The sequence below is a fragment of the Seriola lalandi genome, unplaced genomic scaffold, assembly GCF_002814215.2.
Source record: "Seriola lalandi dorsalis isolate HSWRI2012SDOR001 ecotype SW California unplaced genomic scaffold, Sedor1 jcf7180002054582, whole genome shotgun sequence".
NCBI classification, from domain to species: Eukaryota; Metazoa; Chordata; class Actinopteri; order Carangiformes; family Carangidae; genus Seriola; species Seriola lalandi.
Genome location: NW_019525135.1, coordinates 2,273,427 through 2,413,098, shown reverse-complemented (window position 1 = coordinate 2,413,098; position 139,672 = coordinate 2,273,427). Strand labels below are relative to the sequence as shown.

General features: G+C 39.3%; 15 protein-coding genes, 1 long non-coding RNA gene and 2 other non-coding genes across 25 annotated transcripts in view; 7 read left to right on the top strand and 11 right to left on the bottom strand.

The window, feature by feature from the left end:
• Window positions 1-7,884, bottom strand: part of LOC111664036 (ATP-dependent RNA helicase DHX15) — an 8,939-nt gene extending 1,055 nt beyond the window's left edge. The window contains exons 1-12 of the mRNA XM_023418480.2: window positions 7,710-7,884; window positions 5,426-5,768; window positions 5,137-5,330; window positions 4,863-5,022; window positions 3,516-3,734; window positions 3,243-3,410; window positions 2,981-3,067; window positions 2,643-2,792; window positions 2,392-2,500; window positions 2,113-2,304; window positions 831-953; window positions 156-346 (exon numbers count right to left, since the gene is read on the bottom strand). Coding sequence (XP_023274248.1) covers window positions 156-346; window positions 831-953; window positions 2,113-2,304; window positions 2,392-2,500; window positions 2,643-2,792; window positions 2,981-3,067; window positions 3,243-3,410; window positions 3,516-3,734; window positions 4,863-5,022; window positions 5,137-5,330; window positions 5,426-5,768; window positions 7,710-7,774 — 2,001 coding nt within the window. The 5' untranslated portion in view covers window positions 7,775-7,884. The remainder of the gene's footprint in view (window positions 1-155; window positions 347-830; window positions 954-2,112; window positions 2,305-2,391; window positions 2,501-2,642; window positions 2,793-2,980; window positions 3,068-3,242; window positions 3,411-3,515; window positions 3,735-4,862; window positions 5,023-5,136; window positions 5,331-5,425; window positions 5,769-7,709) is intronic.
• On the top strand, window positions 6,683-11,145 carry sod3a (superoxide dismutase 3, extracellular a). Of its 2 annotated transcripts, none has more exons than XM_087177186.1 (2): window positions 6,683-6,772; window positions 9,772-11,145. In XM_087177186.1, the coding sequence occupies exons 1-2, from the start codon at window positions 6,759-6,761 to the stop codon at window positions 10,406-10,408; spliced, it is 651 nt and encodes a 216-aa protein (XP_087033312.1). In that variant the 5' UTR covers window positions 6,683-6,758; the 3' UTR covers window positions 10,409-11,145. The 2 variants fall into 2 exon arrangements, with proteins under 2 accessions (XP_087033312.1, XP_023274306.1); XM_023418538.2 differs by lacking the exon at window positions 6,683-6,772 and adding an exon at window positions 8,650-8,807.
• On the bottom strand, window positions 10,843-18,990 carry LOC111664073 (coiled-coil domain-containing protein 149-like). Of its 2 annotated transcripts, XM_023418534.2 has the most exons (13): window positions 18,779-18,990; window positions 16,979-17,140; window positions 16,790-16,828; window positions 16,184-16,291; window positions 15,871-15,987; window positions 14,914-15,086; window positions 14,640-14,712; window positions 14,376-14,460; window positions 14,025-14,172; window positions 13,830-13,906; window positions 13,682-13,717; window positions 13,430-13,495; window positions 10,843-13,335 (listed from the first exon to the last, which is right to left on the bottom strand). In XM_023418534.2, exons 1-13 carry the CDS (start codon window positions 18,827-18,829, stop codon window positions 12,794-12,796), a joined length of 1,677 nt encoding a protein of 558 aa, XP_023274302.1. In that variant the 5' UTR covers window positions 18,830-18,990; the 3' UTR covers window positions 10,843-12,793. The 2 variants fall into 2 exon arrangements, with proteins under 2 accessions (XP_023274302.1, XP_023274304.1); XM_023418536.2 differs by lacking the exon at window positions 13,682-13,717 and having other exon boundaries at window positions 18,779-18,989.
• A 685-nt stretch (window positions 18,991-19,675) lies between these two features.
• On the bottom strand, window positions 19,676-25,678 carry LOC111664003 (leucine-rich repeat LGI family member 2-like). Its single transcript, XM_023418433.2, has 8 exons — window positions 24,876-25,678; window positions 24,599-24,670; window positions 24,342-24,413; window positions 23,829-23,900; window positions 23,589-23,660; window positions 22,866-23,035; window positions 22,064-22,228; window positions 19,676-21,710 (listed from the first exon to the last, which is right to left on the bottom strand). The coding sequence occupies exons 1-8, from the start codon at window positions 25,049-25,051 to the stop codon at window positions 20,875-20,877; spliced, it is 1,635 nt and encodes a 544-aa protein (XP_023274201.1). The 5' UTR covers window positions 25,052-25,678; the 3' UTR covers window positions 19,676-20,874.
• An 8,614-nt stretch (window positions 25,679-34,292) lies between these two features.
• On the top strand, window positions 34,293-45,391 carry LOC111664032 (uncharacterized protein C4orf54-like). The gene is made up of 2 exons (XM_023418472.2): window positions 34,293-38,642; window positions 41,764-45,391. The coding sequence occupies exon 1, from the start codon at window positions 34,380-34,382 to the stop codon at window positions 38,616-38,618; it is 4,239 nt and encodes a 1,412-aa protein (XP_023274240.1). The 5' UTR covers window positions 34,293-34,379; the 3' UTR covers window positions 38,619-38,642; window positions 41,764-45,391.
• A 2,932-nt stretch (window positions 45,392-48,323) lies between these two features.
• On the bottom strand, window positions 48,324-61,088 carry mttp (microsomal triglyceride transfer protein). Its single transcript, XM_023418473.2, has 18 exons — window positions 60,876-61,088; window positions 59,048-59,235; window positions 58,659-58,802; window positions 56,577-56,684; window positions 56,370-56,486; window positions 56,141-56,280; window positions 55,906-56,056; window positions 55,192-55,349; window positions 54,861-55,029; window positions 54,325-54,432; window positions 53,986-54,198; window positions 53,668-53,879; window positions 53,424-53,521; window positions 53,049-53,170; window positions 52,680-52,907; window positions 51,682-51,806; window positions 49,369-49,539; window positions 48,324-49,271 (listed from the first exon to the last, which is right to left on the bottom strand). Exons 1-18 carry the CDS (start codon window positions 60,934-60,936, stop codon window positions 49,124-49,126), a joined length of 2,661 nt encoding a protein of 886 aa, XP_023274241.1. The 5' UTR covers window positions 60,937-61,088; the 3' UTR covers window positions 48,324-49,123.
• A 70-nt stretch (window positions 61,089-61,158) lies between these two features.
• On the top strand, window positions 61,159-61,667 carry LOC147818435 (uncharacterized). Its single transcript, XR_015437972.1, has 2 exons — window positions 61,159-61,296; window positions 61,469-61,667. It is a non-coding gene; the product is annotated as an uncharacterized LOC147818435 (long non-coding RNA).
• Window positions 61,668-64,588: 2,921 nt separating this feature from the next.
• LOC111664096 (tetraspanin-5) lies at window positions 64,589-76,483 on the bottom strand. Of its 2 annotated transcripts, XM_023418565.2 has the most exons (10): window positions 75,864-76,478; window positions 72,954-73,004; window positions 70,999-71,145; window positions 70,741-70,911; window positions 70,460-70,585; window positions 67,859-67,906; window positions 67,079-67,195; window positions 66,910-66,971; window positions 66,568-66,620; window positions 64,589-66,459 (listed from the first exon to the last, which is right to left on the bottom strand). In XM_023418565.2, the coding sequence occupies exons 1-9, from the start codon at window positions 75,945-75,947 to the stop codon at window positions 66,608-66,610; spliced, it is 819 nt and encodes a 272-aa protein (XP_023274333.1). In that variant the 5' UTR covers window positions 75,948-76,478; the 3' UTR covers window positions 64,589-66,459; window positions 66,568-66,607. The 2 variants fall into 2 exon arrangements, with proteins under 2 accessions (XP_023274333.1, XP_087033311.1); XM_087177185.1 differs by lacking the exons at window positions 64,589-66,459; window positions 66,568-66,620 and having other exon boundaries at window positions 66,906-66,971; window positions 75,864-76,483.
• Window positions 76,484-77,192: 709 nt separating this feature from the next.
• acer2 (alkaline ceramidase 2) lies at window positions 77,193-91,101 on the bottom strand. Its single transcript, XM_023418564.2, has 6 exons — window positions 90,710-91,101; window positions 90,160-90,274; window positions 87,397-87,538; window positions 86,712-86,849; window positions 80,326-80,463; window positions 77,193-79,760 (listed from the first exon to the last, which is right to left on the bottom strand). Exons 1-6 carry the CDS (start codon window positions 90,821-90,823, stop codon window positions 79,574-79,576), a joined length of 834 nt encoding a protein of 277 aa, XP_023274332.1. The 5' UTR covers window positions 90,824-91,101; the 3' UTR covers window positions 77,193-79,573.
• Window positions 91,102-93,080: 1,979 nt separating this feature from the next.
• On the top strand, window positions 93,081-97,799 carry rps6 (ribosomal protein S6). The gene is made up of 6 exons (XM_023418541.2): window positions 93,081-93,148; window positions 93,774-93,905; window positions 94,697-94,907; window positions 95,514-95,660; window positions 96,848-97,005; window positions 97,665-97,799. The coding sequence occupies exons 1-6, from the start codon at window positions 93,143-93,145 to the stop codon at window positions 97,758-97,760; spliced, it is 750 nt and encodes a 249-aa protein (XP_023274309.1). The 5' UTR covers window positions 93,081-93,142; the 3' UTR covers window positions 97,761-97,799.
• Window positions 97,800-98,342: 543 nt separating this feature from the next.
• Window positions 98,343-102,458, bottom strand: LOC111664075 (perilipin-2-like). Of its 2 annotated transcripts, none has more exons than XM_023418539.2 (7): window positions 102,087-102,458; window positions 101,947-101,977; window positions 101,375-101,579; window positions 100,432-100,514; window positions 100,091-100,340; window positions 99,828-99,970; window positions 98,343-98,768 (listed from the first exon to the last, which is right to left on the bottom strand). In XM_023418539.2, exons 2-7 carry the CDS (start codon window positions 101,965-101,967, stop codon window positions 98,427-98,429), a joined length of 1,044 nt encoding a protein of 347 aa, XP_023274307.1. In that variant the 5' UTR covers window positions 101,968-101,977; window positions 102,087-102,458; the 3' UTR covers window positions 98,343-98,426. The 2 variants fall into 2 exon arrangements, with proteins under 2 accessions (XP_023274307.1, XP_023274308.1); XM_023418540.2 differs by having other exon boundaries at window positions 98,463-98,768; window positions 99,821-99,970.
• A 252-nt stretch (window positions 102,459-102,710) lies between these two features.
• Window positions 102,711-102,792, bottom strand: trnas-cga (transfer RNA serine (anticodon CGA)). Its single transcript has one exon. It is a non-coding gene; the product is annotated as a tRNA-Ser (tRNA).
• A 1,254-nt stretch (window positions 102,793-104,046) lies between these two features.
• LOC111664005 (WD40 repeat-containing protein SMU1-like) lies at window positions 104,047-114,403 on the top strand. Of its 2 annotated transcripts, XM_023418437.2 has the most exons (13): window positions 104,047-104,237; window positions 105,730-105,940; window positions 106,036-106,188; window positions 106,277-106,393; window positions 107,086-107,208; window positions 107,747-107,866; window positions 108,244-108,360; window positions 108,606-108,733; window positions 110,644-110,770; window positions 110,905-111,066; window positions 111,568-111,720; window positions 111,924-112,070; window positions 113,605-114,403. In XM_023418437.2, exons 1-12 carry the CDS (start codon window positions 104,212-104,214, stop codon window positions 112,020-112,022), a joined length of 1,536 nt encoding a protein of 511 aa, XP_023274205.1. In that variant the 5' UTR covers window positions 104,047-104,211; the 3' UTR covers window positions 112,023-112,070; window positions 113,605-114,403. The 2 variants fall into 2 exon arrangements, with proteins under 2 accessions (XP_023274205.1, XP_023274204.1); XM_023418436.2 differs by having other exon boundaries at window positions 111,924-114,403.
• A 1,190-nt stretch (window positions 114,404-115,593) lies between these two features.
• Window positions 115,594-123,779, bottom strand: dnaja1 (DnaJ heat shock protein family (Hsp40) member A1). The gene is made up of 9 exons (XM_023418495.2): window positions 123,644-123,779; window positions 121,598-121,749; window positions 121,052-121,241; window positions 119,959-120,063; window positions 119,467-119,694; window positions 119,245-119,359; window positions 118,763-118,878; window positions 117,866-117,966; window positions 115,594-117,649 (listed from the first exon to the last, which is right to left on the bottom strand). The coding sequence occupies exons 2-9, from the start codon at window positions 121,727-121,729 to the stop codon at window positions 117,416-117,418; spliced, it is 1,221 nt and encodes a 406-aa protein (XP_023274263.1). The 5' UTR covers window positions 121,730-121,749; window positions 123,644-123,779; the 3' UTR covers window positions 115,594-117,415.
• Window positions 123,780-123,809: 30 nt separating this feature from the next.
• On the top strand, window positions 123,810-128,060 carry aptx (aprataxin). Of its 3 annotated transcripts, none has more exons than XM_023418498.2 (7): window positions 123,810-123,954; window positions 125,092-125,138; window positions 125,517-125,678; window positions 125,800-125,859; window positions 125,993-126,219; window positions 126,942-127,045; window positions 127,144-128,060. In XM_023418498.2, the coding sequence occupies exons 1-7, from the start codon at window positions 123,825-123,827 to the stop codon at window positions 127,296-127,298; spliced, it is 885 nt and encodes a 294-aa protein (XP_023274266.1). In that variant the 5' UTR covers window positions 123,810-123,824; the 3' UTR covers window positions 127,299-128,060. The 3 variants fall into 3 exon arrangements, with proteins under 3 accessions (XP_023274266.1, XP_023274264.1, XP_023274265.1); XM_023418496.2 differs by having other exon boundaries at window positions 125,400-125,678; XM_023418497.2 differs by lacking the exon at window positions 125,092-125,138 and having other exon boundaries at window positions 125,400-125,678.
• Window positions 128,061-129,159: 1,099 nt separating this feature from the next.
• scpp1 (secretory calcium-binding phosphoprotein 1) lies at window positions 129,160-133,515 on the bottom strand. The gene is made up of 9 exons (XM_023418444.2): window positions 133,366-133,515; window positions 132,939-132,993; window positions 132,451-132,498; window positions 132,041-132,094; window positions 131,899-131,925; window positions 131,737-131,778; window positions 131,331-131,372; window positions 131,163-131,222; window positions 129,160-131,067 (listed from the first exon to the last, which is right to left on the bottom strand). The coding sequence occupies exons 2-9, from the start codon at window positions 132,990-132,992 to the stop codon at window positions 130,540-130,542; spliced, it is 855 nt and encodes a 284-aa protein (XP_023274212.1). The 5' UTR covers window position 132,993; window positions 133,366-133,515; the 3' UTR covers window positions 129,160-130,539.
• On the bottom strand, window positions 129,509-129,582 carry trnai-aau (transfer RNA isoleucine (anticodon AAU)). Its single transcript has one exon. It is a non-coding gene; the product is annotated as a tRNA-Ile (tRNA).
• Window positions 133,516-136,857: 3,342 nt separating the features above from the next.
• The window catches only part of sparcl1 (SPARC-like 1), a 6,669-nt gene continuing 3,854 nt past the window's right edge, over window positions 136,858-139,672 (top strand). Inside the window, exons 1-4 of the mRNA XM_023418426.2 lie at window positions 136,858-136,960; window positions 137,983-138,038; window positions 138,132-138,197; window positions 138,289-139,389. Coding sequence (XP_023274194.1) covers window positions 137,985-138,038; window positions 138,132-138,197; window positions 138,289-139,389 — 1,221 coding nt within the window. The 5' untranslated portion in view covers window positions 136,858-136,960; window positions 137,983-137,984. The remainder of the gene's footprint in view (window positions 136,961-137,982; window positions 138,039-138,131; window positions 138,198-138,288; window positions 139,390-139,672) is intronic.

Here is a 139,672-nt window from a genome sequence, read left to right as displayed (position 1 = left end):
TTTTGGCAATTACTGTACTCTACTCCTAAAAATGTCATGATTTTTACTTATAGCTGCATTATGGTGTGTTATAAAGTCTCTATTAAATCTCTATGTACTGCTTTTAGGAGTTGCTAGTATCATTAACATGTCAGCTAGCATCCTTGTGTGTTCACCTGCATGAAGAACCCAGTGCAGAGCGCCCTTCGGATGTTGATGTAGTAATCTCTGCTGGTGAACTCTGTGCTCCGACGGGGCAGGTTGAAGCGGTCCATGATCCTGGACAGCTGCTGCCGCACATTGTCAGCAGACATCAGTGAACGGTAGTTGACAAAGTTGTCATAGCACCACTGGTTAGACTCGTGGTCTGGAAAAAAGTATAACAGAGATTTAATTAAATGTCAGGTGTTTCAAAATGGGAATGGGAAGCGTTTGATGTTATTTTTACAGTAAACTCAGGGCTCAACCTTTTTTTTTAATATAAACTATGGATAAAAAAAAAAATGTAAAAGGCATCACTAAAATAACAGAGAGCAAATTTGCTTTATGAAGTGATTTAGTACTTTTTTTTTGGCTTTCTGGCCCCCACCTTCACTCCGATCATGGTTTCTACCTCCAGCTGAAACTGAGGATGGATCTTCCTCATGAGTTGTTGTAGATTAAATACAGGACTCAAAATGAATACTTATGTTATTGTCAGCTTGTTTTAGCTTGTTATGTTGCATCCAAAGTACCTAAACACTCAATAAATGCTTATTCAATATTAGAAGTGTAAGCATTTCAGTGCTGCAACATGATAATGCAAAAAAAAAAAAACAGGAGTATGGTGCAGAACTTAGACTGGTGCTCACTTTGTTTGAAGGCGTGGTAGACGTTGAGCAGCGTCAAGTGGTCTCCGTCGATGTGAGCAAACCTCATCTTGGACTCGTCTGCTGCCTTCTTAGCCTCCGTGGGGCGGACAAAACACTGTGGGACTAAACAAGGTTGGTATGGGCCCCAACAAAGCCGCCCATAGGGATGAGTCAAACATTCACAGAAAAATGGAGCAAAGCCTATGATGCTAGGGCACTCGACACTGCGTTGGGACAGGGCAGGACCACAAGCTCTATCAAAGGGGGCTGCAGGCTTTTCTCATGGTCATTCCCAACTGTATTGGCTATTAGCTCGTAGAGAGGGGGTCATTTAACCACATCTGTAAAACAAGAGTTTTCACACAACTACAAAGTGTTAGGGACACCAGCAATGTTTAACTTTTCAAGGTTCAGAAATTTAACTTCTTGGTATTGAGACACAATGGGGTTAGGCCTTTAAGAGAGCAGATAATAAAAATACTTATAGGCTACACACGATAACTATATAAAATGATAACAGCAAAAATTCATAATGCATTATTTCAATGAAAAGAAAATTCACATAAATGTGACGAATATGAAAAAGGTAAGTGGTGCCTGCCCTATCCACTAAACATACTGTATATTCTATGACCATAAATTAAACCTAAAATTAAAAGTCAAAAACAAATTGACTGTCAGTTCAAAGAGAGCTTTAACATTTAACTGAAGTTGTCCAGTGTTAACACATTCAAACTAAAACTAAAGCTGTAGATTAAAAACGCCTTTTCATTATTACATACACTATATTCCCTATACAGTATTTATTCTGTTAGGAACAATGAAAATCTTTGTTTAAAACTCTTACAAACTCAAATATTTGTTTAAATACGTTGCACAACTTTTCAATAAACTACACACAGAGGGTAACTTGACATAATAAGCTGTACTTGTTGTCAACCGGTTTAAAACAAAAATGATTCTCAGAAAGAATTAAAGGAAGAAGCATTTTCATGCAACACTGGGGCAATACTTTGATGCTACATATGGTGTTGAATGAAGTGCTTGAGATGCCACATCAAGACTTTCACAGGAATTAAAATATGAAATAATAGCAAATTAAATATAAAGTATGATTAATAGTCCTGCATTTATTTGCTTGTGTTCCACAATGCTGCGCACAATCTAAATTCTAGGTGGGACACTTCTTTTCACCACCAGCAGTGAATAGCCGTGTTTTTAAACCCCAAGAGAGTGGGCCTACAGAAGGCAAGGAAGATGTCAGCCCAGTCCTGGGCATTACCTGACAGCATGGCAGTAATGGAAAGGATCTCATTAGAGCAGTTAAACTCGCAGCTGGCAATGACCATCTTAGCCAGCTGGGGGTCCAGGGGAAACTCAGCCATCATGGAGCCCAGCTCCGTCAGGTCACCGTCATCGTTGAGAGCTGCGAGGTAATTCAGCAGTTCAAGGGCCCTCATCAGTGTTTCTGGAGCTGTGGTGGGAGAGAAGGAGGGTCAGAGGGTCATGCCCAACTCGAGACCTTTGGAGGTTTTAGTATTCTTTATGCAGACAAACTCACCAGGTGGATCCATGAAGTCAAAGTGCACCAAGTCGTCAATACCAAGCTTTTTCAGCTGCAGCACAACAGATCCCAAGTTGGATCGAAGAATCTCAGGGTATGTGTTATCCTGCAGAGGGATGATTACCATGTTAAATGTATCTGACAATATAATTCTGATTAAACTACACGGAGCCAATGAAAACTGAAACGACAGAAGTATGCTTTTGAGCGGTTTTCTGCCTCCTGTTTATGTAACTGTGGTCACTTGCCTGCATCTCTGTTTTGTAGGCCTTCTCTGTGTAGAGGCGGAAGCATTTTCCTGGACGTGTTCTGCCAGCTCGTCCTGCCCTCTGCTGGGCAGAAGCTTTACTGATGGCCGTGACGAGCAAAGACTCAACCCTAATACGAGGATTGTACACCTGGACACACATTTGGAACAATGGTTAATTAAACAACTGACCTGAGAGGTGCATGTTTTTACATTGTAAACAAGGAAAACAGGACCACTAGTGAACAACAAAACTTATCTACATTTATACTAACAAGTTTTACAGAATGATACTAACCAAAGATTTTATATAGGATAAAACATGTAAGAATAAATCACCTTTTGTTTAGCAAATCCAGGATCAATGACAAACACCACACCATCAATTGTTAGAGAAGTCTCAGCAATGTTTGTCGACACCACGACCTAAGAGGAAGAAGCAACAACAGTCTGTCAGACATCTATTATCAACATCTGATAATTAGATGCAAAAAGATGCATTATGGGAAGTCATTCAACAACAGAAAATGCAACTTTGATTTGGTTTAAAACTCATATTGTAATTAAGCTGAAACCTATATCTCTATGATTCAAAACCGACCTTTCTTCCTATTGCACCGTTGGGTTTCCTTGGAGGAGGAGGCTCAAAGATCCTTTGCTGCTGCTGCGGCGGCAACGTGGAATACAGTGGAATGATTTTGATGTCTCCAACTTCGGGTCCAAGGTCATCTACCTCACGCTTGATCCGTTTGCAGGCTTCATCAATTTCCTGAAAGCAGAAGGTTAGGTTTCATTTTGCTGTTCAAGACACAGACCGACGTCACAATAATGAGGCTTCCCAATGGACCAGTAATCTCAGCGTTGTAAGTCTTACCTCTTGACCAGTGAGGAAGAGTAAGCAGTCACCTTCATCTTCCTCACACATATGAATCTGGATGACAGTGCGGATCGCTGCCTCAAGGTAGTCTCGCTCGGGCTCAGGGGTGTAGAAGATCTCCACAGGGTGTGTACGACCAGGAATAGTCAGCAGGGGACAGTTGTCGAAGTAGATCTGGAACTTCCCAGCGTCGAGTGTGGCACTCATGACGATCACCTGTCCATGAAGGAAGCATCACTCAAGTTTCTTTTTCTACTCACATTTGTTTAAAAAGACCATAACCCGTGTGTGTTTGTGTTTTAGCCCGTGACCTACAAAAATCACACTTTACAATTTTTTTTTCCAAATGTACAGTAATTAATTTCTATAATGTATGAATCTATAAGCAAAGTCTTGAAACCTGACTGAATTGCGTAATTCATCCTAGTGCACAGTAAGTCAGCCTCAGTTTTTGTTCCATTTTCACTGGGTGAGAACACAGTGTCACTGGAGATTGATTTAGAAAGTGTGAGCTCCGATACCTCCCAACCATGACGCAACTTTAACTAAACTTAATGCAGTGTTAATGCAGTGTGATGGTTCACACAAATCAAGCAAGTTTCAAGAGTTTGCTAATACATTTTCATATCATACAGAAGTTAATGGAAACCAGTGTGTGCCTTGAACAATGAGGAAAATACATTTAAAAAGTCCAAAAAGCAGGAGCATGGGGTTTGCTGTCATGTAAAATATATATATATTTGTTGTAATTTGGCCAACACAAGCAAAACCTCTGATATGGTCCATTAAGCATCAGTCACTCTGTATGTTTTTTAAATAACATTTGTTTGATCAAGAGGGGGAAAAAAAAAGCTGTAATTTGTTCAGTTAACTGACGCAGAAACTATTGCACCGAAATTATGTGCCTCTGTTTTATTGGTGCAAACGACTTCCCTGTTTGTCATCCAATTAACCATCCTGTGTGTGGTGTTTTTTTACTACATGAGCTGTGTATGGTCATAATAATATATAATTATAATAATAATGATGATGATGATGATATGATAATAATAATAATAATAATAATAATATGACAGCTATCAAAAAAGGACAAGCTTATTCCTCCAGTCTGTGCTGTAGAGCATGCATTTCCTACCTTCTCATGATCAGTGGAATTTAAATAAATGAATAAACTAATCAAAGTGACACACTCGCTTTGGAGTTTCTACGGTACAGTGCTGTACTCTACGGTATTCATTTTATTATCATCAGCCAAAAATAAATTTAGAAAATCACCCGGCTGTAGCAAAACATAAAACTCACAAAGAGAAATGTTATCACTTTTATTCAAAAATGAACAAATACCTTCAGATCTGGTCTTTGACGCACCACCTCCTTCAGTACTCCCATCAGGATATCTGTGGCCAGAGTTCGCTCGTGGGCCTCGTCCAGAATGATCACACCATATCGCTCCAGCAGTGGGTCATTCATTGCCTCTCTTAGTAACATACCGTCAGTCATGTACCTGAAGAAATAACGGACATGATTTTTTAGATTAAGACATTCTGGGATAAATCAAATACGACCGATTGCTCGATAAAAAGCTGTTTTTGAGCGCTAGCAGCTCTAAATCACTTACTTCAATATAGTCTTGGCAGAGCTACAGTCCTCAAATCGGATGGAGTAACCGACTTCCTGTCCGAGCATGACGTCCATTTCATCTGCCACTCTTTGAGCCACACTCATGGCTGCCACTCTCCTGGGCTGAGTACAGGCCACCGCTCGCTTGGGACCAGGCAAACCTCTCACCATGTCCACACACCACTGTGGGATCTGAAGAAGCAAAGGTTGCAAGGCTGTTAGTGTGCACAACACAAGCTTTTAGTGTCTAGCACGTAAGACACAGGTCAATTTATTGCATTTCAGACCTGTGTCGTCTTCCCAGAACCAGTCTCTCCGACAAGCACAAAGCTCTGATGACGTGTGATGATATCGCTGAAGCTTTCCTTGTACTCCCACACTGGAAGCTGTAACCTCTTCTTCAGGATCTCGTAGTAACGCGGTGTGTGCGGTAGGTTGGTGAATGGATTGATCTGCTGGTGCACAACCATTTGCTTGATGGGTGGTAAGACTGGCCCGGCTGCCGTGCTGTTAACTGGCGCACTAGAAGGCTTCGGGTCTCTGTCCCGGTCTCTGTCCCGGTCCCGATCCCTATCTCGGTCCCTGTCCCTGGAGCGGTCCTCGCGGTCTCTGTCACGGTCACGGTCTCTCCTGTCAACATCATGGCAACAAATTGTTATAAACATTTCGCTTGTAAAGAAATCATTATGAAACTTCAAGTATCAATCGAGTTAATGCTGCATTCACGTCACATCATATGGAACAGATCGTGGTCAGTCTGCAAGCGTTTACCTCAAAGGACAACTCAAGACAGTTATGATTGTAGAATTGGTCGGACTTTGGTGGATGTGAAGCATTCATAATTGTTTGGATAATAAGGCACTTCCTTATCATAAAAATAAAAGCCAGGTTGACATATCAAATTCAGATTTATATCTGATATCTGAAGTTCAATTGCCATATCTCCGAGATATGACATGAAAGCAGCATTAATCTGCATTATGTACATTACAATCCTACCGGTACTGAATCTTTAGATTTAAAAACAATAGACTGAGCAATATTCTTCCTCTTTGACAGGGACCCCTTAATCTCATTTTTTCAATTATTGTACAAATTGATATATCTGTGATAAGCTAGTATTAGCCAATAGACTGGCCTGGGTGACTTATAGGTCGAGCTCTAATGTACACTCAGTTGCCAGTTTACAATGTACATTAAGCAAATAAATCAAATAAAACTTTTCAAGGGATTTTTCAAGCAATAATTACAAAAATATTCATTTTTCAGAATGCATATTACCATAAACTAAATGTATGGGTTTTATACCATTTGTTGAATAAGACATCTGAATTTTTTTTTTTTTTTAATAGGGAAAAAAAATATTGACTAAAGGACAGGTTCACATCTAGTGAACAGTTTGTCTTACAGGAATAGCCATGTGTCCATAAGAACACTTAAACAGGTTTTGCTTACTGTAATCATTCCTCCTAATCCTGCTGGTCATTACAAAATCCCTTCCTAATGCAGGTTGGGGGGGGGGGGGGGGGGGGGGGGGCAAAGTCCGCTATCCCTCCTTGTTTTGTGCAAAAGTGTATTTTTCGGTTCAGCTGAATTTAATATGAAGCGTCAGCAGTCTGAATGAGCCAATTCAAGTGAGTGTCTTTCAAATTTACAGCTTTCAGTAGAAACATTCCCTCTTTTAAATCACTATACTTCCACTGTAGTTCAACAGGGAAACTAAAGGAAGGACATTTACACTAGAGAGACAATCACTTTGGATGATAGCCACTTCATTTGTTCAACTGGGAGTGCTGAAGTCTCATATTAGCTTCAGATTAACTAATGAATACAGATTTATTTTTGTCACGCACTCCCTACATTCAAAGTCTATTATGAATGGATAGTTTTTAATGACAGGACGAATTCATGATAGCAAGCAAAAGCTGTTTTAATGTTATTTTTATTTTAAGATAGACTGGAAAAGTTATGAATTTATCAATTCATGCAGAGGATTGTTGACAGATTAATCAATAACAAATAATTGTTAGCTGTTCTGTTTGACTGCCGTTAGCTAGCATGCTAATGCACTGGTTCTGTCAACAGACCCTTATTTGGTAACTTGTAAGTGTATCTAGATAGCGGTTTGCTTCACAAACCAAATCATAGTTTACGTTTTTGTAGTTAGTTTTTACTCGGCTTTACTCAGTTAACAGTGGCTGGCTGGAGCTGTTAGCACCGCGCCAAGTAAGGTTAGCTCTACACACACACACACACACACGTGTCTCAGCCGTGATGGTAACGTTGAGGCTTCGTTTGTTAGCTTGAGCCGTCCTCAGCAGCTACTTACATTAACTTAACACCAAATTAAATATATTGACTATCATGTACCACAGGAACATTTGGGATGCGGAGGAGCAGTGGCTAAGAAAAGAACTAGAAAATTAACAGCTAAGGTTTCATTATTGTACATTATTCCAGCTGATTTTATGATTTAGATTTTATGGTTAGCCAAGTTAACTAGCATCAGCTAACAGTCGGTTAGCACCGGAGTGGTTAGAGCAGACATGTAAACTGTGGAGCTTCACCTACCCATCAGACCTCTTCTTACTGGAGGAGTAGTCATCACCCAAATCCAGGCGATGTCTTTTGGACATCTTTGGGGGGGATAAACTTAGGTATCGTCAATCAATCAACGTGAATACAATTCTGCCGGGCGATATGCAACTAACTTGGTTTCCTGATTCCTGTGCTGGAGTGTTTTATTCTTTTCACATTAGTTTTTACAGACTTCATTTACCGCCGCCTACTGGTCTGGAGGGTCCACCTCAAGACACCCCAAAAGTCCCAGATTTACACCATATACTGAGTTTACATAATTTGATTTATCACAAAATTGTTAGACGAATGAACCACTTCAAGTAAAATATCAGCAAAGATATCAGCCTTGTCTTGAAGACAAAATTGTTTGTAGACAAACAAGTCTTATGGCCTTAACTGCTAATTTGCTCGTTTGTCTAGAAGTTGTTTTATCAGATTGCTTCATTTTTTTGTGTCAATTCATTAATACAGAGAAACCTTGTAAAATAGTATTGTTCCATCACAGCATTGCAATAAGACTGCAACCAATGTTTATTTTAATTATCAATACATCTGGCATTTGTTTTTGTTTTTTTTAATTAATTAAATAATCAGTTGATTGCCATTGTCAAAAGGCCCATCATTATTCCCTGAAGCACAAGTTAACATTCAAACTCATTCTGTCAAAAACTGTCAATTTCCCCCGTTTTGTAGATGATAGACTTCAGATGTGTTTTCTGGGCAGTTGCTTAAGAGGAGAGTTTAGACCAGGCCTAATGGACGGCAGGAAAGTTTCTAAGGTTATTCAACAAACAGCTCACACTACAAATAGCCTACAACACGAGCTGAAAAACACAGGTTCAGCCGCTCATAAACGGAGAAAACAATGAAAAATTAAAACCAGCCCACACCATCAATCTTTCATGATGAAAAAGAGACTGACAGCGTCCTGTGAAGGTCTGCTCCACCCTCAACAAGCAACGCCCACTGACACGCTTATACAACACTTAAGAAACATAGACGATAAACACGGAACCACTCAACAAGAGTGAAAACTCTTTACCAACAGGTTTCCCGTCGTTTTTTCATGCTGACCATGCGTTTTCACGGGTAAGTGGACTCAGCTTATATGACGGTATCTGAAGTCTCTGCATTTTGGCCTGTGTGGGATAATTAACTTTATTTACACAGGGTAAAACACTGCGACATCATGTTTTTCCAGTGGTAAGAACAGTCTGCAAGTGTCGCATTTCTCCCCTTATTCTTGTTAGGGCATAAACATACAGTATAGTTAATTTAATGTTTTGTGCATTCATTTTAAATGTGTCAAAATGGACAAGTATTGGAGTGTGACATGCAATAACGGGCATATTGTCCTTGTTGAGAAATAACAGTCACACGGGCCCTTTCTTAAGTGCTGGAGCTTAATATCTGCTGCTCTATAGTTAAACTCTGAAGTAAAGGTTGCACTTTTTTGACTGAACTACTTTCACGGTGGTGCATTTACTAAAGTACATTAAACCACACCAAAATACACATTTTAGGTACTTTACAGGTACTTGTACTAGTAATTCTTGTTTAGCTGCGTCATACTTCCACTCCACCACATTGTAAAGTGAATTATTTTACCTTTAACTCCATTATATATTTTTGTCAACGGAAGTTTTTCTTTTTTGATGAATATTTTACATATAAAACATATGATGATTTTAATAAAAGTGTAATCAATCATCCAACTATGTAGTAAGTATTTAAATGAGCTGCAACTCCAGCAACATTAAAATGCTCCTAAAATATAATGATTCTTTCTTCCTGAAAGGAGATATTATATATAAATATAAAGAGGGGTTTTTGATGCTTAAGTACATTTTTCTGACAATACATGTGTATTGAGTGATGCAGGATTTTTACCTATAACAAAATATTTATATAGTGTGTTTTTTCTTCCATTTAAGTAAAGGCTCTAAATGCTGCTGTCACTGTTCCTCATTTACTTTACTTGCTATTTTCATGCAAAGCCTATTGTTCGTTTATTAATCTAATGCATTGTCATAATAATTTTAATATCTTTCAGGTCAGTGCGTCTATTGGAAATTGCTCTTTTGGTTCTCCTGGCAGTCTGTCAACAATGTGTCTCAGCTGACAGTGACATTTTGGCTCCACCAGAAGTCTCGCAGCACAATGGCACCATGTATGCAGTGTGCAAAATGAGACCCAGCTCAACAATACCCGAGGGTCTGCCCAAAGTGTACGGTCAGGTGCTGTTTAAACAGGATTATCCTCATGGAAAACTCAAAGTCCTTCTCCGGTTCAATGGCTTCCCCACGGAGGGTAATCCAGAGCCTAGAGCGGTGCACATCCATCAGTACGGAGACCTGAGACAGGGGTGTGACTCCACTGGTGGCCACTACAATCCACGCGGTGTACATCATCCAAACCACCCGGGAGACTTTGGGAACTTTGAGCCCCAGGAAGGAAAAATCATTACGTTGATAGAATCTGATGCAACACTGTTCAAAGAGCTTTCTGTGATCGGAAGAGCGGTGGTGGTCCATGAAAAGAGAGATGACTTAGGGCGTGGTGGAGATGCCGGGAGCCTGCTGCATGGAAATGCAGGCCGCAGGCTTGGCTGCTGCATTATCGGGATTTCCTCTCCTACTCTCTGGAACATGTACAACAAGCAGAATAACAGGCCGCTGAGGAGAAATTAAGAGTAGAGTAATGCTGTATACTTTTAATCAGCTCACAGATGTTGCCTTTGTATTCATTCAGTCATTGTATCTGTTGTATTCTGTGTCTGATACTAAGAAAAATCAATGACTCAATCACATCACCACTTTCCAAACATTCAACAGTAGCTTATTAGATGTAGTGGAAACTTGCCTTAAGAACGTGACCCACCAAATTTGGTTCAGACATCCATGGTTCCCAAAGGATGTATTCTTGATTTTGGTGATTCTTTGCTTTTTCTTCTAAAACCCATTAAGTTAGACTCCTTGCATGAAACCTTACAAAAATAGACATTCTGCATTACATACTGTATCAAACTTTACATTCAGGGCGGTGTGTCACAATATATCAAATCCTGATGAAAACTGCTTCTTGTTTTGGATTTTATACTTAAAATACAGTTTTTCCAAAAACAGTAGTTGAAAATTATTTATTTTGCAGAAATAAATCCACATTTGTACACATTCAACACTTACAGAAAACACATATGTCTCTATGTAATTACTATCTGCTGAGTTACAAAAACACAAGATATCAGTGCTGGTAATCTAGATGTGGCTTCAGTGTGTTACAGACTAATACATTCTGTATATATATAATATATTCTAAACTAAGATCTGTTTGTTCAGTGTCAACTGACAAATCATGTGGTAAATCATCAAATATTTGCTTTGAAAAATGTCTGTTAAGGAATAAAAGCATGGATTAAAATAGAAAATGCAGTTCTCTTTAATCAATTAATTGTATATTGTCATGCAGGATTTTATATAGCTTTCTTAATATTGTGCTTTCATGATTCAAAAAACAAAAACTTGTTTAGAGATGTTTAATTAAAAAAAAAAAAAAAAACTGTTAAAAGTTTCTAGACAGAATCTGTTTGGAAACATTTGTATAATGTTTGCAGAAAGAAACTAGAGATCATCTTGAGATGGGATCTCTCCAGTTGCGACATGTTGAGGTTCCCATCAGTATTCAGTCGTCAGTACTACATTAGCCATTACTCATGGGTTGGACCAAACTCATCCTCCAACTAGACCTTCATTTTGATGTCAACTGCAATGCACATGACTGTATCTTGCACAGTTATAACAGTGTCGCACTGACAAACATCTGTCCACAGATGGAGAGACATATAACCACCTGCCAAATTATTCAAAACCACCTCTGTGGTAATTCCTGCTACAGTAGGTGTCTCCAGGACCCCCACACACACACACACACACACACACACACACACACACACACACACACACACACACACACACACACACAGCTGAGAAGAAAACTGCCTGGCTTAAATATTGTTCACAACAGTGGAACGTCTACTTGTTGATACAGTGTTTTATAAAATATGGTTGGTTTATTTAATGTCAAGGGGGAAACATGGGCAAAATAAAGGGGAATGTTTCAGACCAACATTTCATTTCTAAGTGACACTGCCTCTTTCTGTTGATGGTCAACTGACAGCAGCAATTGCACTTTCTCCCTCTTTTAATTTTTTATATAATTTCCTTGTAAAACAAAATCTGAATCAGTGTCCCACTGGAGAGTTAACAGCAGAAACATAATGCAAATTACATTCTCCTTAAACTTAAAGTCTCTGAGTCAGAACTAAGATTCGCACAACTAAAGTAAATGATCTTTAATGATCGAATGCAGACAAATCTAAATCTTCACACCTGTGTTGTGTTCCAGCCACAGTTTCATAGCCCTCGTTCGCTACTTCACAGATTCTCCACTCCACACCTCTGACACAGAATGTGCAGAAAGATCCTTCTCCCTGTTTCAACTTGACAGTGACGCTAAACACAAAGTGACATCCATAAAGAAATGGTTTGATGAGTTTGGTGTGGAAGAACCTGAATGGCTTTCACAGAGTTCTGACCTCAAACCAACAACTTTTTGGATAAACTACATCACAAACTGTTAATGCCCAGCCACACCAGTTCTCTGGCTCAATGGGAGCAAATCTCTTTAGCCATTTTCCTGTGGAAATCCTTCCCTGAACAGTTCAGGCTGTTAGAGCAGCACATTAATGGCCATAACTTTGGAATAAGATGTTCAACAATCACATTTGGTTGTATTGTTTGAGTGTCCACATACTGTTGGCCATGTGGTATGATTAATGAGGTTAAAAGGTGGGACTATAATCAGTTTAAGGATTTTTTTTTCTTCTAGACAACCATGAAATTTCATGCCGAGGCCACTGAAACACAATAACAAATCATCTGTTGATCCTAGCAGCTCAGTCTTGACACACATTATTCATTTCATTATTCATAAAAATAAATAAAGTATCATTATGTAATAAATCCATTATTTGTAATTATTCTTAAATTTTCTCCTGATGCAGCTCCTGGAAGACGTCAGATTTCCTGACAAACACAAACATCTGTCTCCTCTGAAAGCTCTGTCTCCTGGTTGGGCCGGGCGTCGTCGTCCTCCTGCTGCTCCTCAGCAGCCACATTAGAGACAGTGTCGGGCGTAGCAGCACCACTGTTTTCCTCTGTGATAATACACTCAGTTTCGACAGTTTCAACCACTTCAGTGTATTCATCTGCCTCATCCCCTCTTCCTCCTCCAGGGTCTGAGCTGTCTAAAGTTAGCGGTAAGTGGTGGGGGTCTGAAGGACGGGGTGTGTTCACATCTGTCACCGTGGGAAGGGAATCACTCAGACACTCCTCTTCTAGTGTTAAAGCAGTTAAATCCACTGTGGTCTCTATGTGGTTGTTTGGTATTTCTGTGTGAGGCCCTTCATGGTGTGAAGGGTTCTGCTGGGGCTTCTCCACGCTGGATGGTGGTGGAGTCTCTTCCTGAAAAGCTGATGCAACTTGTGAGTCACCGTCTTGGTTTTGAACCTCGGGGGAGCTCTGCTGCTCAGCAGGTATATCTGCAGGCCCCTTGTCAGCTGTAAGAATAGATAGAAGAGTAACATTCAAGAAATACTGATTGAATACAGATAGCTGCAGACTCATAGAGGTGTAGTTGCACTGAATATTCACCTTCCTGTACAGGAGACTCTGGTGACTCAGCCTGCTGAGTGCTCAGGATGATAGTGTCTTTTCCTCCTGTCGTGACAAAATATTACTCAAAGTAAGCTCCAATAAATATGATTAAAATAGTCATCTGTATACCACTACTTAAAACTGCTGGATTGGATATAGATGAGTAAATGTAATGTAGGCAGATGAGAAGTTATGGAAGAAGGTGAAGTTCAGAGGTTAAAAAAGTAGTTAATAGATAGGGGGACATACTACCATAAATTCCCAGAGACACATTATAAGTCAGGCCTCCAGGTAGCAAGAAGCAGAAGGACAAAGAAGACGATAAGAAAGGTGAATTAGAGTGCAGTATATATATATTTATATATTTGTTTAAATATATCAAGCGATTTATATCCACCTGGCAGGCTCCATAATCCAGATATCTCTAGTGTTTTTAGTTTCTTCTCCAGCTCTGCTACTCGATTTCCAAGAATCCTAAAGACAAAAGACAGAAAGACTTAAAGACAGACATGCATGAGTTCTGCCCAACATCCACAAATTACGACCTTAAAGAAACGTTTAGGAAGAAAGTGTCAAGAATAAATGTGAGTACTTGTTGATCTGTCGTTGGTGCTGAATCACCATGTTCTTCTCGTGGATGGTTTCCAGCAGAGCTGTGGCCAGAGACTTGAGGTCTGAGATGGACTGAGGAGTCACCGGCAAACTGCAGCCGTTTTCCTCAGAGAGCAACAATTCCTTCACTGTGCGCGCAAACACACAAACACACAAACACACAAACACCATCATCAGTCACAGTTTAGGTACAAACTACTACCTTCAATTTAAGAGTTTAGAGAAACAGATTCCTTTTCTTCAGCACACGTTTAAATGTTTACATGGTGCAGTATTTTGTCACATTGTGCATAGTGAAGCGTGAGGGTTTTGAAAATATGATCCTTCTGACCTTGTTTGGCAGAGAGCACCCCTGTGAGAGCACTGCTGTTGGCTTTGCCACAGATTTTAGAGTTTTTCCTACACTCCAGGGCGCTCTGTTTGCAGAGGGAGGCATTAGTGAGCATCAGGTTTGTTTCCGAGGAAGAAATTAAAATTCATAAAACAAATCCACAGTTTTAATTTTGTAAAATAAAAAAAAGTTACATGGCTTCTTCTTTTATGGAATTGAGAAACTATTATAAAACATAATTTTACATTTTAAAAATGTAGCCACCTTGTACTTCACCAGATTTGTTTTGAGCAAGTTGACCTCCTCCTGAAGTTGACTGAAGCGCTCGTGCAAATACCTGGAAGAAATATTTTTTATCAAAATCCCAGATTCCGAAAAAAAAAAGTCAATAAAATCCTAAAATACACATTATTTCATTGAACTAGTCAAGTAGTGGGACTTACTCAGACTGTTCCTGCAGCTGTGGACGCTGCCGCAGAGACTCTCATATAACCGGGGTGACGGTAAAGTATTTTTTTTTTAAAAAAGAGTAACGAACCTGTTCTCCATGCAGAGTGCATCTATGTCTAGGATTCGAATCTCATCGTTGCCCACGATGTGGTTCATTTCCACGTTGAGACGATGAGCCTTCTCCTGAAACACGTCTCGCTCTGCTCGGACATCCTGAAGCTCGTCTGTGAGCGACTTCACGCTGTGCTCCAGCACCTCGTTCTACAGCAACACAAAACACACTGTGTGAGTACAGACACTGTGATGTCATCTGCAGATAGCACTGTTTATCTTCAAAGGTTTAATATCTAATTTTCTCATATCTGTGTGTATTTTTCACTATTTGATGAAAACAACAGTTCCACATACACGATATGTAGCCCGTTTCATTCTTGCCTCAAATATTTGTCACCTATTATCATATCTTGTCTAATCATGGGAACAATGGGTACAACTTCAATTATTTATGACAGATTTATGGCAATAAATCTGTCATAAATGAACAAAGTTGTGCCTGTTTGCAAAGTGCCTGCATAAGGGGACTACTCGGTCTCCAGCTTTTTTTCATGAAAAATGTGTTGAAAATCTGCTTAAAGTAACTGAAAGTCTTGCTGAAACTTAAATAATGAAAAACATGGTAAATGTGACTCATTCTTTACACAATAATAAGCAAATGTATCTCTCTGTCAAGCAAAAGGACCAAAGATTTGATACAGCTGAATTTATAAAAAAGTCAGCTCTCTCAGTGGGAGGTTTACACTCATGACGCTCCGCATCATTCAAGGCAAGAATAAAACCGAACTCTTGGTGTCACAAACATTAAAACCATCTTGAAGTTCAACAATTGTACATTTGTTTGCAATATCACACAGGATGTTCTTTAATGTCACACTGTCGTCCACTGACTGCGAATCATTAACCCAGTAACACCTGAATACGCTGAACTATTGCAACTGAAAAGAAAGGACAGATATTAAAGAGCGGTCCTCGGGGCCTCAGCCGTCACCTGTTCTCTGGCTCTTTCTAACTGTTTGACCAGATCTTCTCGCTCATGTGCGGGAAAGTGTCGAGCGCCGACCTCCTCGTCTCCCAGCCTCTGTTTGGTGATGGTCATTCGTAGGAGCTGCAGGAACAGAAAGACCCAGCAGGAGTCTGTTAAATTGTCCGTTGTTTTCCTGCATTGAGCACACAGCATGATACTGCTGTCCTGATCAAATACTGGATATGCTGGAGATATATTCAAGAATAAAAATGCATCTAAGGTAGATTATAAACTAATACTTGGAGACTTCTGATGGTTACAAATTACAACCTGCTACCTTGTTATCACCCTGAGCTTCCACCAGCCGTTGTTTCAGCTCCTTCACCTCCTCAGAAAGTTGATTACTTTTTTCTCTGGAGTCTCTCAATAGCTGGGCTAAATTCACCTGGAGGAGACATGAGGTCACACGAGGGAGACAACCCAGGTTTAAGTCAGCTGTCAGAGGAAAAATATACAAGGAGTGCATATCTGTGCAGTACAAAGGTTCAATGAAAACATTTTCCCCATCCTTTTTTTTTTTTTTTTAATCTTAAATCTACAACAGAAGAGCAGAGTTGGTATGGACACTGGCAGGAACTGCTCTCCACCCACAGGCAATGATGAATTAAAAACTGTCGGTTTGTATTGCTGAACTGTGCACAAAGCAAAGGTGCTCCATCCAGAAACATCTGGACTCACCATGGTTCAAAACTGTCATCATCCCCTCATCTACTGGGTAAGTTTTATGTATAAAAAAATAAAAACCAGCCACCTAAATAAACACAAGCGGTGTGTGTGCACATTACTGACCCTACTGAATTTCTGCAGTATTTGTGTGCAGTAGCAGTTTGCAGCAGTTTGTTAGACAGTAATGAACGAAGATTAGTAGGTTAAAATCACTTACTTGATTTCTCTTCTCCGGAGGCAGAGAGAGATCTCCATCCTATTAGTAATAAAGACAAAGGAAACTGTCACTAAATATAACATCTCCAACATTTAATAGAGGGCAAGGCCACTTTTTATTCTCCATTTTGCTGCCTATTATGAAGCTTATGATGTGACCGTCCTGGTGCAGCCCACAGAGATGTCTTACAATGAGTTCTCTGTACTTCTTCTTGAGGCCTTGGTGCCGCTCGCGGAGCTGGTTGGCCATCAGCTTGTACTGATCCCTCTCCTGCTGGCAGGTGTCCAGCTCCTTAGACAGAATCAGAAGAGCTTCCTTCTTGCTCTCCAGCTTCCGCTTGCAAATTAGAAACTGCATGAAGGAACAAATGTTTTGTAATAAAAGGAACAAAAGACCGAGGTATTGTTAAGTGAACAGTGAAATATTAATTCAAGAATGTAATGAAGCAATGCAGACAATATGAAAAACTTCTTCTGATGATGGTGATGTTTATCATGACATCTGTTAAAGTAGGAATATCTCTTGTTTAGGGCTGCAACTAATGATTATTAATTAATCTGACAATTATGCGACCCGGATCCGGATAAGCGGGAGACGACGAGACGAGAGACGAGACAATTATGCTTTTGATTAATCATTTAACTTATTGTGTCAGAAAATTGTGAAAAATGCCCAACACAATTTCCCAGAACCCAAAGTGTTGTCTTCCAAAAACTACAGATATTCAACTTAACTTTAACTTCACAACTTTAACTCTCAAGTCTTGGAAGCTGAGGGAAGAGAATGTTTTGACATCTGTGCTCTGTAAATTAAATGATTAATCATTATCAGGGCCGCTGTCAATCAATTTTCTGTCGATCAACTAATCGATCAGTGTATGTATATAGACATGGGGGAGATCATTAACTAATCACACAATAAGTACCCCTTTAAAAGAAAAACTCCTGCATTTAAAGTACATAAGTATTATCAGCAAAATGGAGTTAAAGCAGTTTAAAGTATCAGAAGCAAAACTATTCAATATGTCAACAAGTCCTCCAACCTTGTTAAACCATTATACTAGTAAATCAGCAGTAGTGATGTATTGATATCTAAACAGATTTTGTGGGTTGAAGTGGGACTAAATTTAACTATTTCATATACTGTTGTTCAACCTGTAACAAAGCATCAGGTTTTATAAACTGATCATGTGTAAAATGTTAATCTGCAAAGTGACAAGTATCTCCAGCTTTCAGACAGGACTAACTAACAGTTATTTTACTCATCCTATCCATCCGACCATTATTTTCTCAAATAATCGATTTAGTTGTTATGTCTACAAAAACAATTGAAGGTGCCTGTCACAAATTCACAAACCACATGGTGACGCCTACAAATGTCCAAGAGCCACAAATGCTACCTAATTGATTAATCGACAAATGGGCGAAACTCAAATGCCAGATAAATTTTCTCTCTTAAATGTAGTGGAGTAGACACGTAGAGTAAGCTAGCATTAAAAGTAAATACTCAAGTAATGTACAAGTAGTTCAAAATTGTACTTAGCTACAGGATTTGAGTAAATACACTTCGTTACTTTCCACAACAGTCTAAATGTATTGATGATTGCGGATTATCTATGAAAAGTCAATACACCTGCAGTGTGGTGCATGTTGTTGTACATACCATTAACTCAGTAAGACACGGGGCTCTGCAGGTACAAGGAGAAAAGGTTTTTTTTTTTTGTTTTTGAATCTACTTCCTCGTTTTCCACAGAGTGAGCTGAGAATTAATCCTGTTTGCTCAGTTTAATCTGGACCATATATTTTAACTGTCTGTGCGTCAAACAAGAGACATGGACACATGGAATTTAAAGGGTTTAAAACGACGCACGTTCACTATCAGTATAATGGTTCAGAGTATAAGAGATTTCTCCCAACATTAGCGGAGGTTAGTGAGTAACATGCTCACGCTTTTTTACTCTGTCCCCTCTCTACGTCTTTCCAGTCTCACCTCACTGACCAGCCCCTGCCAGTCACTCTCGCTCCTCCGGGAAGGATCCATGTTCCTCCGTGTTACAGAAAAACAAACGCAACAACAGGCCAGTAGTAACACAAGGTGAGTTTTAGATCGTACGTGTCACCATGTTAGTTGTGTTGACTTCAGAGACATTTTGCATCAAAACGGATTAACTGATCGAGGAACGCGACCTGCATCACTTCCGTCTGTCTCGACGTCAGAGAGGCGTCACGACGCATTTGGAGACCCCGAGTAAAACCAGGAACAATATTCGCACTTAATTCCAAAAAGACTCGTGGTCCTGTTTCATACGTAATATCTTACTGGGATAATCTCATATCTCGTGACTGGAAGATTAATCGCTAAAATGATAGATGATAAAACAATAATAGTAAAAGTAGATTGATATATATTGATATAACGATTTGCATAATTTATTCTGATTTTGTCCCCATCCTCACAGATTTTGGCAAGATGTCAGTTTATTTATTACACTACTGGGAATTTTCACTTTCCTTTGAGCATATATAACTCAAATCTTGATGTAAAGCCAATGAGGTTATTTATTTAATAGTTTATGTGATATTCTCATCCACTTTGATACTGTCATGTTATTGTGATGTATATGTATCACCCTCTGGCTAATACCTGTATGTCTATGAGATCTTTCCCAAGTATGTGGTGAACACACAGACACCCATATCCATCTATTTTTCTCTAAAATAAACCATGTGTTTTAGTCATTTGTCCTTTGTTGCAGTTGAAAGAAAATGCTGTCTCAGACATGACTATCAATTTCAAACATGAGACGGTCTGTGTTATTGCCACGTTTCACTGCCTGCCAAGAATGGAGGACTGAGTAAAAAACAAATGATTACACCACATGTTAAATGTTCTTTAATGCATTTCCACAAACTCATTCTTACATAGGACGGAAGGCTGTAGCTGTAGCGCTGTGTAAAAGACCTGTTCTTCCTCATTGCCAAAGGGTAGCAAAGTGGAAAATAAACACATCATTATTAGGTAGGACATAGGGGATGAAGGCATTACTGTCTTTTTCAAGAAATCTGAAATCCCAACAAAAACAGATTTCTTCCTCAAATCTTGTTAGCATTTGATGAATTCAGCAGTTTGACAGTTGTGAAAGACCATGGCTCAAGTTGCACATCATGCCTTTGCTATGTGAAATGTTCCAAGCCCAACAGACTGTAATTAAATCTGTACAGTGCATGAAAAATATCAAAAGATCAGTAAAGAAAAGAGCACACCTTTATGGCTTAAGACCATGTAAATGTCATTTCAAGTTATATAACAGCTCACAACTATCCTTGTGATTGTAGCAACACTTAGTATCATACATTTTGCATAGGAATTAGGAGTAAATTATATTTAGTTTCACCACTAATCAGGCACTCTGTTAATACAGTAGCTTGTTATAAATGTTGTGCACTTAAAGCTCATTTTATTTACATTCTGCTGTAATTTTGGTAAATAAGAAAACTTCTGCATCATGCACATTTAAATCATCACTCATAAGAGTTACCGGGATTAGATGGCTTCAAAATCTCCACTGGCTGCTCAGTTGTTTCAAACAAATCACTTCACTTACAGAGTTTAGAGCATTTTAGGGTAACCGTTTAGCTTGCAGTGGTAAACAACTTTCACATCAATGGCCACTTCTTTACTACCTGTGTGGGGTGACCAGGTTATGCTCCCAGGTCGTCATAGTTAGAGTGGACACCCATTAGCTCAGCAGAACTGAAATAAATAAAAGCCAGCACCTCTTAAGATATAGTATGTAATTAAAATCATCTTCATGCTGTTAACATATCAAATGTTGCCATTGTTTTATATTTCTGTCAGCCTTCAGTTTTAAGTTAATTACTTGAGGTTTGTTATTAATTGTACCACCATAATTGCTCGAAATGCATATGAGAAACTTTCCAAAAAATGTTTGTCTCAAACCAAGAAAGTTTTATCTAGTTGCATAAGGAAGATATACAGCGTTTGAGACTCCTTTGTAGCATACGCGCAATGTTGATCTGAGTGACCAACTCATACTGTGATTAGGAATGATTCTGCTATAGGCACTATAAGCTCAAATCTACAATAATATGCTCAAAAACCATTGATTTGCCCTTTAAGCTGGAAGAGAAGATGAAATTCCTCCGGTCAGTGGTCACGACTGTGAATGACCGAGGTGACTGCACATAAATATCCTTGAACTTGTGGAAGGTTTTAGTCTCCACATCCCAGAGGTAGATCTGTGTGAAAGAGTAATCGCTGCCAAGAGCAAGATAGTGTCTGTCTGTGAAGGTGAAAGGTTGGAGGATCATCGCTCCTCGAGAGGGCAGAGCCTGCACCTCAGTGAACTGCTTATTGGTCCATTTGAGGACTTTGGAGTCACCGATGTAGCATGTCAAGGCCAGATACAACTCATCTTCCTCCCGAAAAGCTTTGACTGCCACCACGTCGTCGACATTTGGGATTTCACTGTGAAGTATGAACTTCAGGGTGCTTTTGTTCCACAGGAAGATGACAGGTGACTGAGACCGACTGGCTAAGATGAGGTAGCACTTCCCATCCACTTCGACAAACTCAGCATCTGTGTCACGAAACCACTCATGGAGAAACTGGTAGGAGTAAAAACCTGTTTCGTTGCGGTCAGGTTGGTTGGTCCACTTGTACAGCGTTGACAGTCCTGCCTTGGAGCTGTCCACAATCACAAAATACCAATCGCTATCTATTTGGAAGACCTCAATGTCATTTGGCTTTGAGATGTTGAAGACCTCAATAGTTTGAAACTTGGTGAACTTGTTCTGTTGATCATCAAACTTGTAAATGTGGGAGCCGCCAAAGAGCTGGGTGACAATTATCAAGACATGGTTGTCAATCAGGACCGACTTGCATCCAACAACAGACTTCCCTGTAGGGGAAAAAATTTGTCAGTGGTAATACAACACAGAAAATGACATTAGAGTGGATTATTAACTCACATTAAATCAATAATCTCATTTATTTTTATATAAAAGAAAGGCTAATTACAAATTTACCGTTAAGGATAATGCTGGCAATCAAAGAACCCAACAAAAGACCAAAGTCAACAATGTGTAAATCTGTTGTTATAGGGGATTAAGTTGTATCATGGCAGGAAAACTTGTCTGTAGCACCAATTCATTGTTGGTTTGGGCCTTTGATGGGATTTATGGACAATGGAAGAATACAGAATATCACCTGCTTTATCTGTTGAAAAAAAGATTTAGGGTGGGTTTGTCAAACCTGTGATATTATCAAATTTTCTGAAGTTCATTTCAATGTGATCCCACTCCATGACCACACAGCTGTTGGAGTTCGGGGCAGCCATCGCCACGTAGATGTCCTCTTTAAAGGAGAATATGTCTGCTGACATGGACTGAATAGGAATGGACTGATGACGCACAAAGTCTGTGAGATGCAGACAAAAACAACCACTGTTAGTCTGCTGACAAAGTGAAATAGTGGACAGTCAGGACCTCACTGCTTCAGTTACATTTTTCATGCTGGGCTGGGTAAACCTTTCAATCTCAATTTCTATCAACATGTCATTTTTAAAGTTCACATTTGGAGAGAACAAAACTTGTAGATAATAAACTAATAAATTTATAAATAAATGTTTAATAAAAATATAGTAATATTAAGCATGAACTGGCATTCTGTTGTTTCTTTACTTATAATCTGATGAGGCAATATAACTGAGAAATAGGAAATTATGTAATAGCTACACCACAATATTTTGGTAAACATTTTCAAATAGTTGAGACTAAAAAAAAGGTATTATAATTTGTTCCATATTTGCCCTTTATGTATTTTTGATTATATATTTATGTGTGTGTATGTGTGAGTATTTGTGTATATATATGTATGTGTATGTAAAAATGTCAGCAGGCCTGGAGCCTGTTTGTTTTAGTCCAGAATGGTGCATGGTGGGTTCCTGTTTAATTATTCAACAGTTAATTGATTTCTTCTGTCTTTCTTTTACGACATGTTTAGCCGTGCCCGAGATTATTCCTAAATGCCTTTGATGGTGCACTCGTCATTTTACCCGTGGAGATGCACTCGCCCGGTGGAATAGGAAGGTCACTGAGCCGCTTGCCCTTCATGTCACTGGGCCCTGCGCAGAAGACATCTGATACCGTAGCGTTCGTGTTTTTCAGCCATGTCATCAGCCACTTGTTTTCACAACTGCACTGGAAAGAGTTGCCTCGTAGGTCCCTGACACAGAGAGGCAGAGAGAGAGAGTCATTAACATTTACAAAATCAGTTTGGACACATTTACTGGAAGAAACGCTAAAATATGCAAAATGTCTTTTATTGATAAGAGCAGAAGATTGAGAAAGATTGACAAAGGCTCAAGACAGTTCGGTGAGTGATTTAAGGTGTGACCCAACAAAGTGAAGCTCAAATTTATACATATTACATGACAGCCAAAATTAATTATGATGATCCAGATGATAGTGCTGCACAAAAAAACCTTCCATCTACAAAATATGAACTGTACTGAGTGACTGTTTGACATGTCTGTGAAAAATTTTACCTACGGTTTATGTGATAAACACTTTTGGCAGAACACACAGAACCAAGCAACAGTATTGAGGTGGACAGAAGAAACAAACTTAATACTTTTGCTGTCCATTTCATTCTTGTGGGATTTAATGCAGCCAATCACAAAGCACAGCATGAGTCAGCTTCACTTTACAGCACAGTATGGAAAAAGAACACACACACACACACACACACACTGCTGACACCACAACTGCTTACTCACAGTTCTAACAACGAATCCAAGTCAAAAAAGAGATCTCTTGGCAGAAACCTCATCTGGTTATTGGCCAGGGAGCTAAACCAAAGGCACAGCACAAAAAAAACACACACTTCTGTCATTTCTATGTTGTAACATTAGTTCACCGCTGAAATAGTTAGATGCCAGTACTGCAGGTGCTGCCCACTGTGAGCTTTAAGTGTATATCTCTTTTCTGATTGGTGGAGAGAATGATAACAGACTTACAGGTGAGTCAAATCTCGTAGACCACGAAAGGCATTTTTGGTGAGAGTGTCGATCTTGTTTCCTTCAATGAACCTGTTCAATGAATAATAAAACTGTAGTTTATCACCATGGACCAGCAGAAGAAGTAAATGATCACGTTGTGTAATGTCATAAATGTTTATTCGTCTGTAGATACTGGGAAGACAAACGTCTTTGTGTATGTGTCTTGTTATTTTTCTTATTGGTGGGGGTGCTGGGGCAGTTTGGACAGTTTTGGTCATGAGCAGATTGGTATTGATGATGCTTTGAGTAATTAAAGTGATGGTCTGCAGTTGTATTTGCAGCATGATGTAACAAATTTCTTTAACATAATTATTAATCATGTGGTATATTCAAGTTTGCTGTTATGTATATGAGAGTGACTGTAGGCTCTGCATGCAAAACTGCAAAAAATATATATGGCAAATACAAAATACATGATGTCATTTGGTCAGTTTCAGTAAGAAAGCAGTATGTCTGCTGAATAATACTCACAAATATTCTAGATGTGGAAGACCAGAGAAAGCATCATCTTTGATTGTGGTCAAAGAATTTGCATTTAGAAGTCTGTAAAGAAAAAACAAATAAAAAAATGTAAAAACTACATCTTACTATGACAGACAGAAGAAATAAAAAGTTTGTATAATTGACAATCCATCTACTGTCTTTTGTTCATGTATGTTTAGTTGTCTACAACACCAGCTAAGCTCTTAAATGTTAATCACTATTCACCAGTTAATCAATGCACTTACAACAGCTGAAGAGAAGGCATTAGTGAAAACATCCCCTCTGTAATTTCAGCAATAGATCCATTTACCATACTCCTGTTGGAAGAAGCACATACAAAATCATCAGTCAAACTCAGGGTTGGGTCATCACAACACTCTGTACCAGACACACCAAGTGCCAACTCTGCAGGGAGGCACAGGGCAGCAAGTAAATGGACTCCCTGAATGCAGCACTGATTGTCTTTTGCCACATTGAAGAAACAATCCTACTTTGTCTGAAGAAATAGGATTTGTTACTCACAGTGAGTTGATCTCATTCGGTATGGTCCGTGGGACTTGTGAAGCACCGACGCAGATGATCGTCTCCTTGGAGCAGGAGCATCCTGAAGGACATTTAAAATTCCTTTTGGATTCAACTGCTCCAGAAATATAAAGAAGCGCAAACCCGGCGAGTAGCCACTGTTGAGTAGATGTCATTCTGCTTCTTCAACATTAATAAACAGTAAAAAAATAAATAAATGAGAGCTAGGTCAGTGCTAGCAGCAGCTTATGTTATCCGCCTGGGCGACATCAAAATGCAGCACTATAGTGGAAAAGCCCTGACACAGGCTGATACGGCTACAGCGGCGCCCTGGAAGACTGCTGCGGCTTCGCGCCGTGCTAGAAAAAAAACAAAAACGCCGTCTCGTCACTAAAAGCAATGGTAGCTATTGTAGGGAGGGCACTAAAATGAACCTGCGTATGTATTTAATCATTATTTAAATTAATATTATAACAAGTCATTTTTAAACTGGATATATCAGTGAACCACAACGATACTAAAATACAAATATGGCATGAATAAAGTAATTAGTCCAGCACCATGGAGAATGGTAAGAGTTGTTAAGTGCAAGTTGGCCATGTACAACTTAGCTCATATCCTGCATGATACAGTAATGTGACTTCATCAGTAGAAAGACCCAAAGAAGAGAAATCCAGATCACATCGTAACTCCAAAGCTGAACAGCTGGTCTTTTTTCTAAAGATGTCAATAATGATGAATGAAAACACACTGTGTACATCAGGCCCAAAAAGTCAAATAGGCAGAGAATCTAGTTGGAGTGGTCATTCTGCTATCCAATAAATAGACGTATTTATAATGGTACATTAAGGTACCATTACTGTAACATGAGCACAACACCACTAAACAGACTTAATGGTAATAGTACAGTAACAACGATTATTACAGAATATGGTATGGTAATATAATAATATATTTTATATAAAATATTTGATTTAAACTTTGGTGCCATCCAATGTATCAAGGATCATGTTGAACTTTTAACTCTTACAAAGGCAATAACATTTTCTAATGAGGCCTCAGTTACTTGTCCATAACTGATGTATTCATTATCTAGAAAATAGAAAAGTATTTTCCTCTGTCTATTTGAAAAAAGCACTAGAGTGGACCAAAGCACAGAGTCGTGTAGTGGTCTGTGTGCTGTTGTTACATGAGTGTACCACCAGAGGGAAGCTGCTGATCACCAACCCCGAGTCTTCCTCTGAACAAGTTACAGTTGTGGTGACAAAGGGAAAAGTATGATGTGTGTTTTAAGTTTTTCTGTCCTAATTTTCATATCTTAAAGCTGCTGTCTGAGTTTTTATGTGATTATAACTGCTGTTTAAATTATCTTGGCAACTTTCGGTTTTGTTTATAGAATTTTATCCCATCTCATTCTTGTGTCTCCCCAGGCTGGAGTTAAAGTTATACATTTCCTACACACAAATCTTACACAAAGGAGCTTTAAAATGTGTAATTTGGGAAAAGTAGATATGGAAAAATTAGATCACCCTACAGTGTGCTAATGTTCCTTTTGTTCATTTGTCTTTTACTTTTCAACAATTACACATAAATTACACAACTGATTTCTAATTAAACACAATAAACTATACAGAATGTATAATAAAAGCATGACATCAATGAGAAAAATATTACAAACAAGTGTGTTTCTTCAGAGGTGTGCACATTAATAAAACATACAAAATGGACACTTTTTCTTATACTTGTCATAATTTATTTCAATTTTCACTTTTTAAATTACAATAGAAACAACTGTAAAAACATGATGAACTGGGAGTCATGAAACAAGTAATTACACACTCAATGTAGTAAATTCATGAAATTAAAGTATTAAAAAAATGATAAAATAATAATTAAATAGGATAAAGAATATCACAAAGACATTGAAGAACTTCTGTGCCACAATAAAAGTGCGATTTTTGTTTACATTTTTATTTAGAATAAAATGGTTGAGGATATACATTACATTATTTACATATATTTGGCACTTTTGGGCAAAATTACTTTAAGTTACATTTTCCCCACTCATGCACAGGGGCAGTTTGGGGTTTAATGTCTGTTTAGTGGTTTGTTATTTGTGCTGGTCACATAGAGTCTGATCTGCTTGCTAGTTCATAACTTTTACAGTTACAAACTGTTTCACTTGATTCTTTGTGTGTGACAAAGGTCAGCAAATCACAGTTTATGGTCATATGTCTATGAAATTAACTTCTCCAATACATTTACTCTATATTAAATGGAACGTAGTATCATTATTCATAGAAAGAAGCAGTCACACAACAATAGGGTTGTTAGTTATGGCAGCAGGCCCTAACAAGGTGCTGACCTTTGCTGGAGGACCAGTAGTCTATGAGCATGAGTGAAACCAAATACCCATTGCCAGAAGGGAGCAACCGTACATGTCTGCCATTGCTGGCATAATTCATGACAGCTCTGCATCTAGCATTGCTGTTTTTAGGCTAGAGTATCCCTGAAACACTCAGGACACGTGCAAGCTGAAACCAGATGACGCTACAGCAAACACCATTTCTTTCTAGACAACCATAAAGATGTAATTAAGGCTCTGGAAACACCTTTTCACTTATTTCACTATGAAATGCAAATATATCTGCAAGATCCGTTTGCCTTTAACAAACATGAACAGATGTCTGTCACTTGTGACCGTTGACACAGTGAATGACATTTTATTACATTTTGCTCATGTCTTGGATGTCTGTACAACTTTATTAACGCAATAAAATTTCCTTTTTTATTTTGCCTAGTCACAAATCAAAATGAAGCATCTAACAGTGGTGAGAGGGAACTTCAAAACAGCTTGTACAAAAATAATCACTGTTAAACAGCTGAAACACTGAAAGTGTATTTGTCACTAAACATACCTCCTCCTGTGGACACCCAGGAGCAGAGACTGCTGTATAAACAGATAATGAATGACAATATAGTAAAACACTTTTGTAATAATATAAAATATGTCCTTATTGGAGAAGTTCTAACTGTTCAAAATACTGTAGACTACATATATGAACATTTTAAATGTGTTAATTTATATCTGCTTATAACTACATTATATTGTCTTATAAACCATTTATTAAATGTTTATATTCTGTTCTTAAATGCTGAATAGAGGGACTTAAAGTGAAGTGTTACTGATTGCTTTTGTATCAAACAAAGCAAGGCTCCCACACACACACACACACACAGAAATATCAAGATAAATGAATTTCAATAACTGCCATCTGTGGTCTATTTTCCTTGTAGATTTACACTTGTAAAACAGACTACGCAGAGCTGAACATAACACTACTGTAACTGAAACGATGACATGTAAAATACACACTTTGTATTTTACACACCAAGAAGTTAAATAAGCAGTGATTCTGCAGAATAACGTCAGTTTAAGGAGTTGGCGTGTGGTTATTGTGCAAGCCATCAAACAGATTCAATTGGTAACAGGTTACATTAAGGTATACTACAACTGTAAACTATAATCAGACCTAATGGTAATGACACAGTAATAATAACCATATTAACACTCCAGGTATTTTATGAAAATGTGTAGGATTCAGTTTTTATTTAAACTTTGGTGCCATCTGATGTATCAAGGCTGATGTTGACCTTTTAACTCTCATAAAGTAAATTGAGACCATTTTCTAATGAGGCATCCTCTATAAAGAGTTTGGTAGCAGCTAATGACTTTATTGATAGTTACCTATTGATGCTATTAATACAGCAACATTTGGGTTGCAATGTTGTAAGAAAGGCTTTTTGATGATGTTAATATATTTGGTTATAATGAATAATAATAATAATAATAATAATAATTATAATAATAATTATAATAATAATAATAATAATAATGATAATAAATGTTTGTGATGTTTTAATAAACAAAGGTGTTTTTTTACTTTCCAATAAGACATCAGTTCTGTGGTTGTTAATGGTTACAATTCATTAAGATTTTTTTTTTTTTTTACGATAATCTTCCAAGTCGGCATTTGTAAATATTAGAAAGTTTTTATTAAATGAATTTTGTTCCAGATGATCTGCAATGAATGATCAACTGATAATGGCTTATCAATGATCTATCAAGTATTAATTAAAAATTAATGAAGCAGTTTATTACATCTTATAAGCCTTTTATAATGGGAGTCTTATTAGAAAGTGTTACTAGTAAATTAACTATAATCTTTAGAATATATATAATCTAATCTATATAATCTGTATAAAACAAGACTCTCTATTCAAACACCCTCCACTGTGTTTATTCCAGCTTTCAAAACTGCTACATGTTATCTTTGATTTAGAAACTGTCACTTGTGTGTTCATGTTAGTGAGTCAGTTTAAAAGGTCAGATATCGATGCAAATTTCTGAGGTTTGACTGGGCTATAACTGACTTGACAAAACAATATGGCGGCTTTTCCTGTATCGTAAAAATACACTTCTTAGGCTTCATTTTGACATAAATACCTCAATAAATGTGTCGCTTCATCACATCTGTGATATTTATAAATTCACCAGTAAAAGTGATTAAATACTCACAGTGATCAGTTATCCTTCTTAACAGAATTGTCATTATCGGTGGTTTAGGGTGACGCTCTAATCCCTTACATCTACTGAACTAGCTCACATACGACACTTTCAAATCCAAAGACAACCTTTTACCCTTTGAACCATGAAACCCTTGAGGGCTGGGAGGTGGGGGGTGGAGGTAACCTGGAGAAGTGCAGTGTCTGGCTGCTGGTGACTGCCTCACAGCAGGTGTTCAAGCTCTCAAACTTCTCCAGTTCCCAGTCAGAAGCTGCAGAAGGCGCAGAGGTCAGTGTCACAAACTCACTGTCACTGCTAGAAGGCACGACCTCACAAAAAACAAACATATCCTGATATTGTACAAATAATGAATCAGTCTGTGCTCAGTATTATCGATGCAATTTATGTTTCAAGGCAAAATCTTGTATTTCAAATAAAATTAAAATTTTCTTTAATATAATAATGCAGTAAAATAGAATTAACCCTGTAATACAGTTTCATTTTTAGTATATTACTATTAATTGTAACCATGGAAGCTCTACTTTTACTTCAGCAAACCGCTGGTAATGACTGGAAAACCTCAACTGTGAGATCCTGTTTTGGACATTCAACTAATTTTGCATTAAATCAACAACAGGCTATCTTATTAATAAACAATAATAATAATAATAATAATATGTATTTAAATGAATTTCGAGTATGGAGTCTGGGATGTGCCACATGAGTCTGAATGAATCTTAACTTTTAAAATAAAATAATTAACAGTGATGGAAGAAGCAGATATACTGTTACATTCAAATATTTTAAGTACAAAAGCATTAGCATCAAAATACACTTAAAGTATCAAAATTAAGTAGGTTCTTATTATGCAGAATTGCCCCTTTCAGAATAGAGTATTTAATTGGATAATAATTATTGATGCTCTAATTTACATCACTTTAAAGTTGAAACTGTTCATTTTATTGACTTTATATATACTCCTGGCTTGTGAATATCCCCTGGGCATTAATAAAGCAGTATATATATGCAATATATCAAACGTGATGAAGGAATAAATATAATTAATAAATGTAAGTAAGAAAAAGTAAAAACCTACATCTTTCCCAGGAGCATACACAGGCCCTGGGTTAATCAAACACTTTAATGTCAGCTCTGTGAATGTCCGACCACGCAGCAACTCTTAGTGTAAAATCAAAACTTGTTAACACTGGGAGTAGGTACACATTGTGTATTGATTCTCAGCAGTGACTTCTCTGTATCAACATCTGATGTTTGAGGGTGAGCGCGAGGGTTGAAAAGGTCTTCACTTAGACTGTCGGTGGCTTTGATTAATGGTGCCCATGATTTAACACCTGCTGTTTTTTAATGTAGCCACTGTAAGAAACTGATCTCAACGTGCTTGTGTGAGTGGTGTCCCCATTTTAAATAGCTACCTAAATTTATCAGCTTTGTGGAGGTCACTTCAACCTGTGTACGTTCATGGTTTGGCAGAGAAAGAGAAAATGAAAACTTTAACAGCTGAGTCTTTGAGGAAATACATGCCACATGTGCAATGTTTTTTCACACAGGATTTTCTCATCAGGACTGTCACAGCACAGCTACAGTGGTATTTGTACAATAACTGCATGACATCCATAAAAGTAACTTTAATTCAATTCATTTTATCACTTGTTCGAACACTTCACTAGGAGGATTTACTAGTAGAAAAGATTCTATGGTATTAAAGTACTGTTATGCAGTTTAATTATAGGTATAATTTGATGATGTGAAATCCAACCTTGAGTCATGACCTTTAGTAGTTTACTGTTGCTTGTCTTTGCTTGGCAGTAGAGACACTGACAGGCTTCATCTATTAGATATTAAACACTTCAAAAACAGTGGTGAGAGCAGTACTTTTACTAAGTAAATTTACTAATACACTAATGTAAAAATACTTGTTACAAGTAAAAGTCCAGCATTAAACTCATACTTAAATGAAAAGGGCAGAAAAGAGATATTATGTACACATGGGGGACAAATTAAAGGAAAACCCTGAATAAATGAGTGGAGAAACATAATGAATGCAGATGCTTCCACACATGTGCACTGCATGGGACAATTAAGCAGTAAACATCAGGCCATGCTCTGTGGCTAGTAAAAAAAAAAAAAATGCTGAGCATGCCCAGCTGATTCTGATTCTGGTTGATTGTCACATTGCAGGAGCTTCAGTCACAAAGACTGCTCAACTGACTAGTGTTTCAATAGGAACAGTGACTGAAGTGACATCTGCATTTAGATCTATGGGAAAGTAAATAGGGTTGGACATTGTGGTCGACAGCACACATATGGTGATGATGGAGCATTAAGCGGTATGTAAGATGAAATAGAAGAGCAACTCTTCCTCAGGTGACTGAGAATGTCAATGCAGGACCTGATCAGACTGTGTCAGCAACAAAAGTCCATCAACAGTTACATGGAGAGGGATGTTATAGTAGGTTTGCAGTGCATAAACTCTTCATTAGAAAGATGAATGCACATGAGTTCACATGAGTTCAGTTATGCTGAAAGCATAGGGACTTATCTACAGAGATGTGGAAAAACATGATAGGGTCAGATGAGTCATCCTCCACCATATTCTCAACAAGTGGGTGAGTGCATCTGTGGCGTACATCAAAAAAACGGTACAAGCCTGAACGTTTCACCCCTGCAGTGAGGGGATCTGGTGGCTCTGCTATGCTGATATTTTACTGGCATGGTTTGGGTCCACTTGTCCACTTAGAGTGAAGGGTCACTGCAAATCAATACAAAGTTGTTCTGAGAGATCACCTTTATCCTACGATGAGATGAAACTTTTCTATCCTGATGGGAGTGGTCTCAGTCAGTCAGTGCATGAGCACTTTTACAGTTGTAGCTGGTTGAAGTGGAGCAAGTTTTAACTCCTTTATATGCAGTTCAGTATTTTGGTCCAGTGGTTCCCAACCTAGGTGTCGGGCCTCCTTTTCGGACTTCTCTAATCTTTGTTTTTTTTATTTATGAAATACTGGATAATTTAACCTCGTTAGGCCTGGAACAGTCATTTAGAGGGGAAATGTCTTGTCGGTGGAACAGCTAACAACTCATAGACATCTGAAACATGACGATGGGCCCTGACTATTCACTTTTGTAAGGGACAACACACCAAAAAGGTCACAAACCACTGATTGAATTGCAACAATGTGTTTCATTTCATAAGATTATCATATTTTTCTAAGTCTTAATCCATAAAGTGACTAGTAACTACAGCTGTCAAATTAATGTAGTGTAGTTAAAAGTACAAGATTTCTCCCTCTGAAAAGTGGAGCAAAGTATAAAGTAACAAACACTCAATCTCAAACTTGTGTTTAAGTAGAGCACTTGAGTAAATATACTTGTTTCCACCCCTGCTGAGAAAAAGATTTCTAAGAGGTTAGACCACATTAATGACACTGAGGGTAAAAGTGGGATTAAAGGGTGACAAAGGGTTTATACTGGTGGCCTCTGTCCTTGATATTGCTGTCAGTGTGCCCTCCACATGGAGCAACTGTTGGCCCAACCCCTCCCTGCTGCATACCACCAATCTGGGGCCATGTCCAGAAGCAACACTTGTGTTTTCAACACTTGTACAGAGCTCCAAAAATGGAATCATTATTACGCAAAAACAGCCTAATTCATCATTGTTCCTGATATCAAACATCCTTTTCTCAATATACTTTTATCCAACTTTCAACAAACCCCACATTGGCCCAGTGGTCAGACACTGAGCACATGAGCTCTGGACAGAAAAGACTGACACAAATCTCACGCTACATCCGCAGATGAATGGAAGAACTTATAGTAAATTATTTCAGCTGAGTGGCACCAGCTGGTGGTGAATATTTCTCTCCACCGAGGGCAGACAGCTGTTTCAACGGGTGGGCAGAACGCTAGTGCATTCTTCTTTCCACAAATACTATTAGTGCCAATACTGTAAGTGTCGCTTCTTTTTTTTTTTCTTGACATTGTATTGTATTTTTGTTTCTCTCCTGTGAGAACAACCAGTCCGTGGATGATACATTTATTATTCCAAGAAAATAAAATTCATAACTCGATATGAACTCACAGTACTTACAGTAATTAGACAACAATCTTTAAAAGCTGATGGCTGTTAGGTATAACCTTTGTCCAACATTTATCAGTTTTTTGAATAATAATAATAAACTAAAGTCAGTGATTTTATTTTTATCCACAAAACTGGGGCTGGTTTTTATCTAAACAGAAATACCGTCTGTTATTACTACATATTTATCTGAATACAACTCTAAAATGAACTAGAGTGTACAACAGCCATATAATCATTCTAACTTTAACATACACTATCTCAGGCATTAAGGTGCTAAATGTAAATGAACTAAAAACAAATGAACTCATTAACTCTTTATATTTATATAATATATTAAGACAAACAGTTGTTGTCAGTAGGGAGCCTCACACTTGAATTTAATCCTTCTCCATAAAGATAGAGACAAAGTGCTTCACAATTAAAGCCACTGAATATCCAACAGCCACTGTTATTTGAGTGAAAAAGTCATTTTAATGGATTCTAGCGGTCCAGCAGAGGAGCTGTTCTCCCAGGAAAGGTGCTGAATCTTGGCACTTTTTATTAGTTACTTTCATTAGACCACCTAGCTTCTCTTTGAGCAAACAAAAAAAAAAACTTTGAAAATGTTGCACAAAGTATAAGACAGCCTCTCTACATCACAGAGAAATCGTCAGGGGATTTTCTTTGGGACTCCCCCCATTTCTCTCTCTCTACTTCTCTCCCTCTCTCTCTCTCCCTCTCTCGCTCACCCACTCACCCCCCTCGCTCTCCGTCCTCCTGTGGCTCCAGCCTGCAGAGTTTTCCCGTCCTGTGTCAGGATAACATCGTAAACGAGGACCACCTGACGGTAAGACCGGACTAAATGGAAGCAGCGGAGGAAACTCTCACTTACCTAGATGACACCGGACTTCACAGGAAGCTGCTCCCAGAGGACAAAGATAAGGACAACACGGACAGTAGAGGCCAGGCCACCGAGACAAAAAGCGAGGAGTCCAACTATGTGGATCTGGACATGAAACCGGACGGGGCAAGAACAGTGAAGGTTACTTTCACTGGCGAGGGGAACCAGCTCTCCGTTATCAAATACGACAGCTCCAAGCAGGGGACGGAGGACAAGCGGGCCTCCGTCTCCGCGCCTGTCTCGGGTGAGCCTCCACTGGAAACTCTGACCAAACTTCCCAACACTGATCCGGGCTCAGAGAATGACAAGCTGCTCCAGACCGAGCTCGACCCGAGTGACTGCAGCGAGCATGTGTGCAGTGAGAGTGATGAGCTCCAGTACACGGACATGTATCTGAACAGCAAAACGGAGTCTGATGACGGGGTGCTGTCCGACCACTGCGGTTCCGACACCGTGGAGGACGAGTCTCACTATATCACCACGCACGAAATCCAGTTGACCGAGCTCGACCACGACGTAGATTACGACCTGGGGCGAGGGACCTGTTGGGATTTTGAAGACGACAACCTGGTCTACTCCTTTGTGGATTACGCCTCTTTTGAGAGCGATGAAACGCAGGAGGGGACTTTGATACTGGAGGGCAGGAGCCAGGCGAAAGTGCAGTCTAATCTTGGTGGAGCAGTTGTCAGCACCGAGCAGGAGGAGGACAGTGATCTTTGTGACTCAGACAAATGCGCCAGTTCAGATGAGAGCGTGTGCAAAAACCAAATTTGCGGGGACGAAAATACGGGGAAAATCCATCTATCAATAAAAACCTCCTCCAGAGCGGTGAACGAGCCGGTCGGTATCCTTGACAACAGCACCTGTAGTTACACGAAACATTTTGGAGACAGGAGCCACTTCTCTTTTGTGAGCTCTGGCGCCAGAGCGGGGCCCTCGGGCGATAGAGCCCAATATTTCATCCCTGCTCCGGGCCGTCAGCACCTTGCAACCAAACTGAGACGGAAAGATATTAATGAGTATTCCAGCGGAGCGTCCAGCTCCATCAGTGAGCTAGATGACGCTGATAAAGAGGTGCGTAATTTAACCGCCAAGTCTTTCCGGAGCTTGGCATGTCCATACTTCGATGCCATTAATCTTAGCACCTCTAGCGAGTCCTCTATGTCGGAATATGGGCTAAATAAGTGGTCAGCCTATGTGGACTGGAATTATGGAAACATATCGCGGGGAAGAGAGCGGAGCGTAATTGCGCACAAGACTTCGAGCGCAAGACTGGAAATGAATAAGACTGTGGAAAGTAAGAGGCATGGTAAGTCCGCGTTGAACAAGAGAACAACTTCTCAACAGTCTTCCTCTTCGAGCAAAAAGGTCGAACTGAAAGATCCAGTTCAGCAAAAGCAGCGTGGAGTGACGCTGAATTTCCGCTGCAACGTCGAAGCACCCGAAGGAACCAGGCGTCCAAAATGCTCCAAGAACACACGATCCAACGAGGTTACTGGGAGATCAGGAAGTGAGATGCAATCTCATCAGACAGACAGCATGGGGGACACACACAAAAGGGCAATTTTTGCATCAAGTCTGTTGAAAAATGTGATTTCCAAAAAGATGCAGTTTGAACAGGAGCGCAAAATGGAAAGGGGTGAACTTTGTGACACATACCCAGCACTCTCCCCAGATAGAGGTCTGGGAAGAGGCTTGCAAAGACAAACCTCAGAATCAGGGTCAGGATTCACTGTTAATTCTGCTGATGACCAACACCTGGAGGGCAGCAGACCCAGTTCTTATGAGCCGGCAGAGGAGCAGAAAAGCAACAAAGCACCAGATGACTCAGAAAAGGGACAACATGAGCCTCCAAAAGCAGCGCTCAGCCACAGCCAGAGTAGTGCATTTAATTCATTGAAAGTAGATGAGCCAGAACCTGTAAAGGAGGCTGAGCCCACAGCTGCAAGTGACGCACAGACTACAGCAAAGGAAGATTTAGACACCAGCAGCATGCTGACAAAACTGGTTTTTGTTCCGAGCTGCCGTCTTCTTTCAAAAGAGAAGGATTTTACAGAAGACTTAGCAAGCCAAACACCTGTCACAGACACACCTGCTGTCCCACAGAAGAGTGAAAAAGAGTTCAAAACAGGCAATAATGGAAAAATAATAGAGAAAGAAGAAAACGAGAAGGGGGGGAAAACACCTGAGATAAAAATATGCCTGAGAAGTGTGAAAGAAAATAAAGGCTGTACACTGAATATTGCCAACCTGTTAACCCCTAAAATAAGTTACAACACTGTTAACACATTCAGGGCAGCAGGTGATGCTAAATACCACATTTTATCTGCAACAGATAAAATCCCCAACTTCACAGTTAGAGACATAAGAGACACCAAATGCCAAAAACACCAAAAGTTTCAAACACCAATATATCATGTCAGGGATGTGCGTAAATTAGTAAAAAGCTCATACCTGGGTAATAGTGACAGTAAATGTTCCACAGCAGCTGAAAAACCTGAGGAAAAGGCCAAAAAAGAGCCGGTTAAACATGTATTACCATCTCCCATCGTGATTAAATGCCACTCTGTTAAAACAAATGTAAAATCACAGAAACAAGAAGAGGAAGGTGTCCCATCTGAAACATCCCAAAGTGAAAATGCACCACCACACTGTATGACTAGCATGGTGCCACCTATTGTATCCAAACAGCTACACCCTGACCAATCAGAAACCCAACCAAACACTGAAACCAAGCTGACAAAACAGAGGCAGGACAAGTTCACAGGTGAGACAGTCGATAGGAGAAATGAGCCTACTGTACCAAAACAAGCTGCGTTAGAGAAGCTTAAAGCTGCAGTCAAAACAATGGAGCAGCTTTATGTTTTTGATAGAAATGAATGGAAGCGTAAAACTCAAGCTCCTCAACCCATCAGAGACAGCCACGTGCTTTCACTTATTGCCAGGGAGGAGCAGGGAGCAGAGGAGCTGGAGACAGCAAACACTGACAGGATTCCACGGTCTCTGATAAATAGCACAGAAACAGGCAGACCACAGGAAGGGAAAGGTACTGTGAATATCGTACATGTCCCGTATAACGATGACACTTTTAAAACACAATCACAGCAAAGTAAAACATTTAGTAACAGAAGTGTCCTTCATTTTGGCAACAGCAGTAAGGCTCATGTCAGCATTAGTTCAGTTAGTAACTCTGTTCTACAAAGCCCTGCGCTGCAAACACCATCGACTATGAAAAGCTCCAAGACACCGGTGACTCCACTGTCAGTGAAAATAGAGCCTCCGAAACACGGCCAGGTGGAGCAGGGAAAGGTCAAAATCAGTGCCAGTAATCCCACTGTCACACAGGGCTGCTCAGACTCGGAGAACTATTTAACCATACCAGGCCTGGGGTACACAAACGAAATCAAACTGCTGAATCGAGAGCCTGTGTCGAAGGGGAATTCAAATGTCAGTCAAGCCCACACAAGTGACAGCAAGATGCCTGAGCAGAAAAGGTCTCCGTTAATCCTGGAGTACCCGGCTACAAGCATCTACCATCACTCAGCAGCAGCAGCAACAACAAGGCCACAAACCCAACAGCAGGTGTTGTGCTTCTCTCCCACTGTGTCACCTACCTCTCCTACTGGAGAGACAGTCCCACAAACCCAGCGCAAGATGCTTTTGGACCCCACCACAGGACACTATTACCTGGTCGACACTCCCTTACAGGCCACCACTAAGCGACTGTTTGACCCTGAGACAGGCCAGTATTTGGATGTGCCCATGCCACATTCACCTGTGGCACCCATCGCCCCTGTTCCTCCAGTGCCTCTCTCTTTGTCCCCGCTGACACTGAGCCCTGGAGCGTACGCCCCCACCTACATGATCTACCCAAGCTTCATCCCCTCACCCACCCTCCCAGCTCAGGCGGTGTTTCCACAGTCTCCATGCCACGCTGAGGATGCAGGTGGAGACAAGGTAAAAAATGCCAAAAGCCCAAGGCTGGAAAGTAAGACAACAGGTGCAGAGAGTGCATATTACAGTGCAACAGGCGAGGCTCCGCATCTACCTGTGAGTTTGGGACATGTGACCAGCAGAGGAAGTGCAGCAAGCTCCGAGAGGAAGCCGGTTATCAGCATCACGACACAACAAGGTCCAAGAATCATCGCCCCGCCTTCCTTTGACGGAACAACAATGAGTTTTGTAGTGGAGCATCGGTGACCAAGAAAATATCTCATCATACATGTAAGCTTGCACAAATCCCACATTTTGAGTGACAGTTGTTGTGTGAATGATGGACACACCCCTAAATCCATTTTTACATCAACAGGTACAGTGGATTAAGGGTTATTCCCTCTTCTATACTGATTGTGTGGATCTGTTCATCAATATGTTAAATGTTGCAGACGAGTACACTGTCAATTGTTATATATTCACTGAAACCTAATGGTGCATTTGTGTGCATTAATAACTGTTGTATATGCCATTGTAATGCACGTTTGCGGTTCAGTTGTTATGCAAGTCTTGCACTGAGGGATGGCAAGAGTACTTGAATAGCATTGAACCTTGCTCAAGTATGAATAAGTGTAGTTCTATCAAAAACTACCAAAAAGTAAAAAATAGTTTCATTTGCATGTAACATTGAATGAAATGACTATTAGACAGCACAAATGTTTGTTTCACTCTCTAAAAATGCACCTTTCAAGTAAAAAGCCAGAGAGACGGCGCGCCCCGGTAGCTCACCAGGTAGAGCGCGTACCATGTGCAAAGGCTGAGTCCTTACTGCAGCGGCCCAGGTTCAATTCAGGCCGTCATTCCCTCTCTCTACCCTGACTTTCCTGTCTCTCTCAACTATTGCTATAAAATAAAGCAGAAATGCCAAAAAATAATATTAAAAAAAAAAAAAAAAAAAAGCCAGAGGCTTGCACCTGTGTAAAGCTACTGAGCTTACTTACTAGCTTTTTTTTTTTTTCTTAATTTTTGTGTTGTAAATGTGTAGCAGAAGTCCAACTCGGCTGCTGCAGAAGTGGCATGTCAGTGTTAATAGACATGCAGTAGCTTCATGACAGGCAACCTGACTCCACTGAGCTGCGGCTGGGCTTGCTGGGAGATTGCTGGGAGATTGCAGCTCACAGCAAGTCCCTTTTCTCTGCATTACACACCGTCGGGCTATTTTGATAGTGAGACGAGTTTGTTTACATGGTTTATTCTCAGGGCTGGAAGGTGTCACAGGAAACTATTCCAGTCAGTGACACCTTGCTTGGAGTTATTCTTAATCAGTGTTATAAAATGCTTTAATTACTCAGATAACATTACAGCTCTTTAATGTGTTCGTTCCTTGTTCATGACATTTCGTGAAACTCTCTCCCTGCTAAATGAGTTGGAACAGGCCTGCTTATTATACTGACATGAAATCCTCAGTCAAGAGTTGACGTACTAAAAAATATTAAAACATGGAAAGTGTACTGTAGCTACTGTCATTTTTCATAATACATTTTTAACAAGTGACAGCAGAGATTGTACTATAATTGCTTTTTAACAAAATAGGTGTGGAACATGTTCATAAGTTTGTCATAGGCTACTTAAAAAAACATTTACAGGAAAAAACAACCTAATTACACAGTTTAAAATGGTCAGTTCACAAAAAATAAAAAAATAAAAAATTTTCAACTTACACTTAGCACTCAGCTCAATGTTGTCAGACTTGGCTCAACTTTTAAGCTGCAATTTGTGAGCATCAACTGTACTTCAGCTTAAAGCTTACATTTTATCATGCCTCATGTTTTTTTGACCACATCTCTACCATGCTATGCTGACTGAACCAGTATAAGAAAAGTCGGCATAAACCTTTTAAGTATACACATTTTAGCCTGGTTCTCACAGGTGTTTTCACTTATTGCTGATTAGACCTCTGCTCAGCTTGAAGTTGGGTTGGCTGTAAGTCCGTGTTGTAATTGTGGTTGTAAAGGTTGTGCTGATCTAACGGGTGAAAAACTGCAAAACTGAGGCAGATCTCAATCAAGCATAATCTAAACATGCCCTGTATGTAACATAGTTACACCATTCAGTCATCTGCCATTTTGTTTTCTGGTGACTTTGACTTCCAAGTTAAACTTCATAGAAGTTGTTCATGGCAGACAGTTTGACATGCCATAGCAGGAAAAGCACAGGTGCAACTAATAACATTAATGAGGGCGCTGCTCCATTAAAGTGTCCCACTAATAACGGGGCACAGCATGCACAATAACAGGGCTTCTCTATTCCCCACTGCTTTACTTTTGGTCTAAAAGAGTAGATTTAAGTGTAAGGATTTCAAAATACCAGTAATGTATTTTCCAGTTATCAATTTGATGCGGTTGTTTAGCGACCACTTCGAGACCAGGCAGTAGGAGATCATTGCAGAAACCCACTCTGCTGGTGAGATGAAGTCATAAATGAGTTTCCCAAAATGGGCAAGCAAGCAAGGAGAATGAAGAAGTATAAAAAGAATATAGAAAGAAATACCAAAAGGCTGACAGAGAGAGAAAACTTCCCTTGCTCTTTGCATTGGTACAAGTTGCAGCCAACTCTTCATCAAATCCAAATTTAATTCTCAGTTTCTCATACACTTACAGATACACACTTACAACTAGTCACAGTCGATTCTCAGCTAATGTGTCAGAGCAATAATACAACTGCATGAGCATGAGGGATTCATGTCAGCTGGGTGTGTGGCAGGCAGGGGCCTAGCATGGGGTTGAGTAGTGGTGTGAAGGGGAACACAGGGTGTGAGTGTGTGTGTGTGTGTGTGTGTGTGTGTGTGTGTGTGTGTGTGTGTGAGTTAGTGTGTGTGTGTGTGTGTGTGTGTGTGTGTGTGTGTGCGTGTGTGTGTGTGTGTGTAGCTGCTGGTTGTGGGGGTGTTTGGGGCGGAGGGACGTGGGGGCATCGCTGGGATAGTGATGCAGGAGGAAAAGGTCAGGCAATGTAAAGTATTTGTTGTGCTGATGCAGGGAGAGGACAGCTGCTCGGAGAGATCAGATGCTGCTGCAGCTCCAGCTTGGAAGCGAGTCTGTGGGGCTGAGATGGGGTCAACTTTTTATAGCCCCCTCCCCCTCTGCTTTTTCCTAAACGGGGAGAAGGAGGTGGACAGCTCTGCCGACCTCCAGCACTCCTACATAAACAAATCGAGCAGTGTGCCCCCCGGCAGTGGTTCACAACCAGGAACTGCAAACTGAAAAATCACTGCATTACAGTGGCTTATATGTCACAACTGGACAAAAATGAATAATATTTAAATTAAATTAATTTTTCCTCTCAAAATTCACTGTGTTTACATTGCATTTATCTAACTTGAACACTTGTTTTATTTCTTCTTTATCACCTTTAGACATCTCCCTTGAAGAATCTTCATTCACCGTAAGTGCAGTTTTCACCCATCACTCCACCCTGTGCTCCCCCGGACAACTTCCAACAATAACAATTTCTACCCCCACTCCGTTGTGTTGTTTATCCTTGCAGCAGACATTACTGTATTCTCTATGCATTGCAGCACTTTGTAGGGTAAACGCATTCGGCCACATCCTCTGGCTAATGCTCTGCCATGTTGCTATATGAATCAGCTTTGTAATACTTTCCATTCAGCTGCTGCCATGAACACTTATCTCTGTTGAAATGCTGTTTGGGCCCTACACCATGTCTATTCAAAAGGAAACAAGGCAGGTCTTCTATTACAGTTGAGTGCTACTCATCATCCATTTTATTACTGAGTTTAATGTTAACATGTCTTTAAAGCAACTCTATGTAACTTTTGAAAAGAAAAAAAAACATTTTCCTTTTACCAATGAAAAGTTCAACTCATAAGCAATGATGTGCAACCTTGCTAAAATCAGAACACTCAGGGGATTAGCTGCTACAATCCGTCTTGACATGGTACAGCAGGGACTAACTGACATTACCGAGTCAATTTGCTGACTTTATCACTCTAGTTTAGTTACTGTTAAAATATGTTTTAGGATGTCACAGATAACCCTTTCAGAGGTTTTATCAGATGGTAAAACGAGAGGGAAACACAACATACTATACCTCACCATGAGAGGTTACCAGTTGGCTTTGTTGCCAGTTTATCCCAATGTGACACTGCAACAAAAGCTCCCTTGCAGCCCAGAAAGCATCGATAATAGACCCAGGTTAACCTGGGTACATGTTCAAAGCCTCTATTGCAAATGTGACATCTTTGGCAAGCAAAGAACCCACTGGTAGGCACCGGGGGTAAAGGATGCCGTCAAGCAAGCACATCAGCAGTAATGCGGATGCTGCACCAGACTGTTGTGGTGAAGAGAAAGCCGAGTCTGAAGGTAAAGCTCTCAAGCTTTCCTCATGACTGAGGAAGGAGCTTACCTTGCTTAGCCTGTCAACATGATCCTGGATTGGCAGCATCTTGGAGTCCTGTATCCAGTTCTCATAATAAATCCATGGTCCTGAGTAAGGTTGCTAATAGTGATGTTTTTAAGCAAGTGACTCAAGGTCAGGGTCACAGTGGCTAAATGGTTACATAGTCTTACTTAAATTCACGCAATAAGATAATTAATTACAGTAAATAAAACCTATGATGTATATTTTACACAGTTTTCTGAGGACAGGGACCATATGTCTGCACTGAATTAAAAGAATTACGGATAATGTTGAATCACTCCATCTTTTCTCTCACAGTAACAGTCAGAAGAGCAATTAAAATTACTGTATTTCAAAATATCATATTTTAGAGATGTCCCAAGTAAATATTAATCAAATTCTATATATCTGACATTCATGTGTCTCAAATTATTACTCTCTACACTACACTATTTTTTCACATTCACAATAACATTTTCTTGTCTTTCAGGACTTAGTGGCTCATGTTCTACTTCTAAATGTATCCTGTGTCATGACTCACAAAATGCTCCTAATACCTATACACAACTGATGCGCTGTATGAAGTGGTGTATGCTAAATTTTTAAAAGCACGCTCCTTGTATGTTACAGTGAGAAGAACAGAGAAACACACCAGGTGTGTTGCTCAGATGTAGCAGAGCTGGGACTATGGTTTAACAGTGTACTTAGGTCACTAAGTAGTGTTGGGCCTAATGAGTCAGAGCCAGCTCAGACAATTAGGGGATAACTTCCTCTAATGGTGTTGGTTTATTTTACACTTTTGTGTAATGAGATAGGAGTTAGTGCATGTGCGTCTGAATGTGTTCGTGTTTGTGGCAGAGTTATGTATGGCATTTCGGCATTCTGTGAGCGTACAACAAGGAGTCATGTTACTTTGATGTAGACAGGAGCGTACAGACTGTATGTGTTGGGTGTGTCTTTACACTTTACACACAGCAATACCATTTTCTCTTGTTTAACCCCCTTGACCTCTTTCACTTAAATGTGTATAAAGTGAGGTTTTCATGAAAATTATCCATGAACTGATAACATGCAGACAATATTTGAAGATTTACAGATCTGTCCTGTTTCCTTTTGAATATGCAATGGGGTATCATAGTTTATTGTGCTTTACTTGACTCAGATATACCAGCATCCTATGTAGAAATAATGCAAATGATAGATTGCTGTTTTTAGCATGTTTCAAAACTAAACACATTTTAAAAAGGTATTTGGAGCTGCTGGTCAGTCTATGTACCTTCATTCTGTAAAATACATGTTATTATGCCTCTGTGACAACAGACTGTATAAAAAAATTGCCCTATGAGTTGATTTCATTATAAGTGATATGACTTCATGCAGTGATTTGGAAGACTTGTTGTTGACATTGCAGTAGATTGGACATGGTTTGCTCTTTAGAGCAACTTGATGTTGCAACATTTAATGCATTTTGAGGTGAAATGTAACTTAAATTTGTACATTTAATGGTCACATTGTCATTCTTAATAATAGTATTTTCATTATTATTATAAATTAATTTGCCCCTCAAGCAGGAGAGAGCAGTGCAAGTAAAAAAGTTATTTATTTAAAAATTATAAGATCTGTTTTGTAAAAATTACTTTTAATAAATTTTAAAAAACTCCATAAATTTTGCCAAGAATCCAAAGAATAAAGCAACCAAAGCAATTTTTTTTTTAGTATGAACAAGTCAAAATTGAGAGATGTGACAGTCTACCTCCTGTCATAGAGTTTTAAAAGTGTGTGCTTGAATAGCAAGTTGCCCAAAGGTGGAAGATAAGAAACATATTTTACTAATTTCAGAGAATTTATTTTAGCACATTAACATATAATTTTTCAAACCCTGTGAAAAATAACTAAATCAAAAATATATTTTAATTTGTTAACTCCAATAAACCAGCTATTCTAATGTTGTCATAAACATACAACTCACAAAAATCTTTCTCTCGGTTATTATTCGTTTCTTGTATGACCTTTATCTGTGAATAATAATGTACTTAATGCACTTGGATTGTCACTATTTTGTCGCCAGCACTGACAGCAATGAATGGCTGTAAACCTTGGTGATAGCAGGAGCACTATGTCGACTTATTGTAAAGTGAAACATTTTTAATAGTTTCTGATGAATTTTGCCCAAAGATGCACTGTAACATAGATAATATCATGTGTTTTAAAACATTCTTCCAGATGTCCTCCAACAAACATGCTCACTTTGAAGTTAAATATGGGAAACTGACTGTATTGAAGCTTGCTTTTGTCTAAAAAAAAAAGGGTTAAGTGAAGGTGAGATGGTTTGAGATAAGTGAATGTGAATGTTCAAAGCAAAAGGGTGCGTATTTGAATGAAATGTCTCATTGGCTATACAGTCATAAAGTTGCATTGTAGGCTATATGTTTTATGCCTGATGTCAACTGTGTTGCGTGTCTGCCCCCGAAAACGACAAAGGTCAGGATGACAGCAGAGAGGTACCTTGAAAGGAGAAGTAAGTGCTGTGTTTGCACTTACACACTTGAAAGCAAAATGATAAATGAGTGGAATGTAGACTGACAAGCCTACATATGTTTGCAATAAATTCAAAATGCAAGCTACTGAACATGTTTGTGTCTATATGAATTTAAATCACTTTAAAGTCGTGTCTTAGTGAAACACTTGCTGCTGGTTCTTAAAAAAATGTTTTTATTAAATGTATTAATGGTTTATAACTGATCTTTGAAGCATTAAGCATTAATCATTAATAAAGCTATTTATAGTTGCAACTTCTTAATCCTTTACAAATGGTGATTTATTGGAAAGTAGTACCAAAAATATAAATATAATATAAAGATAAAATTCTGGCTGCAGTGACCAATACTTTTAAAAGGATATTTAAAAAAAAAAATGTTCACGTGTCTATCCCTCACTACTCATTCACAGGCTGATATTCCTACTCAAACATTTTTGTATATTTTGATTATTTGAGAGACTGTTTCTGAACATTAGCACATAATTTTATTCTCTGATATTCTGTGTTGACTAATTGGTTTCTTATTTCCTTCTATCTCCCTGACCTTATTGCTGTGGCTGTCTGCAGTTTGATACATGGCTGATGAAATTTCCTCACTGAAAACAGAAAAGTAAATGACATGGGTCAAAGGCAATCGAACAGATTTATGCCAACAGAACACATTTGGCATCTGCCAGCGTGCAAGGTTAGCTTTCTGGTGACACTGAAACATCACCCCGGCTGAGGCTTAAGTTTAACCTGACAGTTTGCTGCTGTGTTTATTTGGTTGCCGTGGATGCAGCAAGACTGGCAGACACTGGTTTGCCCCCAGCTGCTCTCAGTGGTTTCTAAAGAATCTACATTAAGGCCCAGTTGTTGTGTTTGGATGCCAGTAGGGGCTCTGATGTCACAGCTGTGACACAAGAAAAGTCAAGATTTATTGCCTCACCTGGATCAACAAGTGTGTGGTGCATTTAGTCCACTAAGATACATTTTGTCTTCTTAGACATACCACAAACTACCAATACAAATGAGGGCTACGGATTTACTTAAAACAGTGATGCTAACAAAATGCTAATGTGGGGACAACGTACACAGCATAAGAAAACCTTAACTTTTTAAAAAATCTGCTGTTATCTATTAAAGTTTAAATTGCTTTCCTTCTTGAAATGTCTGATTCCATTATAGTTCATTCTCCACTTGAAATTACCAGAAGGGAAGAAGCTTCTACACAGGGAAAACACACAACTGAGCCTCCAACCATGCCATGTCAGCATGCTAACATGCTCTTTGCTGTTTGGCAGGCACAATATTGTATTTACCATATTCATAATCTTAGTTTAGGTATGGTAGCACTGGTAATTAGCAGCAACACAAAGCACACTTGAGGCTTATGGGAATGATTCGTTTTGCTGGTTTCGACATATTAAGATAAGTTAGAAGAAAAGTGGTTATCAGAGGATGTTTACCACAGGCTTCATCCTCTGGTAACCATAAACGTCTCTCCAAATTTCCATGACAATCCTTTAAGTAGTCATTGAGGTATTTCTGTTTGGACCAAAGTGGTGGACAAACACTGACTGACATTAGCATCCCTTGAGCCAAGCAGCTAGCTCGGCTAAAAAGTAACCGGTACTGGAGCTCTGTGTCACACGTAGGTAAAAACATTATGTTTGGCCAAGCAATACTACTTTTTATATCACCATACTCCAGTATATGAGATATTCAGATGCTTTCTTTAGGGTTTGAAAAACGATCGTCACTGCCTCTAGATGTCGCACTAGACCACTAGCATCTCAGACAAAAAAAATGCTTCCTGGACCACAACTCACCCCTTCTTCAGGTGTCAGCCAGCATGGTGAAAGGAAGCCCCTTGAAAGCGGCCACTAAAAACACAACAGGCCCAGCACAACTGAAAGAAGTTCCCCTGAGTACACGAGAGCCAACAAAAACAATCTAGCCACAACCGTTAGCCAGAGCTAGCATTGCCGTTATATGGTTAACGGCAATGCTAACAGTTAGCCGGCTAGCGATAGCAATATTCGCAGGACACATTCATAGTATTAGTAACAGCAAGCTAGCTGACGTTATCATGCCTTCTATAGCCAGTTACTAATGTAAACAGACATGCATCATTATGTTGCCATCAAGTTACTTACATGTTGAGAAGAAAAGCCAGTTCCGGGTCAAGCCCTTTAGCAGCTCCTAGGGCTCTCCATCTCAGTGAAGCTAGACCAGCATTGGATCCACGGTAGGACTGAGAAAGATAGCTGGTTTAGCGCACTACTGACAGAGCGGTAAAAATGTTGAAACTTAATGGATGTTTTCACGGGCCACTGGCCGCCCAGGATTTGAGCCTGTAGTCTCCATGGCCAGTCATATGTGCTGTGGCTTATTACTGTTTCTTTTTTGCCAAAAACGTGGTTTCTCCAGTGGAGGAAGTTCTGGAAGGCAGTGTTCACCTGAAGGCTGTTTACGTCACTGTGCCATCTCGGGCGTCGGTGGTCCTTGTGTGTTTATACACATGGGGAGGGCCAACGGTTTAACAGGGGCGACTCACGTGCACTAACATGCACAGGTATGCACTAACATGCACGCAAAAAGACCTGAGAAACTCAAACTGCAACACATCCATAGGGGTGTGACTCTGCTCAAGAAAACCATTACTCCACTATATTCATAGAAAATACCTGTTTGCTACTATATTATTGTTTGAAATCTCATATTCAGAACCTTGAAGTATCATCATAAAATATCTTTGAAATGTTGAATAGTTGCCATGTTCCCATTTTGTAAAGCAGGCTTTTTGTAATAAATGTGTAGGCAAGTTAAGATGGTGTCAGTTAAGTGTCTCTCTCAGACTTAACAAAGCTCAAGTCATACATACATACATATATAGGCCTACAACTGTTTTCATGGTCTAAGCAGTACTCTTCGTGACAAATAAACTGACTAAAATTGGTGAATTGGTGGAGACAAAATGAACAAAATATGGCCTGTGTTGCTGAATCTAAATCCATCTAAGCCAAGACAAAAAGCAAAGTGTCTCCAGTGCACATTTATTGTCAGTCAATTAAATCCAACAAACCGATTCCTAAATGCTAAGTTAAGAGTAGTTCAAAAGCCTTTTATACCCTACCCAAACATTTTCAGCAATTACAGCCATGTACAAAAAATATATAAGTGTTGATGGATTCATTTAAGATTTTCATCTTCAATCTTCCAAGTACAATGTAAAGACAATGCACACATGTCATCTTTGTAGGAGCAATTAACAAATCACCAACATGATCATAAAAAATGGAATTAATGCATATAATTTCTCTGGTACATAAGTTATTTCAAGTGTGTGAACAGCAATACAGCGACATAAAACAATAAATTGCTCCTCCACAGTAAACACATTGATCAAAAGGAGAGTTTCTGTTCAGGGGAAAGTTAATCCACTGTCTTCAGTGTGATATTTACATGTACGTCTTTACTGTAACTGTGTTGGGGAAAATTACAGTGGTACTATTCGTGCTGAGTATTACATACATCCTGTACGTATGTGCCCGTCATAAATACATTTTCAAAGAAATCCATAAAAAGACAATGCAAGAATTCCTGATTTAAAACAAAATGTCAAATTAAAATGACTTAAATACTCACAGGAATGTAAACATTGCATGTGTTGTTAAAAAAAAAAAAAAAAAAACACTCAAATTTTCTCTCTTTCGGTCATTCACTGCTTGAGGCTGAGGTGTGATAGCTGTCCCTGAATGCAATGAACCCTCTTTGAGTGATAAAAACCTGCCCGTAAGAATGAAGACTTGCTCCTGGATAGTTCATGGTATCTCTACCAGCTGGAGTCAAAAACCCTCTTGCACATGTTTGAGTTCTCCTGGTGAAGAGGGAATTCAGAGCCAGGGACCAGCTGCTTCTTGCTCTTTCGTGACACGACGTTCTTCCCCGATGGCAGGCTGTCATATTTGGTCAGGTGTTCACTGAAAGCAGATCATTAAGAATAGAAAGTTAGGTTTTGTTTAAGGTGATTCAATAATGATAATGAATCTATTCTTTTCTGGGTGGGTCTTACAGTACCTGAAGGGGAAGGTGGTTTTGTCCATCTGTATGCACACCAGGAAGGGATATTCAGAGAACTGGACGGTGGTGATGAAGTCCAGCGATGCTTCTGTTTCAAAGCTAACCTCCATACCCGTTCTCATGAAGTCCATGTCCACAGTAACATTACCAGTGACCACCAGCGCTCCTCTGAAACCACAAGCAAGCGAAAACCAAGTTTCTATTTGTTCAACAGACAAAGCCAAATTCATTTCATCCAAGAAAAGAAAATGTACACGTAAGATTTTACATTTCACATACCATATGTAAAATTATGTTCTATATATGACATGTCCAAAAACCACAAAACCACATCCACATGTTTAATCATATCTAAAGTACCGGATGCCTTTATGTGAATTCATTACATGAGAAAATCGTATGAGAATGTGTGAATTTTAAATATTATTAATGAAGTCCCACATGTTAAAATCGTAGGTTTGTAAAATGTGTTTGTAGAATAAGGTCATATTTTCTTTGTAAGGCCACGATGAGGTGAAGAGGTGAAAAATATCCATTATTATTATTATTATTATTATAGTAAGAGTCCACTATTTTCTTTATTTAGACATTTCAGAGTGCAGTGTTGTTACATGTACCTCAGCCACTTGCTAAAAGAATAGATAGTGCTGTTTTTTTTTTTAAACCCTTTAAAAAATTGAATTACTTTAACCAGCAATTAACTAGTAGCACAACTGTAGCTATGGTTACCTACAGTTTAATGTACATGTGTCAGAGGTGTCCTCATATACGACTGCAACAGGTACCTTCCAGCCAATCAGTGATGGTTATTTTCTTCACTCTTGGTACAACTTCTGCGGTATATGGTCCTTGTTTGCGGCCATGTTTTTTGTATCAGTGGCTCAAAAGCACAGCAAAGTTCAGACGCTAACAAGTGGAGTTTAACTACCATGTTACAACTTCTCCTCCTGTTTCAAGTCAAAGTCTGTGCCAACCAGTTGAAAATCCAACCTCTGTAACTTTGCCCATGGAGACATGCCTTGGCAGAGATGCCAGTGTGGTTTGTTCTGCTTCTATAGATAGCCTTGCCCGTCTATTATCAGAGTGGAAGAGGTACAACTATGCTGATCCATTCACCTGCCTCTGCCATTCCCCCGCACACACGGGTCAAATCATCCTGAAGTCCAGAACCAAGATGTGGACAGTGGTGAAAGGAAAATCCTCAGAACAGAGATATAGAAGCATTTCTTCTGTCTTAAACCACATTTTCCTTCCCTGTGATGCTGTTCCAAAAAAAGGTATTAATTCCACAGCATCATGTGTTTTTGGCACCTTAACAAAGATTCCCATTGAAATTCCCCTCGTCCTTTTCCATCTTTCGCAAGTCATTCTTGGTGGAGATTTGAATATAGAGCTGTACATTAACTTATTAAAATACTCATCCACTACAAGTACAAAACACAGTACAAACGCTTCAATTTAGATGCCAAAGGATTTTTTGATAACTTACTTACTTTACTTTACTTTGTAAAATAGAGTTTTCTTCAAAGAAAATTTTCCGATTACCAAAAGAATCAGAGAAAATCTGACCAAAAACCGACTGAACAAGATGAAGAATCTGACCAAACATTCAGTGGCAGGTTTTCGTACTTGACTTTGGTTTTCAGTTACTGTTAAGGACAAAACTGGGCCTTTTAAAAAGGACTGAGGTGGATATGCAGCCGCGTCCTGCAGAGGAAAATCACACCATATTTGAATGAAAAAAATCTATGGCATTGCTGTTTAAACCGTTTCATCACCAGACGCTGCAAGCTGACTGACACCAACGTGATGATGTGCTCCATTTTCAGCAGCTAGTGTTGCACATTGACTGTAATGTTTTAAAATAGAGAACCAGACAGAGCTGACGTCATATCCACACAAGCCTAGAAATGAGACAGGCGTGAAGCACAATACTGGAGCACGTCCAACGTGCCGCTGGAACAAGTGAATCAGACAGCACTTATAGCCTTTCTAAAGTTCACATGAATCCAACGTCAACAGGAATCTATTTGCAGCACGGTGACAAGGCCCCAACTTCTAAAACAACTTTCCTTTCAGTCACAAAGGTTGTTTTCTTCTGACCTGCAAGTGTGTTACATCATACTGTACATACAGTACTTCACAATCGCACTCAGTGAGATAATTTATCATTCCGCGGTTGTACTCGACTCTGTGACCCACATCTATAGCACATAACATGAGGTTAAAGGTTTTCTTGACGCCCTAATTCGGTTACAGAACAAAAAAAAACCTGCAAGAGTTGCTGATTTTGTTGTCTCTGGGCTGTACCTGTTGTTGACGCTGGTCTTGGACTCTCTGTACCACAGACTGATCTCCATGCCTCCAGAAATATCAATGGCTAACCCTCCTTGAAACTCTGCACTCGCCTTCAGACCAGACTGCAGCTGGATGACCTGCAGGGACAAAGTGGAGAAGAAAAACCTTAATGGACTTGATCATGTCTCACTCCAGTTTATGACAGTGATAATTAAGATTCATAGAGAATGTGTTATCAGGATACGGCTGGTGATAAACTGCATTTTCCCACTTTCATCAAATCCCACAAAAAGACCAAAACCAAACTATGAATTGATCCTATAAAGGAGTATTTCCCATGTATCTTATCTCTCTGTGCCTTAGAGCTTCACCAGAACACATCTTCTTTCCACATGTTCCTTCATTACCATGAACACTGACACTGTCATTCACATGTGAGTCAATCCCACATGCGCCATGCTAGTTCAACAGCTCACAAAGAGCGTATGAATCCATGACTGAAAATAGCCCCCAACAAATGCACAGTTACTCCTGATTGAGTAATGTCTGCTATAACATTACAGCACCTACATGTTGTCAGAAATTTGTTTAACTTTAACAGAAGTCTTGTCTGTGGACAGTGGACTTGGAGATCAGTGGGTAGGGAAGCGAGAAAGTATTAAGGGACTAAAACACTGTTGGTTTTGGTCTTCTCATGGGATTTGTTGACAATGAAAAAATATAGAATAACAACCAACCGTATTCAACCTTTAATAAAAAGCATTACTTTCAAATTAGCTGCTGTATTAGTGCCACAACCTGGCATAAGCTGTGCACATTTAGACCTTGTTCATACTCACATCATTAAGCTCAACAACTGAAGTTATTAACCTGAGTCATTTGCTATCTGTGACTGCATACACACACACACACACACACACACACACACACACAGTAAACAAGTCTGACTGTCACTACCTGTTGCATGCATGACTCATTACTACTCTCGCTCCACAGTTGGAACTTCTTACCTCAGAATGATCCGTCAGCAGGATGAGACCCTTCACTACGTTCATGGGCTCCCCAGTCATGGAGAACATCTTGGACATGAGGTCACTGTAACCCTTGAAGAAGGTGACGGGCCTCAGCTGGACATCGAACAGCAGAGCCGACATCCCAGCAAACGAGTCCAGGTCCTTCTCTCCCTCGTCAGGTGTGGCAGCAATTAGTGACTCGAGACCCTGGGCTTCAATCGCCACCTAGAAGATACGATGGACATGCAAAGAGACGTTTGATCTTTCATTCTGATTTCATTTACACTTCAAAATTTCATACAATTCTCAGTTTTTGTTAATGTATACTTTTTGTTAAATTTCTAATAATCTCTAATGTTTCTTTACCTGTAGTCCATGTAGCGTTGCTCCTTTACCAGCGCCATAAATATTCATGTTGCTTCTCCTCAGGATCCCGGAGCCTGAATACAGGATGTCCAAACTGTATGTGGAGGTCACATCAGCAGATTCTGTAGGGAGTGGAATTGTATTTTTGTTTATCAAAAATAAAAGTACTCAATTAGCATCCGTGTAGCTGTGATGTTACTAATCTTTTGCTTAAACATGGAGGTTGAAGATTCCACAAATTGAATGTTTTTCTTGACTGAGCAAAAATGTCAGTATCCCTTTTACACATTTTATCTCAGATCATAAATATCTCAGCAAACTTTTGTGAAATCTCCTCCTTTCCTGTAGACTGAAATATGACGGGTGATGACTTACGTGCCATGAATCCTGAGAAAGCAGATGACGACCCAACTTTTGCAAAACGGTCGTAGTTATGGGAAATCGTGTCCTTCATAGCCTGGCGTATGACTTTGCTGAAAAATGCAGAAAATAATTTTATAGTACAAGGCTTCAATCCTGTGTAACTGAAACTGTTTCATAAATCATTTTGTCAGTTTTTACACCCTTGCTGTTAAAAAGTTGTAATCTCTGTTGGTCCACTGGATGACCCATCACACACCTGGCAGGCAGCTGGAAGCGGATGATGTCCTGGATCTTAGACAGCATGTACTTGTTCATTTCATGGGGCAGGTTTCCGATGGACAGAAGCAGATTCTTGATCTCGATGTAGGAGGGGTTGCTACTCAGGATGACATCAGCGGCGGCAGCTCTCACGTTTTTCTCGTAGATCCGTCGATTCTGGTGGTAAACCCTGTTCACTGTCCGTTTTACCTGAGAGAGGCGTGGTTTCAGTTTGTCACGTGCTAATTGTATCAAAATATTATTAACATCCAACACATATTATTTCAAACAAAATATTATGTTAACTACGGCGCACCTCATCGGTCATGAGCTTGACATCGTATCTCTGTAGAGCTGTGAGGGCGATGGTGTTGTACGCTCCGACCTCTGACTCTGCGTATTTGGTAAAGATGGGAATGGCCTCGGGGAGCAGCGAGTTTTTCAGAGCCAGAAGATACATCTGGACCTCGGACTCAACCTGCGTGCTGCCAGGACCATCTAATATCATCTTCTTCACCTGCACCACTGTCTGAGAGGAAAACATACAGCACAAGACCATCAGTCAGCTCTCGGATTCATTCAAATTTGATTTGAGTTTCTAATGTAGCATCTTAGTTTTCAAATGTTTTTAATTTACATCCTCTTAGAAGCTTACCGGTAGGTTGCACCCTCCATTCTGACACAGTTTGTGGACCAGGGCTCCCATAATGATCACCACGGACTCTTTGATGTCAGGGCTTCCAATCTTTCCCTTAGAAATGTCCTGTAAAGAAAACAATTATTACTAAAATTCATTGCATGCTGTCATATAATTTAAGTATATGATGACTTGGTTTTGCAGACTTATTCCTAAGACTGTGTTCTCTACATTTTACAACATATTTAAACCATCACTATATTTTGAGGGAGAAAAGTAATATAAAATAGACTACAAAGCAATTAATGAAGCGACAACTGATTTGAGAAGCGTTTGTTTCCCCCAAAACAAATTCACGGGAAAGGTGACACAAAGTGCAGAAAAAACAATTTTAGGGGAATTTGGTGAATTTTATTTCTTTATCTAACAGACTGCAGAAAACGGACTGTGTTCACTGATATGGACTAGATTGCAGAAGTCTTATACTTCCATTTAATTAGCAGGAAGAAGGTGTCAGTTATGTCATGAACTCCTGACAAAAACATGGCACTCACCACCAAGGCCTGGAGCATTCTCTCGTTGGGATGTGAAGCAAAGCCACACGCATAGAGAAATCTCTCCTGCAGGACCAAACCTTTGGCATCGGTGAAGTTCAGGAAGTCCAGCATGGCATCCAGAGATGCAGCAGTCTGGGAGGAGGTCACAGCATCCACCACCTGAGGTCTGATGGCAGCGGGAAGAGGTTGAAACAGAGTAATAGTGAGTTAATCCTCTTGGAATCTGACATTTGAAATCTTGTAAATTACACTAATTCAAAGAAACAGTGGAGAGATGGTGTCAGCAGGAGGTGAATAAGATGTAGGAAAAGAGGAGGAGCTTGTTTACAGAGATTTCTTGCTGGCACTCTTCAGCACTTTGAGGATCTCGTCCTTGGACGACTTCCTAATGCTCTGGATGAGGGCCAGGAAGCTGCGAGGAGCCACGGCTTTAGACAGGGTCTCTGGCTCCAGCTGCTTCTGTTGAGCCTGCCAATGTTCAAAAAGCTAAGAGGAAGAACACAGAGGAGGGGGGATTAGGAGACAGCTCGTCTTCAGTCAATAATTACAGTACAAAAATATACAGTATCTGCTTACTAACAGCGCTATTTAAGAGTAATTTTGCATTAATGGTTTGTACAGATCAGCTCAGATCCTTTTTCATATTCAGAAAAAAGGTCGTAAGGGACCGAAATATTATTTGTACTGATCCAATAAATGTTTTTAATGCAACAGCAGTGTGCAGAAATCTTGATGCTTTTGTCTTAAAGAAATATGGTTTATATCATCTGAATAACTGTCCCCTTGTTTAAAACCTGAATGATCCTCCTACTGCTCTTGTTTCTTGATAGCCAAGACTACAAAAATAAGACCCGGAAATGCCAGAACTACATATTTCATATGCAAAGTGTTGCTGGAAGGAGCTCCAAGATCTATGGAGAGCAGCTGCTGAGTGGGTCTGTCTGTGGTGTGTCTGTGTCACCATGAAAGTATGACGCCTGTTACCTGGTGGTAAGACAAAACAGTGCTTGTGTATCCGTATGAAAGGTAACAGGTAACTCACTGATGGACAACCCTTGCACTGGGTTTTGACCTTCTCAGCCACGATGCCAACAGCTGCCAGTTTGGCATCAATTGACTTGACAACCCCAGGGACATCCTTCCCAGCAGCCTCCAGTGGACCGGCCTCTGTGCCTGTCAATGTAAGGGTTTGCCTGGGAGACAGAAAAAATCAAAAATTTAAAGCGTGCTTGTATTGGACCAGACGCCGCAGATTTATTTATTCTATGGGCAGCTACCTGGACACGACTTTAGCTGCAACAGTTCTGCGAGCATTAACAGCCAGCGAGTGCATTTCCTCAGCAACGGCCGAGCGGATGAACCCATCCTCGAGCGTGAACACTGTAACAGAACTGGACTTCCTTGTCACACCCAAGACCTGAAGGGGGACACACAGAGACGTGATGTATTAGCGACTCAGTGATGTTCATATTTTAGCGCAGTATATTGGTGTAGATGCTGACTAACCTGACTGTGTGTGGTAAATCCGGTCTCCGCAATCTTACATGTATCCAGGATCTTGGTCCTCGTCACTTGACCTTTTACTGCTTTGTACTCGACTGTGCACCGTCCAGACACATCATTCTGTTCAAAGACACAATTCAAGTTGTTACATGTATTAAATTATGAAAAATAAATAAATAAATGTAATGGGAGAACTATCATGTCATTCACCTCTATAACCTTCCCAGTATTGAGCTGTACTTGCAGTAAGCTGGCCAGTCCTCGTTTTAGGTTCTTGATGGTTGCAGGTTCGGCCCAGTAGGAATAAAATCCTTTTGCCTACAGCACATGTGTAAAAAGAAAGCAACGTGTTAAACAGAATATTCTGCTTCAATACGATGGTAGATGAAGCAGCTACCTACATGCTGCAACTCACAAAGGCTTTCAGGGTGTCAGTTTTCCCTTGCATACTTGTGTACAGACACATGTGAGCCTGGCCATGACATCAGAGACTATTTGCATTACATATAAAAAATATCACATATTCTTTGAAGTGCAGATCAAGAACATAACAAAAATCCTTTGGTATTAGCACGTTACATTTATACATAAGAGTTTAAGAAAATGTGATAATGATATATCAACCAATACTGTTTTTAGCACCAACATCAAATATAAACAAACATTTCTCTTAAGGATTCTTTAAAATTGGTCTTTAGAGAATTGCGAAGAAGATATGTGCCGAGCGAGACACTTCAATGAACTTAATTCTCTCTAACAGTGTTTCTAAATTACCTTAAACATCTGACCTCCACTACTGATACATGATAAACTGAAATATATCATGGGCAGTGTAATGTACCAGGTTACAGATCACTACTTCCCATGTTAATGATGTAATAAGAACAAAGCTGTTTCAATTACCTCATCAAAGTAACGTAACATATTACATTTGATTACTTTTTGATTACTTATTAGTACCATTCATTTAGTCTGTTGGTGCCCTGTAGAAATTATCCAGCCCTGACTGGAATGAATGAGCTCAGGTTGAACCGATCCGGAAAAAAACACAAATTTTTCCAGTGAGTTTTCAGATTGGTTCAACACTGGACCCTGCGTCCCGGTCACAAGTGTAGAGAGCAGCCGATTACATCATCCTACACTGTCTCCTATACAGTATGTAATTTATTTGTGGCACTCAACCACAATATCAGATAGGACCACCATAAATAGACTGTCCAGTGCTACTGTGTGTATTTTTCCTGCCACAGCCTGCCATCAGTATAAATAACCTAACAACACCAGGGGAGACACTGATCTCTCATGTTTCACACGCACCAAACTTTAAACTTTACTCCACACTCAACCAACATTAATCCTAATAGGTGACATTTTAGCCAACTTTTTTTTTCGTGAACAAGATTTACACAGAAACCTTTCAAACATGATGATGAAGATGCTGGAGTATCTGTTCACACCACTGTCAGGTGCTTGATTATGAAGTGGTACTGAAATTTTTACTGTAATCATATACATGTAGCCTACAAGTATAAAACACTTTATAAAGAGATCTGCTAGCAGCTAGCGATAATTAGCATAAACCAATGTCATATCATTCTTCTCCCAAGTCTTTAAATGAGACATCTTGCAATCAGCTTACTATTGCTCCATGGCATTCATGCATCATTTCATAATATACAGTGATGGTAAGACTGATAACAGAGAATGAGTCTGGCTCAAGCTCAAACATCTCACAACTATTACGAGCCTTATCCGACCGGCCCGGAGCCATTCTGTTAAACCAGGCTGGTTCATTCATTCTTTGACCCTCTGAGCCTGCTGACCTTTGCACGCACACACATCTGTCTGGTATTTCCCCTGCCAGCATCATCACTCCAGCACAACCAACGTAAGCTCATTACGTCTATGAAGACAACAACAGTGGAGCGCAGCAGGTACAATACTGACTTTCTAACATCACTTATGTCAGAATCTCTCACATGTTTAACACTCTAAATTGATTAAAAACAACATTTCATATAATATTTGGGAATTTCAATAACTGCTGGTTTACCTGGAGTGATTTATAAACCATGTCAGTGTTTACCAAAAATATTCACCCTTTTTGCTACAAAGTGTTTTATTTTCATATTATGTCAAAATAAGGATTAAAACCTCTTAAAAGACTATGAGGTTGTAAAGAAATCAGTTGTGTAACCACTAATAAGGACTATTTCATTTCTATGTATATTGTTTTATACCAAGAATTTAAACCATGACAAGTGTCAAGAATGGCATTGTTAATGCTCTTACCTTTCCATTTCTAAGATGCACCAAGAAAGGTTTTGTCAGAGCTGCTAATTTGGTTTTCCCCAAAACACTTTCAGCTGTTGATCCACGGAGGACGTTCTTCTTCTCAGGTCGATGGGACGCAGGCTCGATCCTCACATTTGAGATCTATGAAGAAGAGATTTAATCATTTCAGTAAACGCCTGCAGTCCTTTTTTGCATTTTTGATTTCTTTTTTTTGTGCCTTGTCAACACATGGGAGCATGCAGGCTTAACTACCAGTTTTATGGAAGGTGTATTTGTAGTCAGGAATATTATACGGATTATCCTATCTTAAAATTCACTTCATTAAAAGTTTATGTACTACATCGTGGCATCATGTCCTCTCTCGACATGCCAATGGACCGACATACCGCCAGTCGAATCAGCTGGTCATCCTTGCTGCTCGGATCTCTCCACACCAGGCTGACGTCGACATCACTCGAGATCCTGTAGCCAGCACTGCCCTCTCTTGACCCCCTGTCCCTGTCCACCAGCACCTCAGTGCTGTAGCTGAATTTGTACAGCTGGTTGTTGTTCAGCCGGGGTCCAGCAGCACCACCTGAAGAAACACAGGACACGCAGCTGGTGAATAAACACGAGTGGAGAAAGTGAGAGCGATCTACTATAAGACTCTCTGCTAGTATCATACTGTGGTGTGAAGATACTGCAGGTCTGTTTTTACAGATTTATTATTTAATTGCACATTGAACAACAGCACCGTAAATGCACCAGTGTTAGCAAAAAAGAAACATTCAAATGCTGTCTTCACTTGTTATGCTTTAGCTTACTTGCACCTGATAAAGTATATAATATAGTTTTTAGTTTTACAAAAGCATTTTTAACTAGTAGCAACCTAAAACTTGAAACAGAAATCCATCACAGTAGCCATCTTCATTTTTGTCTTCTGATATGATAACACAGTAGTGAGCAGTGGTTGTTTTTGAAACCCTTCTCCTTGTTGGTTCATTTAAGCTCCAGATTCTTAGATTTTGAGAAAATCAAACCTGGAGGACAATAAGTAAACTTTGAGGGAAGGATTCAACTCATTTCTGCTCGCATCTTGAATGTGAAGTTTCTGCACCATCACAAGTTTCTGCCTGGATGTGAGATGTCAGAGCTTCCAGCTGTGAGACACCTTTCAAAGCAATCCATGCATTTAACTGCATTATCATTAACGACAAATGCTTTAACAGGAAAAGATGATGTCAGAGTTGTCGTGGATGAAGTCAAACCAGCAGGCCTGAAAGCTTCCAGTAAGGTTGTAATTTAAATCATTTTCATTGTGAAGGTTATTGAAACCTGTGACTAAAACTTGTGAAAAAATGAATCAGTTTTTGTATGTTTGAAGCAATCTTTTCTATAATATCAGAACATGTAACACCAGGTGCATTTAGCGGTGGGAAAGATGAACTTCCATGAAACACATTGCTCCTTTTCTCTTTCCATTTCACCTCCTTTTTAGAAACACTGTAGATCATCTCAGGATAGTGCTGAGGTGATTCAATCAGCGGCCATTTAACTGGGTGTGTTCAAAGTGAGAGAAGATAAAAATCTTTCCTCTGCTCTATTAATGACGAGCTTTCCGTTAGATATGACATCGGGCCACGAGGGAAGACGCACTGACGTGTCAGTATTTGATTTCATCACAGGGCCACTGAGGAACGTGGAGCTGAATTCAACAAAAAAAAAAGTCAGTGGTCAGGGTCAGTTTGTCTTTTGTCTGACTGATATATTTGTGGAGTCAACCTGCAACCCAGTTACTTTTTTGTTTCATTATTATTCTTAACTATACTCTTTCACCTCTGATCAGTTACACAGCAGCTCTGTGTGAAGCTAGTCCCCAGACACTGACATTGAGGGTTCTGTCAACATCACCCAGCCTGATTTCCTGCCAGGATTCATTCATTTTTGGGATTTTAGAGTCAGTGGCACAATTAAATACAGGTCGAAGCTGCACACATAACACATATGATATCAAAGATCACCAGTTAGTCTCCAGTGTGTCATCCATGGAAAAGCCTCCAAAGAACAGGACAGTGACGTTTTGATCTATACACCAACCCAGCTGACATATTTCTACTGACTCAGGGTGATTTAGATTCTTTTAAGCTTCATTGAATGATTTGTTTTAAGGATCCTGTGGGCCCCAAAACACCCAGGCTACATCTACACACAGAAAAAAAAGTCACATCCACTCACCTTTGGCAGAAGCTGAGACAGAGGAGGCTGTGCAAAGCAAGAACACAACAAGAGTTAACATTGTGTGTCCTCTCTCCGCAGCCAGATGAATCAGAACCGACAGAAAAAAAGGAGGCAGTGGCTGAAGCAGCACTAAAGGGCCAAAAAAGAAAGGCAAAGCAAGTCCAAGCTTCTCCTACTACGTTTTATCGGAGGAGAGGGCAGACTCCAAACTCCACGCTCAAGTACTAAGTACGAGATAAACAGCAAATCATTAACCCGAGGAGCACAGATTTGACCGGGACTTCTGCTATTGGCAGATGCAGCCAGGTGTGCTCCCTTTTAATACAGCGGGGGACAAAGCATGTGATCGATCGATCGATCAATCAATGGAATGGGATTACCTAATTGATTGGAATCATCAAGCGAAAAGTGAGACTTGGTGTCTGGATTTCAGGTTTGCACTACATGTCCTGACAAGTCAACAAACAATAGCGTTGTGATATTTTTGACAGGAGAAGTCATAAGAAAAAAAAAGAATGATGTATATATTTACCAGGAGGAAGTAGAGAGACGTCCTCATGTTTAACACCTTTCACCTAATTTCTCCTCAGGATGAACAGTCGGCACTTTGTCGCTGTGTCTTGGTCGGAGGAAATGGGCAGTCTGTGTGAGGACCCAGCCCTCCAGCTCGAGTTACAGCATCTGAGGAGGACCAAAGATTATTATAAGAGTCAGTCTGTGTAGCAGAAATGAAATATTTCCATATAGCTACAGGTTTTGGACACAAATAAAAGTTTCTATGGAAGCTGTCGCAAACTCTCTGTTTAATTAAGATTGTTAGCAATGGTACTCCAGTAGTGTTTTTCTAATCTCCATGTGTATGTGTGGATGAGGGATGATTAAAGGTCCCATCCACTGAAATGAGCCTTGAGTATCTGCCTCTTACATTTCAAATGATGGCACCTTTAATCATTTTTCATCAGTAGGATCAGCAGAACTATTTCACACTTACTCTGCTGACTGTGTTCGAAAGGCATAGATTAAATATGCTTTCACTCCATTATAACATTGTTGAATGATTCTACATTATATAGTTTTAGGAGAAAGCTATTTTTGTCTCCTCACATTCAAATCAGTCACATGACTGTAGGTTCATACATAGTTTGTATTTACAACAGAAAAACTCAAAACTACTGTATTTTGAACACCTCTGTATTATATTTGTGTTCTCACTTTAACATGTTATCCTGTTATCCATTGGATTGGAATATTTTATGTAGAGCCACAAATGAATCAGATCAAATGTATAGGGTATATATTTTATTTTAACCATGTATAGAATATTTGAGTTTGAGCTAATAACATTTTATTGACCCATAGTTTTATTTCCTCCACGAAGGAGATTACAGTATGTATGATCTTTTTTTTCTCTGAAGTCCAGTATATGTTGTTGGACACTGGCCTTAAGGCAGAGGTCTAGACTCTCCGAGTGCCCTTCTGCTTCTACTTCTTTTTTTTTTTTACATGAACATTTAGCAGAAACATATGGATCCATGGCAAATATAGTATACATAACATTTTTAGTCACAGGAGAGACAGGTTTGTGATTGGTGCTCAGTCTGACAAGGAAAACAGATTCTCCAAGTGACAGGCACTGGTCCAGCGTCCAGCTGTGCTGTGAATACAAATGGGGTCAGAAAATACATTATTAAATTTTATCATTGAACTCCAAAACGGCGACAGTAAAACCATTCAGCCGAACTGAATACAGTTGATGTGAACTGATCCGAGCAACCAGTGGGTGTCAGTGTTTGTCTGCTGATGTTGATGGTCGTCCTCTCCAGGGGAATCCAGAGTTGAACTGAAAACACACAGAGGATCACCTCAGGACTGATGTGTCACTGAGGTTGAGATTATGCAATTTCCGTCCAACACACACACACACACACACACACACGCACACATCATCTCTGTTCTCTGATGATTTCCTCACTGTCCTGAAGGTAGATGTCTCTAACAGTTAGGAAGCTGGTCTGTCAGTAGACAATAGTTCTGATGTCAATGTCCAACTTTAGCCAACAGCCAGTAGCTGCTGCTGGGCTTCATCCTCAACTGATAAAGCACCAGGAAGTACAGTATGTCATGACCTGTGGCACTCAGAGGAATGATTGTTGCCTTTTAACAATGAAATGGATGAACAGATTTTCCCTATTTTGAGAGATTATCGCCAAACAAAATATACTTTTTATTCCTGATACTAGTCAAAGTGACTGCAAACAAAGGAAGGGAAAACCGCATGAGGAATCAATACATACCAAATTTAGCAAACAACAGAATAGAATACGGACAAAACAATTACAAACAATTATTAATAAAGACCCTTTAAGAATAATAAGAACATTAATTGCCAGGGCATACAGTTAGTCTACATACAAAAATATGAATAACAAGAATAATCTTTATTTATATAGCACCTTTCTTAACAAAGTTACAAGTTGCTGCGCAATAAATGATTAATACATCAAATGTAGGAAAATCATTAACTATCGCTAGTTTAACTAACACATAAAATATCACCTTATAAATTATATTAAAAAAAATCAAAGTAGGTTTTCAAAGGAGATTTAAAAGCAAGCAGACATGGAGCTAACTAAACTGAGATCATCCACCTATTACAAAGCCTTGGGGCCCTTGGGTGGATTTCTGAACGTGCCTACTGGGCAAAGTTCAGCCAGAGCCTCGGCATGAAGTGACTGTATGAGGACTATTAGCATTGATGACCAAAGCATTTTGGTATTAAATTTAAGAGTGAGTGAATTTGTTTGAGAGGAAGGTTGATTATATCAGTTTAGCAAAGAGTCTGCTGTTGTTCTCTACGGAGTCGAGGAAAGTAACACTGAGCATCTGTCCAAGGTTCAGATCAGAGGGTTGCAAGCAATCCCTGATAACACAGCAAACAGATACACTTATCAAAGCCGGGTATCTAAATTGCAAATTATCCATGATGTGTTGAAAGAAATATGTGTGTGTGTGTGTGTGCGTGTGTGTAACCCACTAATCTTTGTTTTTTTTCTCTGTGACTGTGATGTGGCATTCCCCTGTCTGACCATGGAGCATTCACTCCACCTCAGTCTAATCAACAGATGACTATTAGGGAACTGAAAACAGTCTGAGAAAACAAATGAGCTGCAGAGAGACAAAACCCTGCCCTCACTTCCAAAACTCACCTCTGTTACATGTACAGACGCTTCAGAAAGTATTCACACCCCCTTCATTTTGTCACACTTTGTTGTGTTGTAGATTTCTTTTTAAATGGATAAAATTGCTGTTTTTGCCCCTCAGTCTACACTCAATAACCCAACATTACGATGTTAAAACATACTTTTAGAAAAGTTTTCAAATCTCTTCCTCGAGTGGCCGTGCAGCCACACTTGAGTAACTAGGCAGGAAAGGCTTTGGTCAGGGAGGTGAGCAGCAGGGACAGGGAGACTGGTCAGGTCGTACTCTTATCATTGTCTCTATGGATGGATAACTGAACTGACCTACCATTCAAAGCCCTGCAGGGCCCCTGGGCTTGTGTGTGATGCCCATCATCTATCACTCATTAATAATAAAAAAGCTATACTCAACTGTAAACATGATTAGAAAATTTAACGTTAGATGAATAAGTGCGGCCGCGATCACCACATCACGTTACAATTTAGATAGTAGTAAGTATGCACAGACAAAAGTTTACAAAGAAACACATTTATTAAGATATATATTTACAACTTGTCACGATCCAGTTATTTACAAGAATCAGGAGTACACATGAAACAAGAGAAGAGTTATAATAAGGAGTATGTAGAAATTACAAGTATGGCACTGAGTGGTAAGAAAGTGTGTGATCAGTAAACACCAACAATCATATGAACCTTTGGGAGGGAAAAAAAGGATATTTGACACCGTGGCCATTTTATACATTTATAATAAGATTTCAAACTGCAGACACTGTATATTGTTTAACATCCTTTGTGTAAGCCGCAAAGGAAAAGCTCTGTGTAACCTGCTGCAGGTTCACTTTGATTTTATATTAAAAGGCTGCTTTTACTTCCATGCTATGCTGTGCTGTTACAGGTTGCCTGTGAATTATATGCATCCAGGTTATATCTAGAAATAAAAAACCTATAAATTGTATCTTAGTTCCCATGTTTGCATTAAACATAATGCTGGTGAGAGAGCCGGTGTGCTCTGATTTCAAGTACAATATGTATGTAGGCTATAAAGTCAGTGAAGTGCCACCAGGAGGTACCAGCATTGCCTTTCATTATGAGCCTTGAAAATGGCTTGTATCCTAATTTTCCAGTGAAAACTTACAGATCAAAACAGGAAAAAAATAAAAAACAAAAGCAAACAACAAAAGGTATATCATCAGTTAGCCAGATTTCATCAAAGAAACACATTGGCAACTGTTCAAAAGGAGGAAAGTGAATGAATGAAGACTGACTGACAATAACTGTAAAAGGTAATGTGCAAGGAACGGCACAACAGACTTTTTTTTGGACAAATTCAAGATGAATCTGACAATTCTGGAGCACCATGAAGTTACAGATACAGTTTCTAAGTTTTTGGTTTTTTTTGTTTGTTTTTTTGTTTGTTTTTTTTAAGGAAAGTGCCCCCTCCAGTGGCTGCTGCTTGACTTAAGTAACAGTCAATTGTGACAAAAGCTAAGTGGCTGCAATGAACTTCATCTCTCTTACATGAAGATTAAAGTGCTTAAGGCTGAGTTTGTTTTGTTTGTTTTTTTGATTTACATGCCACATCTTCGGGTTTCTTTCAGTATGTTTCGAGATTTCTTTAAAGTCAATGCCAAACTCATACAAACTGCAACTTTACAAACCTAATACATCCATGATTTGCCTTCATGATAATACTATATCCACCTCAGCCCCACAAAACTCTGCTCACAAACTGTATGCATCTGTGTGATATGAGTGTGATCATCTCGCATATGGAAATAAATTTAAAGTTAATTCTCTGTAGCTTTAAGTAGATCTCATTAAACATTCAACAAAGTGCTAACCAGCCAATTCACTCTAAACTAGTGACTATTTTACAAATATTTTAAAATACTTAACATTAATGAAATACAGTTAGGAGAGCCAATGTCCTATCAGTAGACAATAGGCATGCAGTGCATTTCCAGAATCACTTCAGCTTTGTACACCACCCTTACACGCAGTGTTAAAAACTGCAGCTGTGAGACTTATAAAACCAAGGCCCTTTTAGAAATGAAGTGCTACCTCAGAGAAAACAACAAATCTACCTTCATTGTGTCCTGCTCATAAGTTATAACCCGCTCCTCCATCGTTACAGGCTAAACTGGGTGTTATCTTGTGAGCCACTTTACCATCATACCTGCCTATACTGCATTTGTTTCGTTTGTATTGTATGAGAGCTACAGTACATTTCAAAGGTTGTTCTTCATTTAAAAATAGGGCCATGAATAACTCTAAAAAATAACTCTAAATTTATTATGTACACATGAATGAGACTCTTGGTTCTGGACACTTTAGCTGATTAATTTATTTCCCTTCATTGCTGGTATCCCAACTGCAGAGTCCTGCAGAAGAAAAAAAAAAACATCTCAGTATAAACACATTCCACAGGGGAGGGTGGGGGATCAATAGTTTATACTGCAATGTTAATGATAAAATCAAATAGTGCTTACCTGGTACATCCGTCTTGCTTTTGGAGACTCTGTGGAGGTCTTAGGTAAACAAACTGCACAAAACAGGAGGCAGATTTAAGAACAAGTGCGATAAAATCAAGACATAAAATGCACAAATACATAACAGGACTTTGCTAACAGCTCTTTGACGCTGTGTTTAGATTAAGTGGAGGTTTCTTGCAAAGTGTACGGATCCTGATGAAGGCCACAAGCATCAGCCTCACATTAATATCGTAGATCCAAGTAAAGTAATGTTTCGCAATGTTAACACTGACTATTGAGAAATAACTGTTCCCAGCTCGAGTGAAATTGCAGCTGAATTAATGAGCTGTTGATTCTTACCAACTCTCTCTCACGGCTTCAATGTCACTCACGAGATTCTGCGCTAAACAGATGCCAAAGATCTAAAACCGCAAACAAACAAACACACACACACAGAAAGAACATGTTAGGTTCATGAGAAGTTGACAGAGATCAGATGTAGAAGTAAGCTGTTAACACTGTTCCTCACCTGTAGTAATGCAATCCCAATAAAGATGCCTGCCACCACTGTCAGGTTGTCCTGGAGCCACTTCTCAAACTGAGGGACGCAGCCTTTGATATAGATGAAAGTCCGCTGCTCTGAGTCCTGGAAGAGCACAAGTCAAACAAGTAAAGCAGCTTATAACCAGATGCAAATGAAATGTTTTGAAATGACTTTTTTATTACCCTCTGAAAAGTATTCAACGTTGGGGTTTGCTTTATTTTGCAACAGTTGACAACATTTTAACAACAGTTGTTAATGTTATGTTATCTTGTGGTCTCCTCATAAGCTCTTCAAATTAAAACCCTTCTGAACTAATGTTACCTGGTTGTAAACACACACACTCAGCTTGCTGTTTTTCTCCTCTGCCTCATTAAAAACGGCTTCACTCTGCCTTTTCCCTCAGATTTAAAGTCAAGGAAACAAACACAGCCTTTTCCTTGCATTATGCTGCTATAGAGTAAGGCCAGAGCTAATGATGGGGGAGGGGTCTCACTTCCCATTGCATTGCTGCAGCATGACTAATACCGCACAAGCCAAAGAAGTGCTGATGGAGAGCCAACTGCTGTATTTTGAAGAGTGAGGAGTTGGGGGAACAAACTGAAAGAGGGATATTGTGCCCAGGGTGGAGTACCTGATGACCTCATGCAGCCATATAAACCTGCCTGAGGCGAAAGACGCATGAGCGATGTACACTCTTCATGCAGGTTTACAGCTCCAGCTTAGTTTTAGACGAGGGTCTCAGTCTATCAGCGTAAGTTATCTCACCGTTTTTGCTCGGATGTCGTATCCACACTGAGTGTTGATGACATCCTCCTGTGAAGTAAAGAGAGATAACGCTTACACATTGTTAAAAGGTAGAGTCGAGGTTATTAGACTGATGTTTGTCATATATTGGCAAGTTAAGACTGCTTGTTTTCAACCTGGACTTTTTTTTTCCACAATCATGATGATTTTGTCACTGTCAAGATCAACATACTGTAACATTACACCAGGACAGCACTGTTGTCCAGTATATTACTGTAGTGGGTCTGGAGATGTACTGGACAGCAGTGGTCCCAAAGAACTAAACCTGTGTTAATCTGCACAGAATCGGAGCTGTAGACCTGAAACTCAACACTTGTATCCGAGTCAGATTTAGCTCATAAAAAAGGGGACTTTCGACTTCATTTTGGACATTTGGCTGCTGAGAGACTTTGACCTGGTCACAGCCTGAAGCAACTGAAAAATAAATAAGACAGTAACAGCCGGGTCTTATAAATCTGATTATTAGGCTTGTGCAATGAAATAACTTGGCCATGTGAGCCCGATATCATAAATCACAAATGTGCTTAACAATCTGTGCAGCATTATAACACCCTCTGTCCTTACACCCTCGAATCAGACGAGGACAAACTCCCTTAAGAAAACAAATAACTACTGTCTGTGTAGCCAAACGCATGATGTAGCCTATTCCTCTGTGCCATTGAGCTCCACTGTTGTACAAAAACTATTAAAAACACTATCAACTCCTGTTTGAGTAAGGTTTTCTGAAAACAACAGCACCAAGTTATAGGAAATTACAAAGCCTTTTTAATGAAATTATATATTTGGGACCCTTTCTTTTGATAGATTTAGTTCTTTGATAGGATGAAATGAACTGAGAACCATAAACAAGGCAGGGACGTCAGAAAGCACTGAGAGATGAATGAACACATTCATTTATCTTTCTACAGTATTTGATGACAGTAAAACGAATATAGAAAAATGTCAGCCCCATCCTTTGAATTATGCGTCATTTTAATAGTCAGCAGTCAGAGACCTGAAACACTTGCAACTGTTTTGCAATTTGTTCATGAAGACATGTGATTTGATTTGGACTTGGCCTCAAGGACTTAAAGGCAAGGCGGTGTAATTTATATAGCAACAACATAATACTTCTCTGTCAAGCAGCTCTAGACTCTTGAAGGCTCAGACTGAAAATGCCTCGGTGTTGGTTTGCCCAAAAAAAAAAAAAGTCAGTGTTCAGCGCAAGTGATAACCTCTGGGAACATTGTGCGATTCAACAACCATTTTCTGTTGATGCTAATTGTCATGAAGTGTTGCGCTCAAAGAGGATGACCTTGTTGGAACTGCACATCCTTCGGTCAGCAAATAAAAAAAAAAAAAAAAAACACTCTTGTGCAACTTTCATTAGTGAAAGTGAAGCAATTCTGTTTTTGCTGCGGCAGAGTGTTGTCATTGCTCTAAACAGAGAGCAGTGTTTTTCTGCCAAAAAAAAAAAAAAAAAGAAAAATCGCCTTGGTCAAGGTAACTCCTCCCGGCCGCTTCCAGACTTTGCTGTGCTGGCAGAGTGTGAGAGGACTAAACACTGAGGCCTGGACGTCCTGTTGGAAGTCAGCCATGATTGACAACATCAGCCAGCCTTCTGCAGGACACAGATAACCCGACTCTCTGTCACAGAGAGGACCTTCACAATTTCCCCTCCAACTGTCAGCAATGTAAAGACTTCAACAGTTTGCTCTAAGACACAAAAACACTAAATGACACCCATGAGCTTGTTATGATTTACAATAAAAGGGAGTGAATTGGCTTTGAAAGAGAAAGACTTTGGCCTTCACTTTCAGTTAGTGACTACCAGTTACCATCCTCCTGCTAGCTGCTCGGTCTTAGTCTCAATTAATCCATTCAACCTAGCACATACAATATAGTCCATGTTGCATTGCCAACAGGACGTCTATAAGATTACTATAAACTGTCCAAAACCACTGCGCACCCCCCTCCCAAATGGCCGTCCTGGGAGCCTCTCCTGGTTGTCGCTGCCTGATTCCAGATGTTTTGGTTCTGGTTCTTCGACCTCCAGGAGTCCAAGCCTCCTCCTCCTCCTCCTCCTCCTTCTCTCTTTCTCTCTCTCTCCCTCTGTGTGTTTGTTTCCTTCTCTTAAACATACGAGTGATGTGATTTTCTTGGTTTTGCTTCATGTATGTTTGTGGGTTTCATGTATGTTTGTGGGTTTGTGTTCAGGGTGGAGAGGAGGTCGTGTGGCCCTGGTCCTGTATGTTGGCAGCACCTGGAAGTTGTTCAGTGTCCTCCCAGATCATATTATACATTTATTTTTACAATCTATAATGTTGTCCCCATACTGTAAATCTATTTGTTGCTCTATTCCGTACACACAACCTGTATTACATGTCTGTCCGTTCTGATAGAGGGCTTCCTCCTCTGTTGCTCTTCCTGAGGTTTAAGGGTTTTTTGGGGAGTTTTTCCTTTGTCCAATTCAAGGGTCTGAAGACAGAGTGTGTAGTAATGCTGTACAGATTGTTGAGCCGCTTCAGGCAAATTTCTTATATGTGATATTGGGCTATATAAATACAATTTTACTTGACATACCGCTGGATCTTTGGTGCAGCAAGAAAAGGGTACTCCGCATTTCTCTCGACTCGGGTTCGAATCAGTGCAGTTGAAGTAGATGTTCAAATTCCAGTCATCAGCTCCAAAAGCTCCACAACACTCCCACTGCAAGGTTAAACAGACAACCAACCAACCAACCGTCACATATACATCAACTACTTCCCACAGGAATGAACAACCATGATTCTCACATTCTGGTTCTGTAAAAACAACGCATGGGTTGAAATCAGTACTGAGGATAAAGAAAGAAGAGTGCTCACATATTCCTGGGTGAAGTCTATCAGGTTCTGCAGGTCAATGTCGTCCCTGTACGCCCGAATGTTGTTGTTAATAAAAAAGTTGAGCTGGTCCTTGATCCAGTCTTTGAAGACAAAGGCCAGGACTCCTGCAGTCAGCTCCAGGAAGAAGATGATACCCAGGAAAACTGAGAACTGAAAATACACAAGCAGTTCATTGGATTTAACAAATGTTATTATGAAAGACTGAAACATCTCTGACGAGGGATTTAGGGAACGTACAAACTTGAGCAGGAAAGAGTTTTCTCGCAGAGCTCCGATGCAACCAGCGAATCCAAGGATGAACATGACACCACCCACCACAAGGAAGAGCCAGACGGGGTCGAAACCCCCGAGGTCCGTGATGGACGAGAGGTTAGAGAGAACACCCTGGTGAGGAAGCAAAAGGGGGCAAGAGAAAGTTGTTAGAAGGAGGATTAGGGGAAGGAGATTAGAAGAATTGTCTCATCTTCTGTTCTTAATAAAGGCAGGTAAAATTCTTTTTTCTTAAGTAAGGGAATACAATTGGTACATTCACATCTGTACAGTAAATATGTAACAGCAGCCAGCAGCCTTTTAGCTTAGCTTTGCACCTCAGTTAATTAATGAGTTTTTTGAGCATCTCAAAAGATAATTAATTTACATGTGTAGCTTGTTTGTTTAATCCATAAAAACAAGTATAAAAATAAAAAGTTATGGTTTTACGGGGGAGACTATTTCCTGGCTGGGAGCAGTAGATTCACACTGGTTGCCAGACAACCACTCTCGGCCATTAAAAAGCCAGCACATAACCCTCTATTGCACTTCAGTTTGTGATTGGATTAAACAAATAAGATATAATGTGTCGATTTGTGTGCTTTAGAGGAACGGGTAGGTGGATTTTGTTACCTCTGGACAGAGCCTGCTAGCTGTTCCCCCCTATTTCCAGTCTTTGTGCTAAGCTAAGCTAAACGGCGGCTGATTCCAGTTTCATATTTAACGTACAGACAACGATCCAAAGATACTCTACACCAAAGATGACGAACTACAAGCAGCGCCAATGTTATAAAATGGGATACACTTCCTGTCTCCTGAGTGGGCGTGGTCGTGATTGTTTGTTCATGTCAAAACAATACAAGACCGAATACAGTATGAATTTGTGCCTGACTCTGCCTGACTCATTTTTATCTGCTAGCTTAGTATCTGATCAAGTTTTATTTCAGTTTTAATTCGTGGTTTCACGTAGAAGTCCCTCTTAACTTCTGCTTCTGCAGTTGGAAGGCAGTGCTGCGTCAGTGAAACCTGACCCGACAGAGAGAAGAGAGATGTGTGTTGCGAGATCCCGCAAGAGTTTGTTGATGAGACAGAGACAACACTCGAACAAGGTTAATTTTCTCGGTCTGAAAAACTGCATTTTAGTGTCCGAATCTTGGGAAGATCTATGGTAAGGTCCGATATTTATTTCGTTGACTATGGGGCGAAGGAATCGGTCATAATCTGTGATCACGTTCACTTCTCCTATTGGAGTGAATAGACTCAAAGTTGCCGATGGTCTCCTAAAGGTGTAGCGAAACCCATGTGGCACAGATACAGGAGATGATCCTAAGTGCACCGTCTCCTTTCTGAACTCAACTATGCCTTAATAAATTTAAATCTTCATCTTTATCCAGAGAATATTTACATAAATTTATTTCTCTGGTTCCAGCTTTGCATACGTGAAGATTTGTGTTTTCTTTTATATCAGTGTAAATTGAAACTCTTTGGGTTTTGGAGTGTTGATCATTCAAAACAAGATGTTTGAAGACATCACCTTGGGCTTACTGGACTGTGAATGACATTTTTCACTATCTTCTGACATTTTTAATTGACCATTTACTTGAATAATCACAACAACAATCATCAGGTTAATAATATCGTTAGTTGCAACCATGTGTGAAGGATGAAGCAATAACCTCTAATACTCCTAGTACTGAAGGGGTAACACCATGAATGAATCTGTGAAATGCATCAGATACATTCAGTCCATCGTTCAGAGGGGTGTCCCACCAGAAAGCATGACATTCCTTTCTGATTCAGTAAAGCCACTGCTTCCATTTTGTGCAGACAGATGGGCGTAAACGACAAGTGGTGAATGTAAATGATCCGCTTAGTTTAAGAATGATTTGCAGATGTCGATAAGGAAAAAAGATTCACACAATGAATAAGTGAATAAAACGTACCTTTTCGCTCCATGCCCACAGCCCGATGCCAAGGAATGCCACTCCGAGGAACTGAAAGAGGGGAAGAAGAGAGAGACAAGAGAGATGAGAGAGCAGGATTATTTTGCTGTGACTACGACATGTAGTCATCACACAGAAGCACAGAGAAAGAAACCACAGAGAGGTTTTCCTGGCAGCGGTCCATTTCTAAATATTTCTCATCTCAGTTTGCAGTATCAGCAGGAGACTCCCACATTAGAAAGCATATTTAAACAGCTAAGAGCATCTAAAAACACGAGGCTCACAGACATTTACTGCCTATAGAAAACAAAGACTGTCTTGTCTGATCAGGGCCGAAGAGTTCAAAGTTAGGAATCAATACACTGATGCCATTTTTCAGATGGCTCTTAGGCTTTTTACTTTGAAATGAAGCACAGAAATTAGACTTGACTATAATTATAACAGCCTAGAAGAATAATACTTAAATGATTATAATTTTGTAATTTATCAGTCATTTTATTCATGTACTCATTAAAACACCAATTTTCTAATTATACAGAAGTGAGATTTGCTCACTCTTCTTCATTCTTCGTATCAGACAACAGCAGCAACTTTAAGACATCACACTCTGAATGACAGGCACACAGAGAGGGCCGGTGAGGAGACTGACAGGGATGCTAAAAACTTTATGGTCTACAGGACCCACAGATGTGGCGCCCCAGCACAATTTGTCCCGGTAGTCCTGATGGCCAGTCCAGACCAAACGTGTTTGATGGGCATCATGTTGATAGATGGGGGTAACTAAATTTACATAGTTGGACTATGAAGTATATTTTAGACGATATTTGACTGGATTTGTATTGTATTTGGTTAGTTGTAAGATTTATAATTGAAACACTGAAGTGGTGGCTTTAATACATACAAAATTGTAGGATGTCAGAACATATTGTCATGACAACTCTCCATAACGACAGAACCAGAGTATCTGAAGACTGTGAGAGATGGACATAAGCTCAGGCTCATATTTGTACCTGGTATTTATATTGTTTTGTCAAACTTTGAACACACAGTTTTTTATATCATGGATTTGACATTGTAAGGCTTATCTGTCATTCAAATATCAAACGGAAATAGTAAATGTGATTTGACTTGGTCCTTGACTTAATAAAAAAAATTTACTTCCAACTAAGATTATGAATGATTCATAGCAAGAATAAAAACAAACTAAACTAGACAAGGCTACCCAAACAACCACCAAGTTCACGAGTAATGATGCTGTTTAGAGAACTGATGTTAACTCAAGTCCTTCTATTAAACCCGTGAAGAATTCCCCCTAAATAGACAAAAAGCACTTTGCAGATTAACTTTCCAAGGGATTATTTATGAAAGAGATGCAGAGGAAAGAGGAACAGATGCTTTTGACACAGACTTCCTCTGGTGATGCATGACTGGTGGACGGCCCATTGAACGCACGGCTGCTGACAAACTCTGTAGGGCCCGACAGGTGACCTTCCACTACAGGGTTCATGAAAGGCCACAAACATACTGGCACCACTAGACAGGGTTATGCAATATGATGATATGCTGCATATTCGTGTTTATACTGTACACAGGCATTTTTATTGCAAATCAACAAGCAGGACTGCAGTGTGTAATTGTCAAGTATTTAATTTACTGGATTAGCCAAACTAGCAACCCACACCTGGTTCATCGGTTAATTAATAGCAAAATAATCATTTCAGTCAATCATAATGCAAAAATGGCAAACTTTCTCTGGTTCCAGCTTCTCAAATGTGATGTTTTCCTGCTTTTCATTGTAAATTAAATATGTTCCATTTTAATCAGACAAAACAAGAAGTCACCTTTACCTCTAGAGTATTGTGGTGATCATTTTCATTTTCACTTTTCGGACATTTTGTAGACTAAACACTTGAACACTTAATGAAAAAAATTGGTAGAATAATCATTATTGAAACAACGTTGTAATCGCAGGCCTAAACAATTTGAATTTTGAACAGGATTATGCGTTTAATCAGGTGGTCTATGTGATGTCTTGTTTTGTCTCACAAAGTAATTTAATGTAATGACCTACAAAAGAAGTGAATTCACATATTTGGGAACTTGGAACCATCAAATGTTTAGAGTTTTTTAGTTGAAAGATGGTTTAAAAAAATTAAACGATTATCAAAATAGTTCTCAGTTAGTTTTTCAACATGTTTTTTTAATCAACTAGTCCTTTCAGCTATGACCCACAGCTGATTTCAAACAAGACCTTCTTTCACATTAACATATATAATACTTTGCATTATTAAATGGCATTCCTAAAGCCATTTGCTCTCACTATCAACACCTTTAGAAAGTATGTCTGACCCATCTTCTTCTCCTCAGTAAAACAGAAGTATTTAAATTGGTAACTGGAGGCCCAGAGCGGGACTTCCAGAAATTCCCGATGGGGTTACTGAGAGAGTCCAAACCACAAGAGGAGATGTTGTTGTGTCTATTTGCTGAGCACAGGGTGACCAGGGATGGACATGACTGCTCTAAGTCCACTTTGCACTGCCCCCATCCAAACACCACTGACACAAATCAAATATCCTCAGATGAGCAAACACACGATATTGTCAGGCAGTCAGGAAAGCCCTTTCATCTGAGCTCCTCAAACGCTGACAACAACACGGAGCAGAAGACAAAAAGCCTGCTGACAGCTGACAGTGGGAGCAAGTGCACAGGAGCATGGAGCCTTCACTGCAGGGATGAAGCCACCCGTGAAAACCAGAAGGGCAGAAAATAATATAAAATAAAATAAAATAAAGGCCACGACTGTCAAAGAATTAGACGTTAAAGCTACTGCTGATGGAGAACAAAAACATGTCATGTCAATGTGTTAAGCTGAGGATACACCAGGCCTGAAACAGCAAACAGCGGACCTACCCAGAATATGATGTTGAATCCGAAGATGAAATACTTGATGCAGCAGCTCACTTCATGAGCCTTGAAATGCTTTCCTGACATCATTTTTCTGTCTCAAACGCCGCCCGCTGAGGACAGGAATCACATCTATGGTCCCTCTGTGTGCTTGACAGCCTGGTTGTGAGAAACACCCTTTTATTTTTTAAGGCTCGACAAAACGCGCCGTCAATTGTTTCCGCGCCTAATGGCAAACATGATGTTGTATCTCCGCTGACAAAAGGCGCAGATGAAGCAACACGGAAGCGCGTTTTCTGTCAGTGTCACTTTATCCAAGTTAAGACCTCCAAAGGTAAAACGGTGAAATAAATCCGCTGAAGTCAAACAGATTGAAACCGATGGTCTTCTATCTGACCCATAATCTAGACATGGCTGTTATTTGATTGACGTGTGTGGGAACCAATGAGGGTGTTTAGTTGTGAGAAGAGGCGGGACTTCCTCCAGCAGAGGGCCCTCAAGTTTCCATGAAATACAGCATGCCGTGATATTTAGTCATTTATCATTATCAGTATAATTTATTAAATAAGATTATAGAATTAAACTTTATAGCACATATTAGCCTGTAAAGCCTGAAAATAGGTTTTTTTATAAATTAATCGGACATTATGAAATAAAATAAAATAAAAATAAGTTAAATAATAGTAAAATAATGGCTACAGATGACATATAACAAAACCGTGAAATTGTGAAATAATCCAAAAAAATTAAATCACTCATCATTGTCATTGTCAAGCTAAATAAAATAACATTTAATTTAAAATAAAAAACTGGATTATTTTTTTTACAATATCATGGTTATATCTTTTGACTGCATGAATTGATGATTATTAATTTAGATAAAAGACACAATTAGTCACAGTGTATGAGGTCTGTGTCTGTGGGGTTTTGAAAGGTGGGTGTTGAAGCATGTTTACAGGGGCACATACATGTAAGTCCAGACACACAACCTGTTTTAGAAGTCTGTACATTTATAAGTTCTTTTGTAAAGTCTCAGACAGTCAGCTGTGGAGAGCAGTGGTGTCTCTGTGTATTCATTTATTCACATATTTTTGAATATTCTAACTTGTTTTATACTGAAAACTGAAGGTTGTTCATGGGTTCTCAGTGCTGAGAGAAATAAAGGCAAAGTGAAAGAACTTTGACCCCTGGTGGCAGAAACTGTCACCTGCATCATAGTGAGTTTGTACATTGTTCATTATGTAAAATACAATACACATAAAGCTACAAAATGTATAGGAATTGACTGTGAATATGGAAGTGAATATTGATCTACAAAATAAACACCACTAGCCATTCTGAGTAGAGGCTTGGTTTATTGCATAAAATAAAAGTATGTTCTAATCTATTACAAATATTTGTTTACAAAACAGGATAAATTATGAAAATAAATATTCTGTGCAGTTTGTCTGTATTGTCAATGCAAGCAGAAAACAAATGAGATTTATAGACACACGTAAGTCCATAAAAAAGACAAGTCATTGTTATGAGATCATAATCATCCCTCTTGCCAAGACAAACATCACGAGGGCAGCATTAAACAGACTCTTCTGTTCACACAAAGTCCTTTAACTGATGCTAATTCACTGATGCTAATTCTCAACTTGTTACATTTCTCTTGTTCTCTGCATCATGCAAACAACCACCAGATGTATGATTCAGTATATTACTGCAGCACAATCTAAGTATTCTTGGCACTACAACTACTCTGTTCACGCTATCAATACTGTTTCCAAAGTTATTCCTAAAGTTACAATAAAAAAAAAGAAATGGTTTGCAACAATGTTTGGCAACACAAATGTAGGAATAATACTATATCAAAATAATTCACCATTTAGGCAGTTGCTTAGATTTTGGCTGCACTTCACTTACAAAAATATAAATGGTTTTTGGATTTAACAAAATACTTCATGTTGTTAAAAAATCACTTCAGAATCTCAAGAAAATAGTTGTTTTTCTTTGTAAATCATAATCCTTCATTTCATCCTTCATGCAAGCACAAGTTATTTTAGGGGTCTGAGTTCCCAGAAGCCTCAGCAGGAGGACAGGAGTAAAATAATATTAGTTAAACAGCTTGAGGCAGCTTCTAAGAACAACATGTACAACAATGGTTTGAGGTGAAAAAGCTCTGGTAATCTTTGTCTTTTAGTGTTACTGTTTTGCTTTGCAACACCCAAACATATTTCCCTTTTAACTCTACACAGAGAGTCTCAATAATTTTTTTGCTGCTAAATTAGCATGTTAGTTTTAGGTCAGAGGTAATAAAATCCTAACTTGTCCCATTATTTCCCCTGCTATAAACTACACATCTCATCCATTTACTACCTAATGTTAACTGATTGTTAACTGACTGTTTTTCTCCATTTAGAGCCAACAGTGTCTAAGAATGCAAAGTATACATCACAAATTGTGAAACTTTAATCCATTATTCTGATTGATTAAGGCTTCTTGCACAGTTTAGTTTCACTGACATTTAGCACAATGTCTAAAATACTGAGGCTGGGATAAATAACCCTGAAGAGCAATTTAAGAGATGAGATGTCTGAGTGAAAAAGCTGTGCATGAACTAGGTAACTGGAGTAAATAATTGTAATTGTCGTGTTCTGAAGTGCTATATACTGTGCAAGCAAAAGGCTTTGAGAACCATTTTTCATTTTGTGCAAAATAAGAAATTATTTACTTGAATTGTCAATTGTATTTCAATACATTTTGATTTTTACATTCTGTTTTTTTTTTTTACTTTGGATTTTGGCCAGTATCAAGGGGTACCTATTCATTCCGTAATATCTCAATGATACGCTTTTCCTAAGAAAATAACTGCATATTATGCTGTTAGTAAATACAGACAGGAATATATTAAACATTTCTCATATACTATCTTGAACAATCACTGTGGCATGCTGGAAGAAAAACATAGCACACCCATAATAGAAAGAAGTATTTTGTTTTTCTGGGTTTCTTTCATCAAAATACCTGTCGACACAAAGGGCAGGTGTAATAGCATGAACCCATTATGTATTTGAAATACATTAGGCTTTGTGTGAATTACCTTCTGTAACATCTTACGCACCAGCTTGTTGATACTTCGAGTTTTAATGCATTAGTAAATAATGCATTATTAATCACAGTTAATGAATCCAGTAATTTATTGTTTCTAAACATGGTTTCATAACGGCCAGACTGCACCTATGAGGTGCTATATTTATGTTTATAAAGGCAATATAATGCTTTATAATGAGGTTACAAAATCTTCTCTTGAAAGAAGCTTGAAATGCATGATACCAATAATATTTTGACTCTTAAAGAGATTACATGATCTCTCATGTGAAGCCTGAGAATGCATTTGGAACACTGTAAAGGTTTCTTGGCTTTGATACTGTGTTACTTAAAAAGTCATTCTGTGTCATGTTAGACTCATTTTGTGAAACCTTTTGTTCTTTGACAGAGTTGCATAAAGACTGGTGTGTAATGAAGACCAGACCAGGGAAGGAACAAGGAAAAGATTAATCCCTGCAGTTGGCCAAAATGTGCATCACCTACGTCATAGAGTCACTACAGCACCAGTGGACGTCACCCGACTCACAGACGTGGTGGTGCATCTTGTTGCCATGCTGTTTGAAACCATGCTGGGGAGGAGTGTGGAAGCACAACCAGCTGAGCAGCAGACTCAGGTCACTTTAAGTCACCTTGATCGTAGACTTCTTGTGGACACAGAGCAAGGAGACATACGGCACACCGATGAAGGCCCATTTCTCATTGGGCCAGAACATGATGACGGGTCCTCGCTCCGGGGCCTCGGTTGCAACGTCAAAGTAGGCGAAGCAAACACAACCCAAGTAAGAGGCCAGACAAATAAGGATGTGCCTGTAAAAGCAAGAGGAGTTTGAATGAACCAGACAGTTTGAGAAATGGTTTACTAAATATATCTGGGTGTTTGCAGGTGCATCTGTGCAAGATTAACAATGTCTGCAGAACAAATCTCCTTCTCATCAGGTTGTTTTAGTCTGTAATGAGTGTTTACAATCTCATTTTCTTACAACAAGCAAAAAAGTGCGGTCCAGTGCAATCAGAACATTTCAGATTGTTTCCAATGCAAATACACTTTAGGAGTAATTAGCAAAATTAAATTTTTGCCAATATAGTTTAATTTTTCTTGATTCTAGTGGATCAACTTCACTATTTTTTATGTTTCAAAATCCAGACCATCATTTCTGGGAAATAATGAAAAATATAGTTTTAACCGGTTGATATTATCTGACTGCACTGGCAGATTTATTGAGATTTACTGCTTCAAGAAAATCTGATTTTTAGAATTAAGTTGCACACAAGATAAGATGGATATGTTTGCAGTCTAAATGCACTTTAATTACATTAATTTCACTTATAGTGTCAATACATGCTCAGTTTTCTCAGTCGGCTTTGAGCTTACCAAGCACAGTGTAAGTAGGGAAAGTTGACAGATGACCACATTTCACAGAATATCCTGTCACTGATCCAGCAAAGCAGAGCCAGCGCCCACCAGATCCCTGAGATCAAGCCCAGCTTGAACACACGTGGGTTTTCACACCTGCAATGACCAGAGAGAGCATGAGAAAGGTACACACACACAAACACACACACACACACACACACACACACACACACACACACACACACACAATACAAAGGCTGGGGATAAAGTGGATATGTCGGCAGACATCTATAGTATTTTATCTTCATTGACACCATCATCAGCACATGATTTTTACTTAAATTCTGACATTAGATTTGCTTAATCTTGTGGATGCAAACCTTCAGTACTGTATATTTGATTTGGGTATGCAAAAACAAAGAAATCTTTTTTGGCACCTTTAATAGATGAATAAAAAAGTAACAAAAGAGAACCGGTTATGCAGTATAATTACATTTAACTTGAGATGAAAAAATAGAACTAATTTATCAAAGATACATAGAAATCTAAATCTAAAGTGACATATGATCAGCTTTTAGGTTGATAATGTTTGCCTCTGCAAACAGCCAGCAGATAAAGAGGAACATTATCATTCAATTGAAGTCTGGTTTGTTTCTACCTGGTGAATGTAAATCCAATATCCACTCACATTTTTGTTCTGTTTTGAGTCTCCAAAAACCCCATTAACTACCATCTGGCTCTCCAGCTGCTAAATGCTCCACTATGTTAACCAGCTAGTCGCCAATTTTGTCTGGTGTTTGGTGCAGGGCAGGTAGTGTACTGTGGAGTTTTTGAGCGTTGACATTGAGAAACAGCTGCCTGATGTCTGAAAGTTGATACTGCAACAATTTATGGGCCAGAAAAACCAAAGCAGTGAGCTGAAAGACGCTCACGCACATTGTAAAACTGAGGTGAGACTGTAGAGACGAGCAACGTATTTCACATATACATTATAATATATCCATTGCTAGTATGAAGATATTGATCATAGTAGATTTAAGGTCTATTATATTTTGTAAATCTGTCATGAATATGCCAGTTGATGATTAGGATCATTTTAATACTAACAATATAATACAATATAACTTTGCTCTCGACTGTAGTGGAAACAGAACTGTGCTGTAGAAAACAACATTAAGACGTAAAACAACATACAAAAAAAAAACCACGAAACCATGGGAGCGCTCCACCAGGAGCAGCAGCTGTTAGGAGCGGGAGCGAGGGAAAGAAGTGAATCAAAATTGAGATAAAATAAAACTACAATGTCGTGTTTAAAATTCTAGCTGGATTGGGCCTTGCCAGAAGTAATTCATGATCATACAGGGTGTGGGTAGTCTCTCTCAGAATACACCGGGCTTTGTATTCAGCTCTGGTGGTGAACAAATTCCCCAGATGGTTCTGAGATTTTCTAATGATTTTACTGGCTGTGTTGACTCTAGGTGGGCGGCTTTTATGTTTACACCTGAGAAAGCACAGAACTGTGATCCGAGTACCAACAATTCTGGCCTACTTCTCTGCACAAATATCTCTTGGTGGACACACCACTGACCTACAGATACGTGAGCTAATCCAGAGTGCTGCTGATAAGCTATTCTTAGTCTTGTCCTCCTTATACACACCAGTCACGGCCGAGGCAAACACTGAGTGCCAAAACAAAGACAAGGGACAAGGAAGGCTGACTAAACTGTGTTGACAGAATGGTCACTATGACACAGTTTGTCACATTCCCCTAAGACTGAGCATTTGATGAAGTCATACCATTTGACAGGCTTTTAATTTTGGTTACCATTGTTTCAAGGTGAAAGGAATGCTGGGATGACACAAAACCTTTTCCAGAAAGCTTCACAACACAATAAGTTTGACATAAACAACAAGCGTCACTCAGCTGCAGAGGACATGAAGAATTTTAAGTGCTATAGCTCTGTGACTCTTCTACCTACTACCTGTTCCCACGTCCAGCTGATACGGAACATTATTATTCATCTGGAGTTTTTGTCTGCGGCAGCCAAAAGAACGTAATGTCCAATACTCACTCACACACAAAAAGCATGGCTCTTTAGTTCACTAGGTGCTCCGCTATGTTTACCATCTAGTAGCTAACTCTGTCTGTCAGCTGATTGGTGCCGGGCAGGTAGTGGACAGCTGCAGACAGCTGCCTACTGCAGCTGGAAACAAGGACGATGAGAGCAAAGTTGCAGGCTGGAAAACTAAAACAATTAACTAAAAAGAGGCTAAGATGCTCTGTACAGCTGCGGGGAGCTGCAGAGTTGGCTGGTAATTCTGGGAGTTTGTCACTACAAGCAACACTTTTTCACATTACACTGGTCATTTGCATGTTAATGGCGACATCCCAAACTGATCCAGGCATATGTTAATGGATCCTTTCTTTACTGAACTCTACTGTGTTTTGTCCATGTCGGCCTGTGCGCGCTGCTGTGCTGCTCTTCTTAACAACAGCCGGGGTCTACACTGCGAGCTTTTCACTGCATGTGAGAGTGGAAACTGTGTGAATGTGAAAAACGCTGACTGACTCTAGCTCTGACAGCCGGGTTGCCAAGACTTGTTGATCCAGCGATAAGGAGTCTGTTATCTCCTCTCTTTCAGTGTGCAAAGCATTCAGCGAGCAGCTTCTCATTTTAATTCAGCTGCGACCGTCGCTTTCACCAGTTGAAATGGCCTCGTCAGCAGCAGGTCCTATCAGCTGTCGCTAATTAACGTTAATTCCCCGAGTGATGGCAGGCCAAGATAAAACTTGGCTGTTATTATCAGTTATTGGTGTGTTCTCTGCAAACCGCTGTCGGTACTAGACTGTTTGTGAGATAAAAGAAGAATCACTCTGCGATGCGTTGTGTTTCCCGCTTTACGTCACAATCTTCTACTTAAACCTTTCTTAATATCATATCAATGATTTAAGATCATCATTTTTTTTTTTCTTTCAGTATTTCAATCAAGGAGCTGGTTTCAGTATCCAAGAAATCCAATATTTAAGTATTAAACATTAAACTCACATCAGGATTGGGGACAAAAAAATTGATTGGTACAGCCATAACTGTTGATATAAAAAGTATGTCTGAGTGCAGCTTTAATGCCTTTGCTATCATTAGCTACCATGAGCTACTGGTCCTACCAGACCAAGTAAGGCTGTAACAACAAAACCCCTGACTCTACTGAACTGAATGAATTCAGCTTTTCATTTGTAAGAGGGAGAATGTCTTACTACTTCTTTCAAAAGGTAACATGGTCTCACTTTAAGTCAAGTAATGTATGTCATTCAATGAACCAAACAGACAAAATGCTGTTATCTTACATAATTGGTACAAGGAGGGAGTAGAAAAAAATGGTGACATGGCCACCCAACAGCAACAGGAAGTACAAGAATAGATGGCCAACGATACATCCTCCCAGAGCAAACTAGACCATTAACTTGTCATCAATAATGTATTATACTTTATGTGTTGTAAGTGTTTACTAATTATATTCTCAAGTCCTGACTGATCATCAGGTATGTAGTGAGCTGACCTTAGTAACTGACTTTACATACACACTGTACATTGAGTTTCCCTGAGTGAGTCAACACCCCTTCCTGCCCAACAAACACACACTGACAAAACAATCACCACACAGCCGGATTATCTGGAATACTGCGACTATCAGCTCAAACATGTAAGATAAGAAACATGACATCTCCTTAGACACGCAGTGTTCGTGAGTGTGATGGAGAGTTTGACTGTTGGAGGCAAAGATAAGTGAGGAAAAGGCCAGCCTGTCTAGCTGGGGTGGAGTCCTGCAGAGACGCTTCTCTTACTCGAGGGAATAGAGAGGAAGAGGCTCCATAAGATCAGTGACTAAAAGCCAGGAACTTATCAAAGACAACACTAAAGATACTGTGGCGCTTTATGAACTGATCTTAATGTTATGTCAGGACCTGAAATTATTATTATTATTATTATTACTACTACTATGAGATGATGATGCTGAAATGAGCTCATACAGGTTGTCAGCAAACCAGGTTATCCGTCTTCAGTGGTAAAACTTACATAAGATTTTGCTTTTAAAGATTATTTTGACTTTTTCTTCTTTTTTTTTTTTTTTTAAACATTTTGCCTTTCTTGGATTGGTAGCTAAACAGAAAATACAGACAGGAAACGGTGATGGGGGGTAGGGGTGACGTTAAACGAAGGTATCAAGTTTGTTTATGATATGCATCTTAAGCACTGGGCCATTATATGCCACTGTTTTGACGTCCAACTGAAGCAAAAAGGTTTTCTTTTCAAAATAATTTTTCTTTCCAGATACGCTTAAAATGATTGTCTGACTGCTTGTGCTTCTTGCTCCACCTGACTTCTTTTTAACGATGTCAACAATAGATAGAAAACAATGTTCAAAACCACATTAAAAAAAAGACAAAAGTTGTAATAAATTGGCATCATCCTTTTTAGCACTGACAAAATATGAGATCGCTGGTATTTTAATAGATCTTATTTATATTTGCTGATATGTGTACATGATGGCATGTGTGTAAATACGCATGTATAACTGCGTATATAAAATTATACAAGCTTTTTCTTTTAGTAGGATTTTTAAATAAAACATTTCTTATTTGGTTGTATTATGGAGTTATTGTTTTGTTTAGCTTGTGCTTTTTAAGAGCCATGCAAGAAAGCAGAGAGTTAAATCATGAGTCAAGGGCCCATCTGTTCTTTCAATAGCTGGTGTAATACAGTCTATGGAGAGTATCCACCCATTTTTTTGCAATGTGAAAATGAACTTTGCTCTTACATGTGCAAAACAATTTTTTTTAAGGCATAATCACTTTGTTTTCTACCATGCTTGTCCTTTATGAACAACTCATCTATTATGGCACAGCTATGACTAGTTTTATGGCTTCAACACTTCCAGTTTATCTAATATTTTTCATGGATATCCTATAAACTGGACAAGTTGTTTTTGTCTATCTGGAAGTGCGTTGAACAGCGGCCAACAGACGTACTGTAAAAGAAAAAGCAAACAACAACAAAGTAGTCTTTTTTTTTCTGACAGCAAGTCAATCAGCCAGGGCCACAGGAATTCTCTCCCACTTAGTAGAACAAAAACAACCGACCTCAATAGATGACTGGCCCTGGAAGTAATGTCAAGAAATACTAACAGGTTGAACAATAGATGACTTAAGGTTAAAAGACTGACGGTAGTGAGTAAGGGTTGTGGGAAACGGAAACAACAGAGCATGGGTCCACATTACTGTGACGGAGGAAAGCATTAGAGAAACGCACACACACACACAAATGGGCATGAATGGCTCGTTGTGTGTTTTCAGGAACATTCTTTCACATCATAAGGCCCTGTAATTATCCTGTAACAGACGACATGTCATTAGACAATGTAAGTACAAAAGGCCAAAGGTGATATGTTAATGTCCTGCAGACCACAGGCATTACATCTCGACACTATTGTTCTGTTAACAACTAAATTAAACTAAATAGTTAACAGCTAGATGAACTTTAAAACACACACGGAGAAACTCATCATTGATTTCTGCCGCTGCACTGCTGTGACTTTAAACTTAGTCTTGTTTTTAATTTCAGCGTTGACTAGATGGGAGATCTGCGCATCAGTGATTTAAATAGGTTGCGGTCTTTATGACATAGGTGCAACAGTTACTAATAATAGCCTGGTGTAACTGTTGTGTAACTAACTGAAACCACTGACTTATCCATCATTAGCGGTAATATGGAGTACAGTCGACATGTCTGATCTGTGTAATAATGCTGTACGCTGGCAAGAACTGAAATGACCAAATATACCTCAAATTACAATTATACCAATAAAAGACAGAATAACATCAGTTAATTCAGCATAATATAATATCTGCATGAATATTACTCACTCTAAAACACGTTTCTCCATGTGTGCAGTTATAAATGAAATAAAGCTATAAAAAAAAAGGACTGACTGCAGCTTGAGCACAGTTGTTTCCTAGCAACTGATTTACTTATTACCTTATTTCTGATGTTTTAATGGTGTGAACCGATTCAGTAAATTACTAGTTTGAAACTACTTAGTTACTAAGCACTGACATTTCATACACAAATAACTGGTGCAAGCCGATCGCAGTGAGTAAAGTTTGCTACTTGCACCTGCAGACACAACAATCAAACAACCCCCCCCACCCTGACCCAGGAGCAATGAGAGGTGGGAGTTAAGTAACATTAACACATGAAAACATAAAAACTGGTACAAACCATGTAAAATTAAAGATGGGGGCCATGCAAGACTGTGATACTACACCCAAACCTCCTGTTGTTTAAAAAAACAAAAACACAAAAAAAAAACACAAAAAACAATAAAAACAAACACTTTTCACCAACCTTTTAAGCTCAGTAATGAGCAGCGCAGTGCAGGGGATTCCCAGAGTCATAAGTGACAGTGAGTTGACAACAGGTTTAACAAAGGCCAACCCTGTGGTGATTCCTGACAAGATGCCAATGACCACTTTGAACCTTGACCTACACGGAGAAGCAAAATAAATCAGAAAAACTGAATATTTGCACTCTATGAACAGCATTGTGAAACACACAGAAGGAATTTTGTGAAGACTCAAAAAGCACTTTAACCCACTTATTCAGATAAACATGAACCACTCAGCTACAAAGGCTGTGGAAAATACAGCCTGAAGTGAAAGAGCAGCCATGATGGCTCTCTGACAATGGAAAGAGAAGTAAAGACATGTGATGCAGCTTTTACTGGTGTCAGCTATCTTAGACCGGCCTATTATTAAACAGGACACTCATAGGAGTGCACACATCATTTGACAAACCAGTGGCCAACTGTGAGCTACTACAGATGAACCTACTGAACACAAATACAGTCTAACTCCCTGAAATACACATAAACAGTGAAATTGATTTCATGTGAAAATGTGGAACAATCTACTGTGAAAACAACATCGCTTTCCTTCTAACATTTGAAAAATGTTTTGTAACACAACCAGTACTGCATCAGCTGTGTGTATATGATAGTTATTTTGATGCGACATCACGCTGGTCAACATACCGATCCCTCCTGAACATCCTGGGTAGGTATCTCTTAGGGAACCACATGGCAATGGCACACATGAGCACCCATAAGATGGCCAACTCATCCAGCATCTGGCCAAGGAAGCTGAGGGTGGCATGAAAATACGTTGATCCAATACCTGGGAGAAAGAGACACAGAAACAAAGAAACATTTGTCAGAAGAGAGATGTAATCTGAAATTGTTCAGTGTGTTAGTGAGCCTAGATAAATGAGACTGAATCCTTTAGTAACACCCATCAAAGATTTCTCTGACAGTTTATGTCCACTATAAGCAGTCATAACTATGTATTTTTGCCAAGTGTGCAGCTGACACGTTACCATTTCCATTTATCAAATGACAAAAGCAACCAAAACAAGACATGAAACATAATATATATATAAATGTCACCTCTAAATGAGAGGAGTTCAACAGAATACAGGTATAAAAACAATGTATAAAAGGACCATCAAATGTTTTCAGAGGCAGCGAGGGGCAGGCATCATCTATAGTGCAACTCACTTTGTGCCAAAAAAACAGGCAGATTAGAGAGCTCGTACTGAGAAACGCCTGCTGTTTTAAGCAAAGAACCACAATGGAAACGACAAGTTAATTACAAATATTTACTTCGACATCAGCGTTCTGAAATACTGTGAGGGGACAGACCCGTCAGTGTCCCTTTGCTATCATGGTCCAACAGTCCTGTCGTTATCAGCATAATCTGTTTCACAACACGCGCTGAAGGAGAGTCGAACATTTCAATCAACTTCTTATCCAAGACGGATGTCTGCTCTCAGTCAGAAGTTACTAATCCTGACGACCTGCCAGTGTACTCACACATCACAGGCACTTTTAACAAAATGTATGAACAGAGACCGCCTTCATGAAAAGAGAACTGAAACAATTATTTGAAAGAAAAAAACCCCAGTAACTAATCTAATATCAGACTCATCTTTAATGTCATTTTTTCTACCAAAAATTTAAAATCTACCGTTAGTCAGACAAAACAAGACATTCAAAGAGGTCACACCGGACAGGAATTCTTATATAACCATTTTCTGAGAATTTATGGACCAAACAACTAATAAAGAAAATAATCAGCAGATTAATTGATATTGAAAATAATCTTTAGCTACAGCTCTACATGGGAATACTGTATAATGTGTGGCTAATGGTAGCAGGCAATTTATCAATTGATCCCAAACTTTATGAATTACTCACAGTCCGCACACAGCTGAGGCCAAGGCCAAAGACAAGCGGCTGAATGTGGTTTTCATACTAGAATCTATAGAGTTGTTTTTCTGCTCAAGTCAAAGGTCAACCCGACTACAGAGACAGTTGGAGACAGGTGAAACCACATTACCTCTCGACAACAGTGTGTTTAAGTTTTAACAGGCTTCAGATTCCTAGAAGAGGATGCGGCTCAGAGCTCTTGAGCCACACACGCACACACACACGCGCGCGCACACACACACACACACACACACACACACACACACACACACACACACACACACACCACCACTCCAACATGCACAGACAAGCTTAATGTAAAGTTACACAGTCCAGTTTGAGAATAAATGACCCATTTTGCATCTCGCCCACAGTTCAAGTGCCTGTGAATAAGTCAATTATGCAAATCCTATTCAAACACTACTCAGTGTTTTCCAAGCATCCATGAAGGTCACCTCTCAGGAGCATTGGGGTCTGTCAGGTTATCTTTGCTGACAGTGCAACCAGAGTGTTTTTCCAAACTAAGGAACGAGGCAATGTAATCTCTCTAGGACTGTGCTGCCATTTATATACAGTAGCACCATTTAAGATAGAAATCCTGGGACAAACCAAGTGAAATCTTGGCAATAGGCCATTCATTGGTTTGATGAATAAGCATAGTCATGATAAAGCCTTTTTCTAAGAGGGAAAAATGATTCAGTGTTGTTGCTGCAGTTTAAGAATGCAGGCTGAAAAGTGTGAGAACTTACATCCAGGGTCCGACCATACTTTAACATAAAAATACCTACACATGACTGGTACAGGTTGTAAAATGTACAATCCATTTACATGCACACAGGATTTTGTGTATTTTTGGGCTGCTAACAATAATTTTCATGATCACTGCTCATTATTTTCTCAATTAATAAAAAAAAATAATTTGGGTCAATAAAATATTTCAAAATACTGAAAATGCTCCTTACAAATTTCCAGAGCATAAGTTGGTAAGCTGTCTAAAACTTCTGCTGAAGCTCAAGCTGAAACCAGTTTATTTTCTGTTTTAAAAAATGACCCCAACGATTAACCGATTATCAAAATAGTTGATTCATTTTATGTTGACTGTTCACGACTAATCATCTTATTTTTCACCCACAAGGCTATATGCTCATTTCTATACACCCAGACTAATAGTCTGCCCTCCACATGTTTGCAAATAGGAATGACAAAAGAAAAACATAAACACCTCTCAATATAATGTGGTCCAGTACAACATGTGAGCTCAGTAATAAACATACAGTTGAATTGACACCTCTCTGCCAGACGCAACAAAAGCTGAACATTAGAAACTTTGTGTCCAGATGTACCTAATAAAGTGGCCACTGAGTGTAAGTTTCTATAATAGTTCATTTATTGTATTTAAACGCATCTCATGCTAGCTGAATCTGTATTAGTTTTGATATGGTTCGTGTGCAAGTGTGTCATGAGGCTGAACACAAAGATCAAGAGTGAAGAGGTCATGACACAGTAAACAACGTCCGGCAGCCAACTTACCAACCACAACCAGAAGAATCCATATGAGGTAAATCCCACTGTTGAAATGTGTTGCATATTGGCGGAACAAGCACATTAATATGGGCGGCAAAACAAAAAACAAAATGTTGCTGATCTGAAATGATAAACAAAGGAAAGCTATGAGCAAAAAACACATCATAGTTGTTTACTGATCATGTTGCTAAATGACAACATGCTGGTCAAGAGTTGACCAGTGTGCAGGCCTCAGTGGCCTTTTGCAAACTGACATTCAGCTGAAATGAAGAAAAGGAAAATTTGTAACCTGATGCTAACAGTAAACATCGTGATGCTGAAGCTGAAAAGCAGCCAAACTGTTGAAAGACAGTAGCTAAAACTTACAGCTAGCTACAGCTAACCAATGATTAATATTAAAAGCAACAAGAAAGCAGTGCAATACAAAGAAAAACAAAGGCAGAGAAGCTATGGTCTAGCTGTGACTGTAAACAAAACTGTATTACGCAAAGCAAAAAAAAAATAAAAAAAATAAAGCACACATCGTTAGCTTAAATCCAACGAATGTCAAACCGACCGTGTTGTAAAATTCAGCGATGCTGGGGTAAATAAGGTAATTGCCTTCACACCAGTCCACCTCGGAGCTGCCAGCCTGCAACTGGTCCCAAAAAATCAGATTAACGTTACTCATGTCTGGACTAGTTGTGTCGGACGGACCGTGCAGAGCAGACGACACTCCGCCGTCAGCTTTGGAGATAAAAAAAAAACACACACAAAAGAAAATCTCCTTCTCTGTCGCCTCGTTGACCACACGCTAAATGTGAGAGTGTAAGACCTGACGCGTATTGTACTTGAGACAATGTGATAAACTGCACGGACCGTCGCTGAGCTGCATGATTTTAAGCCGCTGTCCGTCCACAAAAGCCTCCTGCCAGTCGTGACGCTCCGCTCTGTGCACTGACAGCTGCACCGACAGTAGCCAAAGAGGCTGCAGACGCTGCAAGAGGATTCGCCCCCGCCCACTTCCTGCTTCTCTGACATGTGACCACAGCGACCGATTGATAGAAGTTGATATTTCTCAAATAAAAATCCGCAAGAGGGATCGTGGTCATAAAGGGACAAGGGATTAACTGATAAATAAATACACAACTAGGCAAATGTCCAACATAATTACATACAATTTTGTAATTACATTACATATAAATGTTAGTATGTTTTTAGCCTGACGTGTTCAACCAACTTTCGGTTTTAATTTCTGTTTTGTGATTTACTTCACGAAATGCTGCAATTTGGTTAGTAGTGGAAGGTAACTACATTATTTTAACTTTTGCTGTTTTACACCTATACTCCAGTGTAAAGTGGATATCAATTGTAGATTACAATACATTACTCTACACTACTCTAAACTGTGCATACTGTGCATACACTACAGCAAGTTGAAATGTTGTGACCAAAAACGATGATTTGATCAATCCATTAGCTGATAACTGGGAAATTAAATTCAATCAGGAGGTTAAGAGGAGTCAACCTACTAGCATCATGATCCATACAACAGGGAAGAACAGCAGCCTGGTTGCACCCAGGAGGTGACACATGAAATGGAGCTGGGTGTCCGGGCGGATTCACCTTTTTGGAGAGACAAGACATAAAGAAGATGTCACTTAAAGCTGCAGCTAAATTTTGATGGGCATGTTTCACAACTTAGGAACATCTATAGATACCAATTACTTTTAAGTTTAATATTTTGAGGAACTGTTTCAGCTCACAAAAATGTTTTGTTCTACATTAAATTAAACACTCCAACAGTATATGACTTAGTTAGATTTAGATCCCCCTCAACCTGCAACAATAAAATGATGTCAGTAAGTTGTAGCTTTCCTTTGATAACCTCCTTAAAGTATATTTTGTGTGCTTTTACTTAGGTAATTAATCTGAAAACTGCTTATTATGCACAGATGTGACTAAGATTAATAATGGCAAGGCTTATTGAATGTGTGTGTTAAGTTGCAGAGCCCTGGTGCTGTCCACTGACCGGCATGGCTTACTGACAATATCTGTCTGACATTGAGACAAGTCTGGTGCTTTGTTCTAAATATTTGTCAACAGAACGTGGGAAAGTTAGTTGCAACTGCAAAAAAGTCAAACAAACAAATTTGATTTGGTGCAAATGAGTTCAGTATGTTTTGTGTAATCATGCTGACAAAAAACAAACATCAAGCCAACAAAACAGACAAGGGTGAAAACATAACTTCCTCAGTGGAGGTAGTTGTGTAACTTTGTAGAGGTCAGATGTCTTTCTCAGGCTGAGATGGATGTCTTCACATCACAGCTCCTTATCCTCTCTGACTGATGCTTGCTCAGTGACTCAATACTGCCCTCCAGTTGCTTACATGGATATATATTAATGCTGTACAATTTGTTGTGGTGGAAGCTATACTCAGCTCTGTTATTTCAGTAAAAGTACCAACCCAACATAGCGAAATGCTCCATCACAGGTAAAAGCTCTGCTTTAATAATACAATTTTAGTAAAAGTACTAGTATTATCAGCAAATTATAGCCTTCTGAAATATCAAGAGTAAAAGTACTTATTCTACAGTTAATGGCCTTGTGAGTGATGTACTATGATATATGACATTATTAGATCTTTAATACTGCATTCACACACGCGCGTTAAATGTCTTTATCTTAATCGGAAAAGTAACTACAGTTAAAAATTAATTTAGAGCGGTAAAAACTAGGCTATAATATTTCCCCCTGAAATGCAGTGAAGTATAAAGTCGCAGAAAAAGAAAATATTCAAAAACTGTAATGGAGTTCAGTAGAAGAGTAAATATATTTTACTTTTTGCCATTTCTACCAGTCGGTATTAGTTTAACAACCGTCAGGTTGTCTGATCAAAAAACTACATGGAGTAAGTTATCGCGATAGCACATCAGGCCTATGTGAGACCACGGGGCGGATATCCGTTCTCTTTTCCGTGGCGGACCGTCGTTGGGTCGGTTTGGCAAAATGAAGGTACACGACTTCTTTAACTGTACATGTCTGTGTAAAGCTATTTTCTTTTGAATATTCCAGTATGTTTGTAGCTATGATTGTGAACTTTAAATCGTAGTTGTTTGATGCAGCAGTCCCGGCTCCGACACTTAGGATGAGCTTTGATTGTGATGAGGGTTAGCGCCGAACGGTCCTGTCGGCAAGTGAGCCGTGGAAACATGGCGGAACACGAAGAGAAATGTGCCCCGAGTTCAACTCTGTTAACTCCAATAAAGAGTTTTCAGACTTTAGAAGCTAACGTTACAAGAACTGACCGCGCTATCTGTGTATAACGTTAACCGTTAAACCGGTTGTATTATTGTTAGCAGTGTTCAGAGGGCTAGCATTAGCAGGCTTTGAGACTTTAGCCGGTAAAGAAGCTAACAGGCCTCCACTATATCACACTCTGATTCAAACTCATACGTTCTACGGTTCTCTTACCCTTTAGTCGATAAGTAACTTCAGTTAAGCGTCATCTGACTATACGTGATAGACATCTGAACTTACTACCTATGCCATACCTGCATGCATGGTAACCTGTCATGACCTATGTGGAACCCAGCATAACTAAGAACACCTGCCAACAACTACTTTGCGACTCTTGCAGCTGAACATCTCATTCCCCGCTACTGGCTGCCAGAAGCTGATTGAAGTTGATGATGAGCGTAAGCTGCGTACTTTCTATGAGAAGCGTATGGCCACTGAGGTTGCTGCTGACCCTCTGGGAGATGAGTGGAAGGTAAGCACCGATGCACGCCCCTTTTTGTATCATAAACCTGATTAGTTACTGTCAGAAATTTGGTTTGGTGAAAATGCATTGTATAGTATATTAAGTGCGGCACACCAGTAGACCCTTTTTGACTGATCTATAGTCATTAAGGGGGGACAGCGTGTTGCCAAAGAAACTGCAGAGCTGCTTACCAGATGCGACCAGACCCACCAACCATGGATGGTTGAACTGCATTGCTCTCTCATTATGTGCATTAGCATAAAACTGATACTAAACTGTGGCTAATCAAAACAGCATCACTCTGTTCCCTTTCATCCCTAATTAAATGACTAGATAACTCGGCATGGTTAAGTCTGTCAAAGTTTCTGAAAGTAAAGCAACTGGAAAGGTTGGATGCCAGTTCAATTGGGAAAGTGACTGACTTTATAGTCATACAAGGTACTGGCCTGGCCATCGGAGAAGAAGTTGGGCTTCAGTGTTTGCTCAGACAGGAGGAGCTGGGAATTAAACCACCAACCCTGCAATTAATGGATGACCTGTTCTACCCTCTGAGCCACAGCTGCCAATTTCTTGTTTCTTTTGGCCATGTGATTGTTACAGAAAGTTCATTATCCAACTACAGTCTTAATTCTTAGGGCATCAAAGTTTCCAAGTCTATGTTTGGTCAGAAACTTCTACAATTTTAAATATGAACAGTTTTCTGATAATCGTCTCTGAAAATGCTTTTTCTTTGCATCATGTACCAAGTATCCTAAAGGGTAAAGCAGAGAAGTCAAAATTAGTTTTCTCTGCTTTTGCAGGGTTATGTGGTGCGCATCAGCGGAGGCAACGACAAGCAGGGCTTCCCCATGAAGCAGGGTGTGCTGACCCATGGCCGTGTGCGCCTGCTGCTCAGCAAGGGCCACTCCTGCTACCGTCCCCGCAGGACTGGCGAGCGCAAGCGCAAGTCTGTCCGTGGTTGCATCGTTGACGCCAACCTCAGCGTTCTCAACTTGGTCATCGTCAAGAAAGGTAACACGTTCAATGTGGCTATATGTGAACCATTATGAAAATAGTAAATTACACTTACAAACCCGCATACCATCAGATGGCACACCAGTAGACCCTTTTTGATTGGTCTGTAGTCATTAAGGGGGGACAGTGTGTTGCCAGAGTAACTGTGGAGCTGCTTACCAGATGCGACCAGACCCACCAACCATGGATGGTTGAACTGCAATGCTCTCTCATTATGTGCACTAGTATTAGACTGACACTAAAGCTCTTGAGCTTTTTTTATATATATATTACCAAAGGCTCAGTATTGATTTGTACATTGTTGTAAAATGTATCCAAGTATTTCTATAACTTCTTGCACAGTTCTTTCAAAAATGCTGTGAATTTCACCAAGGCAAAGGGGTGTTGAGGCAGCAGTGTTTCTAGTCATTGTTGCAGTTTCCTGTTGATGAAGGATACTGAGCATGGCACTCATGAGAAACACTGTAGTTTTCTGCATTTTGACTCATTTTGTTTTTAATCATTGTTGAAAGTCATGCAAACATTCCAAAAGTGCAGTTTGTGAGTCAATTTATATTTAACCGACATGAAAGACTCATGTTGTCCTGATCTTTTTGTTCTCAGGTGAGAAGGACATTCCTGGGCTTACCGACAGCACCGTCCCTCGCCGTCTTGGTCCCAAGAGGGCCAGCAAGATCCGCAAGCTCTTCAACCTGGCTAAGGAGGATGATGTTAGGCAGTATGTCGTGAGGAGACCCCTGACTAAAGAAGGTAAGACTAAAGAGGTTGTTTTTCTACTTGCCTGCAAGGGTTGTTCTTGTGCTCTGAGTGAAGATATTATTTTTTGGCTCAGTTTGGCTGTCACTTAAACTTCAGGTCATCATGAGCCACTTGTTTTAAGTGAGTTATTAATTGCAGCAGCCTTTAAAATGAGATTAAATTGACAGTAAACAGTGACCCAAGTATTTAATATTAATATTTTGGTCACAACCTTATACATCTTTAGGTACTGTGGAAACGATAATGTAAACACTGCTTAGCTTTTGGAGTTTTTTATGTCAGATACAGTTGGTTTGAAAACATCAGACTAGTCGTGGGATATGCAGCTATAATTGAAATATTTTTACATTTTCAGAAGTCATTTTGCTAATCTATTGAAATATTTGAAGTTTTTATTATACATTTCAAAATAGTTGATGGGCCTGAATACACATCACCATTACACCTTCTCATATTCTGGCTGTTGTAATCCTGCATATATTGAGGGGATCAGAAGCTGATAAAACTGAAGCTTATAAACAAAACTCTGCTCCTCTACCTACACTTTGACCTGGGCATACAAACATTAACATAAGTCTTAAATGGATGTTGTCTAGTATAAGCCTTATTTATTTAGCATCTGCAGTGTCTTTTGTGTTAATTGGCATGCAATTGTGATGGAATTAGACAGATTCACACAGACTCAAATGTAAAAGCTTGATTAAGGGGAAAGAGCACAGAGCCTCTCTGGTGATACTTATCAAAATTTCTTTCTCTCATGTATTGCTAAATACACCCTGCCAGTAATCACAATACATGGTTAATGTTATAAAGTCACACTATAGTAAATCTACATTTTATGATAACAGCTTGCATTTAGCAGTGTAGGTAGTGACATTTTTTTCTCGTGACTTTCCATGATTGTACAAGCTGCGATCAGAATCACTGGCAAACCTGTGAACTGGATACTGAACTTGACCCAACAAAAAAATGAATTGCTTGATGGCAAGAGAAAACAAGGGTTCACTATGTTGTTGGATAAAATGGAAATCGTGACTCTCAGTATTGCACCTACAAAGCCACTACAACTATAAAGGAGACAGTTGCTTGTGGTAACATTCTGCAGCATCACCCAAACCTCATTACGACACCTGGTACTTAGTCGCACCATTGAACTGCATCTGCCGTCTCCTTCGCAGGCAAGAAACCCAGAACCAAGGCTCCCAGGATCCAGAGACTGGTGACGCCACGTGTGCTGCAGCACAAGCGCCGCCGTATCGCCCTCAAGAGACACCGCACCCAGAAGAACAAGGAGGAGGCCTCTGAGTACGCCAAGCTGCTGGCCAAGAGGATGAAGGTATGTGTTAATTTGTGCTATTCCTTATTATCACAACTTGTATCCATTTAATAAATATCCCTGGAAAGTAAAGCAGCTCTGTTATAAACATTTCTTTTAAAGAATCCTCCCACTCTGCTCTAGTGACTAAAGTCCAGAGAGAATTCATGTGTGGAAGGTGTCAGAACTTGAAGCTGAAATGAAATGCACCAATATTTTGATGAGAAATTTGAATTGCTTTAAAGCCAAACATTGGAACTACTGCACTTAATTGAAATAACATTCAAGTGTTGCATCTTAAAATATTTATCACTATTTCAACCTGTCTATGCAATTAATGTCTTCAGTTGTTTAATCTGTTATGCTTGGATTGCTCTGGTGTCACATTTTAAAATATTTTAACCAATAGTGGGATTGATTATAATTTGAAAATTATGGTCCCTCCTGAAAATCGCACTTTGTTGCCAACAAATCTGTCACTGTTTAAACTTAAAGTTAAGAGCACAGGGCCTTTTTTGGTTCATTGGCATATGTCAGATTGAATACTGAATCGTTTGTCAAGAAAACGGCGTTGGGAGAAAGTATACAATTGTCAAGTGAATAATGGGGACATTTACTTATTTGTGTGCAAATGGCTGCTGTGCTGAAACACACTGACACACATTTGTTCCTGCTAACAGGAGGCCAAGGAGAAGCGCCAGGAACAGATCGCCAAGAGGCGCCGTCTTTCTTCTCTGAGGGCATCCACATCCAAGTCAGAGTCCAGCCAAAAGTGAAAACCAACAGTCAAATAAAGTAATGTTTTGCTGAAAAAATTGCCTGTGTCAAGTAACTTATTCTCAGCATTTTTCAATAGCTTGAGTTCAGATCATAGAATATAAATATTTGTTGAATATTTAATTGCAGGTTTGCCAGTTGAATTGTTCGTTTCTAGACTAAAAATGATAAATCACTGTATGCAAGGTGTCTAAACCCTGGCATATACCCGAGCCAAAACATACAGTAGTTTAACTGGAGACAGTATCCCACCACAGAAAATACATGAGATCATTCATGCTATACTGTGAGTCAACATAGTGGACTGAAAATTGCATATTGTAATGTTGCTATTTAGTCACTAGCATTGAAGGCTGAGCACAGTATTGGTGCCAAACGAGTGAGCTGCTAAATACTCATCCATATGTACAAAAGCAGTTAGCATAAGGATGTCTTGTTTTTATAGTAAATACATGATTATCTCCCAGTGCTACAAGTTCTGTATTTCCCCAGCTATGACTTTATAGTGGTGGTTTGTCGGTGCTTTTTTGCAAAAACAAGTGGAAAGCTGCTAGACTCGAAGGACGACGAAACAAAGTTCATGACTGTTGAAACAACTTTTATTTTACACCACTTTGTGAAATCAGTTGGACATGCATTCAACACATGATCATAATTAGTGTACATCAACGGCGCACACATCCCTTAACATTACACCCATTGTCAAACGCAGACGTCTTTATTGGCCTCCTCAGTTGGCAAGTAGGTTTAGCATGTGGTTGGACCTGGACTACATCCTTGTGAGGTGAGAAGACCTCAGATGCATTGAGATGATCTATAACTTGACTAGACTGGTTTTGTTCAGACGGCAGGCAGCTTAAGTTGTACATCTGGGAAATGAAGAACAGCACAGACACAGCCTGATGCTGCAGGTACTGAGGCAAATCTCGCAGGTTCCTGGTCATGGTCAGCCAGGTTGTCTGAAGGTCCGGAACCAGAGCTGAAGACCTGGACAATGTCTCCACGATCTGTTGAATAAAAAAGGTGGGTACATTAAAGATATTTTCTTTTGCCCTAATAAAGATCAACAACTGTGTAAAACAAAAACAAGAAAACACTGGTCTACCAAGCTAAGACTAAAAAGCAGTCAATTTGTTTCTTTCCAAACAAAATCAAGAATTATAATTCTCATCTTAACCACCAGTTACTTTGTTAACGTCGTATTGAACTTGTCACCCTTCCACCACTCGTTAAAAAAGGAATAGTTTGACATTTCAAATCATGTGCGTATTTGCTCTCTAGATGAGGGAGATGCATGTGGAGACTCCAGGAAGGAAAAATGTTGATTACACGGTTGTTTCCTATAAACTCATAACAAAGTCAAGTAACTGCTGTGCTCAGCCAAGGAATAGTCCCACACATAACACCTGCTGATACCACTACTTGTTTTTACACCAGTTTTGGTGCAGATTAAACAAATGTGGGAACGTGATAAGTTATAAACTAAAGATGTGCTGGGCTGTATTCCAGAAAGCAGGATTAGTAAAAACTCTTGAGTTTGTTAACCTCTGAATTGCAGGAAACTGCACAAACAGATCACTCTAAACTATAAGTCAGGTGCTGTGGTGACTTACTCTGTGAATCTAGACTGTTTGCTGGCAGGCTTTCTTCAACAAACCCTGAGTCTCTGTCTCCTCCTGCTGAGCCTAAAGAAAATGTCTGATGCTTCATTTCCCTATACAGTCAATATTTAAAGCGTATACCTGAGCACGTTCATTTGCAGAAGTTGGCAGAGTCATAGTATCCGGGCTCTATTGATGATGGCTTTTTATTTTTTGGTTTAGCACACACAGAGTGAACATGCTCAGGGTTGACTGAACTACCTCTGATCAGCTGTTCTCAGAGTTCAGGGTTAGATTCAGAGTTTGTTGAACCTCATAGGCAGATTCTGTCAACATTGGGCCAGAGCTGAGCTGGCCATCTCAGATATTAGAGTATTAATCTTCTCAGCAAACACTAGGCAAGAAAGCCATAAACATATTTACAAGAATGTCAAACTATTCCAACAAACTGTACTCACAGCACACCTGAACAGAGTGCATCTTGGCCCCGGCCTTGTAGTAGGTCCTCCGACACAGTTTGGCAGAGAGTGAAACCAGTCGCACAGTGTAACTTCTCCTGGGTGCAGCAGCCTCAAAGCCCTTCACCAAGTGAGCTGCCGCTTCTTCTTCTATAAAGTCAGCAATAAAAATACTTTCAGGGATATACAGATGAAGAATGTACAGGCTTCAGTAAGTTCTAAATGTGACATTTTGCTGGTTCACAGCAGTAACTACGTTACACTACATACTTTTATCTTGTTCAGTGGGAGGAAGCACTCTGTCCATCACAGCCTCTGACATGCTCAGGGCGGAGTCCAGTCCCACAGCAGCCACAATAATGGCTCTCTCCACCAGAGTCTGGTTAGTCCCTTCATCAACCTGCTGCATCCTCTCCATCACCCATGTGACTGTGTGCTGCACACAGTCCATGGTTCCGTTAACTGCAATGCTCACCACATCCTGGATCTCGTGCATCTTGTTCTTGGCCGTGGCAACAACCTGAGTGACGCAGACAAAAGCCAGAAGAGAACCAAAATACTGTGCAGTTTGTGGAGCTTATCAGGATTTTAAAGAGGAAAGGAAAAGTCACCTGCTCTGTGGGTGTGTGAAGCACGGGGAATGTAGTCTCCAGCCAGTCAAGACTTTTACATGCCACATCATTTGCAGAGGAAACTATGAAAATATTCCAGAGAGTGAAGCCATCACTGAGAAGTTCTCAATACGACAACAAATGGCAGCTCTTCTGTGTTTGGCAAATATACTGACCTGATAAAGTTAGCTTATTAATTATCCTCTGCATCTTTTATGTCTAAACTAAACATGCAGTACCGACTAGGATTGACTTTTAATTTGGTTATAAATTATTCATTGTCATTTACATACTGCTCAGGAGTGAAACTCATTTTTAGCTGCATGACCTAACAGGGAGTAAATGATCACTTGTTTGTAATGGGGTGTAACCTACTGAAATAGGTTCCTATATCACATTATTTATTATCGACTGTTTTCAAATCAGTAAGTTAAAAATAAAAAATTATCAAATATATCAAGATATTTCTTCTTCACTCTGTCCTCCTGAGTTTTTCTGCTATGGCTCACAGAATTTGGAAATCTCAACCTGTGATTGAGCCCAAATTGTCCTTGGGGACACAGTCAACAATTTTAATAACTGATTAGTTGTCATTCTCTGAGGAAAAAATGACAAAAATGTACTGCTTCCAGCTTCTCAAATATGAGGATTTACTGCTCTGCTCTCTTTTATATGAATTTAAAACTGATAGTCGGACAAAATGACATCACCTTTGGCTCTGAACATGTGTCAGGCCTATTAAGTAGTTGACATTTTATAAACAGCAATTAAAAAGGATTAAACTTTAATGGGAATAATTAGTTTCAGCCTTAATATATTGACTAGCAGTTTCCTTCCTCCTCATTTTTTACATCCATGTCAGAACACACTGGCATTCAAGGCACAAAGGGGGTGTATAATATGACACCACAGCTGAACACCACACAAACAGCACAGTACTCACTCTGGGGCTCCAGTTTAACAATGACAGGTGAAGCTCTCTCACATGCTGCTGTGCCTAAAGCTGTCACACCGTTCTCCAGCACCTCACACATTGTCCTCAGGTTTGGGTGGCTGCATTTAGTGTCATTGTACACGACTAACAGCTTCCTACAAGCTGAGCGAACCAGGGGCAGCTTGACAAGTCTAGCAGCTGCACTTGGTGCCTTCTGCAAGAGAGCAGCAGACAAGCTTAAATCCAGACACAGTACCAGGTTCCTCCCTGGGGGAGTTTACAGTGAAACAAATTCAAGAAATTTCCCTCATCCCTACTAGAGCACAGTTGTTCCGCATTATACTTATATTTAAAAAATAACTCCCCAAAGTTTATTTGTAAATTCCAGCAAAATGAGAACCTTAAAATTTACAATTTTTATTGACACCCTAAATTTGAGGACCTGTCATTTAACACGCTATTTACGTCAACATTCAAGCAGATGATATTTAAAGGTCTCTGGTCCTAATTAAAATAAGTGTTGATGCAGTTTGAGCACAGGTAATGACCGAGGACGGTTCATCTTCCTTGATTGTACTCACCTGGTTGTTGTTCATTGGCATGTTTTGCACACTTAAACAAAGGAGATAAAAACTGTTTAATGAATAGAGGATTGGAATTCAAACTTAGGATGTTTGTAGACTGTATAATCTTAAAAAAGACGATGAAATACACCACTCACCTCTGGTTCACAGGGAAACGTTCGCTGACATTGCGTGGTCCGGTTATTAATTAGCACCTCACCTGTTCTCCTAAACGCCACCGGGAAGCTCCCGGGATGTTCTCGCGATAGGTCAATTATTATTCATTATTATTTCTTTTGGTTTGCTTTTCTGTTCTTTTTGAGGCAGGTCACCTTACAAAGCAGGCTACTGATTGAAAATGATTTCTTTTTTATTTGTATTTAATGTTACCATCATGAACAGTGGTGTTAGGAATGCTTTCAGTGAGCAGTCCTCCAGGTTAGGTGAGATATTAGAGCACTTTTACTCCCCAGTGTTAGTTCAGAAGCTTTGTCTATCCGCGTGCTCAACAGATATTCAGTTCCCTTACATGTAGCTTACTCTGTGTATGGTGTGTGCTCAACATTACGTCATTACGTCGCGTTTAGCTGACCACTCAATAAAAAGCTGCGTAGATTAAGCAACACACTACCAAATTATAACTTATCCATCATGTGTTATCAACATTTATTCTTTTTTTTCCATAATGACCAACCGCGTTCATTTCTCCCCGACACACCTTTCAAAGAGAGGGTGCATCTTTTACACGTATTGATCATGAAGACCAAAGCTGAAGACTTCACCGCTGTGAGCAGGATTTGAACCTGCGCGGGGAAACCCCATTGGATTTCGAGTCCAACGCCTTAACCACTCGGCCATCACAGCTCTGAAATGTGATATGCTCCAGTCCTTTCAGAAATTATGCGCAATCAATGCTGATTCCAATGCCTTGGAGATATGGGAAAATGGTGCAGTGTTTAAAGGAAGACGAGAATCAAATTAATCCTACAGTTAACACTGGTCTGTTAATGCAGCTGTGGACATCTGCAATAATACCTGACAGCACATGACATCAGGGAGGCTAAGACCTAGTTTCAGGGACCAACAGGCTTTGAATATAAACAGGTAAACAGCCACGAGCCATGAGCTCGGCACAACCTGACAAACCCCCCCAGTCCGAGTCAAAGCAAGACATGTTATAGTTGTTCCAGTCCCTCTTCATACCTGACCTGTTGTCTCATAAATAATATTTTCAGATTTTGTTATTAATATAATTCACTAATTGTCTTATTTTTTATCTTCTCGTCTGTCAAATATAGACATAGGATAGTCTTGCCTCATGTATATAAAGCTGTGATTTGGAAACCAGGCTGTTCTGCAGTTTTTCTGATGTTCTGATGATTTAATGCTGCAGAACAATAACATCTCACTCATGCACCTTCTTAACAACAGGTTCATCTGCAGGTGTGGGCCCATGGGCAGAGGCAGGATACTCTAGCCTGACTGAAGTGGCAAACACAACCAGTGTTGGACTGGCCTTGGGACATACCGCTGGGTCACTGCAACGGTGGGTGGATGGACCGTTAAAAAAAAAAAAGCCATAAAGTTTTTACTGGCCCTGTCCGTCTCTTTAACGACCCTCTCTGTCATCTTCAGGCTGCCCCGACTACCAATCCAACCCAGGTCCAACCCTGACCACGACCCACTACAGCATTAGTACACCCGTAATGTGTAATTACAGGCGGTGAAGGCTGATCATCACCGTGAATACAGGGGTTTATAGTTAGAGAATAAGGCACCACTCAAGGCAAAGATGTTCCTAAGGCACAGACGCATCCAGCTCTGTATCTGCATATTGATGAGTATGACTGACGTTATTTTCTATTAGAGGACGGTTGGAGGGATGTTTTGGCTCCTTTACAATGGTTCCTAAAGGCGAGCACGCTCTGAGCCACGAGGGTCTGACCGTGGTGCTGATGCTGCTGCTGTTGTCGTGGCTGCCTGCCGCTGCAGCATCTCGGAGCGCAGAGCGCGTCTCCTGCACACAACGTGCCCAGAAAATGTTTCTTCACTATATCGGCATGCGTCAGGGAGGAGGTGTAGCTCCAAGACTTTGTGTGGCGGCGGCAGTCACAAGGTTTGGGACTGCTGCCCGCCGCAAAAAAAATGCAGGAGACACCGTGGAAGCACGTGTAGTGGGTGGTCCTCAGCACACGGCTTTCACGTGGCTCTAGCGAGCGGAGAGCCCGAGCGGAGCCGCCACAGCGTCAGTCCGGTGCGGCAGCAGCAGGAGACAACATCAGCATGGCTGTGGAGATGGAGCCCTCGGAGTAAGTGCATTTTCCCCCCTGCGGTTTTATTTGTAAATTATAAGGTTTCAGTGATAGTTTGGAGATGATAATAGAAAAGTGATAATGATAGGATAACATGTGTGACCGTGCAAAAAGAAAACATTAGTTTTTCTTAAATAGTCTATTAGAGGGTGCGTTGGTTTGTTGTGGATAACCAACTGTACATTACGCATTAACGTGGAAGATTGTAGCCTATGTTCTGTTCATGACTTCACTGATAGTCCTTTGGGAGGTTATTATTTTTCTGTGATGTTTGCGTCAGTCTAAAAAGTTCATTCTTATGATTAATTTGTGATAATATTTGTCAGGGCGTGACACGTGCTTAAATGTTTAATTTAAATAATCTGTCTTCTACTATGACGCTGTTATTTATTGCCTGCTTATAGAGTGAGAACCCATGTGGCGTCTATTTCGGTTGTGGAACCTCCCATCCAATGAGTGACACTCATTGTTTATTTACTGTTTAGTGTGGTCAGTACTGTATAGATACACATACACATCTGGTCAAGCGGCTCTGACGGTTGCGTTGACCCGCTTGAGCAGACACCTGATGTTCTTGCTGATTATGCTGAGACAGAGGCGGGTCCGGGCTGTTTTGCAGTCACTATACACAGCGTCTGCTCCATCCACATTTGCCTTTTGATCTAATAATAGGCTCTCCACCCCTGACAAGGATGTGGGTTGTGCGTTTTTATTGGTTAGTTAACTTGTCTTCCTCTAGGGCAAACGTGGTGATGGAGTACACATTGTTGTCAAATTGAAATACATCTTGCAGATGGTTTCTTATGGTTGGAGCTTAAATTGGAGTAAATTCAGCATAAAAAAAACTGGTGCAGAGCATCAGTTTGTGATGTTAATCTAATCACTGGGCTGTGTCAGTGAGTCATGTCTTGGTATGAAAGTGCACGTGAAAGACCATAAAACTTAGTCCTGCAGAGTGACACCGACAGAGTCGCATAATCGGATACAGCAGAGATGGGGAAATGTCCAGCAGATGGCTCTGAAGTGAGATAAAAGCAGCATCCTGCTGTTGTCTTAGTTTTGACCTGGACAACTTATATTAATATTTGTCTTTATTATCTATTATTCTCACTCTAATGTCGTGAGCTTTTCTTGTGATGATTGTGCCAGACGATCTATGGCCACAGCTGGAACATAATCTGGAAATCAAACTGTTTTAGTGTCCCACTGGTCACTCAGGATAATCAGAATGTGATAAAGGTGACTGACACTGACAAGATAGTCAGAAATCCTGTACGAGTACAGCATCACTGCCACTGAGTACTTGCTTGTTATTGCTTGCACATGACCAAATGTTGAATACAGGCACTTAAACAGCTGTTGTTCCCTTAAAAGCACTGCCACAGGTTTAACGCCCCTTATTAATATCTGAAACATTACTCTATTCAGTCTTTGTGTGAGCTCATCAGTCAACTTGAGTTTGTAAGAGTTACCCCTCTTGTCTCTGTAGTGTGATCCGCCTGATAATGCAGTATCTTAAGGAGAACAACCTCTACCGAACACTGACCACCTTACAGGAGGAAACCACCGTCTCACTCAACACGGTGGAAAGTATCGACAGTTTCATTGCAGATATAAAAAGTGGCCACTGGGACTGTGTCCTGCTGGCTATCGAGTCCCTCAAGTTGCCCGACAACACACTTATTGACCTTTATGAGCAGGTGAGCTTCTCATTGATTGTAATGCTTTTCTTGGCTTGATTTTTTCTTCTTCTTTAATTAGCAATGTTGCGATGAACGCTGATCTCTTCCAACAGGTTGTAATGGAGCTCATTGAAATGAGAGAGGTGGGTGCAGCTCGCTCACTCCTCAGACAAACTGACCCGATGATCATGTTGAAGCAGACTCAGCCGGAGAGGTACATCCACCTGGAGAACCTGCTAACATGCTCCTACTTTGACCCCCGTGAGGTAAGACACTAAAGGTTTTTTACTTGCTTTTAAAAAAGCTGTACAAACACGTGCTTTAGAAAGCTACATCCTCTTCCTCACGCTGCAGGCGTACCCGAAAGGCAGCAGCAAGGAGAAGCGACGCAGGGCAATAGCTGAGGCACTGGTGAGGGAAGTCAGTGTGGTGCCTCCTTCTCGCCTCATGGGGCTCCTGGAACAAGTCGGCGTGAGTATACTGAGCAATGTTCTTGTTAATACTCACTCTAATTATATGACAAGTGAAGCAACTTAATCGATGCCCATAGCTCCCTCATTCCTCCATCTCTCCCACTGCCGTCATGTTCCTACTGTATACCCACCTCGTCTCGCGGTTCTCAAAGACACTGAAAACATATTCTTTTCAATCATCTTTTTATCTTCAGTGATGGTGTCATATATAAATCCTCAGTTCCATTCTTAACATCAGGTTTAACCCCCTTTGAAACAGCAATATTTTAACCCTAAGTTCATCACTGTCAAACCTCATAAGAAACAGTGATTCCAAAAACTTCCCTAAAGAAATGCATCTCACTTTTTTTTTTTTTTTTTTTTTGTTGTTGCTATTTTTGGTTTCTAAACAAAGGAGAGTGGTACATGTTTCCCAGAGGAAGGCTCCCGGTGATGCCCACGTTGGTTACACAAGTGCTGCCAGTAAAATATTTCAAGGGACAGAAATGTTTTCACTGTCTTGTTAGTCAGAACCTGTCTTAACTCCACGTGGTGTACGTACAAATATAAATGTATATTTCCAAGGAGCTATTGTTGTGAGCTGTTGCACCACTTCAGTTGTCTTTTCTTAGTATACTTGATTTTGTTGAGATCATGAGCATTAAAATAACAGCATCTGCTTTATGACACTTCCCCACTCCTGTTCCACAGTCTATGAGACTACAGCAGTACCCGGGTCACCTCTCGCCGGACATGCCCATCGACACATCTGGCAACAAGGAGAGACATGTGGAGAAAGAGAGCTTCCCAACCCAGCTGTACCGCCACATCAAGGTAAACAACTCAGGTTCTGAGTAACGCAGCTTTACATATTCTCCCTTTACATTTAATCTTTGTAATAGTGAGACTTGAGGCCAATAGTTACCATCTCTGGTTGTACATAGTGCATTTACAGTCAATAAGAGCTTGTTTTATTGATGATTTGTCAGTAGTTTCCACAATATATTTGGCATACACACACTAAAACACACACACACACACACACACACACCCAAAACTAATTTACTTTCACACCTGAAGGCGCTTGTTTTGGGCTCTGGCTGTGCTTTCATCACTTGCATCCAGATGGAGCTGCCCCTTGGTTATTCGTCCTTGTTTTTCCTCTGCCCAAGGTTATAAGTGAGAGTGTTCAGCCACACGACAGCAGACTGTTGGAGAACTTTATGTCTCCATGAGGTCACTTCATTATGATCTGGTGTTTTAGTTCTCTGTGCTTCTGGATCGCAGACTACAAACCAAACAGGAAAAGCACATTTTGTGGAAGGTAACCGAGCGTCGATGAGTCAGTTCTGTGTGTGATTTTAATCGGCAGTTTGGGCGACGGTCACATGTAGAGTGTGCCCGTTTCTCCCCTGATGGAAAGTACCTAATCACCGGATCAGTGGATGGGTTCATCGAGGTCTGGAACTTCTACACTGGAAAAATTAGTAAAGTACGTATTTTTCATATCATAACACCTAGAATTACCTACATTTTATTTTATTTTAAATTGTTGAAAAATAGTTAGTTTGGAAAGTAATTTCCTTATATGCATCTTAACTAAATATTGTCAGTCTATTTATGTTGTTTGAATTTATTGTTTTAACTCTGTCTTGAAAAAAAGATTTTAATCTTAACTGTTACCTGGTTCAATGACAGAAGAATATGAAGTAAAATACTACAGCATAGTATATATCGTATGTTTTCATATTATGATCATCCTCTATTATTATTACTTCATTGTTTTGCTGTTCTGTGTATGCTTATGTGTGTGTGTGTGTGTGTGTGTGTGTGTGTGTGTGTGTGTGTGTGTTTGCATGAATGAAACAGGATTTAAAGTACCAGGCCCAAGATAGCTTCATGATGATGGATGATGCTGTGCTGTGTATGTGCTTCAGTCAGGACACTGATCTACTAGCAACTGGAGCTCAGAATGGCAAAATAAAGGTTGGACCATCTGCTTATCTTATAATACTGCTGGGTAATTATTTGTCATATATTTGGTATTAGCAACCAATTAGAGTGCAGTTCTTCCTCTATGGAAATGGAAATGGTGCCACAAGAATGTCAAAATATTAAAAATTGTGGTACTGTCATCGAGTTTATAATCACCATTACTTAATGGGTCACTTAACCCATTTTTCTCTCCCTAAAATGTGTATGTTGTGTGTTGTTGCGGGGATTGCGGGTAGGTGTGGAAGATCCAGAGTGGCTTGTGCCTGCGCAGGTTTGAGCACGCTCACAGCAAAGGTGTGACCTGTCTGAGCTTCTCCAAGGACAACAACCAGATCCTCAGTGCGTCCTTTGACCAGACCATCAGGTGAGATGTGTATCAGCTTCATAAACTTAAACACACTGCAAACTACAGCTGTTGTTACCCAGATGGGATCAAAGTATATGCATGCCTATTTGTTTTGTTTAGTTTATGGAGTGTGGCAGTGTAATTTCATTGAGAACATCTACAAATTTAAATTTTGCACAGCAGACACACTGACTGATAAACAAGAGTAACATCACTTGTCTAAGCTAAACTTCACCTTTGGAGCAACTGTAAACACATATTTGCTATGTGGGGGTGTTAGAGAGCCTCACAAAATTACATTATATATAATTGAACAGTAAACAGAGAGACTAATCAAAGTCTATATTAGTGAATAACTCAACATATAGATAAATGTTTCATATTAAAAGATCTTTATATGGTAAAAAATGAATGTGCTAAACCAGTGAATTGAAATACCTAATACAGTAAATCCAGTGTTAGTTTTTTAAAGTGAAGTAAATAGCTGAATTCACAAATGATGTACAGAGAAAACAAAAAACATGGAGTCTTTTTCAATTTCTTAAAACCTTGTTGTGGCAGAACATATCTTGTCTGCTGTGGGAGGAAGCGAGAACTCTCACTGACCTCAGACAAGACTCACAAAAGTTTCAAAGGCGGTCACATGGGCGTCAGCTCAGCTGAAAGAAGGCAGCGAGCTCTTTCTACATCTCACTGTGAATTAGCAAAATGTTGCTACAACAGAGCCACAGACATGATAACAGAACTTGCAAATAGAGAAGTACATGGGAAAACAATTGGCAGTTAATTTCTCTATTTAGTCCCATAACGTTTCAAACCTGTGCTATAGGCACATTCACATTTGAGATATCTTGTTGAAAAACGTGTTGTTCTTAACTCAGTTCATTCATTCAAAACTATACTGTAAGCATATTACCAGGGAATGTAGTTATAGGTTAAACGGTTGTCTCTGTGATACACCTCAACTGTAATTCCATTGTATATTTGCTAAATTTTTCATATCAGTATAATTTTGGGGTCATTATTAGATATTTTCAATGAAAATCAAGTGATTAATTAGGTACATTGGCTATGAATTGAGCCAGAACTGGCTTACAATTAAAAAAAAAAGTTAGTTAAGAAGAGAAGTTTTTCGTTGTTAGTAGAAATGAACGAAAAACCGATTTTTACTGAGTGGGACCATTTAGAGGTTTAACGCTGTATTGTCAAATTGATTTAAAAATTCCAGAGATCAGTTTGCTTTATTTCTTTATTGTCCAGTTAAACACTGGTTAATTGGAATTGAACTGAATTGCCTTTTAAACATCTGAAAAACATATTTCCATGGAGACATCACACATCAGCAGCCCATGCCTGGTGTCACATGCATCGTGCACCTGAATGTAAAAACGCAGTGCGTAGAAAGGGCAAGGGTGTTTGTCTTTGACTTCCTCTTTCTCTATCACAGACACACACACACTGAATCTCCTTCATAGCTGAGGAGTAGAATATCTATTTCTGACCCCTGCGGGCTGTGGGCTGTGGGCTGGGCTGAGCCTCTGCGCTGTGTTGAAAGCACATGTGCTGTGTGGGTGTAGCTGAGATACCATGTGCTCAGGCACAAAGCTGCAACATTTTCCTCCGCTTGCAATTCCACTGGCTGGAAGTCTGAATTGTTTACATACGCTAAACCATCCTCCCAGAGACGGAGTGAATCAGTGAGCATTAGGCATTTTGTCATGGTTTAGCTAATCTGCACCCAGTCACTCCACAGGAGCTAAAAATAACATCAGCAGCTCAGCAACACGTTTTGTCTGCTCTCAAGAACCCCCCCCCCCTTGAGTTGAGAAGAGCTGGATGTGTTCATGAGTCAGAGCTGCCGTTTTATTTGATTTGAATATTTTTAACAGCTTTTATGTCAGTCACTTATGCAACACTGTCACTTTCAGAATCCACGAACTGAGGTCAGGCAAGACACTAAAGGAGTTAAATGGCCATTCATCGTTTGTAAATGATGCATCTTTCACTCAAGATGGATTTCACATCATCAGTGCCTCATCTGATGGCACTGTCAAGGTACAATGAGCAGTTACAATATGGAGCCAAATATAGTGACTATAATTCAGGTCTGTGCTGCATCAGTCTTATCGTGGAGCTGGGAAAGTGCTGTATTATACTGAAATGGGGATTATTCCCTGTGTATTTCCTAGATTTGGAACACAAAGACTTGCGAATGCATCCACACGTTCAAATCACTGTCCCGGACATCAGAGATCCCTGTCAACAATGTGATCCCTCTACCACAAAACCCAGAGCACTTTGTGGTTTGTAACCACTCCAACAAAGTGGTCATCATGAGCATGCGTGGTCAGGTGAGAGCTCTGTGTGACCTGTGAGATATACTGTAAGAAAAACCGTGGAGTTTAATTGTCGAACAATCTGCCGATCACATTACTATCATATGTGGTACAGAAAGGCATCAAATGTTCCATTTTGAGAAGCTGGAAAAAACAAATATTTGGTGTTTTTGTCAGGAAAATTATTAAAAATCAACAACAGATTATGAAAATAATTGACTGTCAAAATCTTCTGTGGATGATGCTACCGCCAGCTAAACTGCACTGGCCAAAGGAAGCAACCAGCACCTCTAAAGCTCAATAATCAATACACTATATCTGAACATACAGCACAGAGTGTGGTATAATTCTTCTCATCTAACTTCTGGGAAATGTGTAACTATTCGTTAGAGCATTTTGATAGTTATTGAACAAGTGTCATCCGTTTCAGTCTTTTCCTTTATTTTGTAGTTATTAGTATTTTAGTTGCGCTAGCACCTGCACGATACCTGAACGTCTTCTCCTCTTTCTCCTCAGACTGTGAAGACCTTCAGTTCAGATAGAAAGGAAGGAACAGACTTTGTGTGTTGCACCCTGTCACCCCATGGGGAGTGGATTTATTGTGTGGGAGAGGACTTAGTGCTGTACTGCTTCAACTACACGACGGGAAGGCTGGAGAAAACGCTGACCGTAAGCTCTGCTGCTAATATTCACTGATTATCAAAGGCTGTGAGAGGAGGCAGTTCATCTCCACCCTGCCAGTGTATTTCATGTAGTTATTTTTGGTCTGACTTGATATTCTGACTCTGTCAATGCCACTATGTAGTAGTCCTGCAGGAGGCCAACAAGTAGCACGGCGACGCGTGGTGATCTGTGTTCCTCTGCGCCCACAGGTCCACGAGAAAGACGTCATTGGAATCGCTCACCATCCACATGAGAATCTGATAGCCACATACAGCGAGGACGGCCTCCTACGGCTATGGAAACCTTAAACTGTCACCTGCACCGTCATATGGAGGACCTAAAGAGCCATACACACGGTTTTAAAGCAATTCATTTATTTCTGTTAAATCGTACAAAAGATCCATTAACGAAACAGCTTACAAATGAATATATTAATCCATCAGTAAATTACTAACCAGTTCACTGATGGAGAAAACAATCTCACCTTAAGGTCCATTTAGTAGCTGTTTGGAGCCTTTGATCATATCACATGATCCTCATCACCAGATGGATTTGTAAAGTTAGCATGGAATTGTAGATGTTAAAATTTTCAGTTTTTTTTCTCATGTCAACTGGGAAAACTCCATCTGCAGACAGATGTGATTTGGCTAAACTTGGGGTGAGATTGTTTCCTCAGCTGCCGTTTCCACACGAAAGAATTAACTTTAAACCTTTGAAACTTGAGTTTTTTTGATATTGTTAAATGACTCACAGTATTTTTTGCCAATAATTTTAAAAAAAAATGGCACATAGCAGGAAATTGGTAAAAGAATAGAGGTGGCACATTAAAAAGAGACAAGTTTGTAAATCCAAATGAAAATTTAAAGTTTTACATTTGGATTTACAAACTTTTTTTCAAACTCTTTTCAGAAAATTAAAGAATAAGGTTGTTGATATTTCATATTTTCTTATTGTCAATGAATCCCATAAAGAAGGTCTCTGGCGCTCAAGGACTTCAGGTTACAAATACATAGTTATATTTATATTTATAAGCTAAATAATTTCCTAAAACAGCTGGGCACCGTAGTTTGTAATGAATGATAATTAAACGGGAGTTTATAGTGCATTTGTGTTAACACCTCTGGGATAAACTGAGACTCGCTTCAAGGTCTCAGTCCAGCACAGGTGAACAATAGCAGGCAGGGAGCAGGCAAAAATCCAAAAACCACGAAGCAAAGCAGGGGAGCAATACATGACGCAAACACAGGGAGAAAGCTGGAAAGTGATGCACACACAAGGAGATACAAGACAATCTGGCAGAGAAGAAAGGGGAGCAGGTGCAGCATATAAACAGGAACAGCAGGGGCAGGCAAGCAGGTGGGGACCAGGTGAGGATGATCAAGGAGGCGGGAAACACAAGAAGGCAGGAGGGCAGAGTTGACGCGACAGAGAAGGTGAGAGCACAAAGTAAAACCAGAAACCAGACAATAAAACAACAACAAGATCATACAATTTGTTGGGGACTATTTTCAGCTGCGGATGAATAAAAATAAACAACCCATTGTACCCATGTTTGTAGTCATGAAGGAACATGTCAGCCAGTGTTGGTGTGTTGGAACTGCTTTCTGGAAAGCGTTGGAGGTGCACTACATAGCACAGAGGAATAAACTGTGTCAGGCCTCGGCTACACAGACAACACTTGTTAGTGGGATCAGTTAATTGCTTTGGTCTTGTTATTCAATTTATTGACAACAAGAAAAAATAGAAAATATCCTTTAAGCACATTATTAAACCTGTTTACAAACTTCATTTACTTAGGTCTCAATAAATCTATTTTTAATACATCTGTTTGCCAATTATCTATAAATCGATTAAGCTCTTTGCTTTATTAACTTTTGCATCTTTGTCTAGGTCCTCCATACTGTACACACTCTTCCTCATGGATCCAACTTCACCAGTGCAGTTTAAATCCCCATTTTCATCTCTTCTGTCTTTATTAGACATGAAAATGCATGATGGTGAACTGTCGTGAAAATATTTATAATAAGAACTGCCTTGTGTTTGGGCATAAACAAACAATATCAGGTAAATGATTTGTCAGCATTCGGTTTATAATGATACTTTTGTAACTTTGACTCAATGATAATGATTCAGATGATGATAATGATTTGTTTTATCCTCTGTGTTCCCTGCATGCTACCTCAGTTACACTGTCTAAATGTGGCTCTACAATACTTTTAGTTCTGCTTTTAAATATGCATGATGACTAATGGTAAACCTCAACAGAGCTCCAGTGGCACATGCTGTTTCCTGTGTGTATATAATAAATGTGTTTAACGTGGTCACATCACTGTAATTGGTGTCCCGATGCATCAGTGGGACATGTACGCCTGCAAGAAACAGAGCTACTGCCTCGCCCAGTGTTTATTATTTGTACTTTCTGTCATCTGTCACTGTACCATAAATGATCTGTCACTGTTGCCAAATAATGTTTAGTCACCGATCTATTTTCTCTAGTCTTTATCTTGTATATATAACACTGCCAGCCATGTGAAAAATGATTATCAATAAAATTCAAAAACCTTAATTTGTCACTGTTACTGTGCCATTTAAACACTTAGATATCTGTTTTGTTCCCTTAATGACAAAATAATTTGTTCAGTCTCCAGACAGCCAAATAAAGAAAGGAATAGAATCCACATAATACAAAAAACAGAACTTGTCTGTATATTAAATTAATGTTATAACATTTTAGATTTCAAAATCTATTCGTACATTTACTTTCTTTTCTTTTTCTGTTTCATTGGTTTCATCAATTAATCTGCAGACTATTTGTGCATCACTTTATCCCAGAGCCCAAAATGACTCCTTTAAATTGATTGTTGTGTCCAACCAGCAGCTCAAATCCAAAATGACTGAGTTTACTGTTACAAGTTAATAAAGCATTACGCCCCCTGGTTGTGTGCCTCCATCAGCCTAGGCGCAGGAAATTTGGTCACAATCTCCCCTTCCTGAGTTACAGCACTGAATAATGGCCAGAGGTGTTTTTGCAGAACATTACGATGAAGTTGACATCTCACCATTTGAATTTTTATTTTATGTACGTATTTTTTTTTTATTTTAACCTATTGGACATTTGTGTTAAATTGTGTCATAGTTAGTAAATTAATTTTTGAGTTATGGCCAAAAACATGTTTTGTGAGGTCACAGTGGCCTTTGACCTTTGACATCCTAAATCTAATCAGTTCATCCTTGAGTCCAAATGTATGTTTGTGCCAAATGTGAAGAAATTCCTTCAAGGCGTTACTGAGATATCGTGTTCACGAGAACGGGACAGATGGACGCAAGTACTTGCGTATGTACAGACAGACGCCCGTCTGAAAACATAATGCCTAGAGAGCATAATGCAGAGGCATAAAAACCCAGTAAACATTCACATCAGAGTGAACCACCGACAAAACAGATGCCAAGTCATCTTTTTAAGGATTGATAAATCAACTAATCATTACAACTTCAGATTGTCAAAGGTTCTGTTGATTATTAAATTATTATTATTATTATTAAAGCGTTTATAATAATGCTTCTACTCCAGTGTGTAAGAATAGTATCAAGATTACTTCCTAACGTGTGATAAAGCAAATTATTTTGTGGTATAAATTAAAACAGTGTAACTATTGAAAATAAAAGGAGAGTTACTCCACAAAAGGATGTAGGCATCGTTGCAGTTTCAAGCTTTTGGGTCTTTTTTTCACTCTGAAATCATCATCAGGTTAAAACTAAAAGCTTGAAACTGCAAAATGAGCCTCTGTTATTTTGAGGTGTGACTTTATTTATGTGCTTTAAGTATCAGCAGAACTCCTGGTGACAGGAATAAATCTTTAACACATAGAAACAGCACGATTTAGAAAGACCACCAAACTGAATTTAATTAGAAAACATGAGCACAAACAAGTAATCATTGGTCCTAACACACAAACAGTCAAATCAAGACCTGGACAACACATATTCGAGTTGAATTACCCCTGACATTATGACTACTCATAAATTTGCATCTACTTTCAAGAACAACCGTCAAACAATTGAAGGAACCCCTCTTCTGTGAGCATAGTTGTGTTTTACAATATCCAAGGCAAAGATCACCCATGAACAAAAACAAACAAACAAACAAAACTGCATTATCAAGTAGCTTCAAGTTAAGTTATGATAAGGCTTTCAAACAGGCAGACACATCAGTGAGGTATCAGGTGTGCCAATTTTAAGTCCCATTTGGCATCTGCTATTAGGATTAGAAACATGAAAAAAGACACACTTAATAACTTTTGGGCCAAAACCAGCAAAAACCCATCAACAAATTTAACTTGCTACTTTCATTAAAATTTGTCATTTGAATTCCAGATTTTGGTCTTAAGACAATATCAGAGAAGTAACTGAACTCTAAATCTTCTAATGATTTTAAAAGCACGTGCTGGAAATAATCTTACGCACATTCAACCGTTAAAACAGCAACCTCGTCATTAGTCACTTTTTTCTTCTTCAACTTGGGTGCGACTTGACACTTGGCAATTTTAAAAAAACATTTGCCATCAAGGCATTAGGGGCCTTTTTTAATAATCTGTGTTATCTGTGTACCTGTCTGCTGAAACCCAAAACCAGATCAAATCTGGAACATACCTATGTATGTACCTATAAGTATGGTAAAATACCCATCCTGAGTTTGAGCAAAGTTATCCAGACAACCTACTCCTTCAAAACCTCTTCTTTGTTTTTCCAAAATAAAGTGACTTCTTACTCATGTTTGACCCTTTGTCTTTGAATACCTACCCTGTCATGCATATTTGGCTGATAAGTATACAGTGGGGTCCAAAAGTCTGAGACCACTTTCCCACTGTGTACTTTTGGACTCCACTGTACATATATATGTATGAGATGTTCCACTTTCCACAAAAACAACTGTGGCATCACAACAGACAACAAATGGCAGCTCAAAAGTAAAAATGTTAAACTAAACTTAAACATTAGTTTGAATAATCTACAATTTAGTGGCTTGGACCTAAGTACTCTCCTGCCTGAATCATCATTAACTTTACATCTTCCTGTCACATTGTCAACATTGTTTAATAATGTTTATAAAATAGCCCTTGAAAGGGTTAAACAGCATAAATGTCGTTGTCAAGTATCAATGCATATCCCTCTCCACCACCACCATCTGAAGATTGGGTCTTCACACAACTGATTGAACGAGTCATCAACAAGTGGTTCACAACAACAACTGATTTAGTAAGACTATAGAAAAAAGGATTATTTTCAGATTAATATTGGCTGTCAGTTTTAGTCTAACCTCATAAAAAGCAGGCAGTCCTTGTTTAGACAAAGAAGTTTTTCTTTCCTCTGAAGCCTGTGTAATACCAGCCCTCGTCTATAATCACAGTGTGACTGGGAAAAAAATTAAATTAATTAAAATAAGGTCCCAGAGATGACGAGGAATCCCATTCACCTGGATCCAAGTTTAGTCCTGGAACTTTAAGATACTCCACTCAATCCAAAAAGCATTACAATAAATCAGGAGGGCGTTGGGACACAGGTTTATGATTCAGCTTGAAAGAAAACTTCAACGAGTAGATAGTTATGATTTTAAGAAAAGTAATAAAATAAAAAGTGCACAAAATTTCAAAAAGGTGCTTTGCATTATAGATGAGGGTTCAGGCTTCATGCCAGCTGTTATTTAGGACGTCTGGCACTGAACACCTCCAGTGCTGGCGTAGTCGTCGTCATCCTTGTAGCAATACTGACGATGGTGTCTTTTCCTGTTTTCGTAGTCACAGTCCTCCAGGTCGGCATAGATGTAGAGGTCATCGTCCATACTCTCTGGCTGCTCTGCGTCCATCTTTTCTGGGAGGTAGCGCTCCAGCTCCTTCAGCTTGTTGTTGGGGAGGAAGTTGGCTTGTGGGAACACAACCTAATGCAAACAAGCACAACATCAGTCTTAACAGTTCAGCACCGCAGCTTGTCAGTTCAATATTTTAATGTACAACTTCTTTTTGTGTGTGTGTGAGGCTGATGTAGAGTTATTTCCCATTACAGAAGGGGAACCATGTGTAAAATAAAAATATAACAGGTAAGTAAAAGAAGAAATGGGATTTTTAAAAAAGTGGATATTGAAAAAACATCTTACTGAGAAGTGAATAATAAGGCGTCCCTTCTCAAACGGTCTGCGGTACATGGGCATCCCTTCATTCAAGACACATTTTGTGTCTCCAGGCTTGATCAGTTCTCCTGCGATAAATAAATAAATAAAAACATGCGTCACCTTAATTATGAAAAACTGAAAACAGGAAGTTTTACAGTCAAAGTTGAATGTTCTTTTGACAAGATGTCTTACAAGGACTGTAAATAAATACATTCCATCAATTGTATTTATTATAAATATTTTTCTCCCAAATATTTTGTTGTGTTAAATTCAAGTGAATAATTTCAACTCTTGCATGTCATCAACCAACATAACACACAAGACACCAAAACAGTTTGTGGCGTAGATCTTACTTAGAAGTTTATCAACACATCAGTTTGACTGATTTAAAACACCATTAAAACAAAGGGCATTATTCACACTTTTTAACAACTTCAATGGAGCGATACAGTGTGTTGTGTGTCAGTACAGTGAAGTAAAATGTGCAATGACCAGTGCACACAACTCTCCAAAAATGCAACACAGAAGAGCACACACACGGTAGAGGTAGAGGTAGAGTGAATGAGATACATTATATTAGATTAACCAGCCATCCAACTGTTATGAAAATCACTAGCAAATCATTTTTTTTATTTTAAACAATTCTTTGCCAGTGTCTTTTCAGCAGGATCTGCTGCTGCTGCTGCTGCAAATATTTTTCCAGGTAAAATGGATGTATTTTCCTTCCATATACTGGAACATGTAAGATGGCTTGCAGTCGTTAATTATATATCAGACCAAACTATGGATGGTGAAAAGAACACTGTCAGGCATGAGGTCTGACTACCAACAAAACACTTGACAATTTAAGGGGAAGATACGCATGTAATGATTTGGTTTTACCTGGATGTGAAGTGATGAGGAGCGTTCTGTCGTCCAGTGTCGGAACAGGTTTCTTGAAACCACACAAAGCCTCAACCAGCTGTAACTCCATGGACATGGTCAGGTCCTCACCTCTCCTGATGACAACAGCAAGAACAAGTTAAGGAAAATAATGAAGCAGAGGGGATTTTACTGGGCGGGCTGCTATCTACTTCGAGGTCACCTGTCATCTTCTAATGAAAGTAGATGTAGCAAAACTGTGAAGCTTCAAGTTTAAATTTAATAAATTCAACTTGAAACTGGCTGCAATGTCAAAGGTTGCCTTGAGCCTCTGCTTTGGAATATCTATCACTTCTGTATTCAAAACAGGCCGTACAAATATGCATATACATCTGTACCTATGTACAGCCTGTACAAGCTGCACTCAATTATCACACCATCACTAAATCTGTTAGCAGGTAACATCAGTAACAAAAGACACTTGATAACAGAGAATATTTCACCTGGTGAAACGTGGATGTTCTCGCTGGTCCAGGACAATAATGATATCACCTGGCTCAAGTCCTGGCTCCTGATCTCCCTCGCCGTGGAAAACTATCTTTTGGCCATCTCTCATTCCTGTGGCAGTAAAGTGACCAGGTGATGTTTGTATAACATTTTCTTGCTTTAATCTGATCTTAAACCAGTCACAGATACATTTAGATTGAATCTCTCTACACTCTCACCTTTGTCAATGTGGACCTCCAAGATCTTCTTCTGTCGCAGGATCTTCCGACCTGCACATTGTTTGCAGCGGTCCTTGTGGCTGATTCTCTGTCCTTGGCCCTGACAGCTGTGGCACACTGTGGACACTTGCTGAACCATACCTGGTACTAGCTGGTGCACACGGACCTGCATGCCTGTGCCATGGCAAGTCATGCACATCTGTGCAGCTCCTTTCCGACTCCCTCGACCTAACAAAAAAAAAAAGAAAAGAAAACAGTTAAAGGCTATCTTTGTGTTAGATTTGGCTTATTTCCAAGCTATAAACTGTAGTGACCTGGCAAGAAAGGCCTGGATTACATTTACGAGACTGATGTGTTTTTTTATTGGACAAATAGCCCTTTTATGGCTTGCCTGGGTCTGCGTGTGCTGAAAAGCCTGCTTGGATTACCAAACACGTCCAGTGATGGACACTAACGAGAGCATGTAAGTAAGTCACATTGCCAAAGACGTACCTTCACATCTCTCACAGATGGTATTCTTCTGGACACTAAGTTTTCTTGTAGCTCCATTATAAAGATCTTCCAGTGTTACTGAAATCTGATGAACAATATTCTTCCCTGAGGTGGAACAAAAAATTACATTATGAGTCACAAATCACAAAACAATGCTATTTCTTGGAATGTGATCAGAATTGAAAATACACACTCCCTCGTCTACTTAATATACATTTCCTTACATATTACATTACTACACATTTATATAAACAAGTCGAAGCTTCTGATACCAATCCTTAATAACAACGTAAAACAAATTAACTGTTCAAAACATGTTGTTACTCGAGCGTCAGATGACTGTACAATGAAAAAAAAATGTTAGGGAAGATGACACTGGTCTATGGATGGGAAGAAGTTGTGTGTTTACTTCTTAAGGAATAATTTCCATTTTGCCAAACTGCATAGTCACAACTACAACAGCTGATGTACAGCCAGAGTTAAGACCTATTCTCTCAAACATTTGTCACGCTTGTTTGATAGGCTGTAATGTGATTGCTCAAAAGACAAATTGGAGGACGAATGTGGAGAAGAGCATGAGAAATTCTTGTTTTGTTGTTTTTAAGAGCAGCTGCAGGAAGAAAATGAAAACTGCCTAAGTCAAACATGCTGCAAAGAACAACTGCAGCGATTATTCGATTGAAAGAAAATCAATTAGCAATTATTCTGATGAGCTGTCAATTGCCATTTTTCAAGTAAAATGCCAAACATTGACATTCAGGTTCTCGATAGTGATAATTTGATGTCTTTCCTCTTCTAGCTTATATTATAGTAACTTGAATGTTTTGTATGTTTGGATATTTGTTGATGTCACCTTGTGCTCTACGGCATTGTGGAGGCATTTTTCACTGTATTTTGATGTTTTATACACTAAATGATTAATCAGCTGATTAAAAAAGTAATTGGCTGTTTAATAACGATTAATGACATGTTCAATGCTGCACCCCCCTCCTCAACACTACTGGCTCTGGCTCAGAAGTCGTATCAGCAAAGAGAATTTTTGAATTAACATAAATCAATGACACCTTAAAACGTTTCTCTAATATTCCCGTACCTTTCCGCTCTCTGTGCATCCGACTACCTCCGCCAAAAAATAAGTCAAAGATGTCCATGGGCGATGCAAAGCCCCCTCCACCACCACCACCAGTTCCTCCTTCCTTTATAGCCTTTTCACCTCCACGGTCATACACCTCTCTCTTCTTTGCATCGGACAACACCTCATACGCCTGTGAGATCTGCTTGAACTATGAAAGAAAAGAAACAAACACATCTTCTTTGGTAGGGCAGACATTTTTGGCAATGTACAGCTGCTTAGAAGGTGTTTAACTCTTTGACATTGTGAGTAAAGTAATAGCTGAGGTCTGCCAAAGAAAAATAGACTTAACAAAAAGTAATTATACCCTGTTTCATTTGATGCACTAACTTACGTTACATAATTTATTAATATGTAACATCCAGATAGATTTCAAACTAGATTTTAGGATTTTGGGCTTTAATGGAGATGTATTTTCAGGATAAACACACTAGTATTATGGGGACTTCTACACAATAAAAATTGTATGCAGCTGATAATGTTAATATCTATGGGTGTGATACTTACCTTCTCTCCTTCTGTAGGATTTTTGTCTGGGTGATATTTCAAGGCTAGTTTGCGATAGGCCCTTTTCAGTTCATCAGGAGTAGCATTAGGTTTCACCCCCAATGTGTCATAGAAGCCTGTTTCCTTGACCATGTTTGTCTTAAACGAATAACCTTGGAAAAGTAAGACAGGAAAAACACAATCAGTATTTCAATACTCAACTCCAATTTAATTTCTACTGACCCTGCCTACAAGTATTTGGCCTCTGAACTAAGAGCAAAACAACAGAGTAAGAATTTCAATGAAACTGAATTTAATTTGCTGCCCTGTGAATAAGAATCTGCATCATGTTAATAGTGTCAAAAGGAAGAGAATCCTTTCATTGATGCAAAAACAGAGCGTATCATCATGAGGCTGAACTGTGAGAGAGGCCTTTGTATTGAAAACTAGATTTGAGGCTGGATTTGAGCGTGTCTGTAAATGGTGGTGGACAAAATATTCAACACATTTTTTTAAATGTAATGCAGGTCGATACAACATAACTATTAAATATGGCCAGAAAGTACCAGTATGTTAAATCAACATCTCTCTGACTCTGAACAAAAAGCTATCATGGCAAACTTCCAAATTATTGCAGGACTATGTATTAGATTGCATTAGCCTGTGCAGATGTAATTAATAAACAGGGAACTCAGTGTGTATCAACAATGCTTATGGTATGCTTGTATGGACATTTGTGCTAAATGTCTAAGTCTCACTGTTCAGGGCTTACAGTATGTCCCTGTATATTACTCATCTATGGTACATGTATGAAAACAGCACCATGCAATTTATTAGCAAAACCCACGTCAAACTAATGCTGTGATTGTAAAAAAAAAAAAAAAAAAAACATCCTTCGATAAATCCTACTTTCATATAGGTTACAATGTTCATTTTTATTTAGCTAGTTTTGAAAGTCTAGCCCCATTGATCTGAAAGAGTGGACCAAATATAACTCTCAGTATAATGCAATACAACTCAAGATAACAACACTGCAGCCTCCAAAATTAACATACATTTAAATGAACGCCTTTCTTAACTAGCTGGGTTTACCAAATAAACTGGCATGTATAGTACAGGATATCTGAGGGTTATTTAATCCTACCAAATAATCAAAACAAGCAATGTTAGTTGACTTTGATATTGACTATTTTATGTAATATGGATCATGGTTGTCTGTAATTATCTGTAATATTCTGCTCTGGGGATGTGTGGCAGTCAGTGGCACCGGGAAACATTGATAGAGAGGACAATGGATTCCACAGATGCAAATGTCATGCAGTCAGTCAAGAAATCGAAATTGAAAGCATCATTGGAAATCTGAGTGTATAGCTTAAGAATGCTGTGGGAAGAGTGGGTGAAAAGTTCCCAAATCAATAACAGAACGACTAGAAGCTGGCAACAAAACGTGTCTGAAAGCTGCGATACCTGCCAAATGGGAGGTTTCTGAGTACTGATTTAGTAGGGTGGCCAAAAGTAATTTTAAGTATCAGTTTACTGCAGGGGTTGTATTCACTTCAAAAATGAACTAAATATGTAGCAATTTTGCCCAGGGGTCCAAAAACTTTAGCATCCAGCTGTAGCTATGTTTGGACCATGAGCCTGACATAAAATGTCCAATGAAATGCCAGTCACTTTCAGGGAACAACTTGCACAAAGCTTCAATCATAACCTACTGTCACACGTCATGCTTGTTTTGGTTACTAGTTTTAATATCTTTCTCGAAAGAGGAGCCAGGGGCTATCAATCACGAACTATATGAACACCACAGGTTTATTCCTAATTTACACGAGTATTAATTGACGTTAATACATTAGCAAACACCTGTTACTATGCTCCTGATGAAAACAATAACGAGGTATCACATTTACCAGGCCCTATCAACGTTAGCATTGATAGCCGCGCTAACGCTAACATGCTAACTAGGCTGTTTTTCTGACGTTAAGCTAGAAATAAATTAAACATGACTCTTGTATAGGCAAACATTTGAATATGTGAATATGTACGACTGAATTATTATTTCCCAACCTTATATGAAGACAATGTTGTGTATCCTCACAAGTTCAGAGCAGACTTCAGCTCACTGCGACGATTCCAGATTTTTCTATGTGACGTCAAATTCCTGCGACACAGAGTCGCCAAACCAAACAAGCGTGAGACGCTTGTAACCGTTTTGTTAAACAAAAGAATAGCTAAATAAGATGATAAAATGCCTATTTGCTGGCTTATTAGCGAGGAAGGCAATCATAAACCTATTCAGCTGCCCCACTTACAGACAGTTGTCCTGGGTCGAGGTCCAGAAACGACTATTAAAGACAAAAAGTGCTCCCGGCAGCAAGGTAATACACTGATACACTGTATGTGTTAGCAGTTAGCTTAACTTCTAAACCTTCCATCAAAAGTAAACGTATGAAAAAATAAAAATCACTCAGTTCACCATTATAAGACCAAGTTCAAAATTGACATTGACAGTGGTGGAAAGTAAATGAGTACATTTACAAGTACTGGACCTAAGTACAAAGTTGAGGTAATTGTACTTTACTTGAGTATTTCCATTTCATGCAGCTTCTACTCCCCAACAATCCAGCGGAAATTATTGTGCTTCTTACTCCAATGCGTTTATTTGACAGCTTTAGCCACTCGTTATTTATCAGATTAAAACTTCCAAGACATACTATTGGATTATAAAACATGATGCCCTGTTGCAAACCAAACTAGTAAGCAGTATTCAGAATAGTTAAAATTAGTAGAGCTGCAGTGAAAGGTCAATTCATTGATTTGTCAATTGACAGAAAATCAATCTACAACTATTCAAATAAACATTATAATAAAACGTAATATGTTAAATGTTAAGGAATATCGCTCGACAAGATAGATGAAGAAGTCACCTTGGCCTATATGAAATTGTGAAATTGTGATAGTCATTTTTCACTATTTTCTATTGTTTAATACAATAAATAATCAGTGTGACAATAAGCTGTAGGCACAGTCCTGCTCCACCTCCACCAGCTACAACATTAAAATGCTGTTTACATATTAATGCATCAATTTATAAATATTGATATATAATAGTGTGACACTCACAAGGTCCATTTTCCTGATATTTTATATATATTATTTTGAATTTTAAAAAATGATTAAATTTATTTAATATTTGTAGTAATACCACTAAAAAGTGCTATTCATGGAATACAAAAAACTGAAGATAAACAATTTTACTGTGCACATATAATTTTATCATAAGCCAAATACCTTATACATTATTATTTTCAACCTAAGCCTCTCCTGAACTCTCTGAATGGGATTGTAACATTACATATAAACTGTTGAATTTTTGTTTCTTTAACATGCTATATGTTCTCATATTTGTCTATACATTTCTGTATTTTGAAAATAAAATAATAAAAATGAAAAAAAACATCCAAAGTATTAAAAACTAACTTTAACCTATGCAAATGTTATCCCTCCCCAACCAGTTGAATTGAGAGCAGAATGCAACAAAGGTTATGTCAAAGTTAAACAGGTAAGATGGATAAAAAACATTGATTTTTGTCAGTGTGAAATCAAGAAAATAATATGAATCAAGTTTAATGCGAACTTAATTAGATACCTTTAGTACTCGCTGCTATTTTAATATCCATTGCTAAACATTTTGGATGCATTCTGTGTAATCTGCCTGCGGTATTGATTCTTTTTTATTCATGTTTTTATTTCAGTGATTAGTGAAAGGTCTTCCACAGGTTATTTAACACTCTGTGTCTCATCCCACGTCTTTATTCCAAAGCTGGGTGTGAACCCCACCTCTATAGACTCTGCAGTTGTGGGTACAGGCAATGAAGTCAAAATGAAGCCTGGACAGCAGCTTCATATTGTCAACCAGCTCTATCCATACACTGTACAGTTCAAGGAGGATCTGACTGGCAACCACGGTGGCACCAAAAGACCAAGGGAGTCAGTTTCAGAGGACAGAGAGAGCCAGAGAGAGGCTCAGAAAATGAAAGCAGCCAAACAGACAGAAAAGGTCTCAGTATCACTCAGCCATGGAGAAGCCACAAAAACCAATGTAAGAAAAAAGATGTGTGTGTGTACTCGTGTGTGCACATATTAAAAATGTTATTTTTATTATTTTAGAGCTGGTAAGAGTATGTTATACAAAAAAAAATGTGTTGCCTAAATTCTTGCAGGAAACTTTTGGACATTGGAGCCAAGGTCTGAAGATTTCAATGCAAGACCCAAAGATGCAGGTAGCTATTGGGGGAAAAAAAGAAGTTACAGTTGATGTGACGCTTACTGAATTGGATCATAGCTGGATTTTTGACAGCATGATTGATTATCACCATGTCTGACTGTTAAATATCACTGTTTCCATTTTTCTAGGTATACAAGGATGAGAAAGTCGTAGTAATTAAAGATAAATACCCCAAATCTCGTTACCACTGGCTGGTCCTCCCGTGGCAGTCCATTCCCAGTCTGAAAGCTTTGCGTGAGGAGCACTGCGACCTGGTGAAACACATGCAGCAAGTTGCTGACCAGATGATTGAGCAGTGCCCCGACGCTAGTTCATTACATTTCCGCACAGGGTACCATGCCATCCCAAGTATGAGGTTAGTCATAAATGCTTGAATATTGCTTTTACATAGAAAGATCATATAAATAATGTATATTTGACATTGTTGCCAGATATTTTCTAAAACAGCTGTAGTTTGCTGTGGGCCCACTTCATGTTCTCTGCTGCCTTTGACTGAACCTTAAATATTTTATCATTATCCACCTTGCACTTACATCTTTACCTGTCTAATATTGTTTTTTTATTTTTATTGTTTCCTTTATGTGGTTTCTGACCTTTTTAATTGTCTAAATTAAATGCTGTAATGTTTTATTCTGCATTTCCTGCTTGGTTTTAGTGCATTATATATAACATTAAATTGTCTCTGTGAAATGTGCTGCACAAATAAGCATGCCTTATATTAGACTATGCAGAAAAGCATGTCACACACACCCATAAGACATAAGACATAGCTTCATCCTTGTGTCCGTATTGGTTGTGACACTAAACTTAACACTTTACTGCTGTTTGGTGGTAAAAGTAGAGAAAATACAGTGATTTGAAAACATTTCATGAATGGCATACACATAAGTCGATCATCCCAATACATTACTCTAAAAAGCTTTGAAAAATGGTAGCAATGTAAAATATGCACTATTTGTAATCAATGGAAAAAGTTTTCAAAGCATTGCTGAGGTCTTGAATAAAACTGTGGTATCTCTGGTATATTTGATGTAGACACAAAAAATCAACACATTTTGTGTTTATCTTCTTTTACAGTCATGTTCATCTCCATGTGATCAGCCAGGACTTTGACTCTCCTTGTTTGAAGAACAAAAAGCACTGGAACTCGTTCACAACTGACTATTTCATTGAGTCTCATGGTGAGAGTAAATTCTGTTTGTTTTTGTTGTTTTAACCTGAAGAGTAGTACACTTTGTCCATCACTGAAAACTTGCACTTTTTTTTTTATTATCTGCAGATGTCATTGAGATGCTTGACACAAATGGAAGGGTCACTGTGAAAGAAGGCGCCAATGAGTTGTTGAAACTACCTCTCCGCTGTCACATGTGTCGCAAAGAACTTCCCACTATACCAGCTCTGAAGGATCACCTGAAGTCTCACTTTCCCAGATAAGAATGTGACCTCAAAGCAGAAACAATTCCTCAGATGTTCACGGCTTCAACATTGGACTCTTGGCACATTAGACATTATTTTTGCCTGTTGATTAGGATTTACAGTTTTCTAAAACATGTTTCATTGAGTATTGTAGTTATGTGACCGGAACACGGTGTCCATGCACAGCTTTTGTTGTATTTTCAACTCATCATTTGATCAGTAGGTTTAAGAGGCCACTGTAAAGATGGATATCATTCATGCTCGATGTCATCGCACAAGTCCTGAGAGTCCTGTTCTTCCTCAACTTTCAAACATGTTCAAATAAGGTGTATTAAATGTTTTGTAAAAAAACCCCAAAAAAACAAACAAACTTTTTTTTATTTAAAATGAAAATGTGGTAAGTCTCCTGCTTTTGATCAATTTCAGTGCATGTTAAAGAGAAAGGGAAGCTGTAAGAATTATCACATTGTGAATTTGCTGCAGTTGTAGATTATTTTTAAACCATCTGTATTGTCTGTCTGCCATAGATCTGAGACAGAACTGCGGTCTTCCAAAACTGGAGATAAAGGTGAGATTTGTCCAGGGAAATCTTGCCTCCATAGAAAAACCTTTTTGAGGACTTAACATGATGCCAGCCTGGAAAAATGAAACATGGTGACTGAGTGTGGGATGCTGTGGAGATTTCACATCTCTTATTTTGTCACACAAGTGGGTTTGGAGGAGCATGTAGTGTTTCTGTCAGATCTGCTGCTAACTTTAAAAATAAAAGTTTTTAAGACATGTAGAAGAGTTGGAAATAAAAGTTTTTAAGACATGTAGAAGAGTTGGAGCATTACCAGACAGTTAATTATATCAGTCTTAAGAAAAATACAGAACATAACTTGGTGCCAGAACAAGGGGCCGTGGTTTCTCTGATGTTATTACCAAATGATGACTGAAACTTGCTCAGTCGAAAACTGATAATACAGTGCTTGAATCTGTCTTAAATATTACAAGGAGGAAAGAGTAGCCCCTGCACACCCATAGTCCACCCACACAGGTGTCTTCATGTACTGTTGCTGACTAGTCGCCCTCTGAGAATTGTGTGGGTGTTCACAGACATTGCTTGATCAACATTTTCCACACTCCCTTGTTAATTTGGTTTTATTTGTGAGGGTGGAGCAACTTAATGTAATTCCCAGAATAGTTCTGCTTAATTTTAAACTGAGAAGAGGTCCAATCAGCCAGAATAAGTGAAAACACCGATTTGGTCTAGCAGGCCCTTCAAGAACTTTCAGTAAACAAGGCAGTATGAAGGGTGGAGTTTGTCGCCATCTACTGCTACATTATTATACTTGCAGGGCTACAAATTCAGGACCCTGTTGCTGAAATGTGGCCATGACTAATTCAGGTTAACATGCTGTTATCAGGATAAATTAAGGCTGTTTATACTCATCCAGGTTTCTTTGAGTATTAATTTGTTATTTTTGGAGCAGGATATATTGAATAACAGGAGAGCTCTTATTATGAAATAAAGTCAAAAGTGGGTGGAGAGTTGAAACCATGATCAACATTCATATGGTTGGCAGAGTGTTGATCATGCAAATGCAGTTACATCATTCACTGTGGTATCAGATTCATGAACGTTAGTTACTTCATGCATGTTCCTGCATTGTTACTGGTGTTATTTTGTTCTACTTTGTGCTCCATATAGTTTCTTTACACCGCACCAAATTGACAGATTTTACCGAGTTTCTAACTCAGTTAAGAGTCAGAGGTCAACTACATGTGGGAAAACAACATTGCACAACCCTTGTGCTGTAGTTGTGTGTTGGTAAGCAAGCTAGACCAAACTTTTAGACCATACACAGATTTACGCAAATAAAGTCACAAAGCCAGATTCTTATCCACTTCCCTGTATGGAGGACAATGACAGCATAATCCGCTGATCACATGTGTATCATACATAAAGCTCAGAATCATCATTATACACCTTTTTCTTATGGTTAACAGACATATTAAATTCCCATATATGCATACAGCATATTTTACATTATAATACATAGCCTGCTGTATGTAGATAAAGGGTGAACAGAAGTGACAGTGACAGTGAATCCCTGACCTTGGAAACAGAAAATATGTGAATATACAGATGTTGACAAATTAAAACCTGAAGAATGACTGGATAAACAGGATGACGTATGTCAAACTTTTGACAAAAGACATGGCTACACTTAAAAAGATCGAATTGGCCCGTACGGGGATCGAACCCGCGACCTTGGCGTTATTAGCACCACGCTCTAACCAACTGAGCTAACCGGCCATGATGAGCCGCGGGAAACTATGGTTTATAACCAGAACTCAAATGTTGTTTCGTCTGTTTTGTCAGTTTTCGGTTGTAGCAAAACTAACATACACGTTCAACATTCAAGCTTCGACAGTAAAAGCCTATCCTAGCTAATATACTGAGCTACTTACCTGCTAATTGGAGGCAATGATAATGTAATATTTGTATTAGGCGGTCCGCTTTTAAAACATCCACTAGCTAACTTTTAATTGTCTTAGCTAAGCACATGTGGTGGAGTCAGACCGCACTAGAGTAAAAGTGTCAATACCACAGACGAACGTAAAGCCTTACATATAGTTTTACTTGAAAGTACAGACTTATTTTCAGCAAAATGCGCTTAAAATATCAAAGGTAAAATGGTCTCATTCAGATGCATGTTACGTATATAGGCTACATTATTGGATTATCACTATAGATGCAAACAGCTAATTTGAACTACATTATACTGCATACTGGAAGCTACTATTCGACTGTGATTCGTATTAAGATCTTACTCTGCAAAGTTATTTAATACAGTAAATGTGCAAGATTTCCCTCTAAAATGTAGTGGAGAATTAGTATAAATAAGTGTACATTGGAAATACTCAAGCTAAGTAGAAGTATTTAATAATAATAATTTAATATTGAATAAGAGAAGTATTTCAGTAGATGTATTTATGTTGTTCTCTGCTACCGAATTATATAAAATCATGCAAGCTCCCAATACAATGGTTATATTATTTGTTTATTATTATCAAAACAAAGTAAATGCTAGGCTACATCATCGTCACAATAATAATCACATACATGAATCAACAGCTGCAGGTAACATATATTGCCATAATCAACATTCAGAAGCGATGGGCAAGAGCAAATCTGTCATCCTGATGTCTTCAGGCAGGTAATTTAATGGTGTTATAGTTCATAGTGGGAAACACAAAGCTGTGCATGTCATCATCTCCTTAGACTTAACTCCCTTTCGTCCTCATCTGGCATCATCAAATTGTCTACAGAGTAATTGGCGTCATCTCCTACAGCCTGGAAGAAATACTCTTCACTTTCACAGCTCTGAGTTCCGTTCACACAGTCTTCTGTTTTGATTTGGTGCAGCTCCGTACTGTCGCTGGCATTACTATCCTCTGTGCTCTTGCTGGCATCACTGCTGTCACTGCTGTCACTGCTCTCATTGCTCTCACTGCTGGTGCTCTCGCTGCTGTCACTGGTGACACCAGTCATCTCACTGGTGTCTGCACTGTCACTGGTGGTATCGCTGCTGTCGGTGTTGTTCTCCACCAGCAGTAGGTTTGTTTGGCTTTGAGTGGTGTTGGTCTTCTGTTTGAAAATGGTGCTGGTGGAGGTTTGATTGGGCTGTTTCTCTGTCAGCTCTTTGCTGAGGTGGTCTGTTTGACCTTCGACCTCTGTGCTGCTGTTGTCCTCTGCGCTCAGGACTTTGGTGACACTTGCAAACACCCGAACCCAACTCTGAGCAGACAACAAACAGAGCATAGTGTTACTCAACTTTGATCTCAACTTTTGAAACTTGATGTTTGAAATCAAGCAAGTGTGTAAAATCTCACCTTTCGCACATTCTCCTCACTGCCCATGCTGTTATCTCTGGTTTCAGCCATAGAGTCAGTCTGTGGAAATACAGTGAATAATATGAGCAATGGAGACCAGAAATATGCTGTACTATATGTTAATATTTGGCAAATAATCTTGGTTTGGTAAAATATTTAATTTCTTACCCCATCATCCTCATCTGACTGGCTGTTGCTCTCCTCTGAAGTCTGTTTATTTTGTTTTTGGAAAAAGACACATACTGATTTAGCAAATTTTCTGTAACAGTCAAATGGACAAAGCAACAAGTATACATATCTATACATACAGTATCTATTTTTGTTTTATTAATGTAATTAATACTTAATGGGCTACTCTAAATTAAGGACACATGTTTCTTCTTTCTTTCCTTTCATTTATCTTTCACTTCAGTATTATGATTATTATTAAGTATTCTCAATTTTGTAAATTTGCACTGTTACACTCTGAAAATATGATGGATTTACGGTCATTAACCCATTAATAAAATGATTAATTTAAGAAATGAATGTCAATTAAGAGTATACAGTAAAATAGAGTGCTGATACAACCCACCTTGTCCTCTGATGTGGATTCTAATGATTCTGACTCTGAACTCTGGAAACAAAGATAGATAACATCAGTCACATCTACAGCACCATTGGATCAGTTACATCAGAATAATTAGATTTTTCTTCTGGAGTCTTGTCAGAAGATAGACAAAACAAAATGACTCACTTGATTTGAGGCATTTTCTTCAGAGCTCTGAAACAAAAAGAAGAATACACATTCGTTTAGGTGAAGCTCAGCACTCGCGCTTACAGTCTCCTACATCAGAAAATAATCATTTACTCATTACAGGAATGAACGTATACAGTACCTGAAGCTCTGATGTGTTATTTTCAGATGATTGTGAAAGAGACAAACTTCCAGTCTGGAAAAAGAAAAACAAAGTGAGCAAACACCACAGTACATTTAATTATACCCTTCAACTGCAGCAGCAACAATCATCACCTTCATTTAAGATCCATTCATACATACGTGGGTGCAGATATACAGTGCAGTAAACAATAGTCTCTGAAATGGGAAGTGTCTTGAGGTCTGGAGAACCCTCGAGTAACCGCACCTATTGTTAGTTTTTCTGCTGGCTCTGTCACAGGAATGCAACTTTTTTTTTTTTTTTACTGCAGTCAAAGGATTTATGTGTAAACTGTGTGGAGGTCTAACACTGCACAGTTCCACCGGGAATCAAATTAGATAGAGTTTGAGGAGAGGAATTCATTCACTCACCGTGTTTGCTTCAAGCTCACTTGATTCCAAAATAACATTATATGAAATCTGTCAGAAAGGAAACACAAAGGAAGATAAGGGGTGAGAAAAGTGCTGAAATTATTACCAAGATGGTAGATCTTATGGGTGCGCAATATCTTTGTAGATTTGTAGGTACTTAATGGGAGGCAATGCTCAGCTTACGAATGTCAAAGTAAAAGAAACACTGCAGGACAAAGGTGATATTTAGAACTTATTGGTTGTAACTGGAGTCTTTGTAGTAATGACTTTATTAGTTAATGTAAGAAAATCTACAATATGTCAGCACCTGAACCTTCAAGCATGGAGACTTTGCTGTTACGTGTTATTTGACCTCTACACCATACATAATAACAATGTAGATATTTTAGATTCAAGTTTAGAAATGTTGCCAAACACGCATAAAATTACATAAGTTTCATATTTAACATCCTGTTTTAAAAGTTTTATTTTCACAGTTTCATACTTACTGGGTTGGCAAAAACTGCTCCAACCAGGCAAAGTGTTATTATGGTAACCTTCATTCTGTAACAAACAGATATAATTAATAGTGTTGATTTCATTTGATTTGTGGCAAGCTGGTTTGCAAACGTAAAAGCAGACTTAAATATACATTCATTTTTCAAAAAAAGTCATCCAAAAATACAAAATATGTTAGTGGATAGAGCAGCTAATGTGTTGTATAAGCAAAGGTATCTTGCACTTGAGCAAGTAAACATGTTAAGAAAAACTAGACAAATTGAATAACATGGTAAACTGACAATTGAAATAAAAGTTTGGAAATATGGTAACAAAGAGCAAGGACTCAGAAACATGTACTGAGACTGCACAGAAAAAAAACACAGAGTAGCCTTAAGAACACCATTCTGTTATTATCAGCCAATAATGATCAATTACCTTTTTTTTTTGTCCGTTAGATTCAGAGCTGTGAGAGATGTTGTCAGCAAACAGGAGAACCCCGTCTCTATTCTGAGCCACGTATGGAAGCTGGCAGTTGAGGCAGTAAAAGCGCAATGTGTGGATATGCTGGAGGAAACTCCAAGAACCTCTGTATATAAGTAACTTCAATTAAGGTGATTGCATCACTTCCTTCCGGATGTCTGCTCCCCTGTCGACACGCGAAGGTGTATTTGTTTCCGGAGAGCAAGCTCAAAACAAGCATACGCTGGCACGATGATGACTGCAAACACACACACACACACACACACACACACACACACACACACACACACACACACACACACACACACAGAGTTGTTACATTCAGTCACTATATTTTCTCCACCCCCTCTCAAGTCCTAAGTGAAATATAGCTGAGCAGACGAAACCATAGGGTTTGTGGCCTGTTTAAAAAACAAACTCACCCACTCAGAGTGGAAAGGAAGGCCAGATGGTTTCATACTTGTTTCCGGTGAAATTTTTGTCTTTTTTATTTACTATCTAGTCACCCAATAGTATTTTGTTTTTTAGATTTTTATTGTTGCTTTATAATAAATTACAAGGAACACATGAATGCCTTGCTCAAGGGTAGATTCAAAATACTTGTCTGGACAAAGAAAAAAATTAACCTTCTGACATCTTTCTAATAGGAGGGTTAAACTTGTGACAGCTTCACATAACTTGAGTCACACGTACATGTAGAGGCTTAATACGCTCATGATACACTTAACTAAAAAACGATAGTGTCCTCACTGTTACATGATGTTATTTGAAATAGACGTTCTAGGAAATAGGGCATGTACAGTAGACAGCCTAAATAAAGACTTATATATTTCCTTCCGGAGGCTCATAATTGTTTCCTGGACGTCCTTATATGGTCAGACCCAAAATAAGGTTACAGAATTCCTTGTTTAACCTCACTCTGGATTCAAACCATGCATAAGAAACATGTAATTAGACTGGATGTTCACCAGTCTGGAGCTGTTCGCCAAAACCACAGCCACCAGTTGTTGTAAGGTCCTGCTTTAGGAAAGGGAGGAGTGAGGAGACGATGATTGATGCTTGTTGAGGCACACAGGTCGGCAGTTAGCGATGTCCGCACCTTCACCCAGAGGTTACTTAAGTTTTTATGATGTATTAACCCCTTCAGCCAGGCATCTGATGCATCTTTGTTGTTGTTTCTCTTGAACGCCAATAGATATATACAGCAGGACAACTGGTAATGGAGCGAACACGAGCAAGTTCAGGACACTGGTACTTAAAGAAGAGATGAAAAGGTTTCACTCTAGGTTGTAAATATTTTTTGCTTGATTATTGACTTCTATAACCTGTATCAGTAAAGCAACAGTTTCTGTAATAATAATACTGACTAGTAACCAATGATGGAAACCTTCTGATATTACTAGAAGCCGCACAATGGCAGATTTAGATATGGGCGGCATGGACAGCCGATCAGAGCTTCATCTTGTCAGGGGTGTTCGAAAAAAAAAAGGAAAAGTTACATTTGCACATCATGTCAATGATGCCATGTCACCATGTGGATGAGAGCGGCCATATTCATTCATAATACTGTGAAATGAAGAATAATGAACTAGTCTGCACACCACCACCAGATATTTTCAGAAATGTCTTCAGGATTAATACCTATCTTATTTATTAGATTTTATTAACTAATTTATTTATTATATCTTATCTATCATATTTTATTAAACAAATTTGTTTAATAAAAAGTAACAGTTTGTGTGTCTTGTGTTGTAGGTGGGCCCGCGGGGCTGAAGGGGGTATTTGCCCAGGGCACCATACAAGCTAGAACCGCCACTGAAGCCACATCATGTAGGTTCAGATGTCTCGGGCTTTACTGAAAGCTGAAAGTTCTCAAGATGTCTGACTGTGGGTATATAATCCCAGGTATCACATGGTTGCAACATTTGATCCCATCTTACACCATATTAGGTAAAACTTAATCCTAAACAATAATGTGTGAAGATGCTATTGGTCACCAAAATCTGTATTGTCACATGTTCTCACCCACTTATTACATGTTTCCTGTTCTTTTCCCTACTTAGTTCATCTTTGACAACAACTAGATTTGGAAAACATTCTCTAAGTTTAGACTATCATCCTAGCTCCGTATCTGTAAGACCTTGGTTACTGTTTACATTGAATATCAATCTACGCAGAGTGTTTCTCAAATGTTACTTTGCAAGGATATATTGAACACACAAATGAAAAAAAAACAAAACAAAAAAAACATCTTCAAAAATCTTGAAAGATGGGAGAAGTTTATTGTGATAGTTGGTAAGAAATGCATACTTAACTATCAATACATTTGCTTGTAATACCTATTCTGAGTGACAGTTCATTTCCAACTTGTCCACACAATAGTTTCAGTATGGTATATGAGAAGTATAACTTAATATAGTTTGCCCTCTTTATTTCTGTATATGTAATATTTAATATTGTAGTATGTATTTGTGTTATTAAGCCTGGTGATGAATGAGATATGCCTGTTGATGGTGGATTATGGGTAAAGGTGAACTCTGTGGTGCAACTTTGAAGCCAACATGCACGAGTCCTTATAACATCTGCATTTCCATTACAACTTGGGCAGACTCCAGCTGCTGGTGAAGATCATGTGATATGATTGAAAGCTCCAGAGGCTCCAGCCACTCAATGGCCCCTAAGGTGAAAGTGCTTTGTCAAATGAGTAATAGTGTATTATAATGAGAAAAATTTAAGACAAATTGTGCAAATGTGAACTACTATAACTTTTACAACCTGGCCTGCTGTCATGGCCAGTGGATGAAAATATATGAAATATTATTGTCTAATAGATGCTGTGGACAAATACTTGGTATGTTACATTACATTACATTGAGTCATTTGGAATATGCTTTTATCCAAAGCGACTTACAAGTGAGGGATGTTGTTACTCATAGTGTAACCTATTATAGATTTTGTAGTGGCTTCAGAAACACAGACTTGTGATGGAGTGACATCTAGTGGCCTAAATTATGCATTAAATCTGTCATGAAACCTGGTTTGGTTTGGTTTTATTCTTTCATGAACAACCTACACAATATAAACTCAAAATGTTCAAAAACAACAAAAAAGAAAAAATTTCATGCATGAATTTATCATGTGTTTATGTGTTATAACGCCTTTATCAACAATGAAACGCTTTATTTAAACCTGTCAGATGCTGTTTTTTCCCCTCACATTTTCATGACTCTTTCTGAAAAACATGGACATTGCAGTTTTTTGTTTTGAGGCATGGCATCAAATGAAATTCAGTGTGCGAGCGCTGCCTCTCCCTCCCTTTGTAGCCGAAAGACCCTCCCAAAGTTAGAAAAAGCGCGAGAAAAAACTCTCTCTCTCTCTTTGTGTGTGTGTGTGTATTATCTGCGTGTGTGTGTGTGTGTGCATGCATGCCAGTTTGTGTGGACAGTGTGAGCGCTGTCTTGAATACAAAAGGACATCTTCACAGGTTCAACACAGGCACATACTGGTGTTTGTGCTGGATTCTACTTTCTCTTGCAACTGCCAGCCTCAGGTAAAATCCCAATTACTGAGACTTTTACATAGTTTTGACATATCATAGTGACCACACAGAGATGTGTGTGTGTGTGTGTGTTATATGCCTTATCTTATGAACTAACTAGTTTGCAGTTCAAACTGTTTTATGGTGTATGCAGCGACTCCTGGCTTGGTTATACTTTAGTCTCTTTGGGGATGTTTTTGCTTTGATGCTCTGAATTAACAGTGATGACTGGGTTATTTTTGTATATATGCAGAGATAGTGCAGTGCATATTATTATACTGTTTATACTATCATGTACCAATATACTGTATGAAGTACAGCGAAACTGAAATGTTGTTTATCATCTATATGAAAGTATTTTATAGAGTTTTAAAATATCCTCAAATAAATCAAATGAATTACATATGCTGTAAAATTGTGCAAGAGATACATTAAAGACTGTCATGTAACATGGATATTGCATTCAAAATGAAAAGTCTGTATGTGTACTTTGCGACATCGCCTCATAAAGATCAAATTAATTAGTATTGAACAGTTTATTGCTTTCAGTGGATTTTCATACACACACCCCTCCTGGGGTATTTGGGCTGTACTGGGCTGAACCACAGGGCTATTGTTCCACTGGACAGGCCCACTAATGTCTGTTTTGTTTCCGTCCAGAGAGACAAAAAGTTTGTGGACTTAGTCAACTTTTTCCAGTCTGGTAGCTTCTGATGTTTACTTTAGCTCTGAATGTGACTTTTGAGAGAGAGGCGCATCTCAGAGGCCTGTTACCGTGACAACAGTGGAGACCAATCCCGCAGCTCCGCTTGTGTTGGCGTGCATACAGATGCACTCATCTGTTTTAACTTTGAACGATCTGCCAAGTTCATGTCTTTGTTGTGACGAGTTAGAAGTCAAGATATAATGTATTGATTGTTTATGGTGTGTATTTTTCTGATGTACAATTCTGCAGTACTTCACAATAATGTAAATTACATTTAATCAATTTCTATTTCTTTCCTGTGTTTAAACTATCAATTTCAATGTTTCAGGTATGAGGGCCTGCTTAGTTTTCCTTTGCTTACTGGCAGCAACACTTGCCCTGTCTGTGAGTAGCAAAGCTATCATTATTTATTTGCGCATTGCAGTTTTGGTATTCACTAAACAGGTGATCATTACCAATGATTCCTCTTATGTCCAGGTTAAAAGTAAACCTCATGGAAAACATCATGGATTGCACAAGACTTCACACACAGCCAAAGAAAAGGTAAAACGTGACTCAAATTTTTTTTTAAAGTTTTATTTGAATGAGATAATTTCATACTTTAAATAAATATTTTTTCTCCTTCCTGGTTAAGGACGTTATCACAGAGGAAGCCAACAAGCCACAGGTCTCACCCACTTTAGTCACTTTGGAGGCCAGGAGCCAGGAGCAGGAAGATGAAGAGCTGAGCTCCGAGGGCAACGCTAATGCCAACAGGGAGGATGGAGCGTTTAAGGTGGCTGAAAGGAGAGATAAAAGCACTGCAGTCCTGTTGAGTGAGGAGGAGCTGGTAGACCTCCTGAAGAAGGAGGCAGAGGAGGAAGAGGTGGAAGAAAGAGAGCTGGAGGAAGAAGAATTGGAGGCAGAAAAAGGCAAGGTGGAGTCTAGTGAAGCTGGTGAGATCAGAGAGGATGAGGAAGCTGAGGGGGAGGATAAGAAACTGGAGGACAACTTGGAATTGGAGGAAGATGGGAAAGAAGAGGGGGAGATGAAGGAGGAGAGTGTGGAAGATGAAGTCCAGGAGGAGGTGGAGAAGATGTCCCATAAGAGCAAGAGGGAAGAGTCTGTTAGCAAAATGGCCAACAGAGAAAAGCAAGTCGCACTGCTAGAGGAACCAGAAGGCAGCACAGAGTCAGATATCCCAGTGGATCTTGACTATGCTGCTGATAGTGGCATCTTACAACCTCTGCAGATGATATCAGCGAAGCTAAAACACCACGTTGATGACGCCCAGCCCCTTTCAAAAGCAGATGTTCCAGATGTTAAAGAGAAAGAAGTCAGTGAGAAAGAACTACCCATCGTAGATGAGGACTATGACCAAGACATACAAAACACTGAGGCAGCGGACAGCGAGGAGTTTGATCAGGACAAGCTGCAAGAAGGCAGAAATGATAAAGATTCACAAGCTAAATCTAAAGAGATGGATCAGGACGTGGAGCCTCAGGAGCCAAAGAGCAGTGAATCAGGGTCCCGAGTGACTGGGAAGGAGGAAGAGAAAAGTAAGAATGACAGTGGAAGTCACATCAAGGGAAAGACAAGGAAGCAGAAGAAGAACCAGAGGGCGAGGAAGCACTCTCCGCAGAGAGAGGAAACACAGTCTGGACAAGAACTGAGCCACCAGGATCCTCAGGAGTCTGAGAGCAGCAGTATTGACAATACAGTGCACAAGGCAAAGAGGAGAAGGGCCGGAAAATGGGTAAATGATACCTAATTTGCACATGTGTCTTAATTAAAACAGCTATAATTAATATACTTATATTAACAATGGATGACATAACTACTTGCGTGTGAAAGGGGTCACTCGTAATGATGAACCTGCAGAGAACTATCAGTCTACGGAGCATGATATGCCTCTTTAGCTGATTTTTTTTTTTTTTTTGGCTGGTTGTCTGCAACTTCACTTTTCATTCTCATAGCTCTCTTCAATGTCTTCATGCAGCAAGCAGCTGTTTTTGGCTGATGTGATGGCATAAATGAGT

Coding starts and splice junctions, on each gene's coding strand:
- sod3a (XM_023418538.2), top strand. CDS start 8,785: ATGCTGACCATGCGTTTTCACGG. Junction 8,808..9,771: donor CTGACCATGCGTTTTCACGG/GTAAGTGGACTC, acceptor AATATCTTTCAG/GTCAGTGCGTCTATTGGAAA.
- LOC111664073 (XM_023418534.2), bottom strand. CDS start 18,829: ATGGATCCTTCCCGGAGGAGCGAGAGTGACTGGCAGGGGCTGGTCAGT. Junction 15,087..15,870: donor TAGAAAGAGCCAGAGAACAG/GTGACGGCTGAG, acceptor GTGTTGCTGTAG/AACGAGGTGCTGGAGCACAG. Junction 14,713..14,913: donor GCACTCTGCATGGAGAACAG/GTTCGTTACTCT, acceptor TATTTCTTCCAG/GTATTTGCACGAGCGCTTCA.
- LOC111664003 (XM_023418433.2), bottom strand. CDS start 25,051: ATGACATCTACTCAACAGTGGCTACTCGCCGGGTTTGCGCTTCTTTAT. Junction 24,414..24,598: donor ATGCCTTCTCTTCAGCTGTT/GTAAGTGCATTG, acceptor TTTTCTTTACAG/ACTTCTAAATGCAAATTCTT. Junction 21,711..22,063: donor AAAATTTGATAATATCACAG/GTTTGACAAACC, acceptor TTTCCCCTACAG/GGAAGTCTGTTGTTGGATGC.
- LOC111664032 (XM_023418472.2), top strand. CDS start 34,380: ATGGAAGCAGCGGAGGAAACTCTCACTTACCTAGATGACACCGGACTT.
- mttp (XM_023418473.2), bottom strand. CDS start 60,936: ATGTTAACTCTTGTTGTGTTCTTGCTTTGCACAGCCTCCTCTGTCTCA. Junction 58,803..59,047: donor ACCAGCTGATTCGACTGGCG/GTATGTCGGTCC, acceptor TCTTCTTCATAG/ATCTCAAATGTGAGGATCGA. Junction 56,057..56,140: donor GCAGCTAAAGTCGTGTCCAG/GTAGCTGCCCAT, acceptor TCTGTCTCCCAG/GCAAACCCTTACATTGACAG.
- LOC111664096 (XM_023418565.2), bottom strand. CDS start 75,947: ATGATGTCAGGAAAGCATTTCAAGGCTCATGAAGTGAGCTGCTGCATC. Junction 70,586..70,740: donor TAGACTTCACCCAGGAATAT/GTGAGCACTCTT, acceptor TTAACCTTGCAG/TGGGAGTGTTGTGGAGCTTT. Junction 66,972..67,078: donor TTGGGATTGCATTACTACAG/GTGAGGAACAGT, acceptor TTGCGGTTTTAG/ATCTTTGGCATCTGTTTAGC.
- acer2 (XM_023418564.2), bottom strand. CDS start 90,823: ATGAGTAACGTTAATCTGATTTTTTGGGACCAGTTGCAGGCTGGCAGC. Junction 90,275..90,709: donor TCGCTGAATTTTACAACACG/GTCGGTTTGACA, acceptor TTATCATTTCAG/ATCAGCAACATTTTGTTTTT. Junction 80,464..86,711: donor CTCATTACTGAGCTTAAAAG/GTTGGTGAAAAG, acceptor TGGTCATTGCAG/GTGTGAAAACCCACGTGTGT.
- rps6 (XM_023418541.2), top strand. Junction 95,661..96,847: donor GAGACCCCTGACTAAAGAAG/GTAAGACTAAAG, acceptor TCTCCTTCGCAG/GCAAGAAACCCAGAACCAAG. Junction 97,006..97,664: donor TGCTGGCCAAGAGGATGAAG/GTATGTGTTAAT, acceptor TCCTGCTAACAG/GAGGCCAAGGAGAAGCGCCA.
- LOC111664075 (XM_023418539.2), bottom strand. CDS start 101,967: ATGCCAATGAACAACAACCAG. Junction 99,971..100,090: donor TCCCACTGAACAAGATAAAA/GTATGTAGTGTA, acceptor CTGACTTTATAG/AAGAAGAAGCGGCAGCTCAC. Junction 98,769..99,827: donor CCAAGATGCACTCTGTTCAG/GTGTGCTGTGAG, acceptor TTTATTCAACAG/ATCGTGGAGACATTGTCCAG.
- LOC111664005 (XM_023418437.2), top strand. CDS start 104,212: ATGGCTGTGGAGATGGAGCCCTCGGA. Junction 105,941..106,035: donor TTATTGACCTTTATGAGCAG/GTGAGCTTCTCA, acceptor CTCTTCCAACAG/GTTGTAATGGAGCTCATTGA. Junction 108,361..108,605: donor CTCAGAATGGCAAAATAAAG/GTTGGACCATCT, acceptor GATTGCGGGTAG/GTGTGGAAGATCCAGAGTGG.
- dnaja1 (XM_023418495.2), bottom strand. CDS start 121,729: ATGGTCAAGGAAACAGGCTTCTATGACACATTGGGGGTGAAACCTAAT. Junction 119,360..119,466: donor GGAGGTCCACATTGACAAAG/GTGAGAGTGTAG, acceptor TTACTGCCACAG/GAATGAGAGATGGCCAAAAG. Junction 118,879..119,244: donor GAACATCCACGTTTCACCAG/GTGAAATATTCT, acceptor TGTTGTCATCAG/GAGAGGTGAGGACCTGACCA.
- aptx (XM_023418496.2), top strand. CDS start 123,825: ATGCCTATTTGCTGGCTTATTAGCGAGGAAGGCAATCATAAACCTATT. Junction 125,679..125,799: donor GAGAAGCCACAAAAACCAAT/GTAAGAAAAAAG, acceptor AAATTCTTGCAG/GAAACTTTTGGACATTGGAG. Junction 127,046..127,143: donor CTATTTCATTGAGTCTCATG/GTGAGAGTAAAT, acceptor TATTATCTGCAG/ATGTCATTGAGATGCTTGAC.
- scpp1 (XM_023418444.2), bottom strand. CDS start 132,992: ATGAAGGTTACCATAATAACACTTTGCCTGGTTGGAGCAGTTTTTGCC. Junction 132,095..132,450: donor GTGAGCTTGAAGCAAACACG/GTGAGTGAATGA, acceptor TTCTTTTTCCAG/ACTGGAAGTTTGTCTCTTTC. Junction 131,068..131,162: donor GTGAGGAGAATGTGCGAAAG/GTGAGATTTTAC, acceptor TTGTCTGCTCAG/AGTTGGGTTCGGGTGTTTGC.